The sequence below is a fragment of the Elephas maximus genome, chromosome 25, assembly GCF_024166365.1.
Source record: "Elephas maximus indicus isolate mEleMax1 chromosome 25, mEleMax1 primary haplotype, whole genome shotgun sequence".
NCBI classification, from domain to species: Eukaryota; Metazoa; Chordata; class Mammalia; order Proboscidea; family Elephantidae; genus Elephas; species Elephas maximus.
The window spans coordinates 51,162,305-51,306,483 of NC_064843.1; the positions used below are offsets into that span (position 1 = coordinate 51,162,305).

At 40.3% G+C, this 144,179-nt stretch overlaps 1 long non-coding RNA gene across 1 annotated transcript; it reads left to right on the forward strand.

Annotated features, from left to right (window-relative positions):
- Positions 1–6,002: 6,002 nt before the first annotated feature.
- Positions 6,003–87,066, forward strand: LOC126067634 (uncharacterized). The gene is made up of 3 exons (XR_007515447.1): positions 6,003–6,326; positions 8,342–8,513; positions 86,884–87,066. It is a non-coding gene; the product is annotated as an uncharacterized LOC126067634 (long non-coding RNA).
- Positions 87,067–144,179: the final 57,113 nt, after the last annotated feature.

Here is a 144,179-nt window from a genome sequence, read left to right on the forward strand (position 1 = left end):
ATGTCAACCAATTCTCTTTGGTTCAGTGACTGAGTAATCCTTCCATCTTCTTTTGATGCTTCCTGCATCATTCAATAATTTGCCCATAGAATCCTTCAAAATTACAACTCAAGGCTTGATTTTTTTCTTCAGTTCTTTCAGCTTGAGAAATGCTGAGTGTGTTCCTCCCTTTTGGTTTTCTTAAGGAATTACTATGTCCTATGTCTGAGCATCAGCACCAAAAGAGGTGTGTATTTTTCAGCAGTGGAGAAGAAAATTGCTAGAATTGATGCAAAAAAAATCAGAATGGCAATATAATAACTTACACTGAAGAAGCAGGTGGGAGATGTGCAACAGCTAGGCAGTCTCCTTGGGAAGGCAGGCAATGTGGGAAAGGCAATCAGAGTTGGCAGGTGGCTGGCCGAACATGACGCAAGCCCAGGATTAGGGACTAGGTGCTGGGCTCAAAGGACTTGTCTGCGTGGGCCTCCTGGATAAAGTCCTGGCAGCTTCAGAGGAGACCCTGGGCATTATCTTTCTGCACTCTGCTACATTGGCACAGGTAGCCTTTGCTCTCCACCTCTGTTACTCTTGTTCCTGTGTCCAGGGCTGAACAAGCCCACTTCCAATCAAATTATTCTTTAGAAAGGTTAATACTTCAGTTGGGTCACCCATTTCACCTTTTTAAAAATGATTTGGAAATATTTCCACAGTGACTCTTGTTTCAAAGTTTAATTATTGGTGCACCATCCGATTTCTCTTATTTCAACATTCCCTGGGTGTACTACAGAGTCTCTGACCCATGGCAGCCCCATGGGTGTCAGAGTACAACTGTGCTTCATAGGGTCTTCAGTGGCTGATTTTTTGGAAGTAGATTACCAGGCTTTTCTTCTGAGGTGACTCTGGGTAGATTAAAACCTCCAAACTTTTAGTTACCATCCAAGTGTGTTAACTGTTTGTACCACTCAGGGACTGCTACCACAGAGTACCCATGGCCTTGAGTTAATTCTGCCATGTGGTGACCTCATGTGTGTCAGAGTAGAAATGTGCTCCGTGGGGTTTTCAATAGCTGTAATCTTACAGAAGTTGATCATCAGGCTTTTCTTTTACTGTGCTGCTGGGTGGATTTGAACTGGTAACCTTTCAGTAAGTAGCTGAGAGCAAACAGTTTGCATCACCTAGGACCTCTACCACAGTGTTGTTGTTATGTGCCATTCAGATGATTCTGATTCATAGTGACCCCATGCAACAGGATACAATAGCTCTGTAGGATTTTCTTGGCTGCAATATTTATGGCAGCAGATCACCAGGTCTTCCCCCATAGCACTGCTGGGTAGTTCAAACCCCCAGCCTTTTGATTAGCAGCTGAGTACTTAACTCTTGTGCCACTAGGGGTCTTTTATCACAGAGTGGGCTTCCATACAATCCTCACAAATTGCTTCGTGATATTTTAGGTAATTCAGGTTTTTATTTTTTTCATGACTCAAAACAAGCCTATAGCATATAAATTATTATTCACATTTTTTAAACGAGAAAATTGCAACCACAGCAGGTGTTTAGCTTGTCCAAGTTTATCCAACTAAGTGGAGGTTGAAGCAGACATTGATGGGCCACTCCCAATGCCCTGTGTCCTCACAATTTCAGCATGGGCTGATGGCGAAAGTTTGCAGACTCATGCCCCTCCCCACCCGAGGGCTTTCTCTTGGCCCACGGGGGCGCAGGTTGGAAGTACTAAGAAGTTAATACCTCTGAGAACAGCCCTCAGCCATCAATAGCAACTAGGAGAGAAATACACTGGCTCCCTTTCTGCAGGTGGGACCACACATGGGTGTGTTCTGCATCATCACCCAGAGACCCTGGTGCAGGTGAGCCCCAGTTGTCCTCAGGGGTGACCTGCTTATCAACTCACTCTGTAGTGGCTTTCTCCCTTCTCAACCTCATTTGTTAGAACCACCTCCAAATAAACCCTTACTGCTGTCATCTGCCTTCAGGGCCCACATGTTCGTCTTCTCCAGGTCCATCCTGGTCCATCCTACCAAAAGTGTGCCTAGCCTGAGGCCCAAGGAACAACCACTGGTGGCTGTTTGAGGTATGGCAGAGTGAGAGCGGAATTTGAACTCGTAGGCTAGAATGTCCAGAGACGTTCTCTCAGGACACCTTGTGGACAGAACAGAGCCGGCAAATGGGAAGAGAAGGGACCAAGCCATGGGCTTGGGGAATGGGATAGGCTTTCCTTGTACCCCCATGTTCCCACATGGAGTGCCAAAGGGTGCCCAAACATTCCAGAATGAAATCTGGATTTTTTAGGTCATTATGAAGGCTTATTTGCCAAGGTAAAAGGATCATATTTTATTTAGCAGTTTGTAGCTTAATTTATAACTTCTTACATACTTAGGAATATATTTGGTGGGCCATTGTTTCTACCCTGCCCTGGGTCATGCTCGTCCCTTCTCATTTCTAATTTTCTAAATAGAGCCTCATCATTCCAAATGCCCACATAAACATGGATTAAATCCACGATGAGATTTACTATTTACTTAATAGGAATGCTGGAACCAGTTTCGGGGTTGGTTGGTCAACTCCAGATATCATCAGAGGCTCAGGTACATTCCTTCCTTCTAATCTGTCATCTTCAGGGTGAGGGATGTCTATCTCCATGTTCACAGGATGGCTCCCTCAGCTCCAAACATCACATTGTCACCTGACAGTGCCCTAAGTAAGAAACAAGGGGGCATCAAGAACTTTCTTTTCCTTTGTATCCCATCCTCTGGGTGGAAAATCTTACTCAAAAGCCCCAGCAGAATTCTCCTTCCATCATAATGGCCATGATCTTCTTCCATCAAAGGTTACATTATCCACTTCTATTCGAATCTCAAGCAAAATTGAATGGTTTCTTTGATTAGCTTAGTCCAATTAGGATTTGTCCTCTGGAAGTTGGGCATATTGGTGCCTGAATAAATATATATCAGGTTACTCTCAGCAAAAAGGAGGGGAGAAACTGCATTAGGCTAGGAAGCCATAGCAACCAAAGAGAGGGCAGTTACTTTCCTTAGAATTGTAAAGGAGGATTAGTAATTAGGAAGTATAGAAGGAAAGGAGATTTGTCACAGAATAGAAAAGGCAGTCACAGCTGAGCTCGTAATAAGCAGATCGTGAGAAGAAAATGTTAAATGAAGTTCTATGGGCCTTCATTATAAATGGTGAGTGATTAATGACATTGCATTTCATTAAATTTATGAATTGTATTTGTTATACAACATATCCACTAATAAATAATGGCTGATGGATTAATATAGCTGTTCTTCATCAATATTTTCATGATGTCTTGCAGCAGAATTAACTGTTGCACAGGAAAAAAAAATCAACCCGAAACCCTTCATTGCTCATGAAGTAAAATGACTTAATCAGCTCATCCTAGAATAGAAGAAAAGGAATCTGGAGTCACCATTTAAATCCCTGACGAAGCATTCAACATCTGACGTTCCAAGTAGGAAGTAGGAGAGGCAGCTGGCTTTGACTGCTCTTTGTCTTAACCCAGGAATAGATATTGTTTTGGACTGAATTATGTCCCCCCAAAAATGTGTATATCAATTTGGCTGGGCCATGATTTCCAGTATTGTGTGATTGTCCTCCATTTTGTGATTGTAATTTTACGTTAAAGAGGATTAGGGTGGCATTGTAACACCCTTACCGAGGCACATTCCTGATCCAATGTAAAGTGAGTTTTCCTGGGGTATGGCCTGCACCACCTTTTATCATTTATCTCAAGAGATAAAAAGGAAAGGGAAGCAAGCAGAGAGTTGGGGACCTTATACCACCAAGAAAGCAGTGCTGGGAGCAGAGCGCTTCCTTTGGGCCCAGGGTCTCTGCATGGAGAAGCTCCTAGTCCAGGGGAAGACAGATGACAAGGACCTTCCACCAGAGCCAACAGAGAAGAGAAAGACTTCCACTGGAGCTGACACCCTGAATTTGGCCTTCTAGCCTACTGGACTGTGAGAGAATAAATTTCTCTTTGTTAAAGCCACCCACTTGTGGTATTTCTGTTATAGCAGCACTAGATGACTAAGATGTATTATAGGAAAAGTATGCAGATGTGAAAAAGGAGCAATGTATCTGAAAGCTGCCCAAATGCTTGTTTGACCTGTCACTTGCCTGCAACTCAAAGTTCACATTCCAGCAGTAGAAGGGTGATAGCATCTCTTTTTTATGCAAGGAGTAATGCATTTATATGGACCATAAATATTTTGACCTATAGATACCATGGAAACCCTGGTGGCGTAGTGGTTAAGAGCTACAGCTGCTAACCAAAAGATCAGCAGTTCGACTCCACCAGATGCTCCTTGGAAACCCTATGGGGCAGTTGCAGTCTGTCTTATAGGGCCACTATGAGTCGGAATCGGTTTTTATGGGTTTTTTTTTATAGATACCATGCATATAACAAATGGTCTGGTGGTCAGGATTAAGTCTCAGTAGCCACATTTCTATAGTCCTGAAAGTGGCATTTCTGGGTAGGTAGGGCTATGGTCCTACTTAACTTGCTTTGGACACGTCATCAGGAAGGATCAATCACGGGGGGAGGACATCATGTTTGGTGATGTAGAGGACCAGTGAGGGCGAGACAGACCCTTGGTGAGATGGATTGGCACAATAGCTGCATCAATGGACTCAGACATGCTGGTGATTATAAGAATGACACAGGACCGGCCAATGTTTAGTCTCGTTGTATGTAGGGCCGCCACGAGCTAGAGTTGACCTGACAGCAGCTAACAACAGCAAGGCTACAGTACAACAAGAGAGGTGATCTCCATTTTTGGAAATGACATGTGGTAGGAGGCTACCACTCGGGGCTAATCTGTATAAGAAAGAACGTTCACTGTGTGCTGCTTGGGCTTTCTCACAGTGTGGTGTCTGGGTTCCAAGAGCAGGCATCTCCCAGAGACAGGAAGTAGAAGCCCAGGCCTTAAGAAACTGGCATGGCATCACTTCTGTTTTATCTGTCAAGCAGTCAGAAATCCCAGATTCAAGGGACAGGGACATAGATCCCACCTCTTGATGAAAGGAGTATCAAAGAATTGGGGGGCCACATTTTAAAACGTCTATATCGGCTTGAATGTCATTTCCTCAGAGAGGCCTTCCCAGGCCTGTCTACTCCCTCAAACCACTGGTTATCACAATACTTTTTTGATTTTCTTCATATTTTTGTTATCTGAACTTACTTTGTGGATACATTTATTTAGCTGTATTATTTTAATCTCGCTCCCTACTCAGAATGTGATTTCCCCGACAGCAGGGACCTCAAGGATCTCCTTCACATCTCTATAGTAGATGCATGAGTGAACGAATGAGTCTGAGAAGAAACGCAAGTAGAATGTTCCTTAGAAGCAAGGATGGAGAGACTTCAGCTTGCTTACTTTGGACACGTCATCAGGAAAGACCAATACTAGAAAAAGACATCATAGTTGGTAAAGTAGAGGGTCGTTGAAAATGAGGAAAACCTTAATGAGATGGATTGGCACAATAGCCATAGCCGTGGACCCAAACCTACCAATGATTATGATGATGGCACAGGACTGGGCAACATTGCATTTTGTTATAACTAAGGTTGCATGAGTTGGAGCTGATTTGATGGCACCTAACAACAATAACAACAGCCTCATCCTCAACAGCGAACAAATAGTGGCTGCACGATAAGCACTTGTTGAATGAATGAGTGGAGGATATTTTTATCATTTAATTCCTCCAGCTCAAAACAAGGGCATATCTAAGGCTGGCCATCAGTACCGATCCCTCAGGCTTCTTTGAAAATCCGGGGCCACTCGTTAATAGGAACACTGTGGGACCCGAGACTTCAGCTAATTAACACGGGCTTAACCTGTGAAGCTCTGACTGGAAGCTGCTTTGAATTAGTGTGAGCGTGGCTGAGCCAGGCCTGACGGAAATGCACAGAATGCCCTGTCACACAGATTCCTCGCTCTGACACGAAAGGATTGGGTTAGGAAATCGCTAAGGAAGAGATATTCACGAAGGCGCGGCTCTCTGAGGTGCAGAGAAGGAAATGTTTTTGCTTAGTTGTTGCCGTCTGTGGTTATAGAGTTACAGGGAAGCCAACGACAGCAGTGCAGCAGTAGTTCTGAGAAAATGGGCTGAGTGACTTACCGCCTGTTGGTTCAGAGCCGCAAATCTGTTTTCTAAAGTGCAGCTGGGATAAAGCTACAGGATAATGTGCTGCTTTTTACCTGCTCCCTGGCCCTTTATTGGGCCCCAGGAGAGGGATGCTGGGTCAGGAGAGGAATAAGAGAAGCTCAGATGCCAGACTCTCTGTATGCTGCGGGCCGGGCAGCTGCAAGGTGGGTATTTACCAGACTTCAATTTTCATTTTAAATCAGTGACGAAGCTCCACTAATGAGGGCAGGCCTTACCATGACTGTGCATCTCCGTTTCTTTTCAGCAGAAAATAAAGTCAATTAAAACCATTGCATTTCTGCGGGGAAGCAATTCTCACAATCTTTTATTAGGAGCACAAGGGCGGTATTTTCCTTTGTTGCCAAGGCAGCGGTTAACAGGTTTCTAATGGGATAAAGAGGTCAGTGACAAGTACAACAGGCTATTAAGAAGGGGTCTTAGTTAGCTACTAGGCTAAAGGTTGGTGGTTCGAACCCACCCAGCAACACCATGAAGAAAATCCTGGTGCTCTTCTTCCACAAAAATTATAGCTGAGAAAAACCTTTGGAAGAGTTCTACTTTGTAACACATGGGGTCACCATGAGTTGAAATCGACTTGACAGCAATGGGCTTGCTGTAACGGAAATGCCACAAGTGGGTGGCTTAAAAGAACAGGAATTTATTTTCTCAGAGTTCAGGAGGTTAAAAGTCTGAATTCTGGGTGTGGGTCTAAGAGAAGTCCTTCCTCATCTATTTCAGCTTCTAGTAAGCTGCTGGCAATTCTTGGGGCTCCTGGGCTTGTACACCCTGTCTCTGTCTTCTTAGGCCTGTGTGTGTCACTGTGTCTGTCATTGTTAGTTGCTGTCCAGTCAATTCCATCTCATGACGACCCCGTGTGTTACAGACCTTTTCTTCCCTGGTACAACTGGGTGGGTTTGAACCACCAACCTTTAGGTTAGCAGTTGGATATGAATCATTCGCACCACCTAGAGACCTTATCTCTGTGTCTATTGTGGTATTTTTATAACTCTCTTATAACTCATTTAGTGTAACAAAAGAAAAATCCTATTTCCAAACGGTTGTATTTATAGTACCAGAAACCTGTTGCCATTGAGTTGATCCCGATTTACAGCGACCCTACAGGGCAGAGTAGAACTTACGAAGTTTCCTAGGAGTGGCTGGTGGATTCAAACTGCCGACCTTTTGGTTAGCAGTTTAGCTGTTAACCACTGTGCCACAAGGGCTCCATTTACAGTAAAAGGGTTAGGATTTCAACATATATTTGTCCGGGATACAATTCAATCTGTAAGCGAAGGTGTCAGTCTTCAGGCCTCTAAATAGTGTAGGATACTTCAAGGATTTAAATATACTCCATGTCCTTAGTCCCTTCACATGCATTTGTAGCCCCTGCTTCCAGTTACTGGTCTTAGGCTTTCTGGTTGAAACTTTTAAAAAATGACATTTTCCTGGTAGAGCTCAGGTATTGACATAATATTCAGCAAACATTTACACCAATTCTGGAAAGTAAGCCATGGTTTTAGAAGACGTGATTATTGTAAGATTCCAGTTGGGAGTTTTGGTGATAATTTTTATAGGTCGAATCTTAATATTTATTATTTTTAGTTTTGATTCTATGCTCTGTGTTATTATACATCTCATTTTCTCTGGTTTTATTTACAAAAAGTGATAAGTTTGGCTTCTAGAGAAAATGAAAAGAAATACTCTGTTGGAAGTTGATGACATTTTTCTCAAGAAGTCACTTTGAGACTGAAGAAAATAGAAATCAAAGAGGTAACGTGGAACTAAGATCAGTAAGAAAAATAGGAAAGGACCCCAGGTATTCTGATACACATAAAACTGAACAGGGAAAAAACAGTACAGGAACATAATATGATCAAAAAGGAACTCTTCATCTTTCCTTTCATCATAAAATTGTTTTCCTCTGAACTTTCCCCAACTCCTTTTGAAATGTCACCATTTTTCTGATCTAACAGACTGGAATAGGCTACCTTAGAATCTATTTCCTTCCAAAAAAAAAAAAAAATATATATATATATTTTTATCTGCTTACCTTTTCCTAAGACCTTTAGCTGTGCCATTTCTTTCTGCTCTTTTTCTTATACCCATCATTTGTTTGTTGCTGTTTTTTTTTTTTTTTTTTGCATTTCTAATTTGGATTCAATTTTTGGTTTAATTCTAGATAGACTGAGCTTGAAGCTTGAGTATAACATGAAGGAGGGGATTTTCACCAGGCAGGTGTAAATGTGGCGCTGGAGATCAGAAGACATACCAGGATTCCCAGGGACATCCAGTCATGAAACTCATTTCTAAAAGGGACAGAAGTGGATTTCTTGACACTGAGCTCTATGGAGGTAGGCCAGAGGGAGGGAAGGTCTGGGAGCCCATTCTTGAGGATAATAGGAACAGGAAAAAGAACCACAGGAGGCATGTTTGGAAAGGGAGGAGAACACAGTAAGTATAGTACACGGAAAGCAAGGAAGACCTAACTTTGAGAAGAAGTCGTTAGATAATCAATGCGAAATATTGTAAAGAGGTTCCAGAAGGATGAAAATGAGGGCCTGTGTTGAGTGACACCCAGGAGGGAACTAGCCAGACTTAACAGAGTTGTTGGAAACCAAGTAGGAGTCCTGGTGGCATAGTGGTTAAGTGTGCTCAACTGCTAACCAAACGGTCAGCCGTTCGAACCCACCAGCTGCTCTGAGGGAGAAATACGCGGCGGTCTGCTTTCATAAAGATTTACAGTGTTGGAAACCCTATGCGGCAGTTCTACTTTGTCCTACAGGGTCACTATGAGTGGGAATTTGACTCCCATGGCATTTTTTTTTTTGGAGGTAGGAAACCAAATTGAATAGGAGCAAAGAGTGACTAGTGTGAGGGAACAAACATCTCCAAAAGTGGTTTGAAAGTATCTCAGGCCATACTTGCCTCAGCTCATGTCAGCCTGGACTTCCTCTCTCCAAAACAGAGCCTGAGGAAAGGGCTTGCGTGCATCTAGTTCATTGTGGAAAGCGACCAAGAGGAACAGGAGTGCGGTTTAGAGAAAAGTGAAATAGGGAAGACAAGAAAGCAATTGGGTATGTCCTAGAACCCATTAAGCTGGGCCTCTTTGTACCTCAGTGCCAGATATAGGGGAAGAGTCATCTGGTTCCACATTTATCCTCCTTCCTTCTTTCAAAATCAACTGTTTTGAAGCCTTTGCTTTAATGTGGCTGGAGGATCTGGTTAGAATATCCTCTACTTGCCCTGATAACTTCTTAGGCGGCCCTCACCCCAAATTTAATAAAGATTTTAGCTCTGAGATGCTCTTGTATCTACTCACCTCTCTGTCTCACCCCAATGCTTGGAGCGAAAAAGGAAGCCTCCCTGCTTCTTCAAATCATTCTGTTTCTATTTCTTTAAATCCCACCCTTCAGTGGACTTAGGTCTTTGGAGACAAAAGCCAGGAAGGCTTTTAGAAAACATCTGTCATTTTTCCCATCTAAGGTTACACTCCCCTCACACACACACACTCACACACACACACACTCACTCAATGAGGCTGCAGATAAATACCTCTCTCCCTTGGACAGGCAGAGGTGCTTTTATCTCACAAGGTTTCTGGCAGGATGGAGCCAAGTTGCCCAAAGTAGGGGTCAACTTGATAACATATCCTTGGATTGGCCTGCCCTCCTTCTCTGTCTCATTCTGGTTGTACTTGAATGGGAGAAGAGAAGGGAAAAAACAAAGTGGAGAAAGCCATAAATGGATATCTGCAAATATTATATTCAACCACTAATATCTTCAAATGAATACTCGAATGAGAGAAAGGAAGGAGGGAAACTATAAGTTAGTATCTCCTAATATCATTTTTTTTTAATATCATTCAGCCACAAATATTTTTATTTCCTTAGCTTGACTGTAATAGGCTATAGATTCATTGATATCAGGAACTACGCACTATGTATATTTTATCCCCTTAAACCCAGTGTGGTTGAGTCGATTCCGACTCATAGCGATATATTGCCTACTAGGATGCTGGGTGTGTGATCAGCCCTGTGATATTTGTTCATTTATTCGTGGTATCTATAGTCTAGCTTGTTGACTCCTTGAAACATTGTTAAACTTAAGGGCTATAGAGGTCTCCTTTTTAAATATCTACTAAGGCAAATAAGCACCTTATTCTGCTGAAGAGAGATACTGTGTATGTATGGGTTCATTAGGTAATCATTAGCCAGCAGAACCAAAAGAAATAGCAAATTGCCTGCGTGGGGGAAAATTGCCTGCTCTGCCACTGGGCTTAAACACTATGTTCTCTTTAGGAACTCAGAGGAGGAAGTAAGTGTCACACATCAGTGTTTATACAGCAAGCTTGCTTCTGTTTTCCAGCCTCCTAAAGGAGTCTAGCTACATTAATGACCCCAATTCTCATTTCTGCCTACTCTCTTTACTTTTCCACCAATGTAAAAGCCTTGACCTTGCTTTTCTCCATTCCCTTTCCTTGGTAGGCACTGCTAGTTTAATCAGCTGTAGCTGTTTATGCTGTGGATTCTTCCCCACCAGCACCAGTGGCACAATGGTTAAGTGCTCAGCTACTAACAAAAAGGTTGGTGATTTGAACCCACCAGCTGCTCTGCAGGAGAAAAGACCTGGCAATCTGCTCCCGTAAAGATTATAGCCTAGGAAACCCTATGGCAGTTGTACTGTATCCTCTGCCGTCACTATGAGTTGGAAACAACTCGATGGCACACAACAACAACAACAGCATTCTCATCAGAAAAGTTCTCAGTGATGTAATATTTAGGAGATGTCAGAATATATCATTCTCAGTGCCTTCTTTTTATTCCTCCAAAGTTAGCAGGTACCAGTTGAGGTCGAGTCGACTTTGACTCATGGCGACCCCATATGTGTCAGAACAGAAACTGTGCTCCATAGGGTTTTCAATGGCTGATTAGTTTGGAAGTAGTTTACCAGGACTTTATTTCCAGGTGCCTCTGGATAGTCTTAAACCTTCAACATTTTGGTTAGCAGTTGAGCACGTTAGCCATCTGTACCCCTCAAAGACTCCTCCCAAAGTTAAGGCCTCTTATTACTCTTTTCAGAAAGCTTTTCTAGTTTAAACTGTGATGTTGGTTATCGTTTCATAGATTCCTGTGAAATAGATGATTCTATGCTACATTATAACTGGGCCACAGTGAACAGCCTTGGTTACATCTACTTCACCTCTATTTCCAGAGATTAATGTCACTGGAATAGATATTGAACAATGACCCAGACCAACCCTCTGTTCTTTCTTGGACATTAAGGAAAGCATCCAATACTGAACAAGATTAGTTTTCAGTAGGAAGGAAATACTTGGTGGTTCTGTTAACATGTAGTGCATTTATTAAAACATTTCCAGATAACTTCAAATTCAGACTGGCTTTGAAAGAGAACTCTATGTTAAGGCAATCTGTGATATTGTATTTTTGACAGAATGTACTAAATAATTCCAGACAAAGCATCTACAGGTTGTCCCGGGAACAGGTGGGGGAGGAAGAGAAGGTAATCCGTTTTCCTCAGTGTCTGTGGAAAGCAGGAGAGCATTAGGAGCAAGTGGGTGACTGACTTCCTAGGAGAGGGCACTGGCACCTCCCAATGTGTTATCTAGGAGTTCTGTGCCAAGTTGTGATACTAATGAGCAGTTGTTATAGTGATGCTCTCTTGGTTTTGGTACTAACAACCCCCTGTCTCAAGTCCTTAATAGATCTACCTTTGCCTGATTTTGCCCAAGGGCATGATGTCTCATTTTTGTCATGACTTCTGGGTATTTTATTGGGCAACAGTTTCTTGGAAGATGGTATTTAACCTCAGATTTCCTAGGAAAGTGATCCTCCATTAAAGAGCCTGCTTAGCAGCAAATAGTGACTCATTTTGTTGAGGTGATAGCAATGGTTTTGTCTTCCTTACCTTGCCCCTGAAAATTTCTAATGATCCCAGAGATTCTTCTCACGTAATACCTATAAAACATATCAGATTCTAATATAAACTTGGAAATGGTCCCCAGAGCAAATACTAAATACTCGTCTTTCGGGGATGGTTATGTATTTCCTTCTCAGAGTCAGAGGAAGCTAGGTCATATTGTGTGAGTTAGGCAAAGGGTAGCACAAGGAGTTATAGGAACACTCTACCTCAGATATTAAGAGAGACCTTGTCCTAAATCTTCCGTGACTAATGATACCAAGAAATTCTAGAATCCCTTGAGGAAAAATAAAAGCTTTAAAAAATTGTATTTCCCTAGGGCTTCTAGGATACTATGTCGCATTTAAAGACCCAAAAAGTATCTCTGGGAATGAAAAAATGAATATAATGAAAGAATAAATTATACACAGATGCTGACCATATTAATTGGAAACTTTTTTATATTAGTAAAGACTATTAGACCAGAAGTTACAGAAACCTAACTCAAGTTTGGAATTTATTGCTTCATGTAATTGGAAAGTCAAGGGGTGGGGCTGGCCTTAAGAACTCCTGAATGGAGCAAAAGGAGCTCTTATGCATTGCTCGTAGAAATGCAAAATGGTGCAGCGACTTTGGAAAGCAGTTTGGCAATTTCTTACAAAATTAAAACATCCTTATCAGATGACCCAGACATCCCACTTCTAGGTATTTATCCAAATGAAATGAAAACCTATGTACATGAATGATTGTAGTAGCTTTATTCATAATTGCCCGAACTAGAAATAAATCAAATGTCTTTCAAGAGGGGAAAGACAGACCCTTGCAATGGAAACCTACTCAGCAAGAGAAAAGAATGAATTTCTGATACACAAAACAACACAAACAAATCTCACATATACTATACTGGGTGAAAGAAATGAGAATCAAAATACTGCATATTGTGTGATTCCATTTATATAACATTCTTTAAAAGGGCAAATTATAGGGACGGAAAACAGATCAGTGGTTACCAGGGTTTGGAAAGAGAATTAACTGCAGAGGGGCATGGAGGAATTTTTGGGGGGTGATGGAAATATTCCATATCTTGAATGTAGTAGCAGATACATAACTGTATACGTTTGCCAAACTCACGGAACTCTATGCTAAAAAGCAGGGATTTTTATAAGAATAAATTATACCTTTTAAAAAAGGAAACACACACACACATACACACACGGAGCCCTGGTGGTGCAATAGCTAAGAGCTCAGCTGCTAAGCAAAAGGGTGGCAGTTCAAACCCACAAGCCACTCCTTGGAAACTCTATGCGGTAGTTCTACTCTGTCCTATAGGGTCGCTGTGAGTCAGAATGACTGGGTGGCAATAGTTTGGTTTTTGGTACACACACACACACACAAACTGGAGGGATGGAAATGAGGCCATTAGGTTTTTGTCTCTCTCATGCTTTTTATTGGCCTCATTCTCTCCTAATATGGTTTTCCTTCATGTGATGGAGAAATAGCAGGTACATTATACACAGGTTCACATCAACGTAGTTATTAACTTCCGAGAAAAGAAGACACTTCTGTTTCCAAGTATCTACATGTAAAACCCCAGGAAAGGACTCATTTGGCCCACTCTCAGTCAAATGAACCTCCCTTGGCCTATCACTTTGACCAAACTGATGGAGTGCCATTTTTGGCAACCATGTCTTCATTCTTGTGGCCAGGGAGATGAAGTACAGTGATGAATGGTTCTGCTAGTATCAGATGGAATGGGGGGTGGGCCTGGTCCCCAATACCGGGATATGATCTTAGTAGAAGGCAAGGGGATTTTGGGCAGAACAAGAAAGCAGAAATCACTCCATCACTAGTCTTCTATTTACAGGATGCAGGGAGGGCATTAATTGGAGGCCTTGGTACAATCGGTTGCAGTAAGCTGCTATAGTCGGGCATTCAGACCTGTTGTTCCAGGCTTCTTATTCCAAACCACATCAGAATCACTGGGGACCTTGAGATGAAAAGAAGTTCTTGATGGTCCAGAACAGTTATGTCGTTGTTGGTGGCGGTGGTGATATGGGTGAGTGTTGCTTTTTCTGCATCACAAACTCTTCTGAGAATCTAATGAGGGGTTTAAACCAACTCTAAAGCTTGAAAAATGTAGGAGGCATGAGGTCACATACCCAGGTCCCTCACTTCTACCCACCACCTCCAAGTTCATGAATGTCAGGTAAAAACTACTGATCTAGAATAGTGGTTTTCCAACAGTGTTAGCCCACACTAGAACCCCTCGAAGAGCTTGTTAAACACAAACTTCTTGCTGGGTTCCATCCCAGAGTTTCTGATTCAGTAGAGCTGGGGTGGGCCCTGAAATCCTTCATTTCTAACAAGTGCCCAAAAAGACCCACTGCTGTCGAGTTGATTCCAACTCATAGCGACCCCATACGGTCTCCAAGGCTGTATATCTCTACGGAGGCAGACAGCCACATCTTTCTCCTGCACAGCCACTAGTGGCTTTTGGTTAGCAGTCGATTGCTTTAACCAAAAAGTGCCCAGGTGAGCCTTATACTGCTGATCCAGGGCCCAGACTTTGAGAACCACTGCTCTAGACCATGGGACCATAGACTAATGAGTTCAGTGCTAGAGTTCAGTGCTAGCTGTCCTAAATCATACTTCTCTAATCCTGCAGCTATTTCAGAGTGTGACTTAGCTACAGATTATCAATTTGTGCTTATTATATCCACTGCACCCTCAATGGCTCTGTTTAGGGCCACTGTTGGGAATAACAACGGCAATGAACTAAATGGTTCTTCATGTATTGATTCGTATCTTACAACTGAGCTATTTAAAACATGGGCAGTGTTTGTCTAGGAGACTGAAGAACACGGGAAAGTGGTCTTTGATATTACACTTAAAAATCTTAATATTTATTTGTGAAAAATGCTCAGAAATGGACAAGCGTATCTATTTAAAATGAATTATCTACATGCTTTTAGTTCTTTCACTATAAAAAAGCAGAAACAAAAACAGCAACAAAATACATATTCATGCATTTTTACATAGCTAAGGCCAGTGTGTATAAACAATTTCATTTGTTACTGTTTTGCTTAACATCCCATGTGATTTCTCACACCAGTCCAACCCCTTTAAAAAGCAGATTTCTTATTGGAGGCACAAGGCTCTGTGTCTTAGTTATTTAGTGCTGCTGTAACAGAAACAACACAAGTGGGTGCCTTTAACTCACAGAAATTTATTTTTTTCATAATTTAGGAGGCCAGAGGTCCAAGTTCAGGGCACCAGCCCTAGGGAAAGGCTCTCTTTCTGACTACTCTGGGGGGGAAATCCTTGTCTCTTCCAGCTTCTGTTCCTTGGTTCCTTGGAGATCTCCTCATGGCATCTATCTTTCTCCTGTTTTTGCTTTTCTGCATAAGCTGCTCTTTTATATCTCCTAAGTGTCAGGTTTTGGAAACCCTGGTGGCACAGCAGTTAAGAGGTATGGCTGCTAACAAAAAGGTTGGCAGTTCGAATCCCTCAGGGGCTTCTTGGAAACTCTATGGGGCATTTCTACTCTGTCCTGCAGGGTTGCTGTGAATCAGAGTCGACTAAATGGTAACAGATGTTTAAGTATTAGGTTTAAGAAATCCTCCACTGATATGGCCTCATTAACATAACAAGGAAAATCCTATCCCCAGACGGGATTACATCCACAGGTATAGGAGTTAGGATTTATAGCACGTATTTTTGGAGGACACCGTTCAATCCATAACACTGTCTTATGGGTATGTCAGAATTTGCATAAACTTTCCATGGTTTGTTTTGGTCATTAACGTTGTTTTGATTTCTAAAGGTTGAGAAGTGTATAATTGGTTCATGCCTTCAAGAATAAACTCCGGTTATTTTTTAAAAATATATAGGTGGATAATATAATTACTGATCTAGGGGTCTAAACTTCTCAATGATTTTTTATTTCTCTACCAATGCTGTGCCATTTTAGACCCTGATTATTCAGGCAACCTGGCCAGTTATGAGGATGTTTGCCTGGGGTTTCCTGTTCTGGGAAAATGGAGATGTTACAAGCAAGCTGCTGATATGAGGTTACTCCCTGATCTCTTTAAGGGTATCTTCTAGTTTCTAGCCATTTTGCCTTTTAATTATAACCTTAAAAGAGAGCTTATTGGCCAAGCACCCAGAAAGACAGAAGATGATTCTGTCACTTGAGGATGCAACAGGGTGATTCTTTTAGGGCTATTCATCTGTGGTAAACTGGGCCCCAAGTAGGCACATGGATCTAAAGCATTTAAAACTGCTGGTGACAATCCTGAGCATTAGGGGCTGAACTGTATCTCCAAATAATATGCTGAAATCCTAAACCCCAGTTCCTGGGAGCTAGGGTGGGCCCTAATCCAATATGACTGATGTTCTTTTAAGAAGAAACGCAGAGAACACAGGGAGAACATCATGGGATAACAAAAGGAAGACCGAAGTGATACTTCTACAAGTCAAGAAATGCCAGTGGTCCCCAACACCAGAAGCTTGGAGAGAGGCATGAAAGAGATTTTCCCCTAGAGGCTACAGAGGAAGCATGGCCCTGTCAACACCTTGACTTCGGCCTCTGGAATTGTGGGAGAATAAATTTCTGTAGTTTTAAGTCACCTAGTTTGTGATAATCTGTTACTGCAGCCCCAGGAAATTAATACACCCAGAATTTTCTGACTCTCAAGGATCTAAATCATTCCAATTCTGTAGTCTGTCCCAAGTCAAACCTCTCTGTAATTTAGGACCATTCTTCTCACTCCACATCCCCCTGCTTCTGATGCCATGATCTTTGAGGTCATTTCGCTTCTTTTGTTTTCACCCCTGTTTTAAGTCAGTTTTTGCAGGAAGCTGATGATGAGGCTCTGAGATTTCTGTGTGCGAATTTTTTTTTTTAATTGTGGTAAAAATATTTATAACGAGACATTTGCAATTTCAGCATTTTTTACATACAATTCAGTGGCATTAAAATGTTCATCATGTACAACCATCACCACGGTTTCCAAGTTTTTCCCATCACCCTTACAGAAACTCTGTGGCCCCTAAGTATGACTCCCCCTTTGGGGTAATTTTCTTGAGGAGTGCTCTTAAGGTTACCTGTGGGAGAGAGAAAGAAACAGGAAGGGCCAAAGAGAGAATTTGGGCTTCAATACAGTTGCCACAGAGCCCTCAGCTGACCCTAACGGGCACTCTTGAGCTGGGATAGTCCTGCAGAGCTGTCTCCAACTGAGACACAGCAGTCGGGCCTTTGTACCCTCTCCTCATTGGATGGGGGCTGCCCCATGGACGAGGCGTGACTCTGTCGAGGAAGTTTCCCAGGAAGGGATTCAGCTCTTTGCCATCTGCAGCCAAGAGTCCTGAAAGCAAGGAGAATGAGGGCCTCACTCCTGAGGGAGATTAGGTGATTTGGCTCATGACTCCTCCTTCCATCTTCAAAGCCAGCATCAGTGGGTTGAGTTCTTCTCACATTAAATCAGTCTGACAATCATTCTCTGCCTCCCTCTTCTACATTTAAAGACCCTTGTAAGTACAGATAGGGAGCCCTGGTGGTGCAGTGATTAAAGCGCTTGGCTGTTAACCAAATAGTCTATGGTTGGAACCTGCCAGCTGCTCAGTGGGAGAAAGATGCGGCAGTCTGCTTCCTTAGAGATTTCTGGCCTTGAAAACCCTGTGGGGCAGTACTACACTGTTCCATAGGGTTGCTAAGAGTTGGAATTGACTCTAAGGCAGTGGGTTGGGTTTTGGGGATTACATTAGACCCACCAGACACATTCAGGACAATTTCCTGATTTTAAGGTCAACCGATTAGTAACCTTAATTCCATCTGCAACTATAATTCCCCTTTACCATGTAACATAGTCACATGTTTTGAGGATTAGGATGTGGCTATCTTTGGGGGGCCATTATTCTGCTTACCACATCAGGACTCCCTGCTTATTTAGTCTATGCTCTGAACCTGGAACTCTCCATCAGTGTAAGCAGCCAAGCGCTGAGGGGTGGCTAAGGGGCTGCTGCTGAAGATAGTAAAGAACCAGTTTTGACCTAGGCTGGGGTGTCCACACATGCAGACAAGGCCCCTACCAATGCCCATAGAAAGAGGGGCTGGAAGTGAAGGGGGCAGCCACCAGCCCCAGCAGGAAGCCTCTATTTGCACTTTTGCCTTAGGCCTCCCACAGTTGGGGGATGGTCTGTGCTATTACAATGGAAAGTTGTGTTTCAATTTTCTGATTATAGGAAAGTTCATTGATGTTTAAACCCAAATCCGGTAAGTTCTTTGTTATCTTTTAGAAATTAAATCACAGCTGTTTCTGCTATCTTTATTTATTTTATATAGCTTTATAGGTTGGCTTTCACTATTTCTGGAATAAGATAGGGAATAAATAAAATAAATGAACTGTTACCAACTTTATCTGAAAATTTCTTCTTTTGTTACACACACAAGCTCAGAAATATGACATGGTGTTACTTTATGGTTTTACTTAATAATATAAGGGATGACTTATGGCGAAAAGGCAACCCACACCGTTGTTGCCTTGTTGTCCTGAATATTTTAGTCCTTATGGAAAACAAAATCTTTTAGGCTTATCTCCATGTTGCTAGAGCATTTTCAGGGTGATAGGAACAAATCCACAGTAAGCCAGCCTCTTTGTTCTTCTGAGCCACAAAGCCTGGTACCCAACTTCAGTGACTGCAAATCTTGCCAATATGAACAGCCACATCATGCATCTCCCTGAAGTGCAAGCGTTCAAGTAGCCATAGCATGAAATGAAATGATTTTGGTGTTAAACAGCAAGAGGGTGGTGTTCCAGGCAGTCTCCAGAGTTTAAGCTCTGCATCTTAAGTCTCTAAAAATTTGATACCTTCCTTATTCTGAAAATTAGTTAAAAGTTTGTTTGCTAGTTTTTTTTCTTTTTCATCCTTGAAGCTGTATTGCTGTCGTCCTTGTAACTATGCCAGGCTTAACTGAGGTGCAGCCACTAAGCTTGAATACTTACCCTCCTAAGTCTTCGTTTAATTCCGTTAGCTTTTCTCTCTCATTGTTCATTGTGATCTGGCTAAACAGTTCCCAGAGTGAAGTCTGAGCCCTTTTTGACCCTTAATCCCAATGTCTGTGCTGCTGAGGAGGTACCTATTCCTGGTACTTCAATTTTCTAGGAAAGCTTAAAATAAAACGTTCTGAGCTGCTGACTTCATATGAAGAGTTGGGCGATAGCCTCCACTCATTTTCCTGGGGAATGGAGCTGAAGCACCTCTTCTGCAGCACACACAAGGCTCAGAGTTGGTTGATTAATTGAAAAAAAAAAGTCATTTAAAGCAATGACTCATAAAAAATGATTCATACATGCCTTAAACATTTTTATTTTAACTTAAAACACATAAATTGACAGTCTTTGATGTAAAAGCAAGCCTTTACCCTAATGTTGGGTCTCCTAATTGGCATTACGTGTTGTCGCTCTTACATAAATCACACCCTTAATGCATCCCTGAAGATTTCCAATTTCACTTTCTTTACATTGAAGCAAGAATTAAAATGACTTGCAAAGCAGTGTGATTGAAGTATCCTGGGTGGTTACAATTTCTCCCCAAGTCCTCCTCAGTTTACTCAGCCCTTCCTAATTCAACAAAACGTTTTCATTGGCTCGCTTTCATCAAATCATTCTGAAGCATTTGACTTACTGTTCATGGACACCTCTTGTTATGCGCTCATATTTCATCAATTTACATAATATTTAATACACAATAATATTGACTATATAATTACAATAACAATTATAATTCTAATAAATATGTTTGGGAATAACAAACCTGGCTGACTCTTGGCAAGCATGCAAGTTATCAAGTCAAAGGAGAAGTGTGTTGACTTACTAGAGAGAAGCCTTGGTTAAGGGGGGCTGGTGTTTGAGCCACTGCAGCCAAAGCTGGTTGTGCCCTGCCCTTGACTCCTTGGCCTACTGCAAAGGTCGCCTGCAGTACTGGTGCCTTTCTCCCTCAAACGCCCATGTCTCTCTAGCAGAGGGAAGTATGGAAATGCTGGAAAGCTAACATCCGCAGAAGCAATCCAAACACTCAATGAATGAGATTCACGAGGGATGAGGTTGATGGACAAATACTCCAGCTTTCTTCCTCTTCAGTGGAACAGTCCTTAGATAGGGTCTACAAAGTCACCCAGCTGCCAACAGCAGTCACTGCTCATTAATACTCTTTTTCTTGGCTCCTAGGGCCCTGGTGGCACAGTGATTAAAAGCCTGGCTGCTAAGCAAAAAAAACTCAACAGCTCAAATCTACCAGCAGCTCCCTGGAAACCCTGTGGGGCAGTTCTACTCTGTCCTACAGGGTCACTATGAGTTGGAATTGACTTGACGGCAATGACTTTGGTTTGGTTTTGGTACTTGGCTTCCATGAGGCATTGGTGGTTCAGTGGTGGAATTCTTACCTTCCGTGCAGGAGACCCAGGTCAATTCCCAGCCAACGTAACTCATGTTAAGCTGTCACCATCCGTCAATGGAAGCATGTGTGTTGTTGCTATGATGATGAACAGGTTTCAGTGGAGCTTCCAGACTAAGACAACTAGAAAGAAAAGCCTGGCAGTCTATTTCTGAAAATTAGCCACTGAAAGCCCTATGAATCAGAACAGTCCACTCCGCAACCAATCATGGGGACAGCACGGGATCAGGTAGCATTTTGTTCCATTGTCCCTGGGGTCATCCTGAGTTGCAACCTACTTGATGGCAGCTAACAATAGCCACTTGACTCTCATTCCTCCATGGGCTTCCCTGTATTGCCTCCCAAATAAACAACTTGCACCCAAACCCTTGATTCTAGGTCTTCTGTTGGGGGAACTCAAACCAAGACAGGCACCAATCGGTATGTCATATAGAGGAAACTGAGAGGATTGATCTGGTGAGTGGATTAAGTGGAAGATACTTAAGAACCTACTGTTCTTGGAAGCCTTCCAATTTGATCTTTCTCTTCAGATTATCCATATGGTCCTTCCTGCAAACAACTTTTGCCTTTATCTTTGTGAGCCCTATGAAGACATATCCTGGGGAATATGCAACAGGATCTGACTGGACAAGAGATCGACTGCTGTCTTCTCTCAGTTCTCCTGCCTCTAATTCATCTCTTCAAGTTTTCGCTTGTCTTGAATTTTATAAGCTAGCCATTCTAGGTCTTCCACATCCTCTGTGTCACAACTTCTGTTTCCCAACCTGATTCCTAGTTCTATTTCATCTAAAACTTCAGTTTACCTCAGGGCTTCAAGCTGGCTCAAACAGATTCAGCCATGGCCAGTGAAGGAAAACCAGAACAGGCCCGAATTCTCAAATTCAAGTAAAGCAGAATGATAAGCAGAACATGAAAAATTATGGGTTGAAGCCCTGGAATGGGAGACTTAGAAGAGGCATAGTGGGCCCTTTCAGCAGCCTGATGCAAGAGATTGGATTATTGCCAGGACTGTCGAGCGTGACACACATTCCCAAAGTGGCATGGTGGGCCACCATCTTTGAGTGAAACACTGCTGTTTCCAACTCGCTGGTCAAGAAATTTGGTTGCTATGCAACACGTATGCTGCCTTTCTTTTCTAAGAAGGAGATTAAGTTTCTAGAAGGGCTTTGACCCTTAATTTTCCCGTTCTGCTTATTGTTCCACTTCACCTGCATTTTAAAATTTCAGGTCTGTTTGGGTTTTGCTTTGTGGGCCATGACTGAACTGGGCAGAACCAGCTCAAAGCCCTGGTTTACCTGTGGTTCTGGGTCCCTGGCTATAGGGATCCACCACTTAGCTGAGACCCTCTCTTGAATTTATGCCCTGAAGCTTCTGGTCTCAGCTTCCCAATTTGTCTCCTTGCTCCTTCCCATCCTTCTCCTCCTCTAGATTGTGGTCCTGACCCTCAGACCCTTCCCTCACAGTGGAACTCAAGGTGGTGTTTCTAATGTGTGGCATTATGAGTGTTTTCCTGTAAAACTTACCTTTCTACTACTTATAACCATCTAAATGTTTTTCTTTAAAGATATTCAATATTGAATTAATGCTCTTTCAGAAACAGAACAAAACTATTGTACTCCCTCTCCCTCATTCTTAAGAACAAGTGTTTGGGTTGTAAAGTGAGTGAACCACACTCTATTCTTTCTTATTAATGGAAAATTGTCCATAAATTGCCGAGGCGTGACTAGCTCATTTTGCAACACAGCTGCAAATGGTTTATGCTGGTATCAGTTTTGATTTCTCAGAATGAAAGGAGAAAACCCTGCAAAATTGACACCTCTCTAAACAGTACCTCAGGTACATACTCCCTACAGACAATGACGCTTCTGAAGAGACAACTGATTGAAGATAGTGCCACCTTCTGCCAGGCCTGTCTCCTTGGAGTACCTGTCTTTATTTTATTATGGTGTGGTGGACTTGCCACAAGTTTCAAGAAGGCAAATGTTAAACATTTCTGTTTTTTAATTTTAAAACTGATCTAAAATGCATGTGCCTGGAAAGTGCTCTGTATTTAATGCACAATGACTCATAATAATACTTTATTATAATTTTTGGAAGCATGCTATATTTTACAAAACATCTCCACCCATAAATTATCTTAATCCTCAAACATCCTGATGAAATATATATTAGTCCCATTCCATAGATGAAGAAGATGATCAGATAGGTTTATTTATGTACCCATGGGCACAGTAAATTAAAAACAACATTTGAGTTTATATACTCTGACACCAAGTCTAATATCCCTGTAGATATTCATCTTTCATTTCCCTCAAAATCTTTTTTTCCTGGGATCATCCCTCCCTTTGAGAAACCATTTCTTCCTTGATTTCAAAATAAAGTTTTAGAGTGGCTGCTAAACATTGTACCCCGCTGCCACCTCTTTTATAGGGTTTACAATCTAGGCTACAATAAAAACAATGTGATTGTGTAGATATGCCACATTTTATTTATCCTGTCATCTGTTTATGGACACTTGGGTTGTTTTCACCTTTTGACTATTGTGCATAATGCTGCAATGAACATTATCTACAAGCGTCTACTTTAAGCCCATGTTTTCAAATCTTTTAAGTTTGTACATAGGAATAGAATTCTGGGTCATGTGGTAATTCTATGTTTAATTTTTTGAGGAATTGCCAAGCTGTGTCCCAGAGCAGCTGCACGATTTTACCTTCTTACCAGCAATGTACTGAGGTTTCGATTTCTCCACATCCTTTCTAACCCTTGATATTTTTCTGATAATAGCCATCCCAGTGGGGGTGAAGTGGTATCACATTGTGGTTTTGCATTTTATTTGCATTTTCCTAATAACTAATGATGTTAAGCATCTTTTCTTGGCCATTTGTATGTCTTCTGTGGAGAAATGTCTATTCAAGTCCTTTCCCCTTTTTTCAATTAGGTTGTTAGTCATTTTTGTTGTTGAGCTGTAGGAATTCTTTATATGTTCTGGATATAAAAGGAAATGAAATTCTGATAATGCTACAACATAGACAAACCTTGAAAATATTAGTGGTTACCAGGGACTGGGTGTAGGGAGGAATGAGGAATTATTGATGAAGGGTACTGACTTTCTGTTTGGGATCATGAAAAATATTTGAAGTGAATAGTGAGGATGGATACACAACATGGTGAATATAATTAATGTCACTGAATTGTACACTTAGAAATGGTTAAAATGGGGAAAAAAAATTATAAGCCAGTGATGTTTTAAGGAAGAACCAAGGGAAAAAGTTTCTTTCCTCTCAGGTGATAAACTTCAATGGTATTAACTGCCTTGTTCCAGTATCATGAGAAAGCAGTCCAGTCTGTGAGAATAATGTTGACATTGGGAGAGGAAGAGAGGAGAGACATAGTGAGAAGGAATCCCCACAGCTTCCAAGGGGCTAGTGCTAGCCCACATGGTCCAACTGATTCCATGTCCTACACAGCTTTCTCACAAGAGTCAATACAGTCCATCTTTCCCCAGGATCTTGGGGTTGTGGTCTACCACTTGCACTCAAAAGACATAGGTATCCTTTCCAGCGTATTAGCTCATTTGAGACTCATAATAACACAACAAATTTGGCAGCACAGTTATTACAATTTTCATATTAGAGTAAAATTGAGATTCTGTTTGAGGCTAGTCCATAGGGACCAAACTGAGATCAGAGATCTTCTCTTTTTACACCAAGACCAACATCCTTTCTTCCTTACCACACAGTTTATCTACTGCTGAAGGGAGAGAAGGTAAAACAAGACAGAATCCTATATTTAAAAAACCCATTGCCATGGAGTCAATTCCGATTCATAGAGACCCTATAGGACAGAGTAGAACTGCCTCATAGGGCCTCCAACAAGTGGCTGGTGGATTCAAATTGCCGACCTCTTGGGTAGCCCCAGAACTCTTAACCAGTGCACCACAGGGACTCCATTTAAGTAGAGTTCTTCATTTTTCTGGTGAAAAGAATCCATGTGCTATTAAATGAAATGACCCAACTTTCAGCTTAATAACTCTTCTACCAGCTCAGTCCATCTCAAAGGAATTGCTGTCTAATCCACTATTTATTGAATACCTATTTCACCTAAGACCAATATTAGCTGGAAAATTTACCACATGTATAAGATAAAATACTTGAATCCTAAGAATTATATAACTTTTTTTTATTGCTCTGACGTTTCTGTTATTTTTCCCATCAGTGTAGTAGACAAGGTTGATGCCCCACACAAATCTCCCTTAACTGGATCAGGTCCGATCCCTCAGTTGCCACCTTCACCTGAGAGAGTTCCCTTAGGTTTACAGGAGCTTCACCATCAGGGAATGCCTATAGGCTGTGTCCTTCCTTTAGGTAACTTTCAGTCAGCGACAGAATTATTCCGATGCTGTTCACATTCTAGAACACTCCATAGGATCAAGTTGAGAGTAGACTTTGGCTGAAACTACTTATTTGCCTACCTTCTTTCCCTGCCCTACCCTGCTTTGGACTCCCTTTCAGGTTCCTCAACAGATCACTTGCACAAAAATCATTGCCTCAGAATGATGTCTAGAGAACCCGACCTAAAGATACCGTTTTCTGGGGGTTTTGAGCTCTTACTTACTTACAACTTTACATCCAGATCTTGTTTGTCTTTTCTACTGGTTCTTGTGGAAAACCTGGTGGCCTAGTGGTTAAGTGCTACGGCTGCTAACCAAAGGGTCGGCAGTTCAAATCCGCCAGGCACTCCTTGGAAACTTTATGGGGCAGTTCTACTCTGTCCTATAGGGTCGCTATGAGTTGGGATTGACTTGACGACACTGGGTTACTGGGTCTTGCACCCACATAATCACACACCTACTGTGTTGGAAAACTGGAGTTGAAGGAGCAGCTTGAAAGTTGTAGGATTTAGTACCAAATCAGCATATTCCATATGGCATAAAGCTACTCAACTGGTTAACCTGATAGATCTGAAGAGTGGGGGATGTCCTCCATTTCCTAAAATAGCATAGCAGCAACTGTACTAATTTTAGATAAAGACATAAAATCCCTGAGAATGTAAAGATATGATTTCCCTCCCCCTTACAAGATCAAGTTACATGGAAAAACTTTCAGGGAGCACAAGAGAAAGAAAATGTGCATTGATTTTTACTTGATGGAAAGAAAAGTCAGGGGGTGGGAGATAAATATCAAGGACCCCTTCCCATTTTGGTAGGTCTGGCTAATTGTATCTCTGGGATTATGGAGTGGCAGAGTGTAGGGGTTTGTTTCTTGGTCTCTTTTATCCATGCCGCCATGCATTGAGTTAGCAGTGAATGCCAGGAGTTATGTTGTGAGTAAAAGTATAAGAAAAGGAAATAATGAACATGTCAAAATGGGTTAGCTTATCAAGGGGTGGGGCTACCAAGTAAGTAGTGAAGACAGAACCAGTCATGGGATAAGAAAGGAGAGGACATATTAAGGGGGAAATAGCGCATGCCTGATACTGTGTTGTTGACATTTTTTTTTTTAATATTCCAGAAAAATTTTGGTTGGCAAATATGACCAAAAGGAGCTGACCTTTATAGAGTACAAATTATAAGACAATTAAAAGTACCTAACTTTTAACCATTCGGTGAGCTATGTACAATTATAGTCCCATTTTACAGATGAGGGAACCAGGCTCAAAGAAGTTAAGTGACTTGTCTAATGCCCCCCAGCTAGGAGCATATGGGGTACTGAGACTCAAACCCATCTGCCAGGTACTAAACCATTACACGCTGCATTGCCTCCTAAGCCAATTATTTTCCTGCTCTCTAACTTCACTAGATACAGAGAGAGTGAGAGAGATAAAGAGATAGCTAGATAGCTACTGTCGAGTTGATTCTAACTCATAGTGACCTTATATAAAACAGAATGAATTGTTGCCCAGTCCTCCATCATCCTCACAATTACCAGTATGTTCAAGTCCATTGATTTCCCAGTCCATCTCACCAAGGGTCTCCCTCACCCTTGCTGCCCCCTACTTTTCCAAACATTATATCCCCTTTCAGTGATTGATCCCTCATGATAATGTGATAAAAGTAAGCACATTGGACAACGTTCTGTTGTGATCCGTAAGGTTTTCGTTGGCTAATTTTTCGAGGTACATTACCAGGGTTTTCTTCCTAGTCTGTCTAAACCTGGAAGCTATGCTTGAAACCTGTCCACTGTGGGTGACCCTGCTGGTATTTAAAATACTAGTGGCATAGCTTCCAGCATCATAGAAACAAGGCAACCACCAGAGCTCACTATACCCCTTGAAGTTTAGAGATTTTCTCCATTTTACAAAGTTGGAAATTTAAAACTCAGTAATGTCATCGATACTGTACAGTTTAAGGTCTATTTTCTAACTATAATGGTTGTTATTGTTAGCTGCTGTCAAATCAGTCCCTGGCTCATGGGGACCTCATGCACAATGAGATTGGATTGTTGTGATCCATAGGGTTTTTATTTGCTGCTTTTTCAGAAGTACATTGCCAGGCCTTTCTTCCTGGTTTGTCTTAGGACTCCATTGAAACTACTCAGTATCATAGCAACATGTAAGCTCCCACTGACAGATGGGTGGTGGCTGTGTATGAGGTGTACTGGCCAGGAATCAAGCCCAAATCTCCTGCATAGGAGGGAAGGATTCTACCACTGAATCACCAGTGGCCCCAAAATGGTTGTTAGGGTGAAGTTAACTGAGTATCGATTATGTAAAGAGCTATTTCCATTGCAGAGCATGAGGTTGAGGTTCTTTTTTTGTTCTTATTTATCCATTTTTCTTTTTTAAGCTTTAAAAAATACTTTTTAGCTACAGTGTAGCAGGGTTTAAGGAATATGTCCAGGTCCATTGACACAGTGACGCTCATGATTTGGCAGTTTTTATCGTGATCTCGGCTTCCGCTTCCCTACCCAAAGAACAGACATTTCTTAAGTTTATTCTCATTTGGCTCTTCTTCCTTCTCCTTCATTGATTGGGTTGCTTGTCTTCAAATCTTACTCAGGGCTGAGATAAAACCCTCCTGATTCCAACCAAGCCTCTGATCATCTCCCTTGAACTTAGCCAACTGCTCTTAATTACTGCTCACAGAAATAAGCAAGTAAAGACCACTTACTGAAAACTAATTCACCAATCTATGCAGGGTCCATCGGGTATGACACCACTCCTCTCTGGAACCATGTAGCATATATAAATGTGTGTTGATGTATCATCCATACCCATGCCTAAGATAGCATATTGTTTCCTGCTAAGAAAATTCCCTGGAGATTACCATGGCCCACTCTCCCTGTTTTATAGATAAGAATTGAAGACCAGAGTGTGATTTGTCTAGGTTTACATGATTACATAGTAGACAACCTGGAATCAAAATCCATCATCATCATTATCATCATCATCATCATCAATGTTTCTTCCCACAACTCCACTGCCAAACAAAAATACCAGAATAAATCACAGCACGTGCCATGAGATATTTTCAGTCATTCCTGTTGGCATGGAGGATGTCTTAAGGCTGATTCCCCATAGGTAGATCTTACAAAAAGTATTTGAGTCAAGTATTTGTTCAAAGAAGTCCCTGGGTCTTAAAAGCTTGCAAGTGGCTATCCAAGCCTCAACAATTGGTCTCTCTTTGCCTGAAGCAACAGAGGAAGAAGGAGAGTCAGGAGTAAGAGGAGGAAATGGAATGTGTGGCTGATTGTTTCCACGAAAACTGCCCCTTTGCCATGAGACCAGAAGAACAGGATGGTGCTCAACCTGGCTGCCATTACTGAACATTTTTATCAAAGATTCTATAGAAAAATCCTGATCAAAGGGGAGAATATGCAGAATAAAATTTCTAATTCTCATGGAATTTCAGATTTTCTGGAGCCATGCAGACTGGATTAACCCCTGAAAAAACTGCTCTGAGATAATCTTTAAACCTTAAACAAAAAATATCTCCTGAAGTCTTAAAACCAGGCAATAATTTAGCTACACTAGTAAAGAATGTCTGCCTTGAGCACTGTTTTCTTTTAAGATCTATCCATATGGAATCAAATTGGTAACAGTGACTTGAAAGATTAGACAGGAAACTTGTTCTTTAGGTGGAAGTTTACAGCTTAGGTTAATTTCTCATACAAAAATTCATACACATATTATGTGACAGTAGTTGCAATCCCTATAATGTGACAGCACACTCTCCCGGTTTCCCGTGTCTGTCCAACCAGATCCTGTCCCTTTCTGCCCTCTCATCCTGCCTCCAGACAGGAGCCGCCTGTTTGGACTCATGTGTCTGCTTGAACTAAGAAGCACACTCTTCATGAGTATTATTTTATGTTTATAGTCTAGTCTAATCTTTGTCTAAAGAATGGGCTTCCAGAATGGTTTTAGTTCTGGGTTAACAGTGTCCAGGGACCATGCCTTTAAGGGTTCCTCCAGTCTCAGTCAAACCATTAAGTCTGGTCTTTTTATGCGAATTTGAGTTCTGCTCCACATTTTCTCCTGCTCCATCAGGGACTTTCTGTTGTGTTCCCTGTCAGGGCAGTCATTGGTAGTAGCCAGGCACCATCTATTTCTTCTGGTCTCAGGCTGATGGAGTCTCTGGTTTATGTGGCCCTTTTGTCTCTTGAACTAATATTTTCCTTGTGTCTTTGGTGTTCAGTGACTTCTTACTTTTTTCATGTATGGTGTCATTGATGTCATCCCACAACTCCTCTGGTCTTTGGTCATTAGTGTACAATGTGTCAAATCTGTTCTTCAGATGGTCTCTAAATTCAGGTGTGATATACTCAAGGCTGTACCTGGCTCCTTGAGTATATCACACCTGAATTTAGGCTTGTTGTAATTTTCTTCAACTTCAACTTCAATAGGAGCAATTGATGGTCTCTTCCATAGTTTTTTTTTTTTTTTTTTTTTTTTTTTTTCCACAGTTGGTCCCTGGCCTTATTCTGATAGATGATATTGGGCTTTTCTATCGTCTCTTTCCAAAGACGTAGTTGATTTGAAGCCTGTGTATTCCATCTGGTGAGGTCCATGTATGTAATCGCCATTTATGCTGGTGAAAATGTATTTGCAATGAAGAAGCCATTGGCCTTGCAAGATCCTGTCATGTGATCCTGCTGTCCTTTATATGGCTGAGGCCATAGTTTCCAACTACTGATCCTTCTTCTTTGTTTCCAACTTTCACATTCCAATCATCAGTGATTATCGTATTTGATCAATTTCAGACTGCAGAAGTTGGTAAAAATCTTCATTTTTCTCATCTTTGGCCTAGTGTTGGTGCATAAATTTGAATAATATTCATATTAACTGGTATCCCTTGTAGACATATGAGCATTATCCTATTATTGAAAGCATTGTACCTTAGGATAGGTCTTGAAATGTTATTTTTGACAATGAATGCGACACCATTCCTCTTCAATTTGTTATTCCTGGCATAGCAGCCCATATGATTGTCTGATTCAAAGTGGCCAATACCAGTCCATTTCAGCTCACTAATTCCTAGGATATCGATGTGTATGCATTCCATCTCATTTTGGATGACTTCTAATTTTCCTAGATTCATACTTTGTACATTTCACATTCTGATTATTAATGGATGTTTGCAGCTGTTTCTTCTAATTTTGAGTCATATCACATCAGCAGGTGACGGTCCTGAAAATTTTACTCCATCCAAATCATTAAGGTTGCCCGACTTTGAGGAGGCAGCTCTTCTTCAGTCATCTTTTGAGTGCCTTCCAACCTGAGGGGCTCATTTTCCAGCACTATATCAGACAATGTTCTGCTGCTATTCATAAGGTTTTCACTGGCTAATTTTTTCATCATTAGACTGCCGGGTCCTTCTTCCTAGTCTGTCTTAGTCTGGAATCTCCACTGAAATATGTTCACCAAGGGTAACCCTGCTGGTATTTGAAACACTAGTGGCAAAGCTTCCAGTATTACGGCAACATGCAAGCCACCACAGTGTGACAAACTGACAGACACATGGTGAAGGTAGGTCAAGGGAGGGGAATAAGCCAAGCAAGAGTATGGTTTCAGGCAATGTCCCAGCCTATACTGATCCCATGGGAAGACCAGGAATGTAAATTACAATGCAGTGCTTGTCCCCCTCAAGACAAAGGAGCTGGGCTCCATTGACTGTCTTTTCCTGACCTCAGTCTGCCCTAGGGGGACATAAACTTCTGACCCTGGTAGTTTGAATCCACCAGCTACTCCTTGGAAACCCTATGGGGAACTTCTACTCTGTTCTATAGGATCACTATGAGTTGGAATCTACTCCACGGCAATGGGTTTTGGGTTGGTTCTGCACCTAAAGTTGGTTCTGCACCAAGAGCAGATCTCTGAAGAAAGCTGTAAGTACTCAGGTAGCAAAGAACACAAGAAGCTGGTGTATGACCCAGAACCAAGAAGAGGAATCTTATGGGTCTGGGCAGAGCACCAACAGTGTGCACTACAGAGAATAGGTCCTGGAAACATTGCAGCTTCTCTAACCTTTCACTACTACCTACTACCTGGGTCTTCTGTGTCTTTGGGTCACACACTCCTTCCCCAGGTCTCCACATGTCTGCCTCCTTCGTCCTTCATGTCTTATCTCCAATGACACCTTTTCAAAGTGACCTTCCATGACCCCTTATCTAAAGTCAGACCCATCTCCACCTATCAGTCTCTATCCCATCATACTATTTTATTTTCTTTGGCAGTACTTATTATTCTCTGAATTTATTGTCTACAAGTTTAATACCTCTCTGCCAAGTATAAGCTACATGAGACCTGGGATTTCATCTTATTCACCATTCTATCTTCAAACCTGGAAGAATGCTTGTCACATAGTAGGTCTTCAATATATATTTATTAAATAGGAAATAATGAATGGGTAGATGGAAAAATCATTCATGAAACTTCTGTAGAGAGATGTGGAACTATTATGAAGTTCTGGCAGTATATACCATGGCACACAGAATTTGTTGCCATTCTTTTCTTGTCAGTATGCAAGGGAACATATATGAAGGATTTCATTAAAGTTCAATCTATAGCCTTCCAAGTTATTGTAGATAATATTAGTCTTAATGAGTATATTTTATAGTGGGGAAAGCCTTCCAGAAATTTTTTAAGAAAATTATGTCATGGAAGGGAATCTTTTTAGCTCTTTGATACGTTATGTCTCTCAATGGAATATAATACCTTCTCTTTCCCCCCAGATGTGTGCATTACATGTCATTATCTAATATATGTTTGGCATAAAAGACACTTTTCTCTTTCTTTGCATGGGGCACATATTGTAGAAAATTTTCTTGAGTTGGTCTCATATTCTCATCTACAACTTATAGCATTTGGGATTAGCCACAAGCCACTTTCCTTTTCCACAGAGGTTTGTGGAATATATTGATTCATTGCATAATTTGTATTCTATTCCTCAGATCAGAAATTGGCCTAGGCATTCAGATGGCACAAATCTCCCCCCTTGCACCAATAGTTTTTTTTTTTTCTTTTAGCCAAATACCATTTCCCTGAATAGCAATTTAGTGATTACACCATGATATAAAAGAAATGTGAAATCTGTCACAGGAAGATGATGTTGTGACACAAGAGAGCAATCCTCTGGGAGGCTTAACCACATTTTCCACAAAACTGAAATGAATGTGACACTATGTTCAGATTCATAATTAAATTTATTCTTCCTTTATGTGTGTGTGAATGTCTGGATCCGTCTTTATTATGGTGAGACTGAGAATAAGAAAATGTGGTCTGGCTTTAGGGTAGGGACAAGAGTCAATGTTAACCTTGAATATATATGCTTAAACATATGGGTCATTCTTCAAGTTCCAAGGCATTCAATATGAAGCATCGACATACAGCTCTGACTTCAGGTATAGGCTATTAATAAATGACTAATGTAGCCCCCAGGAGAATTGTAATTACTTTGTAAATGTCTCTGCTCTGTACTGGGCATGAGTACAGCAGCCATGCTTGGCCTCTTTACTGCTGTGTCTCTAGTATATGGAGTGTCTTGACTCGTGGTAAGCATCTAATAAACATTTTTTGAAATTGAAAATATAAATAGGCATAATTAAGAACTGAGGAAGAAAGGGGAGAGGAAGGAAGGAAGAGAGAGAGAGAGAGACGCCTGAAGCTGATATACCACAGGCTCAGTGCCATGAGGACAATCCTATACCTAGTGCATAGTGAAGAAGTGCCATACACAAGTGAAGCAGCTTGGAGAAGTGAAAATTGGAAGATGCTGGGTGGTCAGGAGGAGGCAAATATGTAGGGAAATATGGAATATTGCATGATCATTCCCATTTTTCATTCTTCCCTATAGCCATGCCCATTGCTATTTGACTTTGAGGGTTTCTTTTAACTGTGAGTGGAGTGACCAATTTTACCTTTTGACATGGACTTAACCATGTGATTAAGACCAACCCTTTGGTCAATAAAATGATAACTCAGAGCTGCACCTAGTGTGTGTGGGACCCTCAGCAAGTTTATTTTTGCAGGCACCTATCTACATAGACACATTGATTTCAAAATGTGCTTCAAAATTCATGGGCCTTCGTGAGAGGTATAGTGATAAATTCGTGCAGATTTAGAATAATGGGTTGAAAAGAGGTACTTGCGTATTTGTTTATTGTCTAATTAGTGCTTGGGAAGATTCTTCATAGTGTCCAGGTATCATCTCTTCCTGTTCAAGTTCAGGAACTGTCTCCTCATTTTCTTTAATGTCATATGTGCCATCCCAGGCTAATTCCATGTTTTCATTTTGAGAAAAAGTTATCAACTCTGTTATTACTCGGAGCACCCTGGCTCTTCAGAACCTATTTGTATAATAATATTTTGAAAGAATGTAGACCTTGTTTGACTCTGCAATTGCCTAGTAGTACCATTTATTTAATGTTGGCTATATCATTTTTTTATATCATTTTTTTTTATATCATTACCCGTGACGTTGCATCATCCATTGTGCCACAATGAATACTGGCCTCCCATAAGGCCCTTACAACCAGAAATGATGCCTTTGAATTATGGTGTTGGTGAACAATACAGAATATGCCATGGACTGCCAAAAGAATGAACAAACCTGTCTTGGAAGAAGTACAATGAGAATGCTCTTTTGAAGCAAAGATGGCAAGACTACGTCTTAAATACTTTGGACATGTTATCAGGAGGGACCAGTCCCTGGAGAAGGACATCATGCTTGGTAAAGTAGAGGGTCAACAAGAAAGAGGAAGACCCTCAAGGAAATGGATCGGCACAGTGGCTGCAACAATGGGCTCAAGCATAACAACAATTGTGAGGATGGTGCAGGACCAGGGAGTGTTTCATTCCATTGTACATAGGGTCTCCATGAGTCAGAACCAACTCGATGGCACCAAACAACAACAACAATGAGGACTTCAAAGGTTGTTGGTATGCTTCATTGAAGATGACCATGAATATAAGCCTTACCCAGAGTATGTGTGAAAATGTGAATGATAATCATTTTCTGGTCATGTTAAATTTACCACTTGGAATTTTGTAGAACAAATGTAGAAAAATGCATCTTTCAACTGTGCCTTCACTTCAACTCTTTAGGCTGTGATCACATCTTTCCTAGAATATGATCTTTTTTAATGTTGATCCTGCCCCTGCATTGGAACCTTGTTTGTATAGTGGTTAAGAGCTTGGCTGCTAATCAAAAGGTCCTTGGAAACCCTATGGGGGCAGTTCTAATCTGCCCTATAGGGTCACTATGAGTCAGAATGGACTCGATGGCACCTAACAACAACAACAACCCCTATATTATGCATATCAAAACCAAGAGGAAGGGTAAGTGAGGGCTAACCCTGTATATACAGCAAGTACAGCAGTCTCATATGTGCAAGGAATTTATTGTAGGACATGGCTTAAAACCAACTTGGGAGAGCATAACTTCACCGCACTGATTGGAGGGGTCCATTGGCATTGGAGACAAATGCTCTCCAAGCACCTTGGGGAAGATAACCCCAAAGGATTTCCAGACTGACACAGGGCATGGAGCCTGTGGAGGGAGCAATGTGACTGCCCTGGGGACCAGCAGCAGGGAGCTCACAGGGTAACGGATGCTTTCTGCCATACTCATTGCCTTCAGGTGCCGTAGACTGCCTAGAGGCACCATGATCAGGATACAAATATGTGTGTACCAATCAAGCCCATGGGTCTTCTGTGGATCTTCAATAGCCCAAAGCCCTGATCTTGTTCTGTGTCACCTCAAATCAGCAATTCATCCCATTATGGTAGCCCAACTTCATACAACCCCACAAAGAAATGCCCTGCTGGTCAGTCAGAACAGCCTGCTTACCATATCATACTCCTAGGACTCAAGGGACCCCAGGACAATCCCCTAGGTATGAGTCCTAGAGCACTTTGAGGCATTTGGTCAACCCCATCCATGGAGCAAAGGGTCAGAAATTGTCTTGAAAGAGAAAAACCACACAGGTCCTGCTCTAGGCCTGGTGTGCCCTGCTGGATGACACAACCAGCTCTGGCTGTCCCAAACATCAGAGAAGAATTTCAAAATGTCAAGGTTGGTGCTCCAGGTGACCAGGACACACATGGAAACAGGGCCAGCCTCAGGGGTGCATCCTGTGAGATGGCACTGCTGACCCTGTTGGCCTCAGGCATTGAGAGGTATTTGGAAATTTGAGAAAGGCTTTGTAAAACATGGTCCCTGGTATCCTGGGCCCCATTTATGTGAGTTAAAGGGAGGAACTGTGATTCTGTGCCAGTTCTGAGCCTAGGCCTCAAGAGGACTTGAGTGCTTCTGCTTGCTCTCTATCACTTCTGCCATTTCCATAAGACTATGCATGTGCTAGATTGTGGCAGAATGAAACACATGAAGCCGAACATGTCACCTCTTCAGTCCATGCTGACAGTTAATCAACTCCAAACATATGAGCAATCACAGCCAAGCCTGCAAAATCCCCTAGGCAACACCCATCTGATTTCTTATATGAAAGGAATGAACTTATTATCACATACTACTAAAGTTTTATCCGTGTTTATATGGCAGTATTATTGCGGCAATAGATAACTAATCCAATTGACTAGCTTGAGGTTTAGAATCTAAGTGTAAAATCACTACTTCACAGCAAGCACGAGAATTCCCAGAAAGGTTTTGCGTTGTCAATAGCAACTGAAATGTGTGTGTGTGTATGGAGATATGTTTTATTCTTCAAATACAGGAATGAGTGAGTATAGGGGAAGGCTGCATATGAAGAAAGGTCGTATGGAGGATTTCCTCTGCCTGAATTCAATAATAATTTATTTTTCAACACTCTTTTAGGTACGATCTCTGAGTGTAAAGATTTTAGGAGGAGACACTTCAAGGAACAACAGGATGATATGGGCGAGGCACTAAATGCCATTACAGTGCAGCATGAGGGAAAATCCTCTAAGGCAAAATCGGGATCCTCAGGTATCCCCAGGAACAGGAAAGGACCTGGGAAGGGCCTGAAGAATAGATAAGATTAGGGTATATGAGGAAGAAAGCATTTCAGGTAGCAAAAATCTGTTTGGAAAAATAGAAAGAGATCCTCATGGAAAGAATGGATTGGCAATTTGTACTATATCTTTTGAGTTCAAGAAATCATCCCAGTTTGAAGTAGAAATGGAGACATTGTTTGTTGTTGGTGTTAGGTGCTGTTGAGTTGGTTCTGACTACTGCCCCATAGGGTTTCCAAGGAGCAGCTGGTAGATTTGAACTGCTGACTTTTTGGTTAGCAGCTGAGCTCTTAACCACTATGCCATCAGGGCCCCATTAGAGACATTGATTAGATACTGATATTAGTGTTAGAAAATAGACCCTCCTTTCTCCTTTGCATTTGATACAATAGTTCATTGATTCAAAGATCAAGTGAGGTGGTAGCAAACTTTACTCATGGAACCCTAGAGCTGGTTCCAGGCCTGCTTTTTTCCACCTCCATTGTCATTCGTTCATTAATTCCTCAAAAATAACTTTGTTGATGATTTATGGGCTGCATGCTTGCTAAGGGTGGAGATACAGAGGTAATTACATGTAGTTTCTGGTTTCAAGGGGTTAAGAGATAAGGGAAATAAAGATGTCAACAGAATTGTTCACAGTGTGTCAAGTACCATAACAGAGGTGAACACCAGATGCTTGCTAGTGTAAAGGAGGAATGGTCAGCTGAGCCTTGGAGGGATGGGGGAGTTTATGCTAGAATTCACACAAGAAAGGCCAAGTGTTTAGGGATGGGTTGGAGGTCACCAGGTAAGCAAAGAAACTAGCAATTATTCCCCTCACTGAACTTAACAGAAGATTTCGAAGGTCTAAACCAGTCCTTGCCAGCTGATTGCATGTTCTCTCTGATGACCTCAGCATTTTCTTATTGTCTGTTTAGTTCATCTAGTCTTAGGGAGGCACTTTTTGCTAGTGTTCCTATTGCTATTATACTACACAACTGGCTGAACTTGATGCTTCTTTTTGGGCTGTTAAGTGTGCATTGAATTTTTGGGGTGTGGGTATATATGGAGGTAACATTCTGCTGCCTGAGCTCGACCTAGTGAGGTGTTTTAAGTATGAAAGAGAAAGGCAGTGAAACCAAAGGGAACATTGAGTTACAGTTACAGAGGAAGTAAAAGTCCCAGCTGGGGAAGCGATACTGAATAAAAACCTATCTTAGGTCAGTTTCCCTAAGCAGAGCTTGAAATGGGGATTCTTGTGCAAGGAATTGATTTAAGGAAGTGCTCTCAGGAGAAGGGAAGTGAGGGGAGCCAGATTGGGAAGGAAAGGAGCAAAGCAGAGAGGTTGTTTCAGCTAGAGTCTAGCCTTCATCTGATCCATGGCGGGTCCTGCAGCATAACTGGCACCATAGCATTGGTCTCCTTGAGGCAACAGGCTTTTATACTCCCATTTCAGCCTGTCGTCAGCTGCAGGATGCAGCACTTCAGAGGGAGGGGGTGGTATAACCATTCAGGCATTTCTGCTCAAATGGCTCCCATTGGCCAGGGACAGTTCTCCAGAGAAATGGCAACTGTGAGCTGTTAGCAGCCAACACTGACAGTAGCTGGAAGGTGGGTATACTGTCCCATAAGAGAATTTGAATGAGGCACAAATAACATTCATTTCAAGGTCACGAATGGGAAAAACACACCATAAAATCATACACAGATAATCATGGAATCTTTGGGTTCTGGTTCCACGACTTTTAGTTTTGTAACCTTGGTAAGCTTCTTAACACCTCTTGGCTTAGTCATTCCGTGCTGCCTTAACAGAAATACCACAAGTGGATGACTTTAACAAAGCAAAATTTATTTTCGCACAGTCTAGTAGGTTACAAGTCCAAATTCAGGGTGTCGGCTCCAGGGGAAGGCTTTCTCTCTATGCCGGCTCTGGAGGAAGGTCCTTGTCCTCACTCTTTCCCTGGTCAAGGAGCTTCTCAGGCACAGGGACCCCATGTCCAAAGGACATGCTCTGCTCCTGGTGCTGCTTCTTGGTGGTATGAGGTCCCCAACTCTCTGCTTGCTTCCCTTTCATCTATCTCTTCAGTGATAAAAGGTGGTGCAGGCCACACCCCAGAGACACTCCCTTTACCTTAGATCATGAGAGGTGACCTGAGTAAGGATGCTGTTACAATCTCACCGTAATCCTCTCAACATAAAATTACAATCACAAAGTGGAGGACAACCATACAATACTGAGAGTCATGGCCCAACCAAGTTGTTACACACATTTTTGAGGGGACATAATTCAATACATAACACCTCTTTTTCTCGGTTTCCCTGTCTGTACAATGGACAGAATAGCAGTGCCTATTGTGTATATATATACAGACAGACAGACAGGATTAAAAGAGATATTGCATGCAAAGCTCTTAGAAAATTGCCTAACATAAAACACAAGTATTTAAAAGAGCGTGGTATTTGTCTTGAACTTCTTACCTTGGCCCATTTCAGGCTATGCCTCCAGATGCCTTTGGCTCCCACTGTGCAATGCTTGCCTCATGGAAATACCCAACCTATCAATTTAATTGCATGACCAGCTTCCTGAAACCTTAACCAGCAACAGTGTCAGAAATGTGAAGACCTCAGAGCAACAGATAGACATCAAAAAGCACACGCATGTGGTTCTACCAGAAGGATGGGGCCACGCCAAGGCTGTTTCTCAAGACCTAGATGATAGAAAATAGAAGAGTTATTGGTGGAGAAAACAAGGGCTGTTATTATGAATTGAATTGTGCGGCCCAAAAAGATAACCTTGAAATCTAAATCCCTACACCTGTGAATGTGACTTTGTTTTGCAATAGGGCTTTTCTTCTGTTATTACAGGCATCCCCGTGTTACAAACAAGATCCATTCCTATGTCTTTAAGCTGAATTTGTAGGTAAGGTGGAGTAGGTGCATACGGTTCTGACTTAGCCTTACTTTAGTGCAAGAAAAGGCTTGAAGCATTTTCAATGGTTGCAAGCTGCATGTACAACAAGCAAAGGTGATCGTGATGAAGACTTCGTTGATTCAATCGCTTCAAAGTGATGGCAAATTTACATAACACTAAAATGGAAGAAGACTTGATGCCTTTGAATTATGTTGTTGGCGAAAAATATTGAATATACCACAGACTGCCAGAAGAATGAACAAGTCTTTCTTGAAAGAAATGCAGCCAGAGTGCTCCTTGGAAGCAAGGATGGTGAGATTTCATCTTACATACTTTGGACATGTTATCAGGAGGGACCAGTCCTGGGAGAAGTACATCATGCTCGGTAAAGTAGAGGGTGAGTGAAAAAGAGGAAGACCCTGGTTGAGATGGATTGACACAGTGGCTGCAACAATGGGCTCAAACATAACAACGACTGTGAGGATGGTGCAGGACCGGGCAGTGTTTTGTTCTGTTGTAGACAGGGTCACTAGGAGTTGGAATCAACTTGACGGCATCTGACAACAACAACAACAACAACAAAATGGGGACTGCCTGTAGTTAAGTTAATGAAGTCATACTGGAGTAGGGTGGGTCCTAATTCCTGCTGAGTGGTGAACCCTATTACTGCTATAAAAGGTGAGAACTGACATGGAATCACACTGGGAGAAGACAGATACCATGTGAAGATACATCTACAAGCCAAGAAATGCCCAGGCTACCAGAAGCTGGAGGAGACAAGGAAGGATTTTCCTTTCCAGCAGACAGAGGTCATGGTCCTGTCGATGCCCTGAATTTGAACTTCTAGCCTGCGGAACTATGAGACAATAAGTTTCCCTTCTTTCGAGCCACTCAGCTGTGGCATGTTGCTATGGCAGCCCTAGGAAACTAAGACAGTTGTAAAAATGAGATTACAAGTGCTGTTATTTTTCTCCTTTCTCTTCATTCTGGCACTACTGCTTCTAATACTATAGGTACTTTTACTGCCACTTTTGGAATTACATTCCATAAATGCCAGGCACTGTACAAGATGTGTGCCCATAGGAAGAAAATGAATGAACGAGGCTTTATGGTTCCAGTGGGAGAATAAAACAGCTACATATTTTCAGAGTCTCTGAAGAAATCATGGGGCCTTGGTGGCAGAGTGGTTAAGCACTCTGCTGCTAAGCAGAAGGTTGGTGGTTTGAATACATCAGCTGTTTTATGAGAGAAAGATGTGACAGTCTGCCTCTGTAAAGATTACAGCCTTGAAAACCCTATGGGGCAGTTCTACTCTGTCCTATAGGGTAGTTATGAGTTGGAATCGACTCGAAGGCAACAGATTTCTGAAGAAATTTCAGTGTAATTTTCATTTAGGAATGGTCTCTAAGCTGGAAATTATTAATTTTTTAAAATATATATGCCAAAAAGCAATAATATATACATAGAATTTAAAAGAAAGATTTCCTTTAATATACTGACTGCTAAAACAAAGTGTTATGTCTAAATGGGTGACTGTCACCTATCTGGCCAATCCAATCCATTATAGGAATTCTTTAAGTTGACCAGTTTATCGATAAAGGAAACCATTCACATTCAGCGAAAAGGCCTCTGCTCCATGAGTCAGAAGATCTAGGTCTTTTGTTAACTAACTGGACATATTACTTAACTTCAATCCTTGCAATTACAAAGTAGAATGTTGAAACAAGGTTAATCAGCCTGTGATTGTTTGCTGCAGGTAAGCACTAAAAACGTTGTTGTTGTTACTATTTTGTGGTAAAACCAGCAACGTCGCTTCATGCTTTAATTGGGCACAGTAATGACATCTGTCTTCCACAAAATGAAACCCTGTTACCACTAGTCAGAATAACTGAAGATGATCCAATGAGTCTTACTTTGGAAGAATGATTTTTATTGATCATATTCCAATTTTTTTTTTTTTTACCATTAAGTTTAATTTTTAAAGAATGTTGTAGCAGTTTCAACTCTTGTTTATTCATGCTGAGGCAGACAAAAGTACAAAAATGCAAAGGAATGGGTGGCCAAAAAGCATGTGAAAACATGCTCAGGCTCACTAGTAATTACAGAGATGAAATTAAAGCTATAGTAAGGTATATTTGCAAAACTACCGGATTGGCAGGAGCATTTAAGTCTGATAATATCAAATGTTGGAATATTGGTAGCACAATGGTTAAAAGCTATGGCAGGCTATGACTACTAACCAAAAGGTTGGCAGTTTGAATCTACCAGCTGCTCCTTGGGAACCCTGTCGGGCAGTTCCACCCTGTCCTATAGGGTTGCTATGAGTTGAAATCGACTTGACGGCAACAGGTTGGGTTTTTCCTTTTTGTAATATCAAATGTTAGAAAAGATGTGAGAAATCACTGTTGCTGGAAGTGTAAGTTGTTCAGTTACTTTGGGGAAATATTTAGCAATATCAAATGTTTCAGTCATCTCGTGCTATAACAATACTGTGTAACAAACCACCCCAAAACTCAGCGGCTTAAGACAAGAACCATTTATTGCTCATGAGTCTATGGGGCACTTGGGTCTGCTTCTATTCTCAGCTGGACTCACTCATGCCTCTGTGGTCAGCTGTGGGTCAAGTCTGCTGGTCTTGCCCAGGCTCATTCACATGGCTGGGACTTGGCTGGCTGAAGGCATGTCTAGGATGGCCAGCGAAGTGCCTGTGGTCTTTTCCACGTGCCTCTTACACATTCTGTTTTTTGTACCTCTAACAGGTGAGCACATGTTCTCCTGTAAATCACAGGGAAGAAAAAGCAAGAAAATTGAATCATGCAAGGGAGCAAGCAGAGATATACAATTATTTTCAAGTCTTTGCTTGTGTCACATTTGATTCTATCCAATTGGCTACAGCAAGTTGCATGGCTGAGTTCTGAATCAAAGAGGAGGAGAGCTACTTTATTATAGGGCAGAGAGTGAGGATGTAGGGAGGTCATTAATTACAGCCATTCATGCAATCTGACACATCAAGTAACTCAGAAGACCCAATGATTCCATTAAAAATGTGTCTCATCCACACGTAGAAGGAGACATGTGTAGGTATTGTTTGTAACTGTGAAAAAAAAAGAAGGGAAGGTACTAAATGCCCATCAAGAGAAGAGCTAACACAAATTTGACATAGTCATAAAACAGATACCATGGCAAAGTGAAAATGAGTGAACTAGAGGTACAGCTAGTGCGAGATATGAATCTTCAAAACCAAATCATAGTGAAAGAAAGCAAGTAGAGGAAGAATCTATAGAGAATGATATTATTTATGAAAATTAAAAAAATAAAGCATGCATACACAAATGAATCTTTATTTATGGAAACACGTGCAGTAAAATACCCCCTACCCACTTACATGGTTACCTCTGGGAAGGCAGGAGGAAGAGAGGTAAAGGAGAAAGTGAGGGAGGGTATTGGAAGACAGCCAGATACAGCTGTGTCTGAAACACTTAATATCTTTAAGAACTTGGTAGTAGGGATAAAGATGCTATTATACTCTTCTCAATTTTGAAATCATTCATAATATTAAAAAAAAAAGCTTAAGGAAAATATTCTGTATACGTGAACTGCCCACAGAGTCCTACCTGAGAAAGCATGGAGAAAGAACTCTTTCAACCACCTGATGAAAAAGTTACTTAATCTACCAATGCAAATAAACTGACCTTTTCTTGGAATGACATAAGGTTTGAAATAAATATCCCAATGAAATGAGCTCAAGGAAGTTTCTGTTCAGTATTGGAGCAAATTTTCAAAGCAGGCCATCCTGTATTAAACAAAAGTGAGAGAGGCCCATTTGCAGATAAAGCGAATGTCTTAGTTTCCTAGGGCTGCTGTAACGGAAACACCACAAGTGGGAGGCCTTTAAGTATAAAATTTATTTTTTCGCAGTCCTGGAGGTTGAAAGTCCAAATCAGGGCCTTGGCCGTGTCTATTCCTTCCTTATAGGTGGTCCTGGGAATTTCTCACATGGTGTCTGTCTTCCCCCTCCTCCCCTCACCGTTCCTATGTATACATATGTCTGTGTCTAATTGTTTTTTTTTTAATAACTCAGAAGTGGTTAGATTTAGAACCTTACTCTATTCAGGTATGATCTAATTAACATAAAGAAAACCCTATTTTCAAACAGAATTATATCCACAGGTATAAGGGTTAGGATTCCAACACATTTTATTTTGGGGGGGGGCATGATTTACTCTGTAACTGTGAGTATAAGAAATTATCCCTGTGATGTATTGTCACCCACCACAACGATGGGTAGTAAATGCTTTCTACGTTTCATTAGGTGCATGCCCTTAATTCAGTCTTGCTTTGGGGCTCCACTTCATAGACTGGTTCTGGAATGGACTGCAGATAGAACAAGAAAATGGCACCCTTAGAACCCAACAGATGGGTGTTACTCCAAGTGTGATCCAATGAACCAGAAGCATCAGTGCTACCTAGGAGCTTTGGAGAAATGCAGATTCTCAGGTCCTGCTCTAAACCTTCCAGATCAGGATATCTGAGGATGGAGCCCAGCAATCTGTGTTTTAGCCAACCTTCTGATTGGTTCTGGAGCACACTCAACTTTGAGAAGCACTGGCATGACCTCTTTTCTGATAATGTACAGTTAACTGTGTCTAAGCAATGAATGCATGTGTGGAATTGCAGTGAGATGTATTTACTCCAGTTTCATTGAGAAATGCTTACAGGAGGTTTCCGTGTGCCTGTGATGAGAAAGCAGACACCCCAAACAAGGATTTAAGTCCTTCCTGCACTGAAATATATTTATTATACTAAACACCTTGTCACAATGCCAGACAAGATTGGGAACTGAAGAACTAAGAATGGAAGTGAAAAATATATTTATTCAAATTTTTTATTTTCTACACTTTTAACACCTTTATACCATGTATATTACTTTTCAATTTAAAAATTCATATAACTATTTAATATATAACATTTTCATCACTATTTCACAGAGATTTCCATCAGAAGGATGAGGGAGCATTCAGATTCAAATCATATTTTTATCTACCTTAATGAAACAAAATGCCTGTGGAATTGAATGGAATATGGTACATAAAATTAATTTAACTTTTATTCTAGTGGCCACATCTATGAAAGAGCAATTTCCAATCAAGGTTTAAATTCTATAAAATTTAATCACCAACTATCCAGAAAATAGCTGGCTATGAGATAGGTTATCATTTCATTCATGTGGCCATTTGTATCTTATTTTACTTGCTATGTATGACTTCTAAGGAGCCCTAACTTCTTCAGAAGGGTATATTCTCTATTAAAACACATTTTTGTTCTTTTATTTTACTACCGACCTTTATATATATTGAACACTAATATGTACCATTCCAGTGTGTAGGAATAAATTAGAAATGGAATCAAATACAATTGCTGCTCTCAGGCGGTTTATAAGCTCGGGCAGAGGTAGGGAGACAAACAAAAAACAAACATGCAATTTTACAGTATCGAGTGGTGTTCAATATAATTGTAAATACAGTTGAAGCAAGGTAGGGGTATAGAGAATTGTCAGGGTGCTGTTAAATGGGTGGCTAAGGAGATTCTCTAATAAAATGACTCCCTGAGGGAAGTGAAAGGGTGAGCTCTGTGGGTACGGGAGAAAGAGGCCTCAGTGAGAGAGAATAGTGAGTGCAAAGGGCCTGAGGCAGGGTAGCATGCTGGGGCTTTAGAGAAATAACATTTGGGCCAGTTTGGCTGAAGCTGAGTCCAACAAGAAGAGTGATTGAGGTAAATTGCATAAACTTGTCTGATTTGGTAATTTGTGAGCAGTCAGATCTCTTCATGCCACAAGAGATTCTGAAGGATTACCCCAAATCAAGCAACTTAATTTCCTATGCCATATGCAAAGTTTTCAATGGATACCAAAATATCATTAAGGGGACAATGTGCACTCCTGTTACTATTGGTGAACTCTTCATATGATGTCTCTGGAGCTTAATGATGATTGCGTGGTTGATCAAGTCAATAAGAAAGGCATGCTCTCTTAAATGGTGCCTTCTTCCTTGCACTGGAGCTCTCTTGCCCCTGTAGCATCATTATATTGGAATTTAAAAACATGTTTTTATCTGGGCCAAAGCTCAGAGCAGATGGTAGTGAGAGGTTGTAAAAACAAGTTACAAACTCCTTTACCTTTTAACCTCGCACTGTTGTCTGAATTTTAGTGAAATCTCTTTTACTCCATATATTGACTTTCTAAGAGGTTAATTGGTGGGTGGGTAGAGGTTAATTTTCAACACACGGTAAAGATATTTAAAAATACATCAGAAAATAATGGCTCAGAGAAAACAAGTTCATGTCACAATGTATCTGGAGTGTGCCTGTAGCTACTAAAAAGTCTCAGGCAGACTGAGGCTTCCCTCACCCCAGCCTTCTCTTAGCTCCTAGAATCTGTCAAGTCCCCTCCACCACAGGGCCTTTGCACACAGTTTCTTCTGTTTGGGTGTACAGTCTGATGACCTGGAGATGTCCAGACCGTATGCCAGACTCCAGGGCTTTGAGCCAGTTCATTCCAGTTTAACCCCCTGCTGAGAATTTGCATTGCTACCCTGGATGTACTGAATCAGAATTTACATTTTAACAAGATCCCCAGGTGATTCTTATGTATACATATATCATGTATAGACACATAAGTGTATATGCAGTAAGAATCACCTGGGGATTTTGTTAAAATGTAGATTCTGATTCAGTACATCTGGGATGGAAATGGAAATTATCAGCAGGGGGCCAAACTGAAATGAACCAGTTCAAAGCCCTGTCAGACTCTTTAAATCAAGATCTCTGGAGTGGGATCCAGGCATCAGTACTTTTTAAAGCTCTCCAGGGGATTTTAATTTGCAACCAATGCTGAGAACCACCTCCACTTCTTATCTACTCATCTTTGGCTTCCTTGCTCAATAATGCCTCTCTGACAGGAGCCCGACCCTAGCACAATCCTGAGTCAAATCGCCTATTATACAGGTGCCTCTTCTTGGAGACTTCTTATCACAGTTGTAATTTTCTGTTTCTTTAGGAAGTTATTTAATGCCTCTCTTCTCCTCCAAACACCTTTTAAAGTGATCTTGTTTACCACGACATCCAACATTTGCAATCCTGACATCTTAATGCCAAGGATAATGACTAAATCTATGTTCAATTCTTTTCCTGCCTTTTTCCTGAATTAATCATGTGACCTCTGTAAGCATACCAAACAAGCACTGATTGAGGTCATTTCAGGCACATTTATCTTCCCCAAACAGGGTTTTGCAGCTCAAACTAAAGTAATTGAGAGTATGCCCTGTAAGAAGAGATGCTTTATAAGATCTGAGTATAAAGCAAGCCCTGATTTTCTGCCAGGCAATTTTTGTGAAAATGAGCCTTACCTTATGTGCAGGAAAACATATGGTGTTTAAGAAATGTGTTATCCTGTACTCTTGACTGTGAGCTCAATGAGGGAGAAGCAACTGTGTCTCAATTTGCTCACTCTTCAATCCCTAGGTCCTAGCACCTGGCACTCAGCAGAGTCAATAACTGTTGAATGGGTGAACTGGAAAAAAGAAAACTAGAGTTTCGTTTTATTAGATTTCAGCTGATTCCAATTTAGCCAAGTGGGGGAAGAAAAGCATCCATCCTCGTTCCCTGGGATGGAAGTGTTGAAAATGCTGATGCCTGGGCTCCAACCCAGACCAGCCCCCCAAACCAGAATCTTTGTGGTTGGGTTCAGGCATTGGTGTATTAATTTTCTATTGCTGTTTAACAAATTACTCACTTAATTACAGGCTAATCTAGCAGCTTAAAACAACATAAATTTATTTTCTCACAGTTTCTGTGAGTTAGAAGTTCAGGTATGCTATGGTTGAATTCTTTGCTTAGGTTCTCATCAGGCTGAAATCAGTTTGTCCAGCAGGCTGTAATTCTCATGTAGTGCTCTTGACTCTCTTCCAAGATCATGGGTAGTTGGCAGAATTTACTTTGTTGCGGCTGTAGGACTGAGAGCCCCATTGTCTTGCTGGCTGTTGGCCCATTCCACTCAGTTTCTGGAGGCTGCTCCCAGGTTCTTGCCACATGGCCCCCACCATCTTAACAATGGAGAACCTCCTTTAAATTGAGTCCCTTTCATACTTCAAGTTGCTCTGGTTCCAGTTCTTTGAACAGCTGGATAAAACTGCTTTGAAAGGGCTTTTGGGATTAGGCTCTTTGGGTAGAACAAATGGTTTGTTCTGAGCTCCTAACTGAAAGGTTCTAATGCACCCAGTGGAGTCACAGAAGAAAAGCTTGGTGATCTACTTCCGTAAGGATGACAGCCAAGAAAACCCTATGGAGCATAGTTCTACCCTGTAACACAAGGGTTGCCATGAATTGGAATCAACTCATTGGCAGTGGGTTTGGTTTTTGTTTGGTTTTGTGATTAAGTGAGCCCCATCCAGATAATACCTTTTCCCTAAAATCAACTGTGCCATAACGTAACCTAAACACAGGAGTAAAATTCATCAAATTCATAGTCATGGGGATTGTGTTGTTAGTTGCTGTTGATTTAGTACTGACTCATGTTGACATTATGTATAATAGAAGGAAACATTGCCCCGTCCTGCGCCATCTTCATGATACTTGGTATGTTTGAGACCATTGTTGCTGCTTGTCTTAGTCATATAGTGCTGCTATAACAGAAATACCACAAGTGAGTGCTGCTTTCTTGGTGGTATGAGGTCCTCAACTCTCTGCTTGCTTCCCTTTCCTTTTATCTCTTCAGTGATAAAAGGTGGTGCAGGCCACACCCCAGGGAAACTCCCATTACCTTGGATCATGGAGGTGACCTGAGTAAGGATGGTGTTACAATCCCACCCTAATCCTCTCAACATAAAGTTACAATCACAAATGGAGGACAACCATACAATACTGGGAATCATGGCCTAACCAAGTAGACACATATTTTTGGGGGGGACACAATTCAAACCATGACATTCCACCCTTTGGCCTCCCAAAAATCACGACTTTGTAACGTGCAAAACATATTTACCCCCATCGTATTGTAGCAAAAGTCTTAACTCCAAGTACATCTGAGTGGCAACTCCACCCTTAGAAACACCAGAGGCCATGGCTCCACCATTTGAAACCCTTGAGGTCATGGCGATACCTTTTGAGACTGAGGCAGCTCAGCCTCTTGTGTTCCTTGTCTCTTTAGCTTCTGTTTCCTGGTTTCTTGGCCTCTCGGCCCTGGGACCTCACGCTCACATCTGCCCAGCTGGGGCAAGTGTTCCAAAGCTCTGTAGCTCCACAATAAGTGCCTGGAGGCACCCCACTCCTGGTACCAAATTCTGTCTTAGTCATCTAGTGCTGCCGTAACAGAAATACCACAAGTGGATGGCTTTAACAAAGAGAAATTTATTTTCTTACAGTCTAGTAGGTTACAAGTCCAAATTCAGGGTGCTGGCTACAGGGGAAGGCTTTCTCTCTCTGTTGGCTCTGGAGGAAGGTCCTTGTCCTCACTCTTTCCCTGGTCAATGAGCTTCTCAGGCACAGGGACCGTGTGTACAAAAGACTCACTCTGTTCCTGGTGCTGCTTTCTTGGTGGTATGAGGTCCTCAACTCTCTGCTTGCTTCCCTTTCCTTTTATCTCTTCAGTGATAAAAGCTGGTGCAGGCCACACCCCAGGGAAACTCCCTTTACCTTGGATCATGGAGGTGACCTGAGTAAGGGTGGTGTTACAATCCCACCCTAATCCTTTCAACATAAAATTACAATCACAAAATGGAGGACAACCACACAATACTGGAAGTCATGACCTAACCAAGTAGACACATATTTTTGGGAGGACACAATTCAATCCATGACATCGCTCTTGTGTCAATACATTTCACTCAGACCGACTCTCTATGTTATCAAACATAATGTCCTTCTCTAGCGATTGGTCTTTCCTAATGTGTCCAAAGTAAGCAAGCCAATGCAGGGTGTGTAAACTTGGTGGTGGGGGGTAGGGGAAGTAGAAAATCTTAGGATTCTGCCTCCCAAGTTGGAATTAAAGTTACCCAGCTGAGACTGAGGACCACTGGGCAAAATCTATCAGTGTTTCAAAGGGCAAAGTATTAAGTGACCTTTAAGTATGATACTTTTTTAAGTTAAAGAAATACATCTTCTAGTCATCAAAACATCTCACCCATCAGAGGGTTCAATAGAATTTCTAACTGTGGGTTAGCAGAGATTTACTTAGGGCCCCATGTAAATTTCAGTAGAAATACCATCTGAGAGATGATTAACCCCTGGAATTTAAACTAAACCTTTTCTGGAATCTGGTGTTATCAGTCAATGTTGCAATTGGAAATAAAGCTCACTCAGACAATTCAACTGAAGAGGCCTTAATGAAAAGACCAACTACAGAGATGTGGTTGGGGCCAAGGGGACAAAAAAGGTATGGAGGTGCAAGAGTGGGAACCACCTGTGAGGAGCAACAGTGTCACTGGAGACCAGGGAGAACTGGAGTGTGGAGGAAGCTGTAGGTGGAAGGGACGCAGCTACAGTCAGAGACCAAGTAGGAAGCAAGGAGGGAAGACGGAGAAATGCTCTGACTGTTCTCACCTCCCATCCTCTATGCTGCCACCTTCTTAAGGAATGGCTCAGCCCAAGTGGAAGCCAGAGGCAAGGGAATATAGGAGATGCTACCTAGAGAAAATAACTCCTTGGGTACAAATCAGGGCAGAGAATGGGAGAACGGTACTGGGGTGGGCAAGTGGAGAATAGCCATTATATCTTGACAGATTCAGGAAACATGTCTTCATATTACAGAAAAAATGTTTGAAAATTAAAACATGGTAAAGTATGAGAATATAAGTGGTATTATAACATGGAAATTCTTTATGCTCTACAAAATGATTTACTGAAGTGGTTATCTCTATAGGTGGGCATTGACAGTTAAATGATTTACTGATCAGTCCTGGGCCCAGGGTTCACACTAGTTTTATCTATAACTTTTCCATTCCATGTAGACAAGCTACAAGGAAGTAAGGTTGGTATTGGGTTAAGATTCAGGGAAAGGGAAGTCGAATATGTATGTTTTAATTTTGAAGATCAATAATATACACGTGACTAAGATAGTATAAACATGACATTAGTTTTATTTCACGAGCATTGGACTTCATGTTAACATAATTAGTAAGTTTATTGATCAGTTAGGACATTCCTAGGTAATATGTCTCAAACAAAATATATGTATTCTACTTTATATGTATAAGTAAAATGAAAATAAAATAGTATTTTCAGCATCCACGGACCATGAAAGATTTGTGAATTTCTAATTTATGCTAAGATTTACAGCATATTTCTTTTTTTTTAGATCTGTCTCTCTTGTGCTTTAAGTGAAAGTTTACAAATCAAGTCAGTCTCTCATACAAAAATTTATACACACCTTGCTATGGACTCCTAGCTGCTCTCTCCCTAATGAGGCCTCTAATGAGAGACCATACTCCTCCTCTCCACCCTGTGTTCCCTGTGTCCATCCAACCAGCTCCTGTCCCCCTCTGCCTTCTCATCTTGCCTCCAGATAAGAGCTGCCCACATAGTCTCATGTGTCTACTTGAGCCAAGAAGCTCACTCCTCACCAGTATCATTTTCTGTCTTATAATCCATTCCAATCCATGTCTGAAGAGTTGGCTTTGGGAATTGTTCCAGTCTTGGGCTAACAGAAGGTCTGGGGACTGTACTTCTGGGGTCCGTCCAGTCTCAGTCAGACCATTAAGTCTGGTGTTTTTATAAGAATTTGAGGTCTGCATCCCAGGGATTCTCTGTTGTGTTCCTTGTCAGGGCAGTCATTGGTGGTAGATGGGCACCACCTAGTTCTTCTGGTCTCAGGCTGATGTAGTCTCTGGTTTATGTGGCCCTTTCTGTCTCTTGGGCTCATATTTACCTTGCGTCTTTGGTGTTCTTCATTCTCCTTTGCTCCAGGTGGATTGAGACCAATTGATGCATCTTAGATGGATGCTTCCTAGCATTTAAGACTCCAGATGCCACTCACCAAAGTGGAATGCAGACCGTTTTCTTAATACGTTTTGTTATGATAATTGGCCTAGATGTCCCTTGAAACCATGGCCCACAGACCCCCATTCCTGCTACTCTGGCCTTCGAAGCCTTCAGTTGTATTCAGGAAAGTTCTTTGCTTTTGGTTTAGTCCAGCTGTGCTGACCTCTCCTGTATTGTGTGTTGCCTTTCCTTTCACCTAAAATAGTTCTTGTCTACTATCTAATTAGTGAGTACCCCCCTCCCTCCCTCCTCACTCTCATAACCATCAAAGAATATTTTCTTCTGTTTAAACTTTTTCATGAGTTCTTATAATAGTGACCTCATGCATTATTTGTCCTTTTGCAACTAATTTCACTCAGCATACTGCCTTCCAGATTCCTCCATGTTATGAGATGTTTCATGGATTCATCATTGTTCTTAATCATTGTGTAGTATTCCATTGTGTGAATATACCATAATTTATTTACCCATTCATCCATTGATGGGCACCTTGGTTGCTTCCATCTTTTTGCTATTGTAAACAGTGCTGCAGTGAACATGGGTGTGCATATATCTGTTTGTGTGAGGGCTCTTATTTCTCTAGGATATAGAGATTGGGAGTGGGATTGCTGGATCATGTGGTAGTTCTATTTCTAGCTTTTTAAAGAAGTGCCAAATTGATTTCCAAAGTGGCTATAGCATTTTACATTCCCACCAGCAGTGTATAAGTGTTCCAGTCACTCCCTTCTCCAACATTTATTAATTTGTGTTTTTTTGGACTAATGCCAGCCTCATTGGGGTGAGATGGAATCTCATTGTAGTTTTGATTTGCATTTCCCTAATGCCTAATGACGTTGAGCATTTCCTCATGTATCTGTTAGCTGCCTGAATGTCTTCTTTGGTGAAGTGCCTGTTCATATCCTTTGTCTGTTTTTTAATTTGGTTATCTGTCTTTTTGTTGTTGAGTTTTTGCAGTATCATGTAGATTTTAGAGATCAGATGCTGATCAGATTTGTCATAGCCAAAAACTCTTTCCCTGTCTGTAGATAATCTTTTTACTCTTTTGCTGAAGTCTTTGAATGAGTGTAGGTGTTTGATTTTTAGCAGCTCCCAGTTATCTAGTCTCTCCTTAGGTGTTTGTGCATTGTTAGTAATGTTTTGTATACTGTTTATGTCATGTGTTAGGGCTCCTAGCATTGTCCCTATTTTTTCTTCCATGATTTGTATCAGTTTAGATTTTATATTTAGGTCTTTGTTCCATTTTGAGTTAGTTTTTGTGCATGGAGTGAGTTATGGGTCTTGTTTTACTTTTTGCAGACGAATATCCAGTTAATGCCAGCATCATTTGTAAAAGAGACTGTCTTTTCCCCAGTGAACAGACTTTGGGCCTTTGTCAAATATCGGCTGCTCATATGTGGATAAATTTATGTCTGAATTCTCAATTGTGTTCTATTGGTCTATCTATCTGTTGTTGTACCAGTCTGTTTTGAATACTGTGGAGGTATAATATGTTCTAAAATCGGGTAGTATGAGGCCTCCCACTTTGTTCTTTTTCAGTAATGCTTTACTTATCCAGGCCTTCTTTCCCTTCCATGTGAAGTTGGTGATTTGTTTCTCCATAGTGTTAAAAAGTGTCATTGGTATTTGAATCGGGAGTGCATTGTATCTATAGATTGCTTTGGGTAGAGCAGACATTTTTACAATGTTGGATCTTCCTATCCATGAGCAAGGTATGTCTTTTCACTTATGTCGTGTCTTTTCGTTTTTTACAGTAGTGTCTTGTAGTTTTCTTTGTGTAGGTCTTTTATGTCTCTGGTTAGATTTAGTCCTAAGTATTTTATTTTCTTGAGGGCTATTATAAATGGTATTGATTTGATGATTTCCTCTTCAACTTTCTCTTTGTTGGTATAGAGGAATCCAACTGATTTTTGTACGTTTATCTTGTTTCCTGATACTCTGCTGAACTCTTCTATTAGTTTCAGTAGTTTTCCTGAGGATTCTTTAGGGCTTTCTGTGTATAAGATCATGTCATCTGCAAATAGAGATACTTTTACTTCTTCCTTATCAATCCGGATGCCCTAGTCTAATTGCTCTGGCTAGGACCTCCAGCACGATGTTGAATAAGAGTGGTGATAAAGGGCATCCTTGTCTAGTTCCTGATCTCAAGGGGAATGCTTTCAGACTCCCTCTATTTAGGATGATGTTGGCCGTTGGCTTTTTATAAATGCCTTTTATTATGTTGAGGAATTTTCCTTCTATTCCTATTTTTACAGCATATTTCTGATTTTATTTTTCTTTAAAATCAGAAATCTAAGTACTTGCCTGGATATTGTCCTAAATTTTACATCATCTTCCCTCTCTTTTGCTCTTATTTTTGCCTCCCCTGTCTACCTATGTGTTTGTGTCTTTGTATCTCTCAAGCACTGTCGAAATAATCTTAACCGTACCCTGACATCACTTTGAATTCCTTAGCTGCGTGTTATTGATGTAACATTGAGAAGTAATTAAAATATTTCAATTAAAAATGTTTAATATTTAAATTTTAGAAACCTGCCAGATTAAACATTTTAGTCTTATTCATGCCTGAAATAAAAATAAATAAGTAAAAACAAAGCAGAACAAAAAATAAAACCTTGAAATGTCAGGAAGGAATTCTAACATAGAAGGAGAACATCAGCAGAATGAAGATCCCAACAAATTTCTGGAAGACAGAAGGTAGTTGTAATCAGGCCAGCAAGTGATTTGTATGGCAGGTGATGTTGGCAGTTGAGTGTGGAGTTCTTCATGCTGTAACCTCTGAAGTCTGCTGATATGCAGGGTGGAAGAGAGGGTGTTGTAAGGTAGGAGGCTGACTGAACTTTTTATGAAGTGGCTTGTAGAATAGCCTGTTCAGTCTTCCTTCATCATCCCTCTGGTGTTGCTGTGGAACTCGTTCCCTGGAGAAAGCAGAGAAATACTGTCTAAAACATAGCAAGTTCTTCTGGTCAGAATTTGGCATTCAGGACAGGAATTAGCACTTCAGATTAGGACCTTTCTATTGTGATGGAGGGTCCTTGGTAGCACAGTGGTTAAAAGTTCAGCAGTTCGAATCCACCAGCTGCTCCTTGGAAACTCTATAGGGCTGTTCCACTCTGTCTTACAGGGTCACTATCAGTTGGAATCAATTTGATGGCAATGGGTTTGGTTTTTGGTATTGTGGGGCAAAGGAGCCGTGGTGGTGCAACAGTTAAGCGCTTGGCTGCTTACTGAAAGGTTGACAGTTAGAACCCACCAGCTGCTCTGCAGGAGAAATACGTGCAGTCTGCTTCCATAAAGATTACAGTCTTGGAAACCCTATGGGGCCAGTCTGTCCTATAGGGTCTCTATTAGTTGAAATTGACTCAATGGCAATGAGTTTGGTTTGGTTTATTGTGGTGCAAACAGTTAAGTGCTTGGCTACTAACCGAAAGATTGGTGGTTCAAATTTACCCAGAGGCACCTAAAAAGAAAGGCCTGGAAATTTACTTCTGAAAGACTGTAGCCATTAAAAACCCACAGAGCACAGTTCTACTCTGACACATGGGGTCACCATGAGTCAGGATTGATTCAACAACAACGGATTTGATTATGCTATTTGGAGGTGTGGCAAGGCTCCTGTGCGTGCTGTCTTACCAGGAATGTGGACGAGAAGCCTGCCAGGTGAAATCCTCTTATAACATACACAGATCTCATAGTGAGGCTTCTCCTTTTGGGCAGAAGTTTGTACCGCCTGAGCATACTCAAGCCAGCTGCCAATGTTATCAACCTGGTGCTTCAACAATAAATGATTGGATAACCAAGCAATTCCAGTAATTTGAAGAAAACTGGCAATGCAAAGGAGAAAGAACAAGACAAACAAAAAGACCAACAGACACAAGAGAAAGCAGAAATAGCTCAGGGGAAGAGATGTGAAAATATGCTTAAGATTCTCAGAGATATTTGAGAGAATATTATACCCACAAGGAGAAATATATCCTTGAAAAAAATTGAATCCATAATTAAATACATTGAATCTGTTAATATATTTTTAAAATGATATTTTATTATGTTTTTGGTGAAAGTTACACAGCAAGTTAGGTTCCCATTTGAGAATTTCCACACAAGTTGGTCAGTGGCATTAATTACATTTTCCATATTTTGTCAACATTCTCTTTAATTGTGTTCTTGTTTTTCCAATTCTAGTACTCTAGTTTCCCTGCCCCCTGATCTTCTTACCTTTGCTTTAGATTAAATGTTCACCTTTTGGACTCATACAGATTTTTTTTTTAGGAGAGCACTGATCTAATGAGTGATACCCTTTATTTTGTGTGCCACTCTGCTTTTCTGCTAAAAAGGTGATCTCAAGGGGTAGTTTTAGTTCAGCTTAAAGACTGTCTCAGGGTGGTATCTCAGGGAGTGCTCCGGTCGCAGGTGGTGCAGTTAGTCTAGACATTTTTTAAGAACTTGAGTTTTGTTCTGCATTTTTATCCCTTTCTAACTAGGATCATCTATTGTGCCCCATCAGATTGGCCAGCAGTGGAAGCCAGGGATCATTTAATTTTTCTGGTTTCAGGATATTTGAGCTCATGGCTTGTGTAGGCTACCAGCCTTGTAGACTTCTTTCTTTTCTGTGGTTTTTGCTACCTTCTTACTCTTTTGCTCCTAACCACTAAACAACAATAATGGTGTCTTAGATGGCCACTTGCAAGCTTTTAAGACCCCAGACACTACTCACTTCACTAGGCTGCCAAACATAAACTTTGTGAACTATATTATGCTGATTGAATGAGTTGTCCCATGAGACTATGGTTCTAAGGTTTCAAACCTAGAAAAGTGATCTGAGTAGGTGTGGTTATGTCTGAGGAGTATCCATAGATGTTTCTTCAATGAATATATGTGTCTACCAACATGTATCTGTATTTACACATACATATAGATACTTTGAAAACCCTGGTTGTGTAGTGGTTCAGAGCTATGGCTACTAAACAAAAGGTCGGCAGTTCGAATCTACCAGGTACTCCTTGGAAACTCTATGGGGCAGTTCTACTCTGTACTATAGGGTCACTATGAGTCAGAATCAACTCCACGGCAATGGGTTTGCTTTTTGTTTTTTGGTATGGACACTTCTGTTCTCACAGATGAATACAACTGCACCTAGCCATATACATATATGCCTATACCCATCCTTATGTGATCCTAGACTCATTTTTTGTTCTTTGTTGGAGATGTTGCGCTCTTATATCTGTTGAAGTCTTTGGTACAGGCATCCTTTTCTTATGAACATTTTTCAGCTGCATTATTTACTTTGGTCATGCTGTTCTCACTACACGTACGTTCAGTGTCACTTTTCCCATCATCAAAAATAACAAGTATCTCAATCTACAGCGTGCTTCCACCTTCCTCCCTTCCTTTCTCTGATAACCACCAATGAACATTGGTTTCCGCATATATGTCTATTCTTATCTTCTTATAAAAGAGGGATCATATGATATTTGTCCTTACGTGCTTGACTTATTTCACTAAAATTATGCCCTCCAGGCCCACCCATGTTATAATATATTTTGTGGACTCATCATTGTTCTTTATGGTTACATAGTGTTCCATTGTATAAATGTACCACATTTTGCTTATCCATTCACCCACTGATGAGCACTTTTCGGTTCTTTCTACTTTTTTGCTATTGTGAATAGAGCTGCGATGAACATAGGTGTGCATATGTCTGTTCATGTCACTAAATTTAGGTCTCTGGGGTATATCCCTAGGAATGGAATTGCTGGATCATAGGTGTGGTGGTTAAGATCACGTGTCAACTTGGCTGAGCCATGATTCTCGGTATTTATATGTGATCACCCCCGAGATGGGATCTGCTGTGAGTAGCCAATCAGTTGAAAGAGAGTTTCCTTGGGTGTGTGGCCTGCATCTGAATATCAGTAGACATTCTGACTTTTGCTTTCTCTGGATCCTGCAGCTGGCTTATGCTCTCCGACCTGCCGTTCTTAGGTTCACCAGCTGCTGCAGCTATGTGAATCAGGAGAAGCCTCTATCCTGATACTTGGACTTGGGACGTTCCAGCCTCTAACATTGTGTGAGCCATTTCCTTGATATAAGTCTCTTTCTCTGTATATATTTATATGCTTTACTGGTTTTACTTCTCTAGAGAATCCAGCCTAAAATAGTATGGTAGTTCTATTTCTAGTTTTTTGAGGAGGTGCCATATCGTTTTCCATATTGGTTGTATCATTTTACAGTCCCGCCAGCAATGGATAAGGGTTCCATTCTCCCCACATCCTCACCAATGTTTGTTACCTTTTTTTTTTTCTTTTAAATCGGTGCCATTTTAGCCCTGGTGAGACGGTATCTCATGGTAGTTTTAATTTGCATCTCTCTGATGGCTAATGATCATGAGCATCTTTTCATGTGTTTGTTGGCTCTTGGATGTCTTCTTTGGTGAGGGTTCTGTTCATGTCCTTTGCCCATTTTATAACTGGGTTATCTTTTTGCTGTTGAGTTGTTAAAGTTTTCTATAAATTCTAGAGATTGGACCCTTATTGGATATGCCATTTCCAAAGATTTTTTTCCCAGTCTGTAGGTTCTCTTTTTACTCTTTTGACAGTGTCTTTAGATAGGCATAAGTTTCTAATTTCTTTGAGGTCTCATTTATCTATTTTGTCTTCTTCTATTCATGCATTTGTTGTTATGTTTGTTAATAAATTAAAAAATAAAAATAAAAACTTTGGGCAAAGATAACTTTGGGCAAAGATAACTTTGCCAGAAAATTCCTTCAGACATATAAGGAAATAGCATGTATTTTACATGAACTATTTCAAGTAATAGTAAAAGAAGAAACATTTTGCAACTCCCTTTATTAGGCCAGTACAGCTTCAATAATATAACCTTGCAGTGGTGCTCCAAGAAAAGAAAATAACAGACCAATGTTTTACACAAAAAGAGAAAAAAAATTATTAAAAAATTAGCAAACAATATCCATCAATATATAAAAAGGATCCTGATCAAGTTGAGCTTATTCCAGGAAGGCAAAGTTGGTTAAACACTTAAAAATTAGTCAGTGTATCTCATCCCATTAACAGAATAGAACAAAAAATTTATATCCTTTCCTCAGTAGATGTAGAAAAAGCAGTTAAGAAAATTCAACAGTTGTTTATGATAAACATCCTTAGCAAACTAGGAACAGAAGGAAGTTTTTTAACATGAAACTGGGTATCTAGGAAATAAATCTGAGACCAGAATTGAGAAAAGAATTTCTGATATCATCATATCTTTTCCTCATTATATAAGAGGTTCTGCTCACTGTAATAAGGCATAAATACATACACAAAAAGTAAGTCATGGAGTTCTTCAGTGGTATGAGGGAAAAGAAGAAATAAAACTGTTGGAGTTTCAGAGCAATGTGATTTGATTGTTTATGGAGAAAATCTAAATTAATCCACAGAAATAATATTTAGTTTGATCACTGGATATAAGTTTACCATTAAAATCATTTTGTCATACACACCAGGTGCAAATATTTAAGAAAATTAAAATACATGATACCATATAGAACAGCATAAAAAACATCAAATGTCTAGGAATAAATCTTATAAAAATGTGTAGAAGCTCTACATAAAAAATTGTAAGGTATAATTGTTAGAAAATAAAATAAGAAAAACCAAGTAAAGCTGTTACCATTTTCACGGAGAGGAAGACTTAATATTGTTCAGGTATCAATTCTCCTTAAGTATAAAAAAAAAAAAAAAAATTTATGTAGTCAATAGAATTTCAATCAAAATCCAAGCAGGCTATTTTGCGGAAATTGGCAGTGGATTCTAAAATGTATATGGAAATATGAAAGGTCAGTTATGATTACAATTATCTTGAAAAACATCGAGCTGGAGGACCTACACTACTAGATATACCTTCATAACCAGTACAAAGCTACTGTAAATTAGCAATGTGTGGCATTGTGCCAGGACTGACTGATAGACATTGGAACACAGCAGTAAGTTCTGAAAGAGACCCATGCATTAATGGTCACTTGATTTATGACAAAGGTGGCATTGCAGAACAGTGGCAAAAGGGCCCCTTTGCTCTTTAGCATATAGTGTTAAGTCAGTTGGGCATCGATATGGAAAGAATGAATTTTGACCTCTACTTCTCACCATACACAAAAATCAATTCCAGGTGATTGTAGATCAAAATCAGAATGATAAATAAATAAAACTTCTAGATGATAACAAAGGGGAATATCTTCATGAACTAAGTGTAGAGAAAGTTTTCTTAACACAGACACAAAAAACACACATCATAAAGAAAAAGATTGATGACATTAATAATTTTTGTTCATTGAAACATATCATTAAAAGAGTGTAAAAAACAAGCCAAGGAACGAGAAAAGATAGTTTCCATACATATAACCATGTAAGGGCTACTATCCTGAATATACAAAGAGCTCCTATAAATCAATAACAAAAGACAAACAGTTTAATGGAAAAATTGGCAAAAGACTTGACCAGACATACCACAAATAGCTTACACACACATCAAAAAGATGCCCAATTAGAAATTTAATAAACGAAATACCACAGTACACCTACAATTAAATAGACTGATAATACCAAGTGTTTGTGAGGGTTTGGAGGAACTAGAACTGTCATACACTGCTGAGGAGAATGATATTGGTACAACCACTATGGAAAATGGTTTGATAATATCTACTAAAACTTAAGATAACCATATTCTATGACCCTAGATGTAGTTTGGTTTTTGGTTTTAGATGTAGTAAAATACAACACATTAGAAATACGTATATATATATATGTACCAAAAAATGTTCATAACAGCTTTATTCATGATAGCCAAATGCTAGGAAAAAAATCCAGGTGTGTATCAATACTAGAAAGGATAAGTTGTTGTATATTCATATAAGTGAATACTATTCAGAAACTGAAACGAATAGGTTACTTCTCTAAGGAACAACGTGGATAAATCTCATGAACCTAATGTATTATTTGTGTCAGAAGCCAGACAAAAATAATACATAGTGTATTGCTTCCATTTATATGGATTTAAAAAACAGGCAAAACTAGTATATGGCATTAAAATGACGCCATATGGAGGAATGAAGAGGTAGTAATTGAGAACAGGCCACATGAGGGTTTTGAGCCACAGGTAGTATTCTGTTTCTTGACTAACGTGGTGATTATGCTGATACGATTATTCTAAGATAATTCATCAAGCTATAATTTGTCTACTTTTCTGTATGCATATTATACTTTATTAAAAATTTAAAATACAAAGAACTGCATTACATTACTAAAGATTAAGAATCAGCTTGGCATTAGAACTCTCACAACAGCATTCTTGTATCTTAAAAGATGGTGTAACGATGCCTTTAAAATTCTGACAAAAAGTTAAAAAAAAAAAGGAGCCTATAAGTCTAGGAAATAAAAGTTATATTCATTCATGCAAGGACTCATTAAATCCACCACATATATACCAATTCTAAAAGAATTCAGAAAAATGCAAAGGCCTTAGGAAACAATAGAAGTAACCCAGGAGAACAATAAAAAGAAGTATAAAGAAGACAGCTGTGCTTATGGCCTAGCAGCATTTTATATCATTCAACAAGTAGCATGATAAGGAAAGTGGATGCTTTTAGGGATCTGATAAAATACAAATTCTTTCTGACAACAAGAAAAAAAAAAGGCACGCAATATAATCCTCCAAGAGATTTGCTAAATTGTATAAGAAAATCATGTTAAAAATTTCTAGCAAACTGAAATGTGTCACTGTAATAAAAATGTGATAAAATATAATAGAATCCATTTGACCTTGATGTTTGAAATACTCTTTTTCGAGTGACTCAAGGGACACAGGGTTCCCTATGAGTTCAATTATATCATTGATTTCTACACACTTATCATATTATTAATGCTGTTTATTCGTTCATAATTTTCAGAACCAAACTATAGATGGGAGACTATAAGTAAAAGTCAGGCCATAAATGCTATGTGACTTAACACTGTAAAAGCAGCGCGGTGCTTAAAATATTCTATGAAGTGGTGGAGGTGGGGGCTGTGAAGGACAAGTTCTAGTTCTTCCAAAAACAAGTGTTGTTTTTAGGTGCCTCAAGTCAGTTCTGACTACATACAACAAAACAAATCACTACCCGGTCCTGCACCATCCTCACAATTGTTGCTATGTTTGAGTGTTTTTTTTTTTTTTTGAGTGTATTGTTGCAGCCACTGTGTCAGTTCATTTCATTGAAGGCCTTCTTCTTTCTTGCAAGCCTTCAACTTTACCAAGTATGATGTCCTTCTTCAGGGACTAGTCCCTCCAGCTAACACGTCGAAAGTATGTGAGACGAAGCCTTGCCATCCTTGCTTCTAAGGAACATTCTGGCTGTACTTCTTCCAAGACAGGTTTGTTGGTGCTTCTGGCAGTCCATGGTATATTCAGTATTCCTCACCAACACCATAATTCAAATGTATTAATTCTTCTTTGGTCTTCCTTATTCATTGCCAGCTTTGGCATGCATATGAGGCTATTGAAAATACTATCATTTTGGCCAGGTGCACCTTAGTCCTCAAAGTGACATCTTTGGTTTTCAACACTTTAAAGAGGTCTTTTGCAGCAGATTTGCCCAATGCAATGTGTCATTTTACTTCTTGACTGCTGCTTCCATGAGCATAGATTGTGGATCTAAGTAAAATGAAATCCTTGACAACTTCATCAGAACATTAAATACCTCATTTTATATGGCGAGGGATTGAGAGTTTCAGATTAAAGGTGATGGTCTAAAATAGAAATCTTAGCATATGATTTAAAAATGAAAAATATAATCAGCAAATACAGGCAGAGTAGGAGAAAGTAGATGACAGATGTATAGAGAAAATATGCTAACTTTTTCTTGTTGTCAACATAGAGCCTCAACAGATACTATTTAGTGTTGACAAATCTGAACATAAAGGCACAAACATTTTACTTAACGTTAACTCCAAAAGGTAGAACCAGACCAAAGTTGTTGTCTATGAGGAGTAGGTGTAGAGGAGTGAGGCAGTAACAAAGGTATGACGGAGAACCTTCTTTTTCATTTTGTACCTTTTTTATGTTTTATTTCTACATGACTGCATTGAAAGTTCCCAATTAATACAAAAATGATAAAGGCATTATCTAGAAGGAGCAGAGAAGGTTAAGTAGTAGTCCACATACATATATACATATGAGGTTAGAAGTCCCATGTTAAAGACCTAATTTTGGTTCCACTACCTTTTGTGGTAGGTTGCTCATCTCTTTCTCCAATTCTCACTTTCCTTCACTGTAGTGTATCTAAGAAATGCTGATTGTTGTTATGCAACTGTACTGCAAAAAACAGCCATAACTTTTTCCATGTTTTTCATCTAGAGTTGGCTCTTTCCCCACAACCCTGGAATTTGGCTGGCCTTATGACTGAAATAACAATGGTGCAAACCCACCAGCCATTCTGCAGGAGAAAGATATGGCAGTCTGCTTCCATAAAGATCACAGCCTTTGGCCACCAGAAGAAAGGAAATAATAAAGATTAGAGCAGAAATAAATGAAATAGAGAACAGAAAAACAATAGAAAGAATCAACATGAACAAAAGTTGGTTCTTTGCAAGGATCAACAAAACTGACAAACCATTGGCCAAACTGACTAAAGAAAAACAGGAGAGAAAGAAAATAACCCAAATAAGAAGTGAGATGGGGGACATTACAAAAGACCCAACTGAAATAAAAAGGATCATAAAAGAATACTATGAAGAACTGTACTCCAACAAGTTTGAGAACCTAGAGGAAATGGACAAATTTCTAAAAACATACTACCTACCTAAACTACCACAAAATGAGACAGAAAATCTGAACTGACCCATGACAAGAGATCAAAGAAGTAATTAAAAAAAAACTCCCAACCAAAAAAGCCCTGACCCAGATGTCTTCACTGGAGAATTCTATCAAACTTTAGAGAAGAGCTCAGACCAGTACTACTCAAACTATTTCAGAGCATAGAAAAGGAAGGAATACTCCCAAATTCATTCTATGAAGCCAGCATAAACCTGATGCCAAAGCCAGGAAAAGACACAACAGAAAAAAAAAAAATTACAGACCAATATCTTTCATGACTATAGATGCAAAAATTCTCAATAAAATTCTAGCCAGTAGAATTCAGCAGCATATCAAAAAATAATGAAAATACATCATGACCCAGTGGGATTCATACCAGGTATGAAAGGATGGTTCAGCATTAGAAAATAATCAATGCAATCCATTGCATAAATAGAAAAAAAGAATCACACGATCATCTCAATTGACCAAGAAAAAGCATTCGATGAAGGCCAACACCCATTCCTGATAAAAACTCTAAATAAAATAAGAATAGAAGGGATATTCCTCAACACAATAAAGGACATATACACAAAACCAACAGGAACCCCGGTGGTGGTGGAATGGTTAAGCGTTTGGCCTCTAACCAGAAGGTTGACAGTTCAAATCCACTAGCCACTCCTTGGAAACCCTGTAGGGGCAGTTCTACTCTGTCCCGAAAGGTTGCTATGAGTAGGAATTGACTCAACAGCAGCGGGTTAATTTTTTAGTTTGGTATATAAAACCAACAGCCAACAGCTAACATTATTCTCAATGGAGAGAGGCTGAAAGCATTTCCCCTGAGAATGGGAACAAGACAAGGATGCCCTTTTATCACCACTTCTATTGAACATTGTGTTGGATGTCCTAGCTAGAGCAATAAGGCAAGATAAAGAAATAAAGGGCATCCAAATTAGAAAGGGAGAAGTAATACTATCACTATTCACAAATGATAATATCCTATATATAGAAAACCCCAAAGATTGCACAAGAAAACTACTGGAACTAATGGAATGATTCAACAGAGTAGCATGATATAAGATCAGCATACAAAAGTCAGTTGTATTCCCATACACACAAAAAGAACTTCAAAAAGGAAATCAGGAAAACAATAAAAATTGTAATAGCCACTAAAAAGATAAAATACTTAGGGATAAATCTAACCATGGACATAAAAGACGTATACAAAGAAAACTGCAAAACACATTGCAAGAAACCAAAAGAGACCTACATAAATGGAAAAACATACCATGCTCAAGCATAGGAAGACTCAATATTGTGAAAATGTCAATCCTACCCAAAGTGACTACAGATATAATGTAATCCTGATCCAAATACCAACAATAATCTTTACTGTTAGATGGAAACACTAATTTCCATCTAATGGAAAAACTAATCGCCAACTTTATATGAAAAGGAAAGAGGCCTTGAATAAGAGAAGCATTATTGAAGAAAAAGAACAAAGTAGGAGGCCTTACACCACCTGATCTGAGAACCTACTATAAAACCGCTGTAGACAAAACAGCTTGGTACTAGCACAAGGACAGACACATTGACCAATGGAACAGAATCGAGAATCCAGGTATAAATCCATCCACCTATGGTCAGCTGATCTTTGACAAAGGACCAAAGACTATTAAATGGAGAAAAGAAAGTCTTTTTAATAAATGGCAGAACTTGCTGTCCATCTGTAATAAAATGAAACAGGACCCATACCTCACACTATCCACAAAAACTAACTCAAAGTAGATCAAAGACCTAAATACCACTGAGCCACCAGGGCTCCAGGGACACCATGATGGGCCCAAATACATGACATAAAGAGAATACAAGCCATAACTAACCGTGCACAGACACCAGAAGATAAACTAGATAACTGGGAGCCCCTAAAAATTAAACACTTATGCTCATCAAAAGGTTTTACCAAAAGAGTAAAAGGAGAACCTACAGACTGGGAAAAAAAATTTTGGCTACGGTATATCCGACAAGGGTCTAATCTTTAAAATCTATAGAATACTTCAATACCTCAATGACAAAAAAACAAATAACCCAATTAAAAAATGTAAAAAGGATATGAACAGACACCTCACCAAAGAAGACATTCAGGCAGCTAACAGACACCTGAGGCAATGCTCATGATTATTAGCCATTAAAAAAAGCTATTACCGTCTCATCGGTTCCGACATATAGTAACCCTATAGGACAGAGCAGAACTGCCCCATAGGATTTCTAAGGAGCAGCTGGTGGATTCAAACTGCCAACCTTTTGGTTAGCAGCTGAGGTCTTAACCATTGTGCCACCAGGGCTCCTCATTAGCCATTAGAGAAATGCAAATCAAAACTACAATGATATATCAACTCACCCCAACATTACTGGCACTAATAAAAAAAAAGAAAAGAAAATAACAAATGTTGGACAGGTTGCAGGGAGATTGTAACTCTTATGTACTGTAGGTGGGAATGTAAATTGGTACAACCACTGTAGAAAATGATATGGTGCCTCCTAAAAAGCTAGAAATAGAAATACCACAGGATCCAGCAACCCCACTCCTATATGCTAGGTGCTAGAGAAATAAGAGTGGTCACACCAATAGATGTATGCACACCCATGTTCATTGCAGAACTATTCACAATAGCAAAAAGATGGAAACAACCTAAGTGCCCATCAACAGATGAATGGATAAACAAACTATGGTGCATACACACAATGGAATACTATGCAATGATAAAGAACAATGATGAATCTGTGAAACATTTCACAACATGAATGAAACACAACTCTGGAGGGCATTATGCTGAGTGAATTAAATCAATCACAAATGGACAATTATTTTATAAAAACCCAGGAAAAAGTTTAGACACAGAAAAAAAAATCTTTGATGACTAGGAGGGAGGGAAAGTTAGGGAGAGGAAATCACTAACTAGATAATAGACAAGTGTCAAGTTTGGTTAAGGGAAAGACAACACACAGTATAGAGGAAGTCAGCACAACTTGACCAAGGCAAAGTCATAGATGCTTTCTAGACACATCCAAATACTTTGAGGGGCCTAATTGCTGGGGCTGGGGGCTGAGGGCCATAGTCTTGGGGGACATCTAGGTCAACTGGCATAACACAGTTCATAAAGAAAATGTTCTATATCCTACTTTAGTGAGTAGCATCTGGGGCCTTAAAAGTTTGCGAGTGGCCATCTAAGATACATCTATTGGTCCCATCAGGTCCAGAGTAAAGGAGAATGAAGAAAACCAAAGACACAAAGAAAAGATTAGCCCAAAGGACTAAAGGACTATGTGAACTGCAGCCTCTACCAGCCTGAGCTGAGACTAGATGGTGCTTGTCTGCCCCTACCGGTGGCTCTGATGGGACACAATAGAGGGCCCCAGACAGAGCAGGAGAAAAATATAGAACAAAATTCAAATTCACAAAAAAAGACCAGATTTACTGGTCTGACAGAGACTGGAGGAACCCTGGGACTATGTCTGTATGTCCCACAGACACCCTGCTAACTCAGAACTGAAGCCAATCCCGGAGCCCACCAAAGATTAAAAAAAAAGACGGTCTATAAAACAAACGATAAGACACATGAGGGATATGCTTCTTAGTTCAAACAAGTACAGGAGACCAAATGGGCAACTCTTGCCAAATAGCAAAGAGGAGAAGGCAGGAAGGGACAGAAAATCTGAACAAATGGACATGGAGAACTCAGAGTGGAAAGGGAAAGGAGGAGAGTGCTGGCACATTGTGGGAATTGCAACCAATGTCACAAAACAATTTGTGTATAAAATGTTTGAACGAAAACTAATTTGCACCGTTAAAAAAAAGAAAATTAGTCTTGGAACCCCTATGGGGCAATTCTACTCTATTCTTTAGGGTCACAATGAGTCAGATTTGACTTGATGGCAATAGGTATGACTTGCTTAGGTCTTTGGGTGGCACAAACAATTTGTGCTTGACTACTAACTGAATCTCCCCAGAAATGCCTCTGAAGAAAGCCTTGGTGATTTACTTCCATAATATTACAGCAATTGAAAATCCTATGGAGCACAGTTTTACTCTGACACCCACAGAGTCACCATGAGTCGGAATCGAATCAGCTGGTAATTTTTTTAAATGACTTGCTTTCACCAATGGAAAGTAGCAACTCTGATGCAAGAGGTTTGAAAAGTGCTTATGAATTATAGTCACCCTTTCTTGGGGCTCCTGGACCTGAGACTTCTGTGTGAAGGAACCTGGGCGGGGCTGCTGAAGGATAAGAAGCATGTGGCCGGTGAGAACTGACCAATCACCAGGAATGTGAATGAGGCCATCCTGCACTATCCAGCCACCTGCTGACCTGCTAGCTGGCCACAGACTCATGACTGAGCCCAGCTGATGTTAGGCCAGAAATTGAGGACAAAATGAACTGTCCAACCTCCCTGCAGATTTGTGAGATAAGAAAGTCATTATTGTTTTAACTTTGGAAGTGGTCGTTATGTAGTAAAAGCTAACTGATACACTTTCTATAAAACAGGAACATTCTGACTACCACCACATCTTAGGAAGATTGTGGATACTAATAAGTTTGTATTGGACAAGATCCTTGAAATATGACTAGAAAAGCAAATTTAGTATATCTTTATATATACATATATATATAATTTTATTAACTTTGTTGTTGAGAATATACATAGCAAAACACACCAATTCCACAGTTTCTACATGTACCATTTAGTGATGTTGACTACACTCTTCGAGTTACATAACCATTCTCACCCTCCTTTTCTGAATTTATCCTCCCACACTAACATAAATTCACTGCCCTCTAAGGTTCCTATCTAATCTTCGGAGTTGTTGTTGTCAATTTGATCCCATATAGATAGTTCTTGGAAACCCTGCTGGTATAGTGATTTAAGAGTAGGGCTGCTAACAAAAAGGTCAGAAATTCGAATCCACCAGGCACTCCTTGGAAACCCTATGGGGCAGGTCTACTCTGTCTTATAGGGTTGCTATGAGTTGGAATTGACTCGATGGCAACAGGTTTGGTTTTTCGTTTAAATAGTTCTCAAAAGAGCATAATGCTAATGGCAGACAGTTGTTACTAGCTAAGGTACTGTTTGTTTGTTTTTCCTAAATTTTATTTATTTTGTTGTTGTTGAGAATGTACACAGCAAAACATACACCAATTCAACTGTTTCTACATGTACCATTTAGTGATGTTGATTACTTTCTTCTAGTTGTGCAACTATTCTCACTCTCCTTTTCTGAGTTGTTCCTCCCTCATTAACATAAACTCACTGCCCCTTAAGGTTCCAATGTAATTTTTTGAATTGCTATTGTCAATTTGATCCCATATAGATAGTTCTTAAAAGAGCATAATGCTCAAAGCAGACCTCTTTTTACTAGTCAAGCCAAACTATTGTTTGGTTTTACAAGGACTTTAGAGAATATTTGTGGTTTAAGGTTTAAAATTATCTTAGGACAATAGTTTCAGGGGTTCATCCAACCTTCATGAGTCCAGGAAGTCTGAAGTCTATGAGAATTTAAAATTCTGTTCTGTATTTTTCCCCTTTTGATCAGGTTTCTTCTATGGAATCTTTGATCAAAATGTTTGGTAATGGTAGCTGGGCACCATCTAGTTCTTCTGGTCTCTTGGCAAAAAAGGCAGTTGTTCATGGAGGCAATTAGTCACACATTCCATATTCTCCTTCTATTCCTGATTCTCCTTCTTCCTCTGTTGTTAAAGACCAATTGTTGTGCCTTGAATGGCTGCTTGCAAGCTTTTAAAACCCCAGGCACTACACATCTCACTAGGAGGTAGAACAGAGGCACTAAACATGTTATTAGGCCAAGTAACTGGGATAGCCCATGAAACCATGACCCAAACCTCCAAACCAAGAAACCAAATCTCATTAGGTTTTTGGTTGTATATAAGTTAGTGCATCTTTTCATTAATGAAAAATAGAGTGTATTTAATGAATGCATCTTTGAATGGAGGATGAGTTTGTCAGTACACAAAATTTCTGTGACTCTTTCCTCATTTCCCTTCCCATGCCATGTGCTAAAAAAATACTTGCACTTATTTATGTTCTCATAAATCTGTCCAGGTTATACTTTGAAATGTCTTCATATCAAACCTGCTTTGAGATACTGCCAGAACTAAAAAGGACTTCTAAGTAATTGAACTTGGATTAAAGATTAGAAGGTTATTCAGGCTTGTGACAACTGGTTCAAGTGTTAAAGATTATGTCAAAGTGCCAAGACGATTCAATGGGGAAAAACTACAGTGCTGGGACAAGTGGATAGTCATATGCAAAAGAACAAAGTTAAACTTCTTCCTTACACCATAAGCAGAATGAATTAATTCAAAATGAATTATGATCTAAGGAGAAGACCTAAATGTAAGAGCTAAAATCATTAAACTGTTAGAAGAAAATACAGGAGTTAATCTTTGTGATCTGGAGGGAGGCACAGTCTTCTTAAGTATGACACCAAAAGTACATGTGAAAACAGAAAAAATAGATAAATCAGACTTCATCAAAATTAAAAACCTTTGTGCTTTGAAAGACACCAGCAAGAAAGTGAAAGACAACCGCCAGAATGGAGAAAGTATTTGCAAATTATGTACCTGATAAGGTTGTAGTATCCAGAATATATAAACAATTCTTTCAGCTCAACAATAAAATGACAAATAACCCAATTAAAAACTGAGCAGAGAATCTGAGTAGACATTTCTCTAGGGAAGATGCATATGGCCAATAAGCACATGAAAAAATGCTCGACATCATCAGCCATCAGGGAAATGCAAATCAAAACTACAACAGATACCATTTATCTTGGTTATCTAGTGCTGCTATAACTGAAATTTATTCTCTCACAGTCTAGGAGGCTAAAAGTTGTAATTCAGGATGCTGGTTCAGGGGGAAGGCTTTCTTTTTCTGTTGGCTCTGGGGGAAGATCCTTGTCATCAATCTTCCCCTGGCCTAGGAGATTCTCAGTGCAGGGACCACGCTTCACTCCTGGCTCTTCTTTCTTGGTGGTATGAGGTCCTTCTCTGCTCACTTCTCTCTTTTATATCTCAGAAGAGATTGACTCAAGACACAGCCTAATCCTGTAGATTGTGTCCTGCCTCATTAACATACTGTCTCTGATCCTGCCTCATTATCATCATAGAGGTTAGGATTTACAACACATAGGATAATTACATTAGATCACAAAATGAACAACCACACAGTACTGGGAATCATGGCCTAGCCAAATTGACACATGTTTGTGGGGGACACAATTCATCCACAACATTCTACCCTTTGCTTCCCCCAAAGTCATGTCCTTGCCACATGTAAAACATATTCACCCTATTATTTTATCCCAAAAGTCTTAACTCTAAGTTCAAGATCTCATCCTCTGCAAAATTCCTCTTCACTTGTGAAATCTAAAATACAAGTTACCTGCTTCCAAAGTAGAATGGTGGAATAGGTACAAGCTAGACATTTCCATTACAAATGGGAAAAATTGGAGGGAAAGAAGAGATAACAAGCATCAAGCAAGTCCAAAGCCCAGCAGAACAATTTACATTAGCACTAGAGTCTTGAAAATAATCATCTGTTCTCTGAGACAATATAGGCAATGGCCCTGACGTCCAGACTCTGGGTGTTGGCCACATTCTCTGATAGCAGGTGGAGGCCCCTTGATCCTGGGTTTTAGCTCTGCCTTCCAGGCCCGCTGGAATGACTACTCTGCTTCCTCGATTTGGGCAGCCACATTCTCCTAGTCAACCTGAGTGGCAACCATAACCCGTCGGCTCAGGCAGTCCCTCTTCTTCTGCCCCTTGGGCATGGCAGCCTTGCCCCCTCAGCTTTGAGCAGTGGACCTGGCCCCATCCCATTGGCACTCATGAAAGGCAGTCCCATACTCTGGAACTGAGTTGGTGAAGATCTGATTCTTCAAACCTAGGAGGCTGCGGTCCCACCCTTTGAAATCTCAGAGGTCATGGCTCCACCTTTTGAGACCCTAGAGGTCCCGGGCCTACCCTTTGAGACTGAGGCAGCTCTGCTTTCTGTTTTCCCTGTCTCTTCAGCTTCTGCTTTCTGGTTCCTTGGCCTCTCAATTCCTTGGGCCTTTGGTCCAGCCCTGCATTTGACCTGCTCAGGCAAGCATTCCAGAGCTCTTTAGCTCTACCTATAATTGCCTGAAGGCACCCTATTTCACCAGTAAGCTTTGGCTGGAAGGCACTCAGCTCTCTTGCTCCATGCGTTGGCAAGCCTAGCGTCACCAATAAATGCCCAGAGGCACCCTACTCTGCCAGAAAACCTCCTGCACAAAGGCACTCATCTCTCTTGCTCCATGGGTTGGCTCCAGCACTGTCTCGCAATGGTCTCCTGGTTCTGCTCTTGCCGTTTCTCTGCTGCTGCTTCTTACTGTCTGTGCCATCTGCAGTGTAACAGCTCTCCTTACTTCCTTCTGAGCTCTCAGCAGAATTGCCTTTGATGTTCAAAATTCCACCAACAGTCTCTTCAAGGCAATCTAGGCTTTTACTATTAGGCACCTTAAAACTTTTCCAGCCTTTATGCATTCATAATTTCAAAACTGCTTCCATACTGTAGGTACCTTGTTACAGCAGCACTGTACTCTCAGTACCAAACTCTGTCTTAGTTACCTAGAGTTCTGATAACAGAAATTTATTCTTTCATAGTCTAGGAGGCTAGAAGTTAGAATTCAGGGTGCTGGCTCTAGGGGAAGGCTTTCTGTCTTAATCAGCTCTGGGAAAGGTCCTTGTCATCAATCTTTCCCTGATCTAGGAGGTTCTCAGTGCAGGGACCCCAGATTCAAAGGACATGCTCCACTCCTGGCTCTTCTTTCTTGGTGGTATGAAGTCTCTCTCCTCTGTGCTCACTTCTCTCTTTTATATCTCAAAAGAGATTCACTCATGATGCAGCCTAATCCTGTAGATTGTATTCTACCTTATTAACATAACTATCTCTAATCCTACCGCATTAACATCATAGAGGTTAGAATTTACATCCCATAGGATAATTATATCAGATCACAAAATGGAGGACAACCACACAATGCTGGGAACCATGGCCTACCCAAATTGACACACATTTTTTGGGGGACACAATTCAATCCATAACAGTACTTCAAACTCACTAGGATGGCTATAATAAAAAGATAGATGATAATAAATGTTGGCAAGGATATTGATAAATTAGAGCATTCATATATTGCTAGTGGTAACGTAAACTGGCTTAGCTGCTTTAGAAAACAGTCTGATAGTTTCTCAAATGATTAAAGAAGAGTTATGGTATGATCTAGCAAGTCTGCTCCTAGATATATACTCAAAAGAAATGAAAACATAAGTCCACACAAAAACTTGTAAATACGTGTGCATAGTAGAATTAGTCATAACACAAAAAATGGAAACAACCCAAATATTCATCAACTGATGGATAGATAAATAAAATGTGGTATATATACACAATGTAGTTTTATTTAGTCATAAAAGGAAATGAAGTACTGATACATGATGGAACATGAATGAACCTTAAAAACATTCTACTAAGTGAAAGAAGCCAGTCACAAAATCATATATGATTCAATTTTTATGAAGTGTCCAAAATAGGCAAATCCATAGAAACAGAGATTAGATTAGTGGTTGCCTAAGGCTGAGGGGAGATAATGGGGGCTAATGTAGAAGCCCTGGTGGCGCGGTGATTAAGAGCTCAGCTGCTAAACAAAATGTCGACTGTTCGAATCCACCAGCCACTCCTTGGAAACCCTAAGGAGCAGTTCTACTCTGTCCAGTAGGGACGCTGTGAGTCAGAATCCACTTGACCGTGAGTGTTTTTTAAATTTTTTTTTAATGGGTGTAAGGTTTCTTTTAAGGTTTCTTTTGGGGCTGTTAAAAATATTCTGAAATTAGACTGTGATGATGACTTAGTTTACCACATGTGAATAAATTACCAAAACATTAAACTTTTACCAGATAAAAATAGATTTGTGGGATTTACATATTTGAGACATTGAAGGAACTTTAATTTTCAGTCTATTTTTTTTTTTTTTAACTAGATATATTAAATTTAAATCTGTTAACTCAGGATGAACTTCCTAAATAATAAAAGAAGAAAGTATTTGGTATTCTTCCTTGGTCAAAAAACTGTTATGCAGTTCCGTATCTGGGTTGTCCAAGATATTATTTAGGAAATGCATCAAGATAAATTACGAGGATTTAAAAAATATCAACTATAAAAACAAAATAAAGTGTTTTTTTTTAAGTCGTTTTTTCCTAACACATTCATGAGAAAAACACATGCTAATATTTCATCTTTGTTTTTTTCATTCAGCTTGCCAAAGAAACAGGCAAGGTGTGATATTTTAATCATCTGTGTTGCCTTAATATTCTAGCAACTTTTTTTTCTCTAAGTTCTGCACAAGTCATTTCTCAAACAGACACTAGAAGAAGAAAGGAGAAAAATGTTTAACTTGTTTTGCATGAGAAACTCATCAAGGGAATTGATAAATAATAAAAATAGTTTATGGGAAGGGGTAGGGAGTGGGTGGTGAGGAGAAAGAATTAAAATCAAATTACTTCTTATTTTTAGAGAAGAATAGAGTGATTTAAAAGTTATAATCAGTTACATGATTGGCTCCAACTACTATTATGTACTTAGGTTAACTTCAAATTTCTGTTCGTTAATACTTTTTCCCCTCCTACACTGTCAACTTCTTAAAGCCAGGTAAGAAATAACTCGTTTCTTACCCAAAGCATCAGCAATGGATACAAAGTGGTGGCCTAACAGTAGTAATAACTAGCTCATGAATTCTGCATTAGCGTTTATGAAGCATCTTATTTAGTCTTTCAGAGCATTGTCAGGGGTCCAGGTGTATTATTATCCCATGTGACAGATGAAAAAATTGAGCCTCCAGCATATCAAATTATTAAATAGTTCATTTCTATAAAGTTGAGTGTGTACTATGTCATTAACTCAACCACTTATTTAGCAATTACATTGTAGGCCTATACTCTTGAGTGATTGGAATGTGAAAGTTGGATGAAGGATTGTTAGTTGAAAAATATGGCCTTGAGGATAAAAATGTTGCCAGAGATCACTTGATAGAGTTTTATACCAACAACTTATTCATTGCAAATACCTTTCTTCAACAACATAAGCGGTGACTACGCAGGTGGACCACACCAAATGGCATACACAGGAATCAAATCAAATACATCTGTGGAAAAAGACAATGGAGAAGCTCAGGATCATCAGTAAGAACAAGGCCAGGGGCTGACTGAGGAACAGACAATCAATTGCTCATATGTAAGTTCAAGTTGAAGCTAAAGAAAATAAGAGCAAGTGCATGAGAGCCAAAACAGGACCTTGAGTATATACCACCTGAATTTAGAGATCCTCTCAAGAACAAATTTGATGCATTGAACATTAATGACCAAAGACCAGATGAATTGTGGGATGACATCAAGGACAACATACATGAAGAAAGCAAAAGGTCATTAAAAAGGCAGGAAAGAAAGAAAAGAACAAAATGGATGTCAGAAGAGACTCTGAAATTTGCTCCTGAACTTTGAGTAACTAAAGCAAACTTAAGAAATAATGAACTAAAAAAGCTGAACAGATTTCAAAGGGTGGTTCAGGAAGACAGAGTACAGTTTATAATGAAATGTGCATAGATCTGGAGTTAGAAAACCAGAAGGGAAGAAAATGTTTGGCATTTCTCAGATTGAAAGAACTGAAGGAAAATTCAAGCCTCAAGTAGCAATATTGAAGGATTCTTTGGTTAAAATATTGAATGACACAGGAAGCATCAAAAGAAGATGGAAAGGAATACATAAGTCACTGTAACCAAAACAATTTGTTATTTGACCATTTCGAAAGGTAGCATATGATTAAGAACCAATGGTATTGAAGGAAGAAGTTTCAGATGTACTGAAGGGAATAGTGAAAAACAAGTCTCCAGTAACTGATGGAGTAACAGTTGAGAAATTTCAACAAACTAACACAGTGCTGGAGGTGCTCCCTCATCTATGTCAAGAAATTTGGAAGAGGGATACCTGGCCAACCAACTGGAAGAAATCTATATTTGTGCCCATTCCAAAGAAAGGTGATCCAACAGATGCAGAAAGTACCAAACAATATCATTAATATCACACGCAAGTAAAATTGTGTTGAAGATCATCCAAAAGCGAATGCAGCAGTACGTCAACAGGGAACTGCCAGAAATTCAAGCTGGATTCAGAAGAGGACGTGGAACAAGGTTTATCTTTGATGAATTCAGGTGGATCCTGGCTGAAAGAAGAGAATACCAGAAAGATGCTTACCTGTGTTTTATTGACTATGCAAAGACATTCGGTTGTGTGGATCATAACAAATTATGTCTAACGTTACAAAGAATAAAAACTCCAGAACATTTAATTGTGCTCATGAAGAAACTGTACACAGATCAAGTGTCAGTCGTTCAGACAGAACAAAGTACTATCGTGTGGTTTAAAGTCAGGAAAGATGTGAGTCAAGGTTGTAGCCTTTCACCATACTTACTGAATCTGTACACTGAGCAAATAATCCGAGAAGCTGGACTATATGAAGAAGGACGAGGCACCAGGACTGGAGAAAGACTCATTATCAATCTTCGATATGCAGATGACACAACCTTGCTTGCTGAAAACCAGGAGGAGTTAAAGCACTTACCCATGAAGATCAAAGACCACAGCCTTCAGTATGAATTGCACCTCATCGTAAAGAAGACAAAAATCCTCACAACTGGATCAATCAGCAACATCATGTTAAATGGAGAAAATATTGAAGTTCTCAATCATTTCATTTTACTTGGATCCTCAATCAATGCCCATGGAAGCAGCAATCAAGAAATCTAGCAACATACAGCATTAATCAAATCTGCTGCAAAAGACCTCTTTAAATTGTTCAAAAATAAATATGTCACTTTGTGGACTAATGTGCCTGACCCAAGCCATGGTATTTTCAGTCCCTGGACAAGGACATCATGCTTGGTAAAGTAGAGAGTCAGTCAAAAATATGAAGACCCTCCAGGAGATGGATTGACACAGTGACTACAACAGTGGACTCAAACACAGCAATGATTGTAAGGTTGGCAAAGGACAGGCGATGTTTCGTTTTGTTGTATGTAGGGTCACCACGGGTTGCAACCGACTAGACAGCATTTAGCAACAACAGCATCTGTTCGTACACCAATTTACAGGGTTCTTAGTGAGGTGGAAAGCATGACCTTGGCCACGTCTGTCAATCATTAGTATAGGCCAGTCACTAGTGTAGGCCGATCAACAGCGTAAAAAACAAACCAAACCCGTTGCTGTAGAGTTGATTCCAACTCATGGTTGAGCTGATACGTTGCAGAGTAGAACTGCACTCCATAGGATTTTCAGGGCTGTTACCTTTGGGAAGATCACCAGACCATTCTTCTGAGATGCATATAGGTGAGTTCAAACTACCAACCTTTCAGATCGTAGTCGAGTGCTTAATGATTTGCACCACCCAGAGTCTCCACTCAACATTTTGTTGTTATTGGGTGCCAACAAGTTGGTTCCAACTCATAATGACCCTGTGTACAATAGAACAAAACACTGTGCTGTCCTGTGCCATTTTCACAATCATTGCTATGCTTGAGCGCATTGTTGCAGCCACTGTGTCAGTGCATCTCGTTAAGTGTGTCCTCTCTTGCACTGACCCTCTACTTTATCAGGCACGATGTCCTTCTCCATGGACGGGTCTCTTCTGATAACATGTTCAAAGCACACGAGACAAAGTCTTACCATACTTGCTTTTTTCCCCTTTTTTATTGTGCTTTAAGTGAAAGTTTACCTCTCAAATTAATTTCTCATACAAAAATTTATACACACATTGTCATGTGACACTAGTTGCAGTTCCCACAATGTTACAGCACACTTCCCCTTTCCACCCCGGGTTTCCCATTTCCATTCAACCAGCTCTTATCCCTTTCTGCCCTCCCACCCCACCTCCAGACAGGAGCCACCCATTTAGTCTCGTGTATCTATTTGAACTGAGAAGTGCATTCCTCACAAGTATTAGTTTATGTTTCGTAGTCCAGTCTAATCTTTGTCTGAAGAGTTGGCTTTGGGAATTGTCTCAGTTCTAGGTTAACGGAGAGTCTGCGGGCCATTCTTCTGGGGTTCCTCTAGTCTCAGTCAGACCATTAAGTCTGGTCTTTTTATGTGAATTTGCATCACACTTTTCTCCTGCTCCATCAGGGACTCTCTGTTGTGTTCCCTGTCAGGGTGGTCATTGATGGTAGCTGGACACCATCTAGTTCTTTCGGTCTCAGGCTGATGGAGTCTCTGGTTTATGTGGCCCTTTTGTCTCTTGGGTTAATGTTTTCCTTATGTCTTTGATGTTCTTCATCTTCTTTTGCTCCAGGTGAGTTGGTACCAATTGATTCATCTTAGACAGCTGCTCAAAAGATTTTAAAACTCCAGACGCCACTCACCAAAGTGGGATGCAGAACATTTTCCTAATAAACTTTGTTATGCCAATTGACCTAGTTGTCCCCTGAAACCATGGTTCCCAGACCCCCGCTCCTGCTACTCTGTCCCTCGAAGTGTTTGGTTGTGTTCTGGAAACTTCTTAGCTTTTAGTTTAGTCCAGTTGTGGTGATTTTCCCTGCATTGTGTGTTGTCGTTCCCTTCACCTAAGATAATCCTTGTCTACTGTCTAGTTAGTGAATCCCTCTCTCCCTCCTCCCCAGCCTCGTAACCGTCAAAGAATGTTTTCTTCTGTGTTTAAACTTTGTGTTGAATTCTTATAATAGTGTTCTCATACAATATTTGTCCCTTCGTGACTAAATTCACTCAGCACAATGCCTTCCAGATTCATCCATGTTGTGAGATGTTTCAAGGATTCATTATTGTTCTTTATCATTGCGCAGTATTCCATTGTGTGAATATATCATAATTTGTTTATCCATTCAGCTGTTGATGGGCACCTACGTTATTTCCATCTTTTTGCTATTGTGAGCAGTGCTGCAATGAACATAGGAGTGCATATGTCTATTCGTGTCACAGCTCTTATTTCTCTAGGATATATTCCAAGGAGTGGGATTCCTGGATCCCGTGGAACTTCTATTTCTAGCTTTATAAGGAAGCACCAAATTGATTTCCAAAGTGGTTGTACCATTTTACTTTCCCACCAGCGGCATATAAGTGTTCCAGTCTCTCTACAACCTCTCCAACATTTATTATTTTGTGTTTTTTGGGTTAATGCTAGCCTTGCAGTGGTGAGATGGTATCTCATTGTAATTTTGACCTGCATTTCTCTAATGGCTAATGATCTTGACCATTTCCTCATGTATCTGTTAGCCACCTGAATGTCTTCTTTGGTGAAGTGTCTGTTCATATCCTTTGTCCATTTTTTAATTGGGTTATGTGTCTTTTTGTTGTTGAGGTTTTGCAGTATCGAAAATGTAGATTTTAGACATTAGACCCTGATCAGATATGTCATAGCCAAAAATTTTTTCCCAGTCTGCAGGTTGCCTTTTTACTCTTTTGGTGAAGTCTTTTGATGAGCATAAGTGTTGGATTTTTAGGGGCTCCCAGTTATCTAGTTTCTCTTCTGGTGTTTGTGCGTTGTTAGTTATGACTTGTATTCTGCTTATTTTTTTTTTATGCCATGTATTAGAGCTCCTAGTCTTAGCCCTATATTTTCCTTCCATGATCTTTATCGTTTCAGATTTTATATTTAGGTTTTTGATCCATTTTGTGTTAGTTTTTGTGCACGGTGTGAGGTATGGGTCTTGTTTCATTTTTTTTGCAGATGGATATCCAGTTATGCCAGCACCGTTTGTTAAAGAGACTGTCTTTTCCCCGTTTAATGGACTTTGGGCCTTTGTCAAATATCAGCTGCTCATAAAGGTGGATGAATTTTACATCTGGATTCTCAATTCTGTTCCACTGGTCTATGTATCTGTATGTGTCTGTTGTTGTACCAGTACAAGTCTGTTTTGACTGCCATGGCAGTATAATAGGTTCTAAAATCAGGTAGTGTGAGGCCTCCCACTTTGTGCTTCTTCTTCAGTAATGCTTTATTTATCCAGAGCCTCTTCCCTTTCCTTAAGAAGTTGGTGATTTGTTTCTCCACCTCATTAAAAAATGTCATTGGAATTTGGATCGGAATTGCATTGTATCTGTAGATCGCTTTGGGTAGAATTGACATTTTCACAATGTTGAGTCTTCCTATTCATGAGGAAGGTATGTTTTTCCACTTATGTAGGTCTCTTTTGGTTTCTTGTGTTTTCTTTGTATAGGTCTTTTACGTCTCTGGTTAGATTTATTCCTAAGTATTTTATCTTCTTGGGGGCTATTGTAAATGGTATTGTTTTTCTAATGTTGAACCATCCCTGCATAAAAGGTATGAATCCCACTTGGTCATGGTGAATTATTTTTTCAAAATGTTGTTGAATTCTATTGGCTAGGATTTTGTTGAGGATTTTTGTGTCTATGTTCATGAGGGATATTGGCCTGTAATTTTCTTTTTTGTGGTGTCTTTCTTTACCTGGTTTTGGTATCAGGGTTATTCTGGCTTCATAGAATGAATTTGGGAGTATTCCACCCTTTTCTATGCTCTGAAATACCTTTAGTAGTAGTGAAGTTAACTGTTCTCTGAAAGTTTGGTAGAATTCTCCAGTGAACTTGTCAGGATCAGGGCTTGTTTTGGAGGGGGGGGGGTGTTTTTTAATTACCTCTTCAATCTCTTCTTTTGTTATAGGTTTATTTAGTTTTTCTACCTTAGTTTGTGTTAATTTCCGTAGGTAATGTGTTTCTAGAAATTTGTGCATTTCCTCTAGGTTTTCAAATATGTTACAGTACAATTTTTCATAGTACTGTTATGATTCTTTTAATTTCAGTTGGGTTTGTTGTGATATCACCCATCTCATCTGTTATTTGGGTTATTTGCATCCTCTCTAGTTTTTCTTTTGTCAGTTGGTCCCATGGTTTATCGATTTTGTTGATCTTTTCAAAGAACATGCTTTTGGTCTTGTTAACTCTTTCAATTGTCTTTCTACTCTCTATTGCTTTTAATTCTACTCTAATTTTTATTATTTCTTTTCTTCTGGTGCCCGTGGGCTTCTTTTGCTGCTCTCTTTTTATTTGTTTGAGTTATAGTGATAATGTTTTGATTTTGACCCTTTCTTCTCTTTGAATGTGTGCGTTTATTTCTGTAAATTGATCCCTGAGCACTGCTTTTGCTGTGTCCCAAAGGTTCTGGTAAGATGTGTTTTCAATCTCATTTGATTCTGTGAATTTCTTTATTCCGTCCTTGGTTTTTTCTATAACCCAGTAGTTTTTGAGCAAGGTGTTGTTCAGTTTCCACGTATTTGATTTTTTTTTTTCCTTGCTTATTCTGTTATTGTTTTCTACTTTTATGGCTTTATGGTCAGAAAACATGCTTTGTAATATTTTGATGTTTTGGATTCTGTTAAGATTTGCTTTATGACCTAATATGTGGTTTCTTCTGGAGAATGTTCCGTGTGCGTTGGCAAAGAAAATATACTTGGCTGCTGTTTGGTGGAGTGTTCTGTATATGTCTATGAAGTCAAGTTGGTTGATTGAGGCATTTAGATATTCCGTGTCTTTATTAAGCTTCTTTCTGGATGTCCTGTCCTTCACTGAAAGTGGTGTGTTGAAGTCTCCTACAATAATTGTGGAGCTGTCTATCTCACTTTTCAATGCTGTTAAAGTTTGTTTTATGTATCTTGCAGCCCTGTCATTGGGTGCATAAAAATTGATTATGGTTATGTCCTTCTGGTGAATTGACCCTTAAATCATTATATAATGTCCTTTCTTATCTTTGTGGTGGATTTTGCTTTAACATCTATTTTGTCAGAGATTAATATTGCCATTCCTGCTTTTTTTTGATTGTTGTTTGCTTGATATATATATATGTATGTATGCATTTCATCTTTTGAGTTTTAGTTTGTGTCTTTGAGTCTAAGGTGTGTCTCTTGTAAGCAGCATATAGACAGGTAGTTTTTTTTTTTTGAATCTATTTTGCCACTCTATTGGTGTATTAGGCCATTTACATTCAGTGTAATATTGATAGGTATGTGTTTAGTGATGTCATTCTGATGTATTTTTTTCTTTTGTGTGTGTTGTTGACGGTTTCTTTTTTCCGCTTAATTTTCTGTGCTGAGTAGCTTTTCTTTATGTATTTTCTTTTCATCTTTTTCATTTTTGTTTATTTTGTATTTGCTGAGTCTTTATGTTTTTCCTCTTTTTTATTTTGATGTGTAGGTTTATTAGTTTCCTTTGTGGTTACCTTAATATTTACCTCTATTTTTTACCAATCTTTTATTTTTTGAAATCGCCTTGACTTCCTCTCCATATTAAAGTTCTGTGACGTATTACTTAGTCCCTCTTTTTTGTTTTAATGTTGTCAGCTTTTACGTATTGACATCTCTGTTTCCCTATTTTGAGTGCTTTAACTTTGATTTATTTCTGTGACTTTCCTATCTGGGTAGGTATCTGGTTGTTCTGGCCTGTGCTTTAGTCTTGGGTTGTTATCTGATGTTATTGATTTTCTAACTGGAGGACTCCCTTTAGTATTTCTTGTAATTTTGGTTTGGTTTTTGCAAATTCTCTAAACTTCTGTTTATCTGGAAATGCCCTAATTTCACCATATTTGAGAGACAGCTTTGTTGGATATAATTCTTGGCTGGCAATTTTTTTCCTTCAAGGCATGTCATCTCATGGACACCTAGGCTGAACCCATCTAAGAGGAGTAAACAGGCTCCTGGGATCACAAACCTAGTAACACCTCTAACCGCCTGCATTGTTTCTGCTGAGGAGTCCAAGCTTAGTCTTATTGACTCTCCTTTCTAGATGACTTTGCCTATCCCTAGCCATTCTTCAAATTATCTCTTTACTTTGATTTTGGCAAGTTTAGTTATAATATCTCTTGGTAACTTTCTTTTGGGATCTACCCTGTGGGGGTTGGATGAGCTTCTAGGATAGATATCTTCTCGTGTTTCACAATATCAAGGAATATTTCTGTCAACAAATCTTCAACAATTCTTTCTGTATCTTCTGTTATCCCCCATTCTGGTACTTCAATCATCATTAGCTATTCCTCTTGATAGAGTCCCATGTAATTCTTGGGGTATCTTCGTTTTTTTTTTAATCTTTTTATCCGATTTTTCCTCAAATAAATTGGTGTCAAGTGCTTTATCATCAGTCTCCCTAATTCTGACTTCCATTGACTCAATTCCGCTCCTATGACTTTCTATTTAGTTGTCTAATTCTGAAATTTTATTGTTAATCTTTTGGATTTCTGTTTGCCGTCTCTCTACAGATTCTTGCAGACTGCTGAATTTGTCCCTATGCTGTTGTATTATCTTCTTAAATTCCTCTGTTGCTTTGTCTGTGTGTTCCTTGACTTGGTCTGTGTTTTGTCTGATCTCCTTCCTGATCTCTTGAAGAGCTCTCTATATTAATCTTTTGAATTCTACCTCTGGTAATTCCAAGAGTTTCTCTTCCTCCAGGAAGTATATTGGTTCTATGTTTTAGTCACTTGCTGAAGCCATCATGGTCTGCTTCTTTATGTGATTTGATATTGACTGTTGTCTCCTCGCCATCAATAAGTTATTATATTTATTTATTGTATGTTTGCTTACTGTGTCCTAGCTTCTCATTTTATTCTGCTTTTATATGCCCAAATAGACTGGTCATGTGAGCTGCTTTGATTATTGGCATCTTTGGGGGCTCTCCTGTCCTGTTGCAAGGTGGTTAGAGGTGTTACTAGGTTTGTGATCCCAGGAGCCTGTTTACTCCTCTTAGATGGGTTCAGCCTAGGTGTCCAGGTTGTCGGTCACTGAGTGGGTGGTGCAAGCTCTCACCTATAGTCCTAGACAGGCGGGGTTACATAGGGGTGATTGGAGTAGGCACAGGCATTTGACTACAGTAGGGGGTTCTGTGCTGAGCAAGGTAGGGGGTGATGGCTGCCACTGAGTGCCTGGGTGGAAGGTATGTCTCTTTTCCCTAGAATGCGTAGGTGGGTGGGTTTTGTGACCAGACTTTGGGCACCCAGTGCTGTTGGCTGTAATCGCTGGGAGGCACCACTTATTCTCTGACCTCTGTCACAGGTGGCTAGGTGGTGTAGGTAGAGCCACAGTCCTTAGGCCCCTGTTGTGGATAGGTGAGGACCCTGCTTAATGGGCAGGGTGGTGTCAAATGTCACGAATCTGCTCTTCCCCCTTAGCTGTTGCCATCAAAAATAGGTTTCAGGTATGTACCCTGTTGTACTGTGCTAACGAGGGCATACATTGTTGAAATCGGCCCACACAGATCTAGGCAGGGGTGAAAGGTATTCACAGTCCGTGAACCCCTTATGTCTGTGCCTAGGCAAAGGGGCTGTCCCTACCCTGAGGTCTGGGCTTAGAGGAGCTGGCAGATTTTTTTTTTTTCCTGTTTGTTAATTTTTTACCTTTCCAAAGCTAAGAGAATGGCTTGGGGTGCCCAAGTGTCCCACTTCTGGCTGAGGGGGCATGGCAATTGCTAAAGCCAGACCAGGACCAGAGCAGAGCATGGACGGGGTAGGTAAATGGGAGAGAGGTACTTCCTAGCAGGAGCAAGGGTTGTTTTGATCCCATGTGTTAGGTTAGACATTTGCACTTAACTTTCTCAGACTCAGCTTCCCTTCTCCCTGATTCTGGAGGCTTGTGTAGACTCTCTGCTGCTCAGTTTCTCCCGGTATGGAAATGTTTCCCCAGTGCTACTGCTCACCTCAGCCCACAAGCACCAGCTGGCTGATGCTGCCTACAGAGTGCCAGCAAGGTCAGGTCTGGCAAATCCTCACTGCTTCTGAACTGTCTCTCCCTCCACCTGCCACTCAGTCACATTCAACTTTGTATTTGATGCTCAGGGCTCCTAGACTGTCATATATAATCAATTTACTTTTTTAGGGGGGGGTCTTTATTGTAAGAAGAACCATAGGAAACATCCAACTACTCTGCCATCTTGGCCTGGCCTTCTCACCACACTTGCTTTTAAGGAGCTTTCTGGCTTTACTTCTCCCAAAACAGATTTGTCCATTCTTCTGGTAGTCCATGGTATACTCAATATTCTTCACCGACACCATAATTCAAAGGTGTCAGTTCTTCTTTGGTCCTATTCATGAGCCAGCTTTCACATGCATATCAGGTGGTTAAAAACATCATGGCTTGGGTCAGAGACACCTTAGCCCTCACAGTGACATCTTTGCTTTTTAACACTTTAAAGAGGCCTTTCTCCAATGTAATACATCTTTTGATTTCTGGACTGATCCTTCCGTAGGTGCTGATTATGTATCCATGTAAAATGAAATCCTTGACGACTTCAATATTTTCTCCATTTATCATGATGTTGCTTATTGGTCCATTTATGAGGATTTTTGTCTTTTTCATGTTGAGGTGCAGTCAAAACTGAAGGCTATAGTCTTTGATCTTCATCAGTAAGTTCTTCAAATCTTCTTCGCATTCAGCAAGCAAAATTGTGTCACCTGCATATTGCAGGTTGTTAATGAGTCTTGCTCCAATCCTGGTGCCACATTCTTCTTCATATAGTCCAGTTTCTAGGATTATTTGCTCGGCATACAGATTGAATAAGTTCAGTGAAAGGCTACAACCTTGACTCACGTCTTTTCTGACTTTAAACTATGCAAAAGCACTTTGTTCTGTTTGAATGTCTACCTCTTGGTCTATGTACCAGTTCCTCATGAGTATAATTAAGTGTTCTGGAATTTCTATTCTTTGCAATGTTATCCATAATTTGTTATGATCCACTTAGTCAAATGCCTTTGCACCTTAATAAAACACAAGTAAACATATTTCCGATATTCTCTGCTTTCAGCCAAGATCCATCTGACTTCAGCAGTGATATCCTTCGTTGCACGTCTTCTTCTGAATCCTGCTCGAATTTCTGGCAGTTCCCTTTTGATGTACACTTGCAACCACTTTCAGATGATCTTCAACAAAATTTTACTTGCATGTGATATTGATATTGTTTGATACTTTCCGCGTCTGTTGGATCACCTTTCTTTGGGATGGGAGCAAATATCAATCTCTTCCAGTTGGTTGGCCAGGTAGATTCTTCCAAATTTCTTGACATAGATGAGTGAACACGTCCAGTGTTGTATCAGTTTGTTGAAATATCTCAATTGTTGCTCCATAAATACCGGAGCCTTGTTTTTCACCATTCCCTTGAGTACATCTAGAACTTCTTCCTTCAGTACCGTTGGCTCTTGATCATATGCTATCTCCTGAAGTGGTTGAATGTCAGTGAATTCTTTTTGGTACAGTGACTGTACGTATTCCTTCCATCTTTTTTTGATGCCTTCTGTGTCATTCAATATTTTGCCCATAGAATCCTTCAATATTGCGACTCAAAGCTTGAATTTTTCTTCAGTTCTTTCATTTTGAGAAATGCCAAGCATTGTCTAACTCCAGGTCTTTGCACATGTCATTATAATACTGTACTCTGTCTTCTTGAGCTGCCCTTTGACATCTTCTGTTCAGCTCTTTTACTTCATCATATCTTCTTTTTGGTTTATCTAATCTACCCAGGAGCAAGTTTCAGAGTCTCTTCTGGCATCCATTTTAATCTTTTATTTCTTTCCTGTGTTCTTAATGACCTTTTGTTTTCTTCAGTATGATATCCTTGATGTCATCTCACAATTCGTCTGGTCTTTGGTCATTAGTGTTCAATACATCAAATTTGTTCTTGAGATGCTCTCTAAATTCAGGTGGGATATATTTTGGCTGTCATGGACTTGCTTTACTTTCTTTAGCTGCAACTTGAACTTACGTATGAACAGTTGATTGTCTATTCCTCAGTCAACCCCTGGCTTTGTTCTTACTAATGACATTGAGCATCTCCATTGTCTCTTTCCACATATGTAGTTGATTTAATTCCTGCATTTTCCATCCAGTGAGGTCTAAGTGTATAATCATCCTTTATGTCATTGAAAAAATGTATATGCAATGAAGAAGCTGCTGGTGTTGCAAAATTCTATCATGAGTTCTACTGTGTCATTTTTATCACCAAGGCTATATTTGCAACTACCAATCCTTCTTTTTTGTTTTATACTTTCACATTCCAATCACTGGTAATTATCAATGCATCTTGAATGCATGTTTGATCAATTCAAGCTGCAAAAGTTGGTTAAAATCTTCAATTTCCTCACCTTTGGCATTAGTGTTTGGTGCATAAATTTGAATAATAGCCATATTAACTAGCCGCCTTGTAGGCGTATGGATATTTTCCTAACATTGACAACATTGTACTTCAGGATAGACCTTGAAATGTTCTTTTTAATGATTAACGAGACGACAACCCTCTTCTATTTGTCATTCCCAGTATAGTAGACCATATTATTATCTGATTCAAAGTGGCCAATACCAGTCCATTTCAGCTCACTGATGCCTAGAATATCAATGTTTATGTGGTCCATTTCATTTTTGATGACTTCCAGTTTTTCTAGATTCATACTTCGTACATTCCATGTTCTGATTATTAATGGATGTTTGCAGCTGTTTCTCATCAATTTGATTTGTGCCACCTCAGCAAATGAAGGTCTCAAAAGCCTTACTCCATCCACAGCATAAAGGTTGACTCTACTTTGAGGAGGCAGCTCTTACCAAGTTGTATTTTGAATGCTGTCCAACCTGAGAGGCTCATCTTCTAGCACTACACCATACAATATTCTGCTGTTATTTGTAAGGTTTTAATTGGCCAATTTTTTTCTGAAGTAGACCGCCAGGTCCTTTTTCCTAGTCCGTCTTAGTCTTGAAGCTCTGCTGAAACCTGTCCACAATGGTGACCCTTACAGTATTTGAAATACTGGTAGCATAGCTTCCCACATCACAGCAACAGGCAAGCCACCACAGTGTGATAAACTGACAGACGTGTGGGGTATGAACAGGTAAAGATATGTTTCCTAGGGTTAATGACTGCCTCAGGTGCATGTTAAATTCATCAAGTCATATGTACAAGTGGTGTTTGCCACCCTTTTTGTGACTCCAGAGCCTTTGCCTCATGATGGAGCTGGATTCTGTTTTAACAGCTTGTCGCATTTTTTTTTATTTAAAAAAACAAAACACTTTTCCTGTTTTGAACCCAAATCTCTCTGTTACTTTCACTTATTAGCCTTGTATACAATCCCTGGAGCCATGGTGGCATCATGGTTAAGAGCTGCAGTTTGAATCCATCAGCCACTCCTTGGAAACCGTATAGGGAAGTTCTGCTCTGTCCTCCAGGATCGCTGTGAGTCAGAATCAACTTAACAACGGGTTTGGTTTTTTTTATTTGTATTTTTTATTTTTATATACACTCCAGAGCTGCAAATGCCAAGTTTGTTTCCTCTTTTTCATGAACAAATTTCACGTGTTTGGAGATAGTTTCAATTCACGCTCCCTTAGATTTATCCAGTTCTTTCCAGACTAAATAAAATGCTTTCAACAAGCTTTGACTGGTTGCGTTATAGGTGAGTGTTTTCTATGTATACTGTCCGTTCATTTCTCTTCATGGTGTCACCACATATTGGGGAATTTATTCCTGTCCTAGTTCCAGTATAAATGATCAGGCTTGTGCTGACTCCACCACCAGATCCATTTTCCTCAGCCTGACTAGTTAATGAATTCCATATAGGGTTGCTACGGGTTGGAATCTACTTGACAGCAATGGATTTTGTTTTTTTGGTATCTGTAGGGATGGAGCCCTAGTGGCACAGTGGTTAAGACCTATGGTGAGCTACGGCTCCTAACCAAAAGGTTAGCAATTCAAATCCACCAGCCGGTCCTTGGAAACCCTTTGGGGCAGTTCTTCTTTGTCCTATAGGGTGACTATGGGTTGGAATCAACTTGACGGCAATAGGTTTTTACCTCTAGGGATTGGTCCAGGGATGGAAATGTATTCCACACAAGGCTTATGAAAATCAATTCTAGAAACTCTTAGGAAAAAACTTAAAGTTTTCACTTACTACTGGTGTTGCCAAGCAAAGATAGTGAGATGTAATCTCGCAGCTGCTATGAACTAAGACATACAAAGACTGCCTAAGAGTAAAGCCAGCATAGAAGAAGACATTGTTGAGAGAGAGAAAGGTGGAAAGAAAAACAGATTGAGGATATTATTCACCTTCCAAGATCTACCTTTCCTAAAGCCAGATCTACCTCAATTTTTCATATACAAGAGCCAATAAATTTCTCCTTTTCAGTATAAGTTTGATTTGCTTTTCTGTGCATTATCTTCAAAATAGTCCTTTTTAAAACACAAAGCTTCTGGATTCTTCACCATCTTGGTCACTATTATAAACATCCTTGGCTAAGGTAATGTGAATGAATAGTGTATTCAACTTATACCTACCTTATTAATACAGAAAGTAATATTAGGTAAACAGAAGGTAGGAATTTTAATGAAAGTGAGGTTGAAGAAGTATTTTGGAGGTAGGTTTTGAAGATCTTGGTTAATATGCTAAGGATTTCAGACTTATCATCTACACAACAGATTCCATTAATGTGTTTGAAGATTGGCGTGGCATGATGAACCCGTGTTCTTGTACTTTAAGCAAAAGCCTTTGGAGGCACAGGGACAATTTGTTGAAGAGCAAGAGGAGAGAAATTAGTCAGAGAAGGCAGTATAGGAACTGAAAAGAAGAAGAACCTGGTCTGTAGTACTTTAAATGAAGAAATAATGGAAGTAATATTAAAAGTTGCAGGATTTCACAAATGATTGGTCAAGGAAATAATCAAAGAAAATGTGTAGTTCTGAGGCAGAGCCTTTTTCAAGATTTCCTTTTCTCTTCTATTTTATATTATTCTATTCACTGATATTTTCCAAAGCTTTGCTTACTTGTATTTTTCTCAGTTCATCTTAAGGAAAACATAGAGCCTATTCTCATGCTCTTCACTGAATTACTTTTCTGGGCACTATTGTTAAATTACATTTAGAAGTTGTATTATATCTATCCGTGTCTTCATTTATAGTTTTATTTAGGAGTAAGCATAACCATTCTTTATTTTGTATTTACTGTGATTTTCTTTTTGTTATGATGTTATGATTATTTTTTTCTCTAGGAACTATTGCTACATACCCTAGATGGTGCAAATGGTTTGCGCTCAAATATTGACCTAAAGGTTGGCAGTTCAAACCCACCCAGTGGTGCCATGGCAGAAACACCTCGTGATCTGCTTCCATAAAGATTATAGCCAAAAAAACCCTATGGAGCTCGACTCTACTCTGTGACGCCCAGAGTCACCATGAGTCAGAATCCAATTGATGGCAACAGATTTAGTATTTTCTTTTTATTGCTACATAACAAATTACTCAAAATAAAAGGGCATCTAACAACCACCATTTTATCATGTTCACAAATTTCCTTGGTCACGAACTTAGACAGGGCACAGCAAGAATGGCTTGTCTCTGCTTCATGATATCTAGGGTCTCAGCTAGGAAGACTCTGTGGCTGAGGATGGCTTGAATGTCTGAGGCTGGCATCATTAGGAGGTTAACCTGGGATGACTTGAAGCTTAGGCTGGAATATCATAAAGACTTGGCTCAGCTGGGACTGCCAATTAGAGCACTTATACATGACTTCTCCATGTGACTTGGGCTTCCTCACAACATGGCAGTTGGGTTCTGAGATGGAATATCTCAAGAGGGGGCATTTGGACAGTGAGCATTTCAAGAGAAACAGGCAGAAGCTGTATGGCCTTTTAAAGGCTAGCCTTGAGAAGTCACATAGATTACTTCTGCTGTACTCTATTAGTCATAGCAGTCACAAAAAAAAAAATTTTTTTTTTTTTTTTTAGTCACAAGGCACCCAAACTCTAGCTGAGTGGATGTAAAGCCCACCTCCCAGTGGGAAGAGTGTCAAGGAATGTGCAACCAGTCCTAAAACCTGATACAATGTTCATAGACATTCTTTAAGTACCCGCAAAGAAGTAATGTTTTCTGACTGAAGTATGGAAAATTCAACATGTGTCTGCAACATTTATTGCATAATTTCTTGCATTTATCTGCCCAATGTTGTTATCTGTCAGGTTAATAATGATGAAATAAAAATGCATTATTTTAGTTACATTTTGTAGATTATTTCATTTCAACTAATCCTTGCTGAATGTAATTGGCTGCTCCTGTTTCTATGATTAAATATTCAGTTACAAATATTAACTCGGTCTCCACATTTATTCATTCAACAAGCATTTACTCTATACCTGCTATATGCCAAGCATTCTTCCAGGGTAGGAGTTAGTAAGCTGTGACCTGTGGGCCAGATCTGGCCTGCTTCCTGCTTCTGAGCTAAGGATGGTTTTTACATTTTTAAAAGGTTGAAAAAAATCAAAAGAATAATATTCATGACCTTAGAAAATTCTTTGAAATTCAAATTTATGTGCCCATAAATAGTAATTGGAATATAGCCACACTCATTATTTATGTATTGTTCATGTCTGCTTTTGTACCTCAGTGGCAGAATTCAGTAGTTGTGACAGACTGGATGGTCCCCAAAGCCAAAAATACTAACTCCCTGGCTCTGTACAGAAAATGTTCATGGATCCTTGTTCTAGCTTATACTATATTGATATAACATACAGAAATCCCCACTTTCTGGAACTTATATTTTGGTGAGAAAATCAGACACTACACAATATATAGTTGTGTAGTTGATTTTGGAAAAGTAAGTTATGGAGACACATAAAAATCCCGTGGAGATCGTCTTCACCAGATCTGTAGGCTGCAATCACATTGTCTATTTCTTATACAGCATAAAGACTCTCCTTAGCAATTCACAGCCCAGTGCTCAAAAGGAAGAATATTAAAGTGCAATTTGGAAAGAAATACTTCTAAATATGAGTCGGAAGCCTTCTCTGGAATTTCCTCAGTTTGAAACACAATAGTGAAATTATAAAAAGTAAGCCCATTATGAAAAATAAAGAATTCCAAATATCGAGTCATAAAAATTAGTATGTTTTGGTGTTTATTTAATACTCTGATATTAAATTATATTTCAAGGTAGTTTTATATAAATTTATAAACACTAATCATGATATCCAAACCCAAACCAAACCCAGTGCCGTTGAGTCGATTCCAACTCATAGCCACCCTATAGGACAGAGTAGAACTGCCCCATAGAGTTTCCAAGGAGCACCTGGTGGATTCGAACTGCTGGCCCTTTGGTTAGCAGCCATAGCACTTAACCACTATGCCACCAGGGTTTCCAATCATGATATATTTTTGGAAAATTAACTTAAAGTAAATCAGTATGTCTCTTATTAAATGAGTATGTCCAATATATAATCCCTAAAGATTATGTATATATATGTGTGTGTGTGTATATATGTATGTGTATATGTGTGTGTATATATATATATATATATATATAAAAACCTGGTGGCATAGTGGTTAAGAGTTTGGCTGCTCACCAAAAGGTCAGCTGTTCAAATCCAACAGGTGCTCTTTGGAAACCCTATGGGAGCAGTTCTACTCTGTCCTATAGGGTTGCTATGAGTCAGAATCAACTTGAAGTCAGTGGGTATATATATATATATACATATACACTTATATATATATATATATATACATATACACTTATATATATATATATACATATACACTTAACTAATTTATATTTACTTAATGTTGTTCCTTTAGCACAAAGCAAACCAAAAGTCACCACTATCAAGTTGATTCTGGCTTATAGGGTTTTTATAGGACAGAGTGGAACTGCCCCATAGGGTTTCCAAGGCTGTCAATCTTTACAGAAGCAGACTGTCACATCTTTCTTCCATGGAACAGCTGGTGGGTTTGAACTGCTGACCTTTTGGTTAGCAGCCGAGTGCTTTAACCACTCTGTGCCACCAGGGCTCCCTTAAGCACAAACACATGAGGGTAAATAATAGCTCAGTGGGTATGGAGAGTATTACTGATGGACCAGTGAAGATATAACTAATGAAAAGAATTTTGCCTGTGGATAAGAGATTTGGTTCTAGGCTGCCAGGTGTTTCCCCAGACTTTGCACTGCTTATCTCCTCCCTAAGCCTGACTGAGCACCAGCCCCCGGCCACTGACAGAAGGTCAACCACTTCATCAAGAGGATCCAAACCGGCTTCCACCTCACAGGTCTCCCATTTCCTCAGTCCTGGAACCCCACTTGTTCCCCATGTTTTACAGAAATTTATTTGTTCTTTGCTTCCAAATGCGTCTCTGGGCGGCACAAACAATAACACACTTAGCTGCTCACCTGAAGGTTGGCAGTTTGAGTTTGCCCAGAGGCACCTGAGAAGAAAGGCCTGGTGATGTGTTTCTGAACATATCAGCTACCAAAAGCCCAATGGAGCACTTGGGTTTTGGGGGTGCTTCCAGGAAACCCTAGTGGAATAGTGGTTAAGAGCTATGGCTGCTAACCAAAAGGTCGGCAGTTTGGACCCACCAGCTGCTTCTTGGGAACTCTGTGGGGCAGTTCTACTCTGTCCTATAGGATTGCTATGACTCAACAGCAACGGACTTTTTTTTTTATTTGGTGGAGGAATACTTCCAAAATAACCTTTCCTTAGGAAATCCTTTTCATGGCGTAGACTCTTTAGGAGTTCAGGGTGAAATTAATTTTCGAGGCATAATTCTTATTATAATCTATTTCCAATAAACTAATATCTGTTAAAGACATGGCAATTCAATGAAGAAATGCTGAAAATTTCAGTGCTTAGACAGGATTAAAAAATAATTAAAGCCATCTTCTGGATTTTTACCAGAGGGGTGATATAAGTCTGGAGTTTCAGACTACTTTGATGTGCTCAGCCAATGGGCCTTTTTAAATTAATAAAGATAAAACAGTCCCGCTTTGTACAGATGCAGCAGGGCCTTTATACGATGACTCCACAGGCATCGCAAGGACGTGCCTGTGTTAGTCCCTGTCCTACTTCCCTATGGCCCTGCTTTCTGAACCTCCCTGTCTCTAGCTGGCCTCATTTCCTTTTTTAACTGCAGACACTTGGACAGAGAGGAGTCATGTGGCTTCCTCAGCTTGCCACCTAGCTGAAAGAATAATTAATGAAAAGCCAACAATGGAACCTATTTTCAACTCATCTGACATAACTGTGTTTTTTGGATGTACAGCTGAGCTCTCCCAAACAACAATAAATATGCATCCTTTAGACCCCTACTGAGTCAATGGAGGGCTAGAAGTGATGACAAGTAAGGCTTCATAGGGAGGCCAGACTTTAACACATAAAAACAACAATGCACTGTTCTTATGTTTTTATAGAGTTCCTATTTCTGAACTGGATTTTAAATATGCTAAGGCTTAGACTGTGTTTTATTTTTCCTCCTGACCCCAAATCTATGTTAGGAGCTGTCTTAGGCTGAGCTCTCTAGAGAATCAAAACCAGTAAAGCATGTAAATATATATATAAAAAGAAAGATTTATGTTAAACAAATGGCTCACACAGTTGTAGAAGATGGAATGTGGATCAAGCTGGAGCCTTCTCTTGATTCATGTAGACACAGGAGCTGGTGAACCCAAGTTCGGCAGGTTAGAGAGCAGGGTTGTTGCTAACAGGCTGCAAAGATTGATGAATCCCGAGATCCACAAGCAAGACCGCAGGTAAACTGCTAGCACAAGTCCTAAGAACTGGAGGTCAGATGAACAGGAGCTGGCTGCAGAATCCAGAGTGAGTAAACCCCTCCTCCCCAACTTTGCCAGAATGTTCACTTATATTCAATGCAGGCCACACGCCCAAGGAAATTCCCTTTCAACTGATTGGCTACTCACAGCAGATTCCATCATGGAAGTGATCACAACATCGTACGAAGGCCAAACCACTCGGAATCATGACCAGCCAAGTTGATACACAATCTTAACCATCACCAAACCAAAAAAACCAAACCCATTGTCTATGAGTAGATTCTGACTCATAGTGACCCTATAGGACAGAATAGAACTGCCCCATAGGGTTTCCAAGGAACGCCTGGTGGATTCAAACTGCCAAACTTTTGGTTAGCAGCTGAACTCTTAACCATTATGCCACCAAGTTAACCATCACAGGAGCATATATATTTTTCTGTTAGGAGGATAGAAAAAATTTAGTGATGGTAATAATGAAGGACTAAATTGATATAGGGGCTGTGAGAGACCACCCATGTGAGAGACCTCCCATGTGAGAGACCCAGGTTTGATTCCTAGCTAGGGCACCTCATGTATAACCACCACTTGTCTGTCAGTGGAGGCTTGCACTTTGCTCTGATGCTGACAGGTTCCAGTGGAGCTTCCAGACTAAGACAACCCAGGAGGAAAAGCCTGGCTATCTACTTCTAAAAATCAGCCAATGAAAACCCTATGGATTACAATGGTCTGATTTGCAATCAAACATGTGGATGGCGCAGGACTGGGCAGTATTTAGTTCCATTGTGCGTGGGGGGCTGACTTAAAAGCAACTAACAACATCAACAACAAATTGATATGTGCACAGTCAGAGGAAAGAAGGACTTCTTGTACCTGTGCATTAGAGTCATATGGTAAGAATTCCAGAAAAACTTAGGGTATTGGTAGAAAGGCCTAGACAGGTGTATGACTCAGAATGTTTTAGGAGAGGTCATAGTAGAAGCAAAAACCTAGGAATAGGGCGAAGTTCTGTATGGGGAGAAAAGATGGAGAAGGTGAGAAGGAACAGGAAGAAGGATGGCAAATTTGAAAGCACCAGGTCCAGGTGAGGTGAGACACCTCCATCATAATGGTGGTATTTGTGACAGTGCATGATGTGAACCATGCAAAGCCCTTAGCACAGTGCCTAATACATAGCAAGTCCTTGGGAAACAAGATTTATTCAAGACCTCCTACAGGGCAGGCACTCTGCTCGATTCTTTTTGTGAAACTCATTTCATTTTCAGAACAACTCCATGAGAAAGATGCTATTATATCACCATATTAAGATGAGGCAACTGAGAACTGAGAGGGTAAGTTACTTGCCCAAAGCCATAGGACTGCTACTGAGGAGTCAATCATTAAACTGTTACGCTTTTCTACCTCTTTGTTAGCCATTATTATTAGTGAATGCTAATTGTATATTGTTATTAGCTATTACTATTAGTAGCAAATAATACTGCATACTACTAATAATCAATGCTACTCCATACCACCTCCAAATGCTAGCTATTATTACTAGTAGTATGATAACACTGTTTTTAAGGGCCTGGGTTCTGGAATGCAGGCTGTCAGGGTTCAGATTTTTTCTGTTTTTTAGCTTCTTAACTATGAATTTAAGCAAGTTACTAAAACTTTCTTAACTGGTAATCTCATCTGGAAAATGGGGCTCATGCAAGTATTGTGATCATTAGGGCATATCACAGACATTTTTCCCTCTCCTTCTGGACTTACGGTGGGGTTGTACTTCCTCACCCACTCTGCAGGCACGTGTGGCCATGTGACTTACATTTGGCCAATGGAATATGAGTGGAGGTGATTAACTTCCAGCCGGATGTTGCATGAGCCAGTAAACAACGGGTCACATCCCCTGCATTGTCAATACAATGGAGGGTCTCACCTGAGCCTCTGAATGACTATATTAAGCACAGTCCACAGAAAATCCATAATGGGCATATATCATGAACAACAAGTAAATCTTCTTTTTCAGCACCTGAGATGTTGAACTATTTCTTCTTGCAGCACAATCTATCGTGATCTCACCTAGTTAATCGGTTGGGATTGGTTAAGTTAGGCTGCAGGAACAAACAACCCCATAAGGGCATTATAAAGCTTTTTTAACATGTACGTCATGGGTCACTGGGTTCTCTTCTCCGTGTTATCCTCATCTGAAGCCTCAGGCTAGGAGAAAAGCTGTCGTCTTGAAACTTCCTGGATACCATGACAGAGGGGAAAGAGCATGGCAAATCATGCGTTGGCTTGTAAAGCTTTGGCCCACAAGTGCTACCCACCACTGTTACTCACATCTTGAGGCAACACCTAACTATGAGACTGCAGGATACAGCAACCGTCCTCTAGCTTAGAGACCTGGGTGTCCTTGGTGAATAGCACTAGTGCATTCCTTACTGATTGGACACATTTTCTCCATCACATTGCCTATAATCATATCAGTTCTATATTCTATGTGTCAGTTTGTAAATATCCTGGGTATGGGGAGTGGATTGTCACCAATGACATCTGAGGTCTAGGATTAAAAAAGAATCTTTTATCAAATACATTCAGATGGAATTTTCTTTGGGATCTGCACAACTTCCCTTGTCTTATTCCTTTGGAAAGAAGGGAAGAGAACATGGTCTCTATCTTCTGGAATAATTGTCTATCACAGCCATTTGGGAAATATTAAGCCTTAAAAAATGAGGTTGAAGGGCATTGAAAGGGACATATGTACAGCTCTTTCTCCAATTTGCATTTTCCTTCATTTTAGTTTATCCAAGAAATGCTCATTGTTGTCATGCAAAAGTACAGCAAATTATAGTTATTTTGTGTATTGCCTTCCAGATATACCTCATTATCATGCCACAAAGAAATGATTGTATTAATTATTAAATTTGCAAGATTGGCTTAATTGTAGGTTTGGCTTGATTTCAAAACTAAACCATATTGCTGTATGCTCAGATTTCTTAGTTGATTATACACGTCACATGGCTATTACTTATTATATTTTATTTAAGTAGAAGAAGAGTACAATAGAGGGGACACTAACCTAATACCACCACCATAATTTTTCATTTTGATGATGAGCCCATTAAGTGTCTGAATGAGTTCCCATCTGAAATGTTTAATAATAGGACCGTGATGTTCATAGAACTCTAATCCAGCTCTAGGCCAACGGCTTCTCTGCATACAGAATTCAATTCTGCTCTCCAGTAAGCTAGCAGAATGTGAGGATCAATGCAGAGTAATGACATATTCAGGGCAGATTAACTAGTAAACAAGATATGATAGGTTTCCTGTAGGCAAGGAATGCATGGGTTTCCAGTAAGCAAGCTATGCATGGGCTTACAGTAAGCAAGGTACACAAGGGCTTAATTGTGTTTACTTACTAATCTGCAGTGAACAATTTCACATGGGTTTCACCACATCAGAGATGTGCTTCTTGGGTAGTCTGTCCCTGGGCAGAAGCTTGCTGAAGATTATAAACAGACAGAAGAAATGAAGTTAATGAGGGCTTTACCAGAGTCTGGGCTTTTCTCTGAAATTCAATCCAATACTCTTACCTGAGATGCAGATAGTGCCCCAGAAGCCCCCCGCGGGCTGACAGTGAGGGATGCACGCGTATGATGTAGTCTTGTGGTTCTGGGGTCAGCAAAGGGGGGCAGAATCTGTCCTGGCAGTATTTGTCACAGTCTTGTAACACTTCTCAGACATTAGTAACAGCCAAACCTGGGCATATCCCAAAAACTGGGTGACCAGAGTCTACAAATCGTCTCATGTGTCTTGTTACTGAATGTGTGTCTTTATTGACTGGGATGCTGGGAAGCTCAGAGTGAAGTTTGCAGCACATTTTAAATATTTTTGCAGAACGTAGAACAATTTTGTGTAGTTTAGGGCTTTGCTTTGTTCTGCTTAACTTGGTTCACTGTATTTTCTTAATTATTTTAAATCTTTTTGTGGACTGAAACAGAGCATAAATGAAGGAATAAATGAATCCACTGACATTCTTCAGACCAAATTCTAGTCTTTAAAGGTACGGTAAGGGACAAAGACTTACCAGAGGCCAAAATATTTTATAAAGTTAGAAGATACATAAACTGATATCTGTTGGTAGGGTTGTTGAAATGGAATCTAGTTGAACTCTCAGGTGGTTGATCTTAGGACTTTTTGAGCCATAAACATATTAGTTACTCAAAGAAATACTAGGAAGTATGACCAAGCCAAATGGAAAAAAAAAAAAAAAAGCCAATTGATCTAGATAAATGAAAAATAAAAGTTTGGACTATAAGTAGGAAAATTTCTTAAGTATCAGTTTTGCAAATAGAAGCCAATACTTCATTATGAGGAGGAATGGAAAATTGTTATCAATATTAAGAAAATGCCTGCATTTCTTCGGTATTCCATAACTGCTGGGCTCTGGCGTAACATAACAAACTTAATTTATGAATTAGCTGGGGTGGAAGTCAGAGGTCATGGTTTAGGTGGTGGGGCCTATGACACATCATGTATAAAATACACTGTGGTGAGGCAGGATAAATGTTGTTGTCTGCCACTTACGTGGCAGTGGAGCTAAGCCCCTGGGGTTGGTGTTCCATCTGCCAGTCTACTGGTTGTACGTAGTCAGTCCATAGGGAATTCCAAAGGGCACTTTGAGCAGTGCTCTCTGGTAATAGGAAATGGATCAGAGGCTGTTATTGGGGATGAGTGGCTTGGTGGTTTGTAGAGAAGGAAAATATTTTCAAAGCACCATGTGGTTATGGCTGCAGTGAAGTGCAGATGTGTGCGCACCCAAGCGGAGCTCCATACCAAGGTGCAGTTGTGATTATGGGAGTAGGTGGGACTGTGATGGAACCCGTTGCAATATCTTCTATGTATGTTTAGGGTTCTGGAGATGGCATAGCAGCTGGTGGTCACAGCACTTTTTAAAGAACTCTACACATACCAACTCACTTATTTTATAGCTCTGTGTTATAAGTAATAATGCCTGTTCTCCAGAAGAGGAAATTGCGACATCAGACGTTTAAAGAACTTCCACACAATCACTCAACTTCTGAGTTCTGTAGATTGGATTCAACTCCAGGCAGACTGACCTCAGGCTTCACCACCATACCACATCAGTTTCACTGTGCAGGGTCCCTGCAAGAAAGGTAGTGGTGCCCCAGGAGGGGGTTATTAGGGCATAAGCACAATCTCAGATATGTTTATCAAAGAAAGAAAACCCACTGGGCCAGAGAATGGTGTCAGGAAGCTCTTTTAAACAGCAGCCGCAGGCTGGGCTCCAATCAGCCCCTCTCCCTATTTCCACTGTTACTTCACACTTAGACCCTATTTTTGAGCCTGGCTCTCAAGTGCAGAATGAATGCCCTTTTCAGAAGGTTCAATTCATTTGTGGAGGGTTGTTGCTTCCACCTTTCAACCAGCTGTTCAGTGAGGGTCACGGCCCTCTGCTTGTACATCAGGGAGGAGAGACTGGCCTTGGTTTTTCTCTTGGAAGGCTTCGAACCTCTTATTTTGGTAGATCCATTTCCTCCACAGGGGCCATCTTGGCTCAAGTGTGGCAGTTTTTGTCGAGACTCTGAAACAGTAAGTTTCCTTTTATCATTATCTCAGGAAAATGGGTCCCTACCAGTCCTACAAAGGTCCCTGGGTGGTGCAAGTGGTTTGCGCTCAAATACTAAAGTTTAGCAGTTCAAGCCCATCTAGTAGTGCCGCAGAAGAAAGTCTTGCTTATCTACATCTGTAAAGATTAAAAAAAATGGCCTTGAAAATCCTATGAAGCAGTTCTACTCTGTAATACATGGGGTTACCATTAGTTAGAATTGACTTGTTAGCATTGGGTACAAGCCCTAGAAGTGTAAGATGCAGGGAAGAGCTCAAGTGATCCTTTGCAGGACAAAGTAAGCCTGCCCTCTCTGTTAAAATGAAACTCAACAAAAAGCCACACCTACTTCCTAGCTAAGCTCTTAGATCTTGGGTCTCATTAGACCTGCTAAGTACTAACACCACCGCCAATTATTTCATGACTCTTAGAGCCTTGTAAACCCTGGTGGTGTAGTGGTCAGGTGTTACAGCTGCTAACCAAAAGGTCAGCAGTTCGAATCCACCAGGCACTCCTTGGAAACTCTATGGGGCAGTTCTACTCTGTCCTATAGGGTGGCTACGAGTCAGAATCGACTCGACAGCAGTGGGTTTTTAAAGCCTCATTTTGTAACCAGACAACTGCTTTCTTGGCAAAGAGCATCCATCTGTAATAACTGACAATAGAGACCATTAGTGGTGCCACTCCCTCTGCTTCTGATCTGCCATGTGCTCCAATTACAATTGACAAGATACCGGAAGACAATTCACTACCAGTGCTTCAGCTGGGCTGTTTGAAAAGGGAAGAGGATATGGAATGTTAATTTCACCCAACAAAATATCTTTATTCTAAATGAAACTGTTAAGGTGCATATGGCAAGAAAGTGAAAAAAGAAAATGACACTGTCTCTAATTGCTTTCTAGGTTTCCTCTCTTGCTCTATTTTTTTTAAAATCACGCTAGATCTGTCTCTTTCCATGTTTACTTTAAATTGTCTTTATTGTCCCTTGGATTCAGGAGAACAATTAACACCTATAATGAAAATGTAGGGGATGTCAGTTTCCTAGGAATTCTAGTGGCAATTAAAATGTTACCAGGAAAAATCTAGGCTCCAGCTGAAGAAAAAAAAAAAAAAAAAAGGAAGAAAAACAATATTATTTAAATGTCTGCAATGACTTTTTAATCAGATCTCATGGGTAATGCTTTGCGAATGGTGAGAATTTTTAAATAAATGTCACCCAGGAAAGGGAGGTCCCACCTGTTTAATATAAACCAAGCAGGTTTCAGAGGCTCCAGGCCACAGAAAAATGAGGATTCAGGCCACAGAAGAATGAGCTGGGCTCTCAGAAAAATGAGGATTTATAAAAGACCCATGCTTAGAGAACTGTGTAAGTCAGGGTTTGGCCAGAAAAACTAGAGCTGCTATGAGTACTGGGTAAATGAAGGCTTTATTATGAGAATTAGAACTTAAGCACATGTGGCAAGCCCTGAGAAAGTACAGATCTGGACAGGGAATTGGAACAGCTAACGAGTCAGACTGTCACACTGGAGGTCTGACTGTTTGTCATATTGGGGTGGCTTATATGTTGCTATGTTGCTGAAAGCTATGCTACCAGTATTTCAACTACTACCAGGGTCACCCATGGTGCATAGGTTTCAACAGAGCTTCTAGACTAAGACAGACTAGGAAGAAAGGCTCAGCAACCTACTTCCAAAAATTAGCCAGTAAAAACCCTACAGATCACAACAGAACATTATCCAATGTGGTGCTGGAAGATGAGACCCTATGTTGGAGGCACTCGAAATACACAGTGACTGCAAAAATAGACTCAATCATATGAACGATCATGAAAATGGCACAGGATCAGGCAACATTTTGTTCTGTTGTATATGAGGATAAGGGTGAGAAGATGGATTGATTGCAAACAGGAATGAGGGAGATTTTCGGGGTGCTGTTGTTATTAGTTGCGACCGAGTCAGCTTCAACTCACAGCGACCCCATGTACAACAGAATGAAACATTGCCCAGGCCTGCTCCTTCTTTGCAAGCAATCTTTGGTATGCTCAAATCTAGTGTTTCAGCCACTGTGTACTTTGAGTGCCTTCCAAACTAGGGGGCTCATCTTCCAGCACTATATTGGTCCATATTCTGTTGTGATCCATAGGGTTTTCATTAGCTAATTTTCGAAAGTAGATCACTAGGCCTGTCTTCCTAGTCTGTCTTAGTCTGAAGGCTCTGCTGAAACCTTTCTACCATGGATGACCCTGCTGGTTTTTGAAATACTGGTGGCATAGCTGTCAGCATCATAGCAAACACACAGCCTACCAATATGGTAAGCTGACAGATGGGCGATGGTTGGGGGTGATAGAAATATTCTTAAAGTGGATGGTGGTAATGGTTGGCACAAATGTATAGATCTACTAAAATCCATCAAACTGTCCAGACCTACAATGGGTAAATTATCTGATATATAAGTTAAACCTCAATAACCAAAAACCAAAAAACAAACCCTTTGCTGTCAAGTCAATTCCGACTCATAGCAACCCTATAGAACAGAGTAGAACTGCCCCATGGAGTTTCCGAAGAGCAACTGGTGGATTCAAACTGCCAAACTTTTGGTTAGCAAACGTAGCTCTTAACCACTACACCACCAGAGTTTCATAAACCTCAATAAAGCTGTTAAAATCATTGGTGGTTTCTCACTTGGTGGGCCATGGAAATTACCCTAAGGTGGTCAATACATTCCAAACACACCTATATGTATGAATTCTTCAAAAATCTGGTTTTGTTGGTTGGAGGCCCTATGTTAATTAGGGTAATGCTAGCAGCTGTATCAGATAAAATCCAATCCCTCAGGGATTTAAAATAATAGAAGTGAAATTCTTGTTGCTACCAGTCCATAATAGTGCTCCCCATTGGCAAGCAACTCTCCTTCAGATACTTCTTCAGAAACCCAGGTCCGTTTCACATTGTGACTCTTCCACATCCAACCTAGATTCCAAGTATCTTAGGCTGGGTTCTATAAAGAAGCAAGACCAATAAAGCGTGTAAGTATCTATATAAGGAGATTTATATCAAGGAAATGGCTCATACAGTTGTAGATACTGGAATGTCCCAAATCCATAGGTCAGGCTGGAGGCTTCTCCTGATTCATGTAGCAGCAGAGGCTGGAGAAGCCAAGATCCGCAGGTCAGACAGCAGGGCTCTTGTTCACAGGTCATGAATACTGATGAATCCCAAGATCAGCAGGCAAGATGGTGTGTAAGCTACTAGCTCAAGTCCCAAGAACTGGAAGTCAGATGAACAGGAGCCAGCTGCAGGATCCATAGTTAGCAAAAACCCGAGAGCAATGCTGGAGTCCACCTATATTTGACACAGGCCATATGCTCAAGGTAACTCCCTTTCAATTGAGTGGCTACTCACAGCAGATCCCATCATGGTGATAACATTATATCAAATCTCATCATGGAAGTGATCACATCATCATACGACTACCAAACTACATCATAACTGCCAAACCACTGAGAATCATGGCCCAGCCAAGTTGACATACAATCTTAATGATCACACCAAGATTGCACTGTTCATCAGCATCATTTTTTTTTTTTTTATGGAGGGGCATGCCTGTTGACTAGGGGCTATAGACCAGGTCAGGAGGTGGCATGCTTCACATCTTCTCATATTCCACTGGCTCCAACTCAGTCACATGATCACCCCTAAACACAAGGAAGTCTGGGAACTGTACTTCAATTATACTTTAGATGAAGGTTTACGAAACAAACTGGCTTCTCATTAAACCGTTAGTACACATATTGTTTTACGACATTGGTTAACAACCCCATGACATGTCAACACTCTCCCTCCTTGATCTTGGGTTCCCTATTACCTGCTCTCCTGTCCCCTCTTGCCTTCTAGTCCTTGCCCCTGGGCTGGTGTGCCCCTTTAGTCTCATTTTAGTCTATGGTCCTGTCCAATCTTTGGCTGAAGAGTAAGCTACAGGAGTGACTTCATTACTGAGCTTAGAGGGTGTCCAGGGGCCATACTCTCAGGGTATCTCCAGTCTTTGTCAGGCCAGTAAATCAAGAAGGAATATGTTTGGTGAAATGCTGGCTGGTATAGACACGCCAACCATACTTCTTTCTCATCTCTTTTAGCTTTCTCATTTGAGGTTTGCAAATGAAATACATAGACAGGTTGGCAGTGGTGGTTCAGGGGTAGAATTCTTGCCTTCTACGTGAGAGATTTGGCTTTGATTCCTGGTCATTGATCCTCATACTGAGCCACCACCCACCCATCAGCGAAGGCTTGCATGTTACTATGATGCTGAACAGTTTTTAAAGACGTTTCCAGACTAAGATGGACTAGGAAGAAAGGCCTGGAGATCTACTTCTGAAAATCAGCCAAAGAAAGCCATATGAATCACGATGGTCCAATCTGCAGCCACACATGGGGCTGGCACAGGACCAGGCAGCATTTTGTTCTGTCGTACATGGGGTCACCATGTGTCTGGGGCCAACTCCATTGCAGCTAACAACAATACAGAAACACACCGGGCAGTTTCTAGGATTCTATCTCTAGTGATTGACTGATCTAAAGAGGGGGCCTTCCTGATTCTGACCATGAGCATGGTGCTAATCAAAGAATACTTTTTTTGGTCACATCATGATGCACAGTGCTTATCTTGGTCTGGAATGGGCAGCAGAAATTGCAGAGCAAGATCTATGTCATACGCGACATGCTCTGTTATAAATTAGACTATTGCAGAAACCACATGCATCATCTCTCTATGACATATTGTTTTTTCTTTGTGGACTAGGGAGTTAGCATGTTAGGCTTAATGCTCTTTAACAACTGGGGAATCAGTGAGTGTAGCCTTCTAAGGGGCCTGTTTCCAGTGATGGAGGAGGCTAGATGGTGGCAGAATTTGGCTAATCACTTGTAATGACTTCTGAGACTTAGTAATCTGAGCCAAGTCCCCATCAGAGCAAAGGGATGGCTGCTACTCAGCAAGCAGATCAATGCAACCACATATGATATCAATATTCCAACTAATTTAGGTTTTTCTACACAGGGACGTATGGGTCATAAAAACAATGGTGCCTCCTTTGTTGACAGACCCTAACCTATTTCATGCTCAGCGTTACTGATTTCCTGCCTCATAAAGAAATTATCTAAGAGGGCTTATTAAAGCTTGCTGCATCCCCATAAAACAGTCCTAGTGTGGCGGGAAGAGGATATTGATGGATCGTCCATTACCGCTGTGTGTGAGATCGCAGAAAAAGCGCTGGATGCTTGTTGCATCTTCATGATGGAAGAACAAAAAAAAAAAAAGAGGTGCTTAATTACACTGAAGCACTATTATCCCTGCAGCACTTCTGTTATCACTATTAAGCTCTTGAAATCTTTAGGATGAACTGCACTGACTCACCAGTGGTAATTGACTGGAAAAGAACATTTAAAACTGGCTCGGCTTGTGCATTTACACGTGTCTTATGATCGCAAGATTTCCTGCCTAAAACCTCATGGTGTCTCTGCATTTGAAATAGAGTCCAGCCTCAACCCTGAGCAATCTCACCCCACCTACCCCTCCAACCCTCTTCCCCACAAGTCTCCCCTTTACTCCCCACGTCCTCACTCAGCTTCCCTGGCCTTTTCTCTGTTTCCCAAACCATGCCGTGGCTTTTTTTTTTTTTTTTTTTTTAAACTTGATATTCCCTTAACCTGGAGTCTCTTCCCTCAGCTCCTCACAAGGCTGACTCTTCTTTACCTGTTAGTTTTCAGCTGAAATGTCACCTCCTCAAGGAAGCCTTCCTTGACTACTTGATCAAAAACTACACCTTCTCCATTACATAATCCTGTTTTATTTCCTTCATTATATTTTATCATCGCTTCCATCTCTCCCAATAGAATGTTAGCCCATGAGGGCAGAGGTGTTTTGGGCCTTTTTCACCATTATTTATTTCCAGCACCCAAGAGCATGGCTGGGTGCATAGAAGCAACTCAACACATAGTTGTTACTTTGGGATTTTCCCTGTTCCTTTTGAAGCTTTGATTTGCAGCTGCTATTCGTTTTCCTACACATTCTCACATCTTCCCTCTTTCTACTTTCTTTATGGCCTTGTTTCAACATTAGACTGCTCATTTATTTCAAGTAACTCTTTATTCTTTGAGCTCTCACAACTGTCATGCCCACAGTCCCTGCCTGTATCATCTCATTGTTCTCAAAAATGGGGAGCCTGTCTTCAAGTTCTAGATTCCTAGTCCCTACTCTTTATTGTGGAGAGCCTGAGTGGTGCAAATGGTTAACACATTCAGCTGCTAACATAAAGGTTGGAAGATTGAGTTTACCCAGAGGCACATTGGAAAAAAAGGCCTATTACTTTTAAAAAAATCTGCCATTGAAAACCCTATGGAGCACAGTTCTACTCTGACACACACGAGGTCGTCATGAATTGGAGTCGGCTCTATGGTAACAGAAACTGGAAGACTTCATTTCAAACCCAGGATATCATTTTCATCATCTGCCCTCCTTTGTTCCTTAGTTGTAGCTCACCCCTTCTGCTCAATTTTTACTTCCCCTATTTACATGGAATCCCTTTACCTTCTTTCTTTATCGGGACCATGCCTAGATTGGGTCTTTTCCTGAAGGTTCAGACCATGCTACTGCATTTGGCCTCTTCTATAATAAAATATGGAAACCTTGGTGGCATAGTGGCTAAGAGATATGGCTGCTAACCAAAAGGTCAGCAGTTCGAATCCACCAGGTGCTCCTTGGAAACTGGATGGGGCAGTTCTACTCTGTCTTATAGGGTCACTATGAGTTGAATTTGACTCGACCAGCTGGGTTTGGTTTATAATAAAGTATCTTCACTTTATCTCCTGCTTCCATCTCAGTGATTATCACTGAGAATGCCCAGATTATGGGCGACCCTGAAGGTCTAAAGTACCACTCTTTTTCTTCCCTGCTTCTGTCTTTCGACCAAGAAAAAGAAATGTCTCTTATGTGGCAGAGATGGAAGGTGGTACACATGTCCACTAAATTCCTTTTAATTCCCTAGATTCTGTGATTCTCCATCAGATGTCAGCATAGCAAGAAACCTACTTCTCACGCACCAAAGACTTCCTACCTGGAGATCTGCCCTTTTCCAGCCGAGCTGAAGTAGAGTTGAGAAAAAGACTCTCTACTGTATTAGAAGGTAAGAGCTTTTAAAAAGAAAACCCATTGCCATTGAATTGATTCTGACTCATAGCCTCCCTATAGGATAGAGCAGAACTATCCCATAGGGTATCCAAGGAGCGACTGGTAAATTTGAACAGCCGACCTTTTGGTTAACAGCCAAACTCTTAACCATTACGCCACCAGGACTCCTTTAAAAAAAAAATAGTATGAGGAAGGCTTTGGGTTCTCCAAAGCATTCCTTGTCTTTTATGTTTAAATGACTTATTGGTGTGGTTAGTTGATTAGGTAAGCATTGTTTAGTCAATCATTTTGATTAAAAAAGAAAAAGAGTGTATACATGCTCTCTCTTTCCCTCTTAGAGTATGACAACTTGAAGGACAGGACCCAAGTCTGACATAGATTATTCATAGAGCCAGTCAGGGCTTAGCTCACCATGGGCACATAAATGCTATTGATAAATAATGTATACAATGGAGCTTGGGTTTGGAATTGAATTAAATCTTGAGTTCAAACGTCTTTTCCCTCTGGTTATATCTGCTTCATATCCTGACAAAATGCATCAGTGAAGTTTGATATAAGTGACTAGAGGAGCGAGACACAAGCCCCAGAGAAATAGTTTGTGCATTCTGCACTGTTGAAAATCTTTGCCCTAGAAACGTAAATTTCCAACTTGATACAAGGTTTTAGTGGCAGGCACAACTGTCGCCATTTTCCAGCTGATTGGGAAATGCAAAGATGGCCTTACAGAAGAGGCTGATTGTTGCATTCTGGGTATTGTGTGTGCAATTTATAAAGGTTGCAATTCACATGTGGACTGAGTCCCCACTGGATAGGGTGATGTGAGAGATACACTATAAATAAAACATGCTAGTCCCCACCCTCAAGGAGCTTATGGTTTAGGAGACGTGATGAGATGCAGACATGTAACTATAATCAAAGGCAGATTATCATGCTGGGAGAAGGGAAGTTATCAAATGTAGTGTTGCCAGGTGGAAGTCTCAGGTTTTGCTTGGCACCGTTCATCACAGGCGTTAAACAAGGCCAAGGTGGAAAGTAGAAAGGCCCCTTTATTTCATTGCACAAGGAAAGAAGCAACCGTGGCTGCTGCCTCCAAAACTGGTTGTAGACAGCTTAAGGAGGCAGGCTTTTATAGACAGCAGACAAGGAAATGCAAATTTATAATGAATATTCAGGATCGACCTTCACGCAGGCACTTAGATTGGGAATGACTACCCATTTTCTTTGGACAAGGGATCTATTCCTCCTGATGGAGGAAGAGGCATGTTAAGTCTCTACCCGGGGAGGGGGGATGGGGGCTTATATTTGAATTTTTCACTTAATGAGCTAACGGGTAGCTTAAAGTTCTAAGATGGCATTGAAAACCTGCTAGAACCAGTTGAGGTCAGCTAGGGCCATTCTGTGGTTATCTTACCAAGGAAAATTGGAGAAGAATGTGCAGCCTGCTCTGCTTGGTGTAGCAGGATAAGTCAGAGCAGGTGTCTCCTAGAAGGGCTGAGCTCTGAGGCTGCCTGTCTCAGTAGAACTGTGTGGTCCTACAGATGTAGGACATCGAAGTTCACTTGGGATAAATTAGAAAGAGCTTTATGAAGGACATAGTATTTGTCACAAACCTCATGAAAACAGAAAGACAGCTTAGGTACTGCTAGACTTGGCCTTTAAATGGAAAAAATAGGGTGAGCTGAGTCACAGATAGAAAAGTATGGATTTTTTTTTTCTTTGTGGGGTGGGGGGGAGTGGGGGAATGGAATTAATATGTAGTCCATAGACCAGCAACCTCAGCATCACATAGGAGTTGTTAGAAACAAATGCTCAGGCTGACCTTGACCTTCTGAATCAAAATCTAGAGGGTGAGGCCATAAATCTGTGTTTTCATCAGCACTCTGGATAATTCTGTTGAGTACTAAACTTGGCAAAGCCCTGCTCTAGTAGAGCTAGAGGATCAACTAGCACAGGCAGCTATAAGGCTGTATTATATTCTTCCTCCTGCTTCCGCTAAGAATGTGCCTCAGCAATGTTCCCTCTATCTTGTATCTTCAACCTCTTCCTCCCATTAGATCCTTCACAACAGTGTATAAATTTGGTTACGTCCCTGTCTTGGTTATCTAGTGCTACTATAACAGAAATACCACAAGTGGATGGCTTTAAGTGCAGTAGGCTACAAGTCTGAGGTCAGAGTGCCAGTCACAGGGGAAGTCTTCCTCCCTCTGTTGGCTCTGGAGGAAGGTCTTTGTCATCAATCTCCCCTTGGTTGAGGAGCTTCTCAGCACAGGGACCCCAGGTCCAAAGGACATGCTGTTCTCCTGGCTTTTGTTTCTTAGTGGTATGAGGTCCCCTGTCTCTCTGCTTGCTTCTCTCTTTTATATCTCAAAAGACATTAGCTCAAGACACAAGATTGAGCACTGCCTCATTAACATAACTGCCAGTAATCCCATCTTATCAACATCTTAGAGATAGGATTTATAATACATAGGAAAATCACATCAGATGACAAAATGGTGGACAATCAAACAATATTGCAAATCATGGCCCAGCCAACTTGACAGATATTTTGGGGGGACACAATTCAATCCATGACAGCCCCCTCCTTTCTGGAAACAGTTTTTTTAAATAGACTTTATTTTATAGAAAAGTTTTAGGTTTACAAAAAATTGTGCAGACAGTACTGAAGAGTTCCCACATACTCCTTCTCCTTCCCCCATATTTCTCCTATTATTAACATCTTGCATTCCTGTGGTAATTTGTTACAATTGATGCACCAATTTTGGTACATTTTTATGAACTAAAGTCCATAGTTTACATTGGGGTTCCCTCTTTGTGTTGTAGAGACAAATGTATAATACGTGTCCACCATTACAGTATCATACAGGACAGTTTCACTGCCCTAAAAAATGCGCTGTGTTACACCTATCCATCCCTCTTCCCTCCTAAAACACTCTTTCTTGACCCCATATTTCTTTTCCTTTATCATACAAACTCTTTTCTCTTGATCATCTAAATCAAGACACTGAGTCTGGGCTTCTTTCCCACCCCTCCTCTGAAAGCCATCTTGCTAATGTCACTAAACAGTTCCTAATATTTTCAGCCCTTACCTTTCTAGAACCAGTCTCTGCTGCTTATGACACAGTAGATTTTCCTCTCTTTCTTGAAATGCGGAGTTCTGGTGGTGCAGTGGTTAAGCGTTTGGCTGCTAAGCAAAAGGTTGGCAGTTTGACTCCACCAGTCGCTCCTTGGAAATCCTATGGGGCACTTCTACTCTGTCCTATAGGGCTGCTATGAGTCAGAATCGACTCAATGGCAATGGGTTTCTTGAAATGTAATACCTCTTTGGTTTCTGCAATACGCATACTCTTGGTCGTCCTGGACATTCCGACTTATTTTTTAATTTCTCCTCAGAGGTTCCCCTCTTTCTGCTCACACTTTGAGTGTTCTTCTGTGTTTCATCTGAGCCTATTTGCCTCTCCTTAGGCAATTTTATTCATTCTTGTGGATTTAAACATTCCCTATGTGTTGGTGATCCATGCAACTATTTATCTAGCTTTGGCTTCTTCCAAATTTCAGACTAGTATATCCAGCTTTCTACTAAATATACTGCCCTGATGCACCAAGAAGAATCTCAAGATCAACATGCTTAAAGCTCTACTCTTCATCTTTTTCCTCCAATTGGTCCCTACTCCTGCTACTCCTACTACTCCTACAGCCTGTATTCTTAATTCTTTGTACTACTCATGTTCCAAGCTAGATGCCTCCCCTAGTCAAACATCAAGGGTGTCACCAAACCCCAGATATAATCTCTTTGACTTTTTTTGAACCCATCTCCCGATTTCCATCTCTGCCATCCCTGGTTCAGGTTAGTAACATTATAACCTGGACCACTTTAATAGCCAAATTCCTGTTGTTTAACTTGTCTTGATACCTTAAATTATACATTTCTAACAACCTCCAGAGTGGCCTATAATAATTAAATATTACCGTGCTATCATCTGCTTAAAACATACTAAAGACTGTTTCTTTTGAGACAAAACACTAAAACTTTAAAATGATGTCTCTACTCCCCATGGCCTGATTTTAGTCAGCTTTTACCATTGTATCTCTCACCACTCTCTGGTTTATCATATATGATCTAACAATAGTCATCACACAGAAAATATTACTTGCCTCCCTGCCTTGGTTTTTGCTGTCAGTTCTACCAGCTGTACTCTATCACTCTTTCTCTGAGTAGTTTCTACTCAGCTTTTACCAGGTTATAAATGATTTAGCCTGGGTGTGTCCTCCTCCAGGAAGACTTAGATGGGTCAAGCGTATCTCTTTGTGTTTGTATCACTCTGTAAATAGGGTCAACATTGTATTAAGCTCATTGTACTGCTAACATTGTTTTCTATGCTTGTCTTCTCTGGACTGTGAGATCCTTAGGGGCAAGAACTGTATCAATACAATTGAGATATTTCAACAAAGGGATGCAGCACTGGGGATCCTCACTAATCTGTGCCAAGAAATTTGGAAGACAGCTACATGGCCAACAGACTGGAAGATATCCATACTTATGCCCATTCCAAAGAGAGCTGATCCAACAGAATATGGAAATTAATGATGGCAATGGGTTTGGTTTTTTTGGTTTATCATTAATATTACATGCAAGTAAAATTTTGCTGAAGATAATTCAAATATGGTTGCAGCAGTACATCAACAGAGAGCCACCAGAAGTTCAAGCCAGGTTTAGAAGAGGACGTCAAACCAGGGATATCAGTGCTGATGTCAGATGGTCTTGGCTGAAAGCAAAGAATACCATAAAGATGTTTAAAAAAAAAAAATGCAAAGGCATTTGACTGTGTGAATCATAACAAATTATGGATACCATTGTGAAGAATGGGAATTCCGGAATGCTTAATTGTGTTCACGTGGAACCTGTACTTAGACCAATGCAGTGGTTCGAACAGAGCAAAGGATACTGCATGGTTTAAAATCAAGAAAGATGTGTGTCAGGGTTGCATCCTTTCATCATACTTATTCAATCTGTATGCTGAGCAGACGATCTGAGAAGCTGGATTATATGAAGAAGAATGTGGCATCAGGATTGGTGGAAGACTCATTAACAGCCTGCAATATGCAGATGACACAACCTTGCTTGCTGAAAGCAAAGAGAACTCGAAGTACTGACTGATGAAGATCAAAGACTACAGCCTTCAGTGTAGATTACACCTCAACATAAAGAAAACAAAAATCCTCACAACTGGACCAAAAAGCAACATCATGATAAATGGAAAAAAGATTGAAGTTGCCAAGGATTTCATTTTACTTGTATCCACAATCAATGCCCATGGATGCAGCAGTCAAGAAATCAAAAAATGCATTGCGTTGGGCAAATCTGCTGCAAAAGACCTCTTTATAGTGTTAAAAATAAAGATGTCATTTTGAGGACTAAGGTGCGCCTGACCCAAGCCATGATATTTTCAAAGGCATCATATACATGGGAAAGCAATAAGGAAGACCTAGAAGAACTGATGCCTTTGAATTATGATGTTGGTGAAGAATACTGAATATACTGTGGACTGCTAGAAGAACAAAAAGCCTGTCTTGGAAGGAATACAACCAGAATGCTCATTGAAAGCAAGGATAGTGAGACTTCATCTAATGTACTTTGGACATGCTATCAGGAGGGACCATTCCTGGAGAAGGACATCATACTTGGTAAAGTAGAGGATCAGCAAAAAAGAGGAAGGCCCTCGATGAAATGGATTGACACAGTGGCTGTAACAATAGGATCAAATATAATGACTGTGAGGACGACGCACAGGTACACAGTGTTTTGTTCTGTTGTACACAGGGTTTGTATAAGTTGGAACTGACTGGATGGCACCTAACAACAGCAACAACTGCTAACGTTGTTTTCTATGTTTGTTCCCCGGACTGTGAGATCCTTAGGGGCAAAAACTATCTTATTCATCTTCGAGCACCCAGCACCTGGTGCAATAACTGTAATCAATGGAGGCTTAAAAAAAATTTGATGAATGAATAAATTACTTGCTCTAGTGGTTGCCTTCTGTAAGAGGCAAGAAGACATTTTTTCTTTAATCTATTTTCTAGGATAAAACCATGTTCATTGTCAATTTGGTTGTTTTGGGGAGCTCTTAGTCACTGATGGCTTTTTAGTAGGCACTCTGAGTTTTGCTATTAGACAATTAACCTTGTGGGATGTAAGATTAACTTGAGTGGGGAAAGACTAGACTTGAGATATCAATGAGAGATGATAAGGTTTTTAAGTAATATTGAGGTCATGGAATTGGAAAAATAAAATAGAATTAGAATATAAAAGATAAACTTTACTTTCTGTATTATTTATATCTTTTGCTCATTTTCCTACATATGCTTGCTTTATTGCTACGTAAGCATTCTTAGTATGTTAAGCACACACTTCCTTTTTCTCAGGTTTGTAAATAATTTCCTAAATTACTTGCCTTTTAGTTTTACTTGTGATTTTTCTAAGTATACATTCTGTTTTGTATGTATGAGGCAATCCCAGACCAGCCATCCCCCTGTGGAGCCCTTTGTGTTTGCTACCCATTTTGCTGAGACCTCAGGATGAATTCCTTAATGTTGCATCGTCTAGATTAAGGGATTTGTTTTACTGGAAAAAAGAAATTTATGAAATCAGGGTTGCCAAGAGAGGAGAAGGCCCAGAACCATTTTTCTTTTATTGTTCCCAGAGAAAGGAAAGGTGTGCCAGGGCCAGGGCACTCTGCTAGACACACAGCATGTGTCTGTGGGCCAGTGGAGGGATCCTACCCTCTTTTCTTATAGGCCAAGCATGAAAATAAACTTTGCAGTGAAGGACACATAGAGGGTTTGGGCTGCAGACATTGTTGATAAAGGTGGTTGTTTTTAGTTGCTGCTGAGTTAGCTCCAATTCATGGTGACCCTATGTACAACAGAAGGAAACATTACTCAGTCGTGCACCATCTTCATCGTCATTTGCATGTTTGAGTTCATTGTTGTAATCATTTTGTAGTGCCTTCCAACACAGGGGACTCATGTTCCAGCACTTCATAGGTCAATATTCTGTACCGATCCATAGGGTTTTCACTGGCTAATTTTCAGAAGTAAATCATCAGTCCTTTCTTCTTACCTTGTCTTAGTCTGGAAGCTCAGTGAAACCTGTCTACCATGGGTGACACTGCTGGTATTTGAAATACCAGTGGCATAGCTTCCAGCATCAAAGTAACATACGAGACACCACAGTATGACAAAATGACAAATGGGTACTAAAAAAAAAAACAAAAAAACCCTGCTGCCGTCAAGTCAATTTTGACTCATAGTGACCCTATAGGACAGAGTGGAACTGCCCCATAGGGTTTCCAAGGGCTGGCTGGTGGATTTGAATGGTCAGCCTTTTGGTTAAAAGCCAAGCTCTTAACCACCGCACCACCATAGATTCCTTAATTGGAAAATGGGAATGATAATTAAAGAACCTTCAACATATGATTATTGAGAGGATTTAACAGTTATTGCAAGTAATCAATACAGTAAAATACTGAAGGAGTGCCTGGCATATTATAAGCACTCAACATATGTTAGTTACTATTATTAAGAGAACCATGCTTTTTTTTTTTTCTTGAATATTTCAAAGGTCATATACAACTTAAAAGCTATAAAAACCAATAAAATGATTTTTTTCTGGAATGCCCTTTCCAGGTTTTATTCTATCTCCTTTGCATAATTCCAGTGAAATTATTGCAAAATGACCTTGCTTGTCTTCCTTGCAACTAGATATTTGCCGAGGCTGCATTTCCCTCAAGCTAAAGTGACAGTAAAGAGCTGTTCGACTTTACTTTCTCCCCTCCCTGCCGTGCTGTGGGAGTTATGTTACCAACTATAAGGTTTTCATAAAATTGCTCGTTGTCATTCCTGAGACACCTACGCCAGTGATTAACCCAACGTGAGCATTGCATTGCCAAATACCCTGATGAGATGTGTACAAAACTTATAAAATAATTCCTTGCCTCTTCTCCAACCAGTGCTCCCATTAGGCAAAGAAGAGGCTAGAAGTTGCTGAGGAGTGGGTGGTACAGGAGGGCTTGGAATCTGCTCTGCTGTTTTAAAGAATTTATTATCCTCTTCTCAGGTTTGAATTTCAAAGTGTGGCCATCCAACCATGTGGCACTATAGCAGACAGCTGCCCTAAGGCTGGTAGGGTGACAGTGGGTAGTGACTCATTACAGATCTCTAGGATGCAGGTCAATGAGAATGGCTTGCCTTAGGACTCTGAGAAGGAGCAAACCCCAGAGTCCTGCTCTAGCTGTCATTTGGTGGCAAACATACAAGACATTAAATTAAACAGACCTGGTATTAGGGTGACCAATTGACCTGATTTGCCCGGGAGTATCCTGGTTTTAGCACTGAAAGTCTGACTTCCTGAGAAACACCTTATTCCTGGGCAAACTGGGACATTTGGTCAACTTACCTGGCATTAATCTATAGCTCTGCCACTTAAAACCAGTTATATAAAACTTGGACAGATTACGTAGCCTTCAAAAGCCTGTTTTCTTTTTTACGATGTGGAAATAATAATATCGTCCCAGCAGTACTGCCAGAATCAAATGCAATATTGTCCACGAAAATGCTTTGCATCTTGTAAGGTACTATACCAATGTAAACATATGCAGTTATTGTTTCATCAGGCCACAAGAGGCTATCTGGAGAGTTATAGAATGGAGGTGTTATACAAGTTTAAAGCCCCTACCCTGAAGACTTTGCCAGAGCAACAGTGAGCCTGACTTCGAAAACAATTCTCTCAGAATGTGCAGAAAGATTTGAAGGAGCTTTGTCTGTGGGGAAAGGTAGCATGGAGAAAAGTGGGGAGTCACTGTGATCCATAGCTTGGAATCTTGACAACTCTTATTTCTGCTCTGGGGCATACATGCCCGCCTAAACCTTTCATGTGGCCTGGACTAGGATGAATTTTTAATTGGAGCCTGCTATGGATTACACCTCAACATAAAGAAAACAAAAATCCTTACACTGGACCAATAAGGAACATGCTAAACAGAGAAAATATTGAAGTTGTCAAAGATTTCATTTTACTTGGATCCACAGTCAACGCCCATGAAAGCAGCAGTCAACAAATCACTGACCCCCAATGTGCAGTTTACTTATTTAATTTTTCCTTTTTCTTCCTTTTCTTTCTCCCTCTCACCTAGCCCTGTATGCCACCTTCCCCCTTGCAGCCAGACCTTGTCATGCCTCCATGGCTATAGAGAGCCACCAGTTCACAGGCCCACCATTGCCCCAGATCTGCCCCATCCTTACCCACGGCTCCTACCATACAGTCATTTTTTTTGTCCTTTTTTGTTTTCTTTCTTCCTCCCTCCTAGCCCAGCACATCACCTCCCTTCCCTTCCCACTGCCCCCTGGGCCCACCCTACCCACACTGGCCAGTTTCAACCACACTGCAATTTTTTTTTTTTTAATTTTCTTTCTGTCTTATTCTTTTCCTATTATTTTCTTTTTTCTTCTGTTTCTTTTTCCCTCCCACCTAGCCCCATACACCACTTTTCTCCACTTCCCACCAGCCCTTGCTGTGTCACCATTTCTTTTCATTTCTTTCTTCTTCCCACCTAGCCCCATAGGACACCTCGCCCCCTTTTCCCTTCAGCCCCCAGTGTGCCACCATGGATAGAATGCCACTAGAGCACTGGCCTGCTGCTATCCTGGGTCCACCCCGCTGGCCTCCTCTGAAACACTACTTATTTTATTATTTTTTCTTTTGTTTTCTTCCTTTTCTTTCTACCTCCCACCTAGCCCTGTATGCCACCTTCCCCTCCTTCCTGCCAGCCTTCAGATCTGTCCCATCCCTACCCTCCAACTATACTTTTTAATCTCTCTTTTCTTCCCCCCTCACCTAGCCACATACACCACCACCTCATTCCCACTGGCCCTGCCATGCCACTGCAGCTGCAGTGTCCCTGACGCTCAGGCCCACTGCTGGAATGGACCTGTGCAGCCCTTCTCTCTCTCCATTCAACCAGCTGCTGAACAGGGGGATGTGAACCCAGACCACTCCCTGTATAACACCCCTACCTATCTGGCAAGGGGCTGTGAAAGGTCCCATACCATTGGACCAAAATCAGGGGCAGACAGTGCCCACCCAGCCATCCCTCAGCCACCTAACCAAACCAGTGTTCTGCAAAGCAGGCTTGCCATACCTGCTGCTGGTCTGTCCACCCAGACAAGGTGGTGAGAGCTATTGTGCCCACAGACAAACAAGCAACAAATCACACCTGGCCTACTCACCCTGACATATCAAAATAAAAAAAAAAAGCAGGATGAAACAAAGAAACATACAATCAATAAGCAAAGAAAATAGTATCTTAATGTCCCAGATACAGAAGAGCATATAAAAGCTTATTTAAAAAAAGGATAAGAAGGCTTCAGCACATGACCAAAATAAAGAATCAGATGACCTTCCAGTAGAAGAAAAGGCAATGGAACTACCTGAACTGGAATTCAAAAGGCTAATATTTAGGGCTGTCCAAGAGCTTAGAAAAGAGATCAAAGAAAACACAGGAAAAAAATAGAAAAAGTCATGGAAAACACAGACAAAACCAACAAAATCATAGCCAAAATCAAGGAAACCATAGACAAAGAAATAGAACAATTCAGGAAAATAATATAATAACAAAACATTAAAACAGCAACTAGAAATCCAAATGATAAACAACAAAATTTCAGAAACGGACAGCTTGATAGAAGGTTTTAGGAGCAAATTGGAAACAATTGAAGACAGAATCAGTGAGACTGAAGACAAATCCATCAAGGACAATTTATTTGAGGAAAAATCAGAAAATAATGTAGAAAAAAAAAAAAAAAACCTAAGAATTATGTAGGATACAATCAAGAGCAAAAATTTGCATGTGACCAGAGCTCCAGACCATGGGGAGAAAATGGGAAACACAGAGAAAATTGTTTGATTTCTTGGCAGAAAACTTCCCAAATATCATAAAAGATGAAAAACTGACCATCTAAGAAGCTCAATGAACTCCATATAGGATAGACCCAAAGTTACGCAAACCCATTGCTATTGAGTCAATTCTGACTCATAGCAACCCTATAAGCCAAAGTAGTACTGCCCCCATTGGGTTTCTAAGGAGCAGCTGGTGCATTCGAACTGCTGATCTTTTTGGTTAGTAGCCGAGCTCTTAACCACTATGCCACACAGACATACCATAATCACACTTGTCAAAACCAAAGACAAAGAAAAAACTCTGACAGCAGCTCGAGACAAATGAAAAGTCACTTACAAAGGGGAAACAATAAGACTAAACTCTGATTACTTGACAGGAACTCTGCAGCAAGAAGGCACTAGGGTGACTATATGAAAGCTTGAATGAAAAAAAACTGCCAAGCAAGAATAACATATTTATTAAAACTCCCTCTCAAATATAATGGCAAAATTAGAACTTTTTCAGATAAACAGAAATTAATGGAATTTGTAAAAAAACAAAGCAAAGTTACAGGAGATATTAAAGGGAATCCTTTAGTTAGAGAACCAACATTAGACACCAACCAGAGTCTGGGATACAGGACAGCATCAGCCAGATTCCAACCTAGGTAAAGAACTCTCAATAATAAAACACAGCTAAAAGACTTAGAAGAAGGGAAATATCAGTCTGTAAATGATGATAATGTCAAAAAATAAAAGGAGGAATAAATGGTGTAGGTATAGAACTTACAAATGGAGAAGTCAAGGTAGTATCTAGTAATAAAAGACTGGTTGAAACTTAGGAAAATAACGGTAAATTTCAAGGTAACCACAAAGAAAGTTAACAAACCTACACATCAGAATTAAAAAGAAGAAAAACACAAAGACTCAGTAAACACAAAACCTGTCATAATGGAAGAAAAGAAAAGAAAATCCACAAACAAAAGGAACTCAGCACAGGAAAGTAAGAGAAACAAAGAAAGCATCATCACCAGGATTTCCGAATGGCTTAAATGCACCCATAAAGATACAGGAGCACAGAATGGACTTAAAAAAAAAAAAAAAAAAAAGACCTATCAATATGCTGTCTACAAGAGACATACCTGAAACACAAAGACATAAATACATTAAAAATCTAGGCTGGAAAAATGTATCAATCAAACATTAATCAGAAAAGGACAGAAGTGGCAATACTAATGTCAGATAAAACAGGCAAAATCAACCATAAAAACAAGAAAAAATATTATAATGATTAAAGGGCCAATCCACTAAGAAGACATAACCTTAAGCAATATCTTTGCATCCAACAACAGGACTCCAAAATGCATAAAACAAATTCTAACAGCACTGACAAGAGAAATAGACAATTTCATAATAATAGTAGGCGATTTCAACACACCAGTCTCAGTAACAGACAGAACATCTAGAAAAAAACACAATGAAGATTCAGAAGATTGAAAGGCCAAAGTCAACCAGCATGACCTCATAGACACCTATGGAATGCTCTACCCAACAGCAGCAAAGAATACATTCTTTTCCAACCCACATGGATCATTCTCCAGGAAAGACCACATTTTAGGCCACAAAGCAACCCTTGATAAAATCCAAAACATCGAAACAATACAAAGCACTCTCTCTGATCACAGTACCAAAAAATAGAAATCAGTAACAGGAAGATCAAGGAAAAAATATCAAATAAGTGGAAACTGAGTAATAGCTTGCTTAAAAATAACTAGGCAATGAAAGAAATCAAGGGCTGAAAAAAAAATCCTAGAATCAAATAGGAATGAAAACACATAGACCAAAACTTTTGAGACACAGCAAAGGCAATGCTCAGAGGTCAATTTATAGAAATAAACACAAACATCAAAAAAGAAGAATGGATCAAAATCAAAACCTTAGCCCTACAAATAACAGAGAACAGCAAAAGAAGCCCAAAGCCATTAGAGGAAAGGAAACATTAAAGGCTAGAGCAGATATAAATGAAATAGAGGACAGAAGAACAGTAGAAAGAATCAAGATCAAAAGTTGATTCTTTGAAAAAATCAACAAAATTGACAAACCGTTGGACAAACTTACAAAAGAAAAACAATAGAGAAAGCAAATAACCCAAATAAGAAATGAAAGCTGTGTGTCAGGGAGGTATCCTTTCATCGTATTTATTCAATCTGTTTGCTGAGCAAATAATCCAAAAAGATGCTGGACTATGTGAAGAAGAATGGGACATCAGGATTGGAGGAAGACTCATTAACAACCCATGATATGCAGGTGATACAACCTTGCTTGCTGAAAGTGAAAAGGACTTGAAGCACTTACTGATGATGATCAAAGACTACAGCTTTCAGTATGGATTATGCCTCAACATAAAGAAAACAAAAATCCTCACAACTGGACCAGTGAGCAACACCAAGATAAATGGAGAAAAGATCGAAGTTGTCAAGGATTTCATTTTACTTGGATCCACAATCAACACCCATGAAAACAGCAGTCAAAAAATCAAAGAGCGTATTTCATTGGTAAAATCTGCTGCAAATGACCTCTTGAAAGGGTTTTTTAAAAAGGAAAGATGTCAACTTGAAGATGAAAGTGCACCTGACCAAGCTGTGGTGTTTTCAATTGCCTCATATGCATGCAACAACTGGACAATGAATAAAAACCCGAAGAGGAATTGACACCTTTGAATTGTGTTGGTGAAGAATATTGAGTATACCATTGACTGCCAAAAGAATGAACAAACCTGTCTTGGAAGAAGTACAACCAGAATGCTCCTTAGAAGCAAGGGTGGTGAGACTACTCTCATATACTCTGGACATGTTAGCAGGAGGGATGAGTCCCTGGAGAAGGACATCATGTTTGGTAAAGCAGAGGGTCAGCGAAACAGAGGAAGACTCTTAAAGAGATGGATTAACATAGTGGCTGCAACAATGGTCTCAAGCATAAGGATTGTGAGGCTGGCTCAGGACTCGGCAGTGTTTCATTCTGTTGTACATAGGGTCCCTGTGAGTCAGAACTGACTTGATGGCACCTAACAACAACAAGCAAAGATACTTCCTTTGATGTTTCAGCTTGAGAGGTCAGGGAAGGATCTAACAGTTTATTTGGTTGGTGTCTTAGTTATCTAGTGCTGCTATAACAGAAATAACATAAGCAAACGGCTTTAACAAGTACAAATTTATTGTCTTACAGTTTAGAAGGATAGAAGTCCAAATTCAGGGTGCCAGCTCTAGAGGAAGACTTTCTCTCTCTGTCGTTTGTGGTTGAAGGTCCTTGTTATCAATCTTCCCCTGGTCTAGGAGCAACTTAGTGCAGCAATCCTGGGTCCAAAGGTGCACCCTGCTGCCGGCACTGCTTTCTTAGATGTATGAAGTCCTCATATCTCTCTGCTTGCTTCTCTCTTTTATATCTCAAAAGAGGTTGACTTAAGACATAACCTAATCTTGTAAATTGAGTCCTGCCTCATTAACATAATTGCCACTAATCTCAACTTATTAACACCATAGAGGTAGAATTTTACCACACATAGGAAAATCACATCAGATGACAAAATGGTGGATGATCACACAATACTGGGAATCGTGGACTAGCCAAGTTTATACACATTTTGGGGGGCACAATTGAATCCACAACAGTTGAGTCATTGAAGCATGGATAACACAGTGGCCTACACTAAATTAAGTTGAAGTACTAAGCCTGCCTTGGTATACTCTAAAAGAAGGTATCCAAAGGCTTAGGGAAATTGGCATGCTAGAGTGGACTTATCAAGTTAGAACCAGGAACCCACCCACGGAGTGCCCAGAGGAAACACTTTTTTACCACAACGGTGAGAACCAAATTTGTGAAGGAAGCCCCAGCACCCTTGAAGACCGCTGTGAATCCTATTTTATACAAGTCAGTTTTGAGAGTGGAAACTGCCCCAACTCATTTAAGACACCTAACTACAATAGGGCTGATTGGACTCTGTGGTGATAGGTGCTAAGTGATGATGCTCAGTCGACAAAGACGAGGTGAATGTGGTTACCGTAATGGAGAGTGGAGTCAAAGCAATAATCAGAATAGTCTGACTCGTATGGACTTAAATGATGTTGGCTACTTAGTTGTGTTGCCCTAGGAGTGAAATAGATAGGAAACATACTAAATATTTACTTCGTCTGTACAGGCAGAAGGATTCTAGGTCAAGTGAACAGCAGTCAAATGCAAATCGCCACCATAGAGAATCACGGCCCCTCAATCAATTCCCAGACTTAAGTGAGTTTACAGACCCTAAATGAATACTTTCTTTCATAAGGATAAGCACAGAGCTGGTTCCTATGAAGCAGAGCTTAAAGATGTCCCAAATGTCTAACTTTTCCAAGCTTCAGTACCACTCCTTCATCTCTAACATCAGCTACTCCTCCTAGCCTCAGCACTCTCCCTCCTGTCTTTGGGTTCCCTAATTTGCTACAGCATCTCACAGAACTCATGAACCATATAAAGGAAATGGCTCATGCAGTTGTGCAGGCTGGCAAGTCCCAAATTCGTGGGTCAGGCATAGAGTCCTCCTGGCCCTCAGTCTCTGCCCAAAGGCACTCAGCTTTCTCTCTCTGTGGGCTGGGAAGCCCACCATGCCGCCTCCTGCTGCCGGGTCTCTCCTTCCTTGATGATGGTGGGTTCCTCCTCTCTGTTCTGGAATTGTCTCTCTTTTAAGGCAAAAATGACCAATTCCGTTCTAGGCCTCAATTACCCCGTCACACAATCACCTGGGTGGAAGTTATAAGACCATGGCTAGAAAGGCCACACACAAAAGTAATTAATTGTACTGCAGACCCACAACTCCCTGAATAAAGGGGAGGCTGCGTTCCCTTGAGGAAGGACTCCAATACACTGGCAAAAACTTATACTCTTAATCTTTCTCCCAGCCTTCCCCAAACGGGTCTACAGCCTTTTAAGAGAGTGACTGTTCATTGGCGAAAGGGAGATAATCAGGTTTTCAGGGATTACTTGATACTGGTTCTGAACTGACACTAATTCCAGGAGTCCCAAAATGTCACGGTGGCCAACCAGTCAGAGTGGGAGTATATGGAAGTCAGGTTATTAATGGAGTTTTAAGCCATGCCCTTCTCACAGTAAGTCCAGTGATTGGCCCTTGAACCAATCATGGGGGAACCCTAGTGATTTCCCCAGTCCTAGAATGTATAATTGGAGTAGATATATATATTCAGCAACTGGCAAAGCCCCCACATTGAAAAAGCCAAATGGAAGCCTTTAGAACTGCCCCTACCTAGGAGAATGGTGAATCAAAAGCAGTACCACAGTCCTGGAGATATTGCAGAAATCACTGCCACCATTAAGCACTTGAAGGACAAACGGGTGGTGATTCCCTACAGATCCCCATTCAACTCACCTACCTGCCCTGTGCAAAAAAACCAATGGAACTTGGAGAATGACAGTGGATTATTGGAAACTTAACCAGGTGGTGACTCCAATTGCAGCTTCTGTTCCAGATGTGGCTTCACTGCTTGAGCAAATAAATACATCATCTCCAGGTACCTGGTATGTAGCTGTTGATCTGACTAATGCCTTTTTCTCCATACCTGTTTTGAAGACAACTAGAGGTGGTTTGCCTTCAGCTGGCAAGGTCGGAAATACACCTTCAGTGTCCTACCTCAGAGGTATATCAACTCTCCAGCCCTATGTCATAATTTAGTCCACAGGGACCTCGATTGACTTTCCCTTCCATGACGTCACACTGGTATGTTACACTGATAATATTATGCTGCTTTGGACCTAGGAAAGAAGAGTCAATGACTCTGGACTTATTGGTAAAACATTTGCATGCTAGAGGTGGGAAATCAATCCAACAAAAATTCAGTCGCCTTCCACCTCAGTGAAATATCTAGGGTCCAGTGGTGTGGGCATGTTGAGATATTCCTCCTAAAGTGAAGGAGAAGTTATTGCATCTGGCCCATCCCACAACTAAAAAGGAAGCACAACACCTAGTGGTCCTCTTTGGATTTTGCAGGCAACATATCCTTCATTTGGGTGTGCTATCTGGCCTATTGAGTCACTTGATAAAATGACTCAAAAACTACTAGTTTTGAATGGGGTCCAGAAAAAGAAAAGGTTCCAGAACAGGTTCAGGCTACCATGCAAGTGGCTCTGCCACTTGTACCATATAATCCAGCTGACCCAGTGGTGTCTGAAGTGTCAGTGGCAGATAGAGATGCTGTTTGAAGTTTTTGCAAGCCCCTATTTTTGAATCACAGGGCAAATTCTTAGGATTTTGGTGCAAAGCCCTGCCATCCCCTGTAGATAACTACTCTCCTTTTGTGAAACAGCTTTTGGCTTCTTACTGGCCCCTAGTAGAGACTGAATGCTTAACCATGGACCACCAAGCCACCATGTGGCCTGAGCTGCCCATCATGAACTGGGTGTTGTCTGATCCACAGAGTCATAAAATTGAATGTGCACAGTAGCACTCCATCATTAAATGGAAGTGGTGTAAAGAAGATCAGGGCTGAGTAGGACCTCAAGGCACAGTAATTTGCTTGAGGAAGTGGGCCAAATGCCCATGGTCTCCACTCCTGTCATATTACCTTCCATCTCCCAATCTGTACCTATGGCCTCACGGAAAGTTTCTTATGCTCGATGGACTGAAGAAGAGAAAACTTGTGCCTGGTTGTAGATGGTTCTGCACAATATGCAGGCACCACTCAAAAGTAGACAGCAGCCACACCACAGTCCATTTCTGGGACTACCCTGAAAAAAAAAAAGAAAGACAGTGGTAAAGGGAAATCTTCACAATAGGCAGAATGTTGAGCAGTGCACCTGGTTGTTCACTATGATTCGAAGGAGAAATGACCAGATGTGCAATTGTATACTGATTCATGGGCTGTAGCCAATGGTTTGGCTGGATTGTAGGGGACTTTGAAGGAACATGATTGGAAAATTGGAGTCAAGGAGGTATGGCGAAGAGGTATGTGATAGACCTCTCTGAATGGGCAACATAAGTGAAGATATTTGTGTCCCATGTGAATGCTTACCAAAGGGTGACCCCAGCAGAGGAGGATTTTATCTATCAAGTGTACAGGATGACACATTCTGTGGGAACCAGTCGTCCTCTTTCCCCAGCCACTCCCGTCATTGCCCAATGGGCTTATGAACAAAGCGGTCATGGAGGCAGGGATGAGGTTATGCATGGGCTCAGTAGCATTGACTTCCACTCACAAAGCTGACTTGGCTACAGCTGCTGCTGAGTGCCCAATCTTCCAGGATCAGCGACCAACACTGAGTCCCCTATATGGCACCATTCCTCAAGTTGATCAGAGAGCAACCTGGTGGTGTGTTGATTACCTTGGATCATTTGCATAATGGAAAGGGCAGCATTTTGTTCTTACTGGAATAGACACTCTGGATACAGATTTGCCTTCCATGCATGCAATGCTTTTGCCAAAACTATCAACCGTGAACTTACAGAATGCTTTATCCACCATCAGAGCATAGTACACAGCATCACCTTAGATCAAGGGACTAACATCACAGCAAATGAAGTGTGGCAATAGGCTCATGCTCAGGGAATTCACTGGTTCCCCATCATCCTGAAGCAGCTGGCTTGATAGAGCAATGGAATGGCCTTCTAAAGACACAATAATGGTACCAGTTATGTGGCAATACCTTGCAGGGTTGGGGCAGTGTTCTGCAGGAGGCTGTATATGCTCTAGACCAGTGTCCAATATTTGGTGCTGTTTCTCCCATAGCCAGGATTCATGAGTCTAGGAATCAAGGGGTGGAAGTGGGAGTGACGCTACTCGCTATACTCCTAGTGACTCACTCTCAAGATTTTTGCTTCCTGTTCCCATGACCCTATGCTCTGCAGGTCTGGAGGCCTTTGTTCCAAAGGGAAGAATACTTCCACCTGTAGACACATCCCTGATTCCACTGAACTGGAAGTTAAGTATGTCACTTGGCCACTCTGGGCTTCTTATGCCTCTGGATCAACAGACAAAGAAGGGAGTTACCATACTGGCTGGTGTGATCGATCCTAATTACTAAGAGGAAATCGGATTGATATTACATAATGAAGGTAAAGAATAGTATGTCTGGAATGCAGGACATCCCTTAGGGTGTTTCTTAATACTACCATGCCCTGTGATAATAGAAAATGAAAAACTACAGCAACCCAATTCTGACATGTCTACTAATGGTCCAGACCCTTCAGTAATGAAGGTTTGGGTTACCCCACCAGGCAAAGAACTACGAACAGCTGAAGTGCTTGCTAAGGGCAAACAGAATATGGAATGGGTGGTGGAAGGAAGTAGTTCTAAATACAAGTTATGGCCATGTGACCAATTGCAGAAATGATGACCATAATTGTTATGAGTATTTCTGCCTTGTATTTTTGCACCAAATATTTTTGTTTTCTTCACTTATAAAATATAACATGTAAACAGGGCTAGTGCATATTTGGTTGTATGTGTGTTTGTTGTATCCTGCTAGGCACAAGTATGACTTTATAATTGTCTTTGTTCAAACATTATGTATGGTTTGAGGAGATGTGTACAGATGCCACAATGACAACGGGTGGACTGTGATTGTTTAGATGTGTGTATCAACTTGGCTGGCCATGATTCTCAGTGGTTTGGCAGTTGTGATATAGTTTAGCAGTCATATAATGATGTAATCACCTCCATGATGAGATCCGATATAATTATCTCCATGGTGAGATCCACAATGAGTAGCCAATCGTTGAAAGGGAATTTCCTTGGGGGTGTGGTCTGCATCCAATATATATGTGGAGTTTCTGCAAAGCTTGCTGGGTTTTGCTGTGTTCTGGATCCTGCATTTGGCTGGTTGGCATTTGATTTCTGGTTCTTGGAACTAAGGCCAGCAGCCTGCTGTCTTACCTGCTGATCTTGGACTCCTTGGCCTTTTTAGCCTGTGAGCCAGCAGCCTGCAGTGTGACCTGTGCATCTTGGGTTCGTCAGCTCCTGCAGCTACATGAGTCAGGAGAAGCCTCCAGCCTGATGCCTGACCTACGGACTTGGGATTTGCCAGCCTCTACAACTGCTTAAGCCATATATATATATATACGTATATGTATATATATATGTTTCACCGGTTTTGCTTCTCTAGAGGACACATCCTAAGACAACCCTCAATGAGATGGATTTATACAGTAGCTGCAACAATGGGTTCAAATAAAGCAACCATTGTGAGGATGGTGCAGGACTGGACACTGTTTTTTTATGTTGCTGAGAATTGGAACTGACTCCATGGTGCTAACAACAATATTTATGTGAAAACGAAGGAGGTAGTTTCAGGGGTCTTCCAACTATCTTTGAGCTGTAAAGCCACATTACACTGATGCCTTGCAAGCATTACAACTGCAGGAAAGAGAGGTGGTCTTTTCGTCTAAACGCCTCCACAGCTTTTTATATTTATAATTTTACTTCATCACTTATTTCTTTCATTTAATTACTACATTATTATCTCTTTTACATAATTATTTGCTTTTGTTTCTTTGTCCCTAGAATATTAAGTCCCGTGAGAGACTCAAAATTCCTGTCTGGTTCATTATTATTTCTCACACCTAGCATGTCCGGCCAATATGTGTTAAATGAACGAGTGGGCTAGACTTCCATGGTTACCTTCTGTCTATCAGAAGTCATACCACTTTTATATTTGTTGAATACATACATAAGTGATTGAATAAAGTAAATGACCTGAGTATGAATGATTATGTATAGCGTAAACCCAAATTTTATGTCAGCAACATTTTAATTTCTTTCAAAATCAATGTTTATTTTGAGCTGATAAGGAGAGCAAGAGATCTGACTCATACATGTGCTCAGATACCTTATTAGAAGTATGCTGCAGATTCTTAGATATGAGGCGGGTGGGTTATAGTTCAAACAGGAGATCTGCTTATTGGAAGTTTGAAGTCATCTGAAATACTAAATGAACATTGACTTCAACTAATAGATAGTACTTATCCCCAAACTCTTCTTTTTCTTCATATCACAGACGTTAATATAACCTAAAGTAAAAGACGGTGATTAATTCAGAGTCTGAATGTGATGGATTCTAGCTCTTCACTCTAGTAAATTGCCTAAGACAATTCTCATCTCCTTGCATCATCCCTTCCCTATATCCCAATTCAGCTATCAGATATTGACCAGCCTTAAAACAGGTGGAGCAAGAGGCAAGGCACCAGCAGGGTAAGGAAGAGAAGGGAGGACCTGTATACCTCTCAAATTAGGTCCACTCCTTCTCTTATATGAGCAACAGATGTTATCTGGTAAACTGAAACAGCTGATTATTGATTTAAAGATAATTTGTTTATTTTTATATTAAATGCAGCCCATAAATATCACTGTCTGAGGAGAACTGAGGAAAATAGTGTATGCTAAAATGCCAATCAGTTCATGTTTTTCTAACTTCATTCTTTAATCATAACCTGAAGCTTGATAAGAAATATGTTCAGAAAAGTTTACAAGCAATAAGCAATCCAAGCTTTGTCATAATTAAATGTGTCTTGAGTTATAGTTTCAAGTGGAAGTCAGGATCGACTTTGAGACCATACCAAGCCATGCATATTGGTGCCGGCTGAGTCTTGTCCTGAATGTCTGTGTTCTTTCAAGCTTGTCGTACTCATCCAACTCCACAGGGTTCAAACTCTCAGAGATGAAACTGGACGCACAGAGAATGGAGGTTGCATAAGGGCCCTGTACGCCCCACTCTGTATGTTTATACAGCTGTAATCATTATACATAGATTACTTCATAATTTTCAACAAGTGAAATCACGTTATTTTGTTTTGTCTGCTTTGTCTCTTCTTCGTGCTGCCAAGTCTCCAGCAAGTCATTTATTTTGGCTCATTTTTGTTAAAATGAGATTTCAAGAAGACCCCAGTTATAGCATCTGAGAGCCATTACCCGCTCCCACCACTCCCCCGTCCCCCGCCTCATCCTTTTCTATTGGAGGTAAAAAAAAAAGATATATCGTAAAATAGTTAATGAATGGATATAAGGACAAGTATGTATTTAGTTCCTGAGGCGCATTTCTTTTTCTTTTTTGAGATCACATATATGGGGGTACAATTTACAGGTAGTAAAACTCACCTTTTCTAGGCATATAGTTCTTGGAGTTTTTACAAATGTATAGTCATATGATCATCACCACACTCAGTATACAGAATACGTCCATTACCCCAAAGAGTTCTGTACCTCTAGCCCCAGGCCCTAGTAGTGATTTACCTGTTTTCATCCTACCCAGAACCCAGTGCCATTGAGTCGATTCCGACTCATAGCGACCCTATAGGACAGAGCAGAACTGCCCCACAGAGTTCCCAAGGAGCGCCTAGTGGATTCGAACTGCCGGCCCCTTGGTTAGCAGCAGTAGTACTTAATAACCACTACGCCACCAGGGTTTCCTTTCATCCTACAGTTTTCCTTTTCCAGAATATTTTATAAATGGAATCATACAGTCTGGCTCCTTTCACTTAGCATGAGCCTTTGGGGATTCATCCAGGTCATTGCACGATATCAGTAATCCATTCCTTCTTATTGCTGAGTAGTGTGCCATTGCGTAGGTGTATCACAGTTTTTTATCCATCTGTAAGTGAGAGGTGTTGGATCATTTCCAGTTTTGGTGTTATGGATAAAGTATGTGTAAACATTGTTATACAAGTCTTTGAGTGGGCATATGTTTTCGTTTCTATTGGAATTGACTGTTGGCTCATATGGCAAGTATATGTTTAGCTTTATAAGAAATATCAAACCATTTCCAAAGTGGTTGTACCCTTTTAGATTCCCACCACAATACCTAAGAGTTTTAGTTGTCTCTGTCTCCCTGTTAGAATTTAAAGTTAGCATTGGCAGTTTTTTTGGCTGTTTTTAAGCCATTTTAATATGTGCGTAGTGGCCTCTCATTCTTATTTTAGTCTGTGTTTACCTAATAATGATGCTGAGCATTTTTTCATGTGTTTGTTGGCCATTTGTGTATATTCTTTGGAGAAATGTCAATTCAAATCCTTCACCCACTTTATATCTAGGTTATTTCTATTTTTATTGTTGAGTTGTAAGAGTTCTTTGTATATTCTAGATACTAGACCATTATCAGATATACAATTTACAAATCTTTTCTCCCACTGTGTGGGCTGTCTTTTCATTTTCTTGATAGTGTCCTTTGAAAATGAAAGTTTTTTAAATTTTGGTGAAGTCCAATTTATCTGTTTTCCTTTTGATGAATACAAGTGTTCTTAGGGAGAAAGTTTTCAGTCTTTCACCATTAAGTATGAAGTTAGTTGTGGATTTTTCATAGGTGCCCTTTATCAGGTTGAGGAAGTTCCCTTCTATTTCTAGTGTGTTGGGTGTTTTTATCAAGAAATATGATGGATTTTTGTCAAATGCTTTTTTATATCTGTTGAGATGATTGTGTAATTTCTGTCCTTTATTCTGCTAACATGGTATAATACATTGTTTGATTTTTGTATGTTGAAATAATCTTGCATTCCTGGAATAAATGCCACTTGGTCATAGTATATAATCCTTTTTATACGCTTCTGGATACAGTTTGCTAGGATCATGTTGTGAATTTTTGTGTCTATATTCAAAAGGGGGTATTTTTCTATACCTTTCTTTTTTTATGATATCTTTGTCTGGTTTTGATATCAGGGTAATACTGGCCTCCCCAAAGGAATTGGAAAGTGTTCCCTCCTTTTCTATATTTTGGAAAAGTTTGTGAAGGGCTGGTGTTAATTCTTTGACCATTTGGTAGAACTTATGAATGAAGTCATCTGGTCTTGGGCTTTTTTTAATAGGAAATTTTTGTTATCACTAATACAGTCTCTTTAATTGTTATCACTAATACAATCTCTTTAATTGTTATAGGTCTATTCATATCTTCTATTTCTCCTTGAGTCAGTTTTTGTAATTTGTATCTTTCTAGGACTTCTTAAATTATATCTAGTATATCTAATTTGTTTATTCATAGTATTCCCTTGTAATAATTTTTTGTTTCTGAGAGGTTAGTAATAATATCCTTTCTTTTATTCCTGCCTTTAGTAATTTGAGTTTTCTCTCTTTTATCCTTTCAAATCTTTAACTAGACTTGGCCAGTCAAGCTAAAGGTTGTCAATTTTGTTGATCTTTTCAAAGAACCATCTTTTGGTTTTATTGATTATCTCTATTGTTTTTATAATTTCTATTTCATTTATTGCCACTCAAATCTTTATTATTTCCTCAGCTGTGCTTACTTTGGGTTTGTTTTGCTCTTCTTCTAGTTAGGGTATAAGTTTAGGTTATTGTTGGAGAGCTTCCATCTTTTTTAATGTAGGCATTTACCACTAGACATTTTCCTCTTAACACTGGATACCCACATCCTGTAAGTTTTGGTACGTTGTGTATTTGTTTTTATTCATGTCCAAGTATTTTCTGGTTTGTCTTGAGATTTTTTTCTTTGTCCCATTTGCTACTGAGGAGTACATTCTTTCATTTACACATAATTATGAATTGCCTAAATTTCCTTCCTCTTATTAGCTTCATTCCATTTTGGTTGGAGAATATATGCTGTATATTACTTCAGTCCTTTTAACTGTTTTGTGACTTGTTTTATGGCCTAACATATCGTCTATCCTAGAGAATGTTTCATTTGCATTAGATGAATGTGTATTTCACTGTTGTTAGGCCAATTGTTCTCTAGATGTCTATTAGGTCTAGTTGGTTTATACTGCTGTACAAGTTTTCTGTTTCCTTGATGATCTTCTGTATAATTTTTCTATCCATTATTGAAAGTCAGGCATTGAAAGCTACAACTTTTATTGTTGAGTTGTCTGTTATCCCTTCAATTCTGTCAGTTTATGCTTAGTGTATCTTAGAGCTCTGATGTGTATATTAGGTGTATATAAATGTTTACAATTATTATACTTCTTGAAGTATTGACCCTTTTATCATCATAAAATCTCCTTCTTTGACTCTATTAATAATTTGTGTCTTGAAATATGTTTTGTCTGGTATTAGGATAGCCAATCCAACTCTCTTTTGGACAATGTTTACATGGTTTTTTTTTTTTTTTACAGCAACATCTGGAAGAGTTTTGGCATGGCAGCACTTTTGAGGGTGCCTCATGGGGGAAGGGCACAACCAGGAAACAAACACAAAAGGCACACATTATTTGCACAGAAATAGGATAGTTTGATCATGCTTTTAATCCATTCTGCCAATCTCTGCCTTTTAATTTGAGAGTGTAATGGCTCCTCAAAAGATATGTGCACTCTGGAACCTGTGAATATGACCTTATTGGGGAAAAGGTCTTTATAGATGTAATTTGATTAAGAATCTCAAAATGAGATCATCCTGGATTTAGGGTGGGCCTTAAATTCATTAATAAATGTCCTTATAAGAAAAAGGCAAAGAGATCTGAAACTAAGACACACATAAGAAAAGGCCATGTGAAGATGAATGTAATGAATAGGGTTATGCAGCTGCAAGCCAAGGAACACCAAGAATTGGCAGCAGCTACCTGAGCTAGGAGTGAGGCATAACACAGATTCTCTCTTAGAGCCTCTAGAAGGAACCAACTCTGATGATACCTTGATTTTGGACTTCTGACCTACAAAACTGTGAGAAAATAAGCTTCTGATTTTTTAAGCTGCCCAGTTTACGGTAAATTGTTATGGAAGTCCTAGAAATCTCATACAGATTGTAGTACTGGAAAGTGGACTGCTGCTGTAATAAATATTTAAATTCTGGTAATGGCTTTAGACTTAGACAACGGGTAAAGGCTAGAAGAATTTTCAGGCACATGATAGAAAAAAGCCTAGAGTGCCTTGAAGAGATTGTTGGTACAAATATGGATGTTAAAAAAATGCTTCTAGTGAGGTCTCAAAAGGAAGGAGAAATATGTTGTTGGAAATCGAAGGAAAGGCAATGATTTCTGTAAAGTGGCAAAAACTTGAGCTGAATTGTGTTCTACTCATGTGGTGCCTTGCCTGATGCTCTGATACTGGAAGCTTTGCCACTAGTATTTCAAATACCAACAGGGTCAACCTTGGTGGACAGGTTTCAGCAGAGCTCCCAGACTAAGACAGACTAGAAAGAAGGACCTGGCACTCTACTTCTGGAAAAAAAAAAAAAATGGCCATTGAAAACCTTATGCATAGCAGTGGAACATTATCTGATATAGTTTCAGAAGATGAGCCCCTCAGGTTGGAAGGCACTCAACAATCAATGCCCATGGAGGCAGCAGTCAAGAAATGAGTTGACACATTGCATTGAGCAAATCTGCTGCAAGAGATCTCTTTAAAGTGTTAAAAAGCAAAGGTATCATATATTGAGGACTATGGGGCATCTGACTCAAGCCATACTGTTTTCAGTCACCTCATATGCATGGGAAAGCTAGACAGTGAATAAGACCTAGGATTGATGCCTTTGCCTTATGGTGTTGATGAAGAATATTGAATATACCATGAACTGCCAGAAGAAAGAACAAGTCTGTCTCAGAAGGAATACAGCTAGATTCCTCTATGGAAGTGAGGATAGGAGACTTTGTTTCATGTACTTTGAACATGTTATCAGGAGGGACCAGTCCCTGGAGAAGGGCATCATGCTTGGTAAAGCAGAGGGTCAGAAAAAGAGGAAGGCCCTCAATGAGATGGATTTGCACAGTGGTTGCAACAATAGGCTCAAACATAATGATTGTGAGGGCGGTACAGGACCAGGCAATGTTTTGTTCTTTTGTACGTAGGGTCGCTATAAATAGGAAGTGACTCTATGACACCTAACAACAACAACAGCGGGTAGAAAGCAGAGCTTGTATGTGATGAACTTAGATATTTAGCTAAGGAGATTTCCAAGTAAACTGATGAAGGTGTGACATGGCTTCTTCCTACTTATAGTAAAATGCAAAAGCAAAGATCTAAATTGAAGAAGGAACTGTTAAACAAAAAGTAACCAGCACTAGATGGTTTGGGAGGTTCTCAGTCTATCCAGATTGCAAACGATGCAAAAATTAGGAAATTCATTATTGGGAAAGTATGCTTTGGAGAGCCAATGGTTTGGCTTGATAAACTTCTGCTGAAAAGATTAGGTGTGTGACTCATGGATCCAGCTCTCTTAGCAGAATCTAAGAATAGAGATGGGGTTATCCAGGAAGGATCTGTGGAAAACCCTCTTGTCTAATGGTGTGTACTCCCATGATACACACAGGAAACTGACAAGGTTTATGAGAATGTTATATCAGCAGAAACATTGCCAGAAACAGGATGAAGTGAAAGAGGACAGTCCAACTTCAAAAATTCTACAGTCAGAAAACGGACGGATAGAACTACTCATCTGCAAACATGTGCTACCCTTCAGAAAAGGAAAGAATGACTTTGAGGGCAGAGCCTCAGAGAGAAAAGCAAATGTCAGAGAGGAGAGTGGAGAGGGTGAAAGGACTTCACTGAACAAGCTCTGATTTAGGCCAAATAAAAACAAGTCTTTCAAGTGGGGTCTTCAACTTTTAATAGACAGGTAAAACAATGAAAATTCTTTGTAAATGCATCTTTGAAAGAGCTCCAGCTCTGTTCTTCTCCTTCCAGACTATGCATGTTGCCTGTGATTTTTAAGGCTACTGCTGAGTTGGAAGGTATGGGATAGGACTAGGACAAGTTATAACCCCACAAATCTGGTTGTTTTTACTGAAATTCCGCCTTTTTTATTTAACAACACTGTGTAGTTGCTATAACCCTTTGGCTAATTTCCAGAGTTCTGAAGAGAAATTATTCTGATAATTTTTGTGAGTTTTTCATCGCTTTTAAAAAGGAGTAAATTTTTGGAAGTCCTTACTCCACCATTTTAGCTTATGTCTAAGATTGTGTATGTGTGTTATTCTTATGTGCTAATGCCGAATACATGTAATATGCATATCCTTTCTCAAATGTAGTGAAGTTGGAATATGCTTTTACTTTCAGAAGTAGGCGTATCTAGGGAGACTGACTTTACCCACTTGCCAACGGTAAAATTGGAAAAGCTATAAGGATAATAATTCCATGTGATTTTTGTAGGTCCCTGGGGCAATCCTCTTGTGGGATTGGGCCTCCCCAAAGACATAATGCTTTGTAACAATTCTCTTTTTTTGATCACTGGACTAAATTATTTGAAGAATAAATTCAAGTAAGTTAGTTGAAATTTGTGTCTTAAAAATAAATCTTGCTCATTCAATGTGATTATGATGCAGCAGTTTGAACTTAGGTATAAATAGAAAGTTGAAAACTAAGAGTGTAATTGGATTTTATCAACTTATTTTAGAAAGTGGAAGGATTACTACTGCCTGGGCAGCTCAGTAACAAATGCCTGACCCCTTTTGATAAGACCAAAGACTATTCTTACTTTTTTTTCTTAAAGAGAGAGTGCAATGATCATGTCTTCAGGTAGGACAAGTGCCTGACTGTTGCTGCAACTGCTGAGACCCTCTGGCTGAAGTTCTCTCCCACTTCTGTCTACTAAAGAAGAACTCAGTGCCATTGGAGCCTCACTCTCTGCATCTTCTCAGATCCTCCTCTGTCCCTTCTCATCTCTTTCTCCATCCACTCCATGGCCTGGTATAGAAGTGTGTTTTAAAATCATATCTGTGAGTATATGTATTTGGATCTATGGGGGGAGGACCTGCTGCTGGTTCCACCTATGTAGCCAAGGATTTATTCCTAAATCAGATTAGCATAGCAAGGATAATTTGTCTCATGATGTTCAGTGAACACACACAAATTGTGCAGAGCACTGAAGGCCCTACTCCAGAGAGAAGCAGAGCAAATCATAAAGTGTGTGTGCTAATAGCTCTGTGACTGTCTTGGCCCACATTTATGAAATGAGGGCCCTTCATATCTGGTCCATCAATTGAGTTTAAACTCTGATTAACCCAGACATGAATAAATTACATTCATCTTGACTCCATATGGCAGATGTGTTTATGACTTCAGATATTTGACTGTATTGCCATTCTAGGAAAGTTGTATACAGCTGTTAGATGGATTCTGTGCTATGTAAATGGGAGAGAGGCAAAGTAATTGGAATGCGGAGACCGTATTTGGACTGCAGGTTCTTTGTATGTCATTGCTAAAGTCTAGCCAGAAGACACTATTGCCATGATATATTTGGTCCAAAAATTGTTTCTACCCAAACAAGTAAATCAGATTGATGCTTAATTTATATAAATTATTTTTTCAGTGTTGGTTATTTGCATTGCAAAATGCTCTGAACTTGGAGCTAGGTCAAATCATTGTATAGAGTAGACCTGGCTTGGTTAGGCAGAGCACATTCCACTTATTCATTTATTTATTTAACAGCTATTTATTAAAAACCTAGTATGTGCCAACAGGTCTGCCAGATACCAAGATATAGCAGCAAGGATAATGTATGATGAAGACACAGAGGTTTGCATTGTGTTTGGATCATAAACCATCAGAGAAACCACCCACACAAGTTTGGTACAAGCTGTTGCTTGGAGTAAAATGGACTGAAATACCTTCTCACCAAAACTTTTACATAATATATAGCACTGTCTGTCCATTATGGTAGGCTGTTCTTTAAATTTAAATTAATTAAGTTAATACTGTAAAAAACAAAACAAAAAATCCAAACCTGTTGTCACCAAGTTGATTCTGACTCATAGCAACCCTATAGGACAGGGTAGAGCTGCCCCATAAAGTTTCCAAGGGGTACCTGGCAGATTTCAACTGCCAACCTTTTGGTTAGCAGCCATAGCTCTTAACCACTACACCACCAGGGTTTCCTCTGTCATATTAGCTCCTTTTTAAGTACTCCAGCCACGAGTACCTAGTGGCTACTGTATTATGACACAGCACATATAGAACATTTCAATCATCAAAGACAATTCTATTAAGCAGCCCTGATACAGAAGGTAAAAGAAAAAAACCAAACCAGTGATGTCATATACAGCTTAATGATATAAGGCACAGTTTATGAGTTAACACCATTTCCTACAATAGACACATTTATGACAACATGAAATTTTCTAAAACACGTTCTACAACTTTGAAGTTAACATGAAAAGACAGATTCTGTATTTAATTTTAAAAATATGTTACCTCAGGTGTCCTCATTTTCTTTATATTAAGTACTAGGAAAGATAGCCCAAAGCAAAACTAATAATAAGTAACACAGTTATGGCAAAGATTGCTTAGTGTTCGACAAAATCTCTTTGCTTCTTTTCCTGTAATAATGTAATGCCACTTGGCTGACCAGCTACATTGCGGTGCCCACCCTCCCTCACATCTCGGGTTGGAGACTTGGTTTTCACCAATGGGAAGTGAACAGAGGTGGCATCACTTCTAAATAGAGCCCTTAAAGGGCTGATATATTTTCTTCCACATTTTTCTTTACTTTACCAAAAGCTAACTTCTGCATCATGCCTTCTGCCATGCAGAGAATCATTTGAAGACACCTGATTCTTTTCCGCATGTTGCTGTAAAAAAAAAAAAAAAGGCACAGTGACCTTAGGAAAATACGGAAATATGGGGGTGGGGGGAGTAGGGGCGGCACATTTGGCAAACAAAGGTAGAAAACCCAAAAAAACCAAAACCCACTGCCGTCGAGTCCGACTCATGGTGACCCTATAGGACAGAGTAGAACTGCCCCATAGAGTTTCCAAGGAGTGCCTGGCGGATTTGAACTGCCGACCTCTTCGTTAGCAGCCATAGCACTTAGCCGCTACTCCAGCAGGGTTTCCAGCAAAAGTAGAAGGCATTGGTTATTTGCGTGAGAATACAGTATGTGGATTCAGCTGAACCCTGGGAGTGCTCATGAGTATGACTCTCACCTCAGAGTTTTTCCTCCCTGAGGCAGGGGGCAGTTTTTGGAACCTTCATATGAGTTAGTTGTTGGCTGGTTGAGCCTCCTCGGCATTTCTAAAAGGTTTGGCTGAGGGTAATCCTCTGGCGATGGTGGTAGTTGTGAGCTGTTAGCAGCCAGCACTCTCTGTAGCTGGGGAGTGGGCGGACCAGCCCAGTCAAGGGCCCAGTGCAGCACCCCAACAGCATCTACTATATATCCTCATCTTTACATGTGTGGATTTGCCCTCTGTGGTTCCCCATTAGACACGGCTGATGGGAAGTTTCTCTTGCAAAAAGGAACATATATTTTTTTCTGACTCCACAATATGGTCCCTAATTTCGTAGAGCAAATTTTCTCCTGGGAAGACAGAGAGTTAAATTTTGCTACAATTATAAGAGATTGGATAGCAGTCTGCATAACAAGATATGGGAGAACTAAGGAGGGAAGGAGTAACTCTGCCTCGGGATGCTGCAGAAGCATGTCCTTGATGTGTGCAGGTGATGTGAGAGATGATAGACAGTGTGTGTGTATTGGTAAATAGCCTGAATTCTGGAGCCAGTTGGCCTCCGATTGAATCAAAGTTCTGTCACTAACATGCTATGTGACACTGAGCAAGTAACTTAACCTCTCTGTGCCTCAGTTTTTTCCTTTATAAAATAGGGACAATGACGGACAACAATAGCCTTGTTGGTTCCTGGATAAAAGAAATACTTTGATGCAAAGTTTCCTGTTCACACAGTGAGTGCCCATATAAGGATACCAAAAAAAAAAAAAAACCCATTGCCATCGAGTCGATTCCGGCTCATAGTGACCCTATAGGACAGAGTAGAACTGCCCCATAGAGTTTCCAAGGAGCATCTGGTGGATTCAAACTGCCAACCTCTTGGTTAGCAGCCATAGCGCTTAACCACTATGCCACCAGGGTTTCCAAAGGTGTTATTACATGGAAGCTAGGTCTTGAAATACGAGTCAAGGTGAGTTGGGCACAGAACAGAAGAGAACAGCATTTAAGTAAAATTTTTGCTTCTGAAGGCAGATATTTTAGGATTGAGTCCCTGCTCCACCACGGTGTGACTTTTGTGCCTCATTTTCCTCATCTTTAAATTTGGAATAATGATAGCAATTTTCTGATAGAAATGCAGTGGAAATTAAATGAAAGCAATCATTGTAAAGTTCTTAAAACAGTAATTGGGACATAAGAAGGCTGCAATAAATGTTGTTTTTATGGTTATTATTATTCTACAAGGAAAGGCAGGGGACTTTTTCAGATAATGGAGAAAACATCCTTGGGGCGCTTTCACTGCGTGTGTACAGGGGCTTTATGAGAGGGGTATGGAACTCTAAAGATAAGACGATGTTGACCTGGGAAGTGCCTATTGTACAAAGCTAAAGTCCTTGAACTTGGTGCTGTAGATACCATAAACCTATTGAATTTTAAGTATGTTTATTCAATTTCTTTCAGAGTAAGGAAGTCTCACCAGTTAGCCATTGCTGCATAGCAATTGACTCCATAACTTATTATCTTAAGACAATACCTGTTCACTTAGCTCATGATTGTACAGATTGGCAATTTGGGTTGGGTTCACCTGAGAGACTCTTCTGGTCTCAGCTAGGCTCCTTCATGATCCTGTGTTTGTTTGCTCACCAGCTGGGCAGGTCTTCTCCTGGGGGTTGTCTGGGTGTTAGTTTGGGGCCTGTTAGTTCTCCACATGGCCTTTCATTCTCTGGTGGGCTAGCTTGAGCTTATTCTTATGGTGGAGGCAGGGGTCCAATAGATAACAAACAGTGGCTCTTGAGGGCTAGGCTCAGAACCGATACATCATCACTTCTGATGCATTTTATTGGCCAAAAGAAGTCACAGTGTGGAGCCCAGAGTTGGAGTGGGTAAGGATTACAAAGTTACAGAGGAAAGGGCATGGATGCAGGAACACATCCTATATCATCAATGAAATCAACCTACCAAATTCTCCAAAGACCACCTCTCTGAACTTCACACATGATTTTTAAAAAAGGCCACAATACTCATACAAGAAGAACACAATGTCGAAAAGAAAAGGAATTTTAAATGTGAAATAGCAAAACTAAAAAAAAAATTCACCCATTACCCACCTTTATATCTTTATTCTGTTTTTTTGTATATCTTTATTCAAGAAGGTAGATAATTAATATAATTTCCAAATTTGTTCAAGTCCTAAAGAGATGAACCAGATAATACTGTCGTATGTTTGATAAAGAAAAGTAAAAAATAATATTTGAATTCTGCATTAAGCCATGTATGTTTGACATTATTTGCATAAATGTTGTTTTTCACTTGAAGTTAGGATACCCATTGCCATGGAGTTGATTCCAACTCACAGTGACCCTATAGGACAGAGTAGAACTGCCCCACAGGGTTTCCAAGGCTGTAAATTTTTTTTTTTGTACTAAGTTGTAGATTTACAGAGCAAACTAGTTTCTCATTAAGCAATTAATATACATATTGTTTTGTGACATTGGCTGCCAACTCCACATGTCAACCTTCTCCCTTCTTATCCTTGGGTTACCCATTACCAGCTTTCCTGTCCCCTCCTGCCTTCTCATCCTTGCCCCTGGGCTGTGTGCCCATTTAGTCTCACTTTGTTTTACGGTCCTGTCTAATCTTTGGCTGGAACCCCTCGTGGTATAGTGGTGAAGAGCTACAGTTGCTAACCAAAAAGTCAGCAGTTCGAATCCAACAGGCGCTCCTTGGAACCTGTATAGGGCAGTTCTACTCTGTCCTATAGGGTCGCTATGAGTTGGAATCGACTCTATGGCAATGGGTTTGGTTTGGTTTTTTTAATCTTTGGCTGAAGGGTGGACCTCAGAAGTACTTCATTACTGAGCTATAAGGGTGTCTGCGAGCCATACTCTCAGAGTTTTTCCCAGTGTCTGTCAGACCATTAAGCCTGATCTTTTTCGTGAGTTAGAATTTTGCTCTACATTAATTTCCAGCTCTGTTTGGGCCCCTCTGTTGTGATCTCTGTCAGACAAAGCTGTAGTCTTTATGGAAGCAGATGGCCACATCTTTCTCCCATGGATGGCCTGGTAGGTTTGAACCTCCAACTTTTTGGTTAGCAGCCAAGCACTTAACCGCTACACCACCAGAGCTCCTTTGAAGTTAAGATAAAACTCGTTGCTGTCTGAGTCAATTTGGATTCATAGCAACTCTACAGGACAGAGTAGAATTGCCCCATAGAGTTAGGATAGTGAATATGTATTTATTAAGGACCACTGACCTATGGGAAAAGAATCAGTTAAGGATAACAGACTAATAAAAAGGTGAATAGCTATGTTGTACTGATGTTAAATTGGGGAGCTAAAAAATAGGTTTTGAATTACAGCCTTGCCCTGAAACCAAACCAAACCCACTGCAATTAAGTCAATTCCAACTATGCTTACCCTTCAGGATAGAGTAGAACTGCCCCCATAGGATTTCCAAAGCTATAAACCTTTATAGAGGCAAACTGCCACATCTTTCTCATGAGAAGAGGCTGGTACGTTTGAACTGCTGGCCTTTTGGTTCGCAGTAGAGTGTTTTAACCACTGCGCCACCAGGGCTCCCCAAGCCTTGTCCCAACCAAGCCAAACCCATTGCCGTCAAGTTGATTCCAACTCAGAGTGACCCTAAGGGACAGAGTAGAACTGCACCAAGGGGTTTCCAAGGAGCACCTGGTGGATTCGAACTGCGGACCTTTTAGTTAACTTTGTGCCACCAGGGTTTCCATTGAATTACCAGTCTAAGTTCTTCAAACAATGTACTTCCTTGTTACATGGGTTATAATTCCCTCACTGGAGTGTTGCTTTTAGCGTATTGTCTAGAATTTCCTAGGCACTCTGAAAGAAGTCATTCTTTCATCATTCAATAATTAAAAACAATTGTTTTCTCTTTAGAGAAAAAGAAAATGGTTAGATTCAAAGAAAGAACTGTAATATTTTCTCCTTTGAATATCATATATTGATCTGTGAATTGAAGAGGATTTAGATGATCTCTTGATTTGGATTCCTCCAGAAACTAACACTGAGATAAGAATTTGAGTGCAAGCAGTTTATTGGGATGGGAGCCTGGAAACACTGGTAAAGAAAAGTAAGGAAGGGAGGCTGGGAAGGGAAAGCAGTTTATAGCTAATAGTCACTGTGGGCACCTGGAGAAGCCTGGGAGGCAGAGTAGATTACAAGCATCAGAGTTGTCCCACCTGCTTGGTGAGGGGGCTGGAGGTATTCATAGCCCCACTCCCATCAGTCTTTGGTTGGGGATGCTTTCAGGAGGCATTGATTCTGTGGTTTGTCTAGCCAGCTAGCTGTGTGGCAGGGTAGGGCCTTGAAGCCAGAGAAAGCCTTAAGGCAAAGATACGCAAGTGCAGAGCATGGAAATGGCCAGTGCCGAGGGGATATGAACCCTGATCTACAGCATCTGCTTCAGACTAAATCCTGGTTTTCAAACCTTTATTTATTTTTAAGAAATTGTTTACGTTCTAATGTGGAATATAGAGCAACAAAACATGAAAAAAACAGCGCTACTGTGATTTCCTTGGTGGTAGGCGTGTGTGGGCCCAGTTCTCTCTCCTTCCCTATGGCTCCAGGTAACGACCCAGAGGAAACTCTGAAGATGCAAGGCCTCCTTGGTAGTTTGAAAATACCTGATTTTGATCTTTAAAGACATTTCCAGGTGATTGATGTCTGGTTCACATCTTTATAGCGAGCTGCCTCTCACCTCCTGCTGTATCTTCTCTGCCCCCTCTCAAAACACAAAACCAGCACAACGGCAACTTCAAAACCTCATGGAAAAATCCAGTTGGATGTCCGTGGTGATAATAAGAGCCAAAACACACACACAAAAAAAAAAGGAGAAGGGGGAAATCACAAAATATTGCCAAGCTGCTAATTAGAATGACTATTTAAAACCCACGAGGCTATGCAGAATTGGGTAATTGCCGTAACACCCCCAGGAGTGTCATTCCCTGGGCATGACTACAGGCTGGAGGCAGGTGTGGGGGGACGTGGACTGCAGGGCTCTGCTGGGCAGAGGGCTATCCCGATGCAGATTTACCACGCAGACTGGAAAGGAACAACCTGGACAGAAGCTGTGAATCTCCTCAACAAACATAGAGGTTTGTCTACATTTTTGGCAACTTCCTTGTAGAATCAAACATTGGATTCTTTCAAGATAACTTAAGTGGAAGCATATTAAAAAAAAAAAATCTTTGATAAAACTCATGCTATGGGAAACAGAAGACCAAGTGGAAGCTGTAGGTGGTAGCTGTGATTGCCCTTTTCAAGCAGTTCCTTAGATAGCACTATGGCTTGATATTCACATTAAATGATTGAAACTACAAGCGAGAGCATGAGGTATTGTAGTAAATGTTATTGGTGCCTGTACTGCCCCTGCTTTGTCCAGCGCCTCTGCCAGGTGCTGTAAATGTTAAACGGTAACTTAGCTGACCTCTCTCCAGAGACCTGGCCTTGACCAACAGGAGCTGCCTTCCCAGGAAATGCCTGGGAAGCTACGCCCTTCCCCTAGAGCAGCCCGAACAGATGGCTGACTGATGGGGACTGTAAAATCTTGTCCCCTTGCCTCGATTGTGGACATAACTATGTCATCCTTCCAGCTTCAGTGTTTCCGATGGAGTCGGCCATACACCAACTGAGATCACTCTTTTGTTTGTTTTTGTCCTTGGGCCTATCTGTTTCCCTCACTTCCTTAAGGTTTCTCCTGAGAGCACCCCCTCAATAAAACACTTGCAAAATAATCTCCTTTTTAGATTCAGCTTCTAGGGAACCTGCTCGGAAATAGACATCATGGCCATACCTTTGGAATGAGCATTGAGTCCATCTGGCTCCAAGCCCAGATTCATCCCTGGTGAGCTGTGAGGGCTTGGGCAAGTGTCTTAATCTCTCAGGGACACAATTACATGATAAAGTTTTACTGGGCTATTGTTTTTTTTTTTTTTTCCCCTCTAGCTGAGATTATGCTCCAGCTAAACCCACATCTTTGCCTAGCCTGTTCTCCTGCTCCGTCTTGCAGGGATATCCTGCCTCCCTTCCAGATCATTCCATCAATGAATCAATTCCAAGAACCCCATATGAGGCTTGGCTTCTAGAGAACTTGAACTAAGATGCATGTTAATAATTCAAAAGTCTGTCGGCCACAAGTAGTGAGATTTGGCTGGGAGCTGGATGCCAACTGACAATATTGCAGTCTGCAATGAACAATTTTGAGTCCCCTGATTTAGAAAGGTTGTATTTCATTTCCTTTTAAAGTTTCCCAGATGTCTTCACTGTGTCAAAATAGTTTTGTCTCTTACTTGAAGGAGCCCTGGTGGTGCAGTGGTGAGGTGCTCAGCTGCTAAACAAAAGGCCAGCAGTTCGAACTCACCAGTCACTCCGAGGGAGAAAGACATGGTAGTCTGCTTCTGTAAGGTTTTACAGCCTTGGAAACAATATGGGGCAGTTCTGCTCCGTCCTGTAGGGTCAATATGAGTCGAAATTGACTCGATGGAGGTGGGTTTGGTTTTACTTGAGATATTGAAGATTTTTTTCTCCCCACAGCTGTATCCTCATTCTTTGTAACGAGGGGTGCTGAAATACTTGTTGAATTCAGTTGAACAAATTTTCAAAAATAACCCGTTGGTGGACTTTTTCCATTTCTGAGTGCATTTGGAATACAATAAAGGGACAAAACAGAAGATTAACTCTGCTTCTCTAATCTTTTCACTGAAGTGGAACAAGTCTTATTAAATACTAATTACCTTCCCCATTCTTTTGCATTCTGATTGTTTTGTTCTTTTACAGCATATGCTTCTTATAGAGAAGTTAGCTGTTTTCAGAATTGCATGTTCAAATATCCATCATATCTGGGCTCTAAGCTACAATTTCTGTGGAGTGCGCTTTACTCAACTCTCAATACCATGTAAAAAGCTAGTGTTGATGTATATTCGAAGCCTCTGAGGGCTATGGCCTCCTAGGAGACTGTGTGTGGTGCTGAATGGTTAATGCTGACCTCGCTAATATTTTTATGGTTTCTGGAGAAGGGTGTGATATCAGGATTTTTGAGATTTTCAATGGAGTTCAATCTGGCACCATTTCTGCTGGTATCTTTCTTCATCAAGGATGAAGTACTTATGTTTATTAATGGATACAGAAAGAAAGAAAGAAAAATAATTTGGAGACCTTGGGCTTATTTCCTCTCCCAGAATAGGTTTCATTCCTTTCCCATCACCTCAGTTACAAACCTTGACTGGCCATGGA